The sequence below is a fragment of the Protopterus annectens genome, chromosome 12.part0 (assembly GCF_019279795.1).
Source record: "Protopterus annectens isolate FY-2018-M chromosome 12.part0, PAN1.0, whole genome shotgun sequence".
NCBI lineage: Eukaryota > Metazoa > Chordata > Ceratodontiformes > Protopteridae > Protopterus > Protopterus annectens.
The window spans coordinates 1,109,828,585-1,109,972,763 of NC_056746.1; the positions used below are offsets into that span (position 1 = coordinate 1,109,828,585).

Genomic DNA, 144,179 nt, shown 5'->3' on the forward strand with positions numbered 1-144,179 from the left:
CTTTTTGGCTGGGCTTGTACAAGCCCCTGGTCTGATAGCCTAGTACCTACCTATGAACCTATCGATGATGTTTTCTTTTTGTGGAAGGGCACAGTTGAGCAATTATTTTCATTTGTGGGTTATCTTGAAGACACCACAGAGTTTTTTAGATTCACTGTTAATTCTTCGACGTCTGACATTGATTATTTGGACGTACATTTAGAGAAAGATACATTAGGCAAGATAGATACTATGTTATACAGGAAGCAATGTTGGAAGAATAGTTTGCTTTCTTTTGACTGTATGCATCCTAGACATACCTTCATGAATATAGTGAAAGGACAGGTTCATAGGATTTCCGAGCTTTGTACTAAAGAGGAACACTTTGACATTGAGACAGATGTCCTTATGGGCAATCTTGTAGAAAGAGGGTATAGTTGATAGATAGGTCCCTCAAAGAAACAAGAATCAAGTGTGATTGGAATGCTAAACCATGGTATCATAGGGGTATAAATGGGGGTATGAACAATAGACACAATAGATTTGGTTCTCCATGGGGACAGTTACTGCTTATTTTTAAGTTTATGGTGCTACAGATCATACATAAAAATATAAGGGGTGGGGATTTAATTGATGAAACCGAGTGCAGTGAATCAAGGTGGATTATAAGACTAGGGGCTGACAAGAGCCCTGGTTTAAATGTAGCTGTGCTTTTAAAACCTGTTTTGAGAAAAAGGAGGGTAAACTACTGAATGTGATTGGATAACAATATGTTTAAATGTAGGCTTTTAACTGTTTTTCATTGTCTGATGAAGGGCATGTTTGCCTGTCAGAAGTCTAGAATGGCAACTCCTTAATTCATTTTACCCTACCCATGTGGATCCAGGCAGTCCACATATCCTCTTCTGTCTGTCCTGATACATGCATTGAGGTCAACCATTATCACCATCAATTCATGTTGTCCTGTTTTATCTGGTAGGTCCTGTAACTCAGTTGTCTATACCGTTCGTGTCTGGATTTCTGTATCTGAGATATCTTATGTCCATTAGTAAGATGGACACATTTCTCTGATCTTTTGTAAGCGCTGTTACATGCAATTATATTTATGCCAGTATGACTCTGTCTCTCCTTCTGTTTCACTTAAGATGCAGCTGTACTCATTTCATAAATTTCTGGATAACTGCTTTTTTAAGGTCTTATGTAAAAGTTGACAGCATACATATTAGTTCACTTGGAAAACGCATGAAGCCTCAGAGAGAAAGGCATTTCTTTTTACAACTGTCACATGTTATGTTGTAGTCTGTATAAAGAAATCAATGGCAGAGATTAGTGGCTTTGTGAATGGGAGCAAACTGAGTGTGTGTGCGTGTGTGTGTGTGTGTGTGTGTGTGTATATGCGTGTGTGTGTGTGTGTGTGTGTGTGTGTGTGTGTGTGTGTGTGTGTGTGTGTGTGTGTGTGTGTGTGTGTGTGAGTGTGTGTGCATATGTGTGTAAGTGTGTGCTTGTGTATGTGTAGCTGATGAAGCTTCTGTTGTAGTAAATTAATAGTACATTTCTTGCTGTCTGTAGTCTATCGTGGAGTGCAGCAAACTGAACGAAATACAATCAAACAATGCTACAATTCAAAGAATATTCACAGTATGTATGAAAGTCTTATTTGTGGCAGGACATGATACAAATTATCACAGGAAACTAAAACTCAACACCAGATCTTGCTATACATGTAAAGAACAGAGTAGTACATATTAGACTGTGAAAAGCATATATAAGATAGCAAATCAAGGTGCAAAGTGTATGCAGAGGATAAGCCGTTAATGCAAGCTATACTGCATGACTTCATTTAGGCACTGCTGCAAAAGCAGACCGACTACTAAAGAGCTCCAGCCCACTATGCTTCCTCCAAATGTTTCAAAACGACAACAGTGATTTATATAACTTTGTAACAGTAAAGAAGCTGCATGAATTTCCAACTACAGTGCAACGAGTTTTCTAAGCTGAACAGGCAGAATGAATAGAACAGAACAGAATGCAATAGCTTCCTACCACTTCTTTTTTTTTTTTTTGAAGGGAAAACAATCACTTTTCTGTTATGCAGTTTCCTTTTTTTTTTGGCTCAGTTGGAACATTTTTTATCTAATTCCTTTAAGTATCTGACAAGTCTAAGATAGAAGATAGTGAACAGAATAACTGACACCACATATGAAAGTGTTCAGTTTGAACATACCTCCATTATTCTGGCATGCTGTCAATTCTGACATGCCCTCAAAATGTTCCTGTTTCATGAATAGCTGTGTCTGGAAAAGTTGAAATTTTCATGTGTGTGCGCGTGTGTGTGTATGGGTGTGTGCGTGTGTGTGTATATGCGTGTGTCTGTGTGTGTGTGTGTGTGTGTGTGTGTGTGTGTGTGTGTGTGTGTGTGTGTGTGTGTGTGTGTGTGTGTGTGTGTGTGTGTGTATGCGTGCGCGTGTGCGTGTGAGTGTGTGCGCTTTGCATTGATAGTTATAGATATAGATATTGATATTGATCTAGATTAGTCAGCTGGTGCTAATGTCACCGGATTTCCTGCTTTCCTACCTACTTAAATTGGTGGACAGGAAAGCTGATCAACATTGGTGTGTGATTGCTGTAATATCAAGATTACGAAATATGTCCTTTCCCTAGTATTGTGTCATCTCAAAGTGGGTACATTTAAGTAAGACCAGGTATAGGTGGTACAGCTCCCCACATGAGGGTTTGGGGGACTTGCCCCCCTACAAAAGCATTGTCTCTGGTTTGTATGGCAACAGCATGTTCAGTCTTAGGCTCATTTAATCATGTCATTTTTTAATCGATTGGTTTGTCAGATAATGAAATAAATGAATGTTGCATTATCAAATATAAGGTGAGTTTATCACTAAAGTTTTTGGCATTTAAGTCAAGTGTATATGTGCTGGTGTTTGCAAGCTGGGTTAGAATAAGGGAAGGGAATAGATATGTGTTGTGTTTGGGTTTAGTGTGTGTGTGTGTGTGTGTGTGTGTGTGTGTGTGTGTGTGTGTGTGTGTGTGTGTGTGCACGCATCTGTATTCTCATGTGCGCACATGTATTTGTATGTCCTTTTGTCTTGCTTAGTGTACTGTTAGAGGAAAAAGTATTTAGTACCCTAATGTGTAAGGTTGGGGTGAAGGAAAGGGGTAGAGTTAGCACACATGAGTAACATGGAGTAAGGGAGGTAAAGCACACACACACACACACACACACACACACACACACACACACACACACACACACACACACACAATGCGCACGAGCACAGACACACACACTGTATTAATATCAGGAAGGATTCAGCACACAGTATTACTTAGGCAGGAGCGGCCTTATGTCAACTGGTGCCCTAGGCAAAAGGGCTCCATGGCGCCTCCCACCACACCACCTGGTGCCCCCATCCTGGTCTACCTACACCACATAAATACTGGAAAAGCACCCCTTCCAGAGTGGCGCCCTAGGTGGCCGCCTAGTTGGCCTATGCCTAAGGCCGGCTATGTACTTAGGGTGTTATGCATTAACTTCCCTGGGTACCATAATTTGCTTTTTAATGAACAAATGAATCCAAGTAAGCCAGCAAAATTACTCCTGAAAAACAAATCCAAGTGCAAGAAAACAGGGGATAATACCACAGCAAAAGGATGCAAATCTGAAGAAGGTGAAAAGCCTAAAGCGCTCATCTCTTGTTTTTAGTGCCTTCACAAGTGCGTTGGAGTTTTAATAAATACGTTTTGCCATGGTATTATCTCCTGCTTTCTTATACTATAATTTTTTTTTGCCTTCTCATTTCATGCAGTTTCATCACATGCTCTCGGAAAGCTGTTGCTCTAAAAACTAACTGACTGCCTATAGTAGTTCTAAATTTATTTTAACTGTCACATTCAATGAAAGAAAAAAAAAGTCCCTGAATTTCCCCACAGCAACACATCTGTGAGGTAAATGATGCTTCCTTTCTGGACATACATGAAGGGTGAGTGATGAATGTCTGGTTTTGTAAATGCAAAGCTCTGCTTCATAAGGGTAAATGCAGTTTCCATCCATGTTCATTTTTGAGAAAGAGCTGTATGATACAGGTACCATGTACAATCCCCCAGCAGCCAAGCTGACAACCAAAGTGACGATAAGAATCGGCTTAAGATTTAATGTTTGGAAGCTGTAGTTTAGGAATGAGTCAGAATGAAAGCTTCAGACTGTGATCAGAGCTTGTGTGGGTAGAAAAGCTGATAGTATCAGTTAATTCTGTTGATATACTTTACAATAGTGACACATTGCAGCTGATGTGCTGACGTCTGTGTTTGGATCCCATGCTCTGGACCACAGAACCCTCTCAGAAGAGATGTGAGAAAACTGAAAAAGAGATTTTGCAACACTCTCTTTGTGCTTTCATAGATGACATTACTGGAACTACTTTTGGTCAGTCTATCAAAGCTGAACGCCTACAAAAATACAGATATTCGGTAAAGAGTCCACTGTGCTGTGCCCAACTTGCGGCATGAGACATCACACCAGCTGCATATTACTGTAAGTTATTCACTTTATCTTCACTAATGTAACATTAGTTTTTGTGTAATGGTTAAATGGTCAGATATTTTTTCCATATATCATCTATCTAATGATCTGTATAGATAGATAAATAGACTGACAGACAAACAGACATATGCTCAGGCTTTAGAATGGTAAATTTTAAAGGACCCAGAACCCCTGTTTTAAAATTTGTCAGTGATGTCCATATTGCAGATAACTCTGCATCCTCAGGAAACCAGAAACATTTTTCGGAAAGATTTTTTTTAACTTACTATACATTTTGATATGTTCACTTGGTCAACGGTGTGTTTTTTCATCCAAGTGCAGAGTGTTGTCCTTGTATATGTAAAAGAAAAAGACTGACAAATTAGAGTCAACATTCCAGCATGTCAAATAAAACAGAAAACATCCAGTGAACTGTTGGTAAAATATTCTGGAAATGATTATCATTAATGCTCTAAGTCCCACTTTGAAGCAAAGATGGCTTTAGCAAAGAAGGTGACATATAACAAAATCAAGCCCTTTGTACACATACCTGATAAAACAGATTCACTGAAGCAATACACTGAGTTACTATTCTGTCCTGAAACTAAAATGTTTGTTGTTTTCTTCTGCTATGATTCTATTATAGTTTCATTCTAAATTGAAAAAAACAAAACTGAAATTACTAATGTTATTCTGAGCAAAGGTTTCAAGAATTTAACCCTCACAGTGTGAGTCAAACAGAACGCTTCATTTCCTGATATTGTTCTGTACTTTAAACCTCAGGGTATGACCAGAGAGAATCATTTACATTTAGTTACAACAGAAGGGCAGGAAAATTAAGCAATTCAACTGTCTTGTGTACAAAAAAAGATTAAAGTCACATTTTAGTTGAAATTCACTGCACATAAAGTTCTGATCCTAGTGGAATATGACAAAGAATGTGCTGCTGTGCTTTTCAAGCTTTCACTTTTAAAGTGTATAAATTAAATGTACAAATTCAAAATATAACTGAAGCCCAAGCTAGGTTCAAGGTAAACTGAAAACGAATCTTACATTTTGGAAGTTCAGCTTAAGAAATACCTGAACGTGTATTTTATATTTATATATTTTCTTAATTATTTTGTTAACCATAACGAGGTATTCCATTTGGACCCTGCAGAGTTAAGATTTGTGGTAAAACTATTTCACCAATGCAAAAAAAATAAATAAAAAAATTAAAAAAAAAATACTACATAAGAATAAAGAGTAATAAAATATATTAGTAAAGGTGTAGTCAGCAGAGAAAATGTAAATGCTATAGTAAACATGGATGCATGTCACAGACATAGCTACACATGACCAGTAGGCCATTATCTTTGACTGTGACTGAAGGTTGGATTTTTTTTTTAATATTCTGTTGCTCTATTCCATCATCTGCTGTTACAGCTGATGAAAACCAAGGCACATATGAATGTGTAGAGCTTCTGGGATTGCAACTAAAGTAGAAAGCCCTCCATCTATTGCATATTAAACACTCCTATTCACAGCCATTATTTAAAGTTGGGAATAAATCCGGTGTGATGCAAAAGTGATGTCAGTAAACAATCCACACTAAAAAAAGAAACCATTTAATTTTACATTGAATAAAGTAAATGTTTCGTATAGGGAAAACAGGATTTGTACCTTTCCACAAACACCCACTTTCATCTTCTTGTACTGCACATTAAATCTTCTTTCGGCTTTTCCTGATTAGGGGTCGCCACAGCGGAACTCCGGTCTGTTAATGATTGGCAGTGGATTTTTACAGTGCCGAGTTGCCAGCCCGACGCCCAACCTTCAAATAAGCCTCACCTATTCACACACTTAAAATTGTTATTTAGGAGTTATATTTATTTTAAATGCTTCTGGTGATATTGTTGCAGCTAGATTTTGTGCTGGCCTTTAGTTATCTGCCAAGTGTGCGAAGTAAACAAGAAGGTTATTACATAAGTCAGTGACTTTGTGTATGTAAAGTCTAAAAAACTGCATCTGCAAAATTAGTAATATCCTTATATTTGTTTAAGAAATTCCACATTATGCTACACAGTCTGTCAACAGATGTAGAACTGCCCCACAAGAGGAGGATCCCCCAGGTATTAATATACCAAGCATTCATTTTAAATGTGTGGCACCATTTTTTACTTCACATATCTTCTCTGACTTTAGGTTTTTCTATGTCTAGTAAGTTAGGAGTTGACAAATAGTTTTAATAGCAAATATGCTATGACCAACGTGGTCACAATGATAAAGGATTATTTGGCTTAAAGTGAATTTGTGGAAGATATCTTTCATGGACTTCACATTACTGGCATACAAAATTTGCATTTATGCACTTAGCATGGGTCATGTGGTATTTAAATTTTATCCCATTGTTGGAAAACAATAGCAAGAAGGGTTTTCAGTTTAACATTTAAATAATACATCATCAATACAATATCCGTCTCACATTTCTGTCATTCATGAATATTCATTAGACAATCTAACACATACATATTCTTTTCCTAAAATAAAACATACTTCACCAAAGCCAGCAGTAAATTAAATTAAAGTGAGCAGGATTCACCTTATAGGCCTCAGAACTTTTGTTTTCCGCGTGAGAGGAAGGGAATATAAAACCAGGCACTGTTCAACTGTACCCTAGCAAATGTTATAAAGCAATATGCAGCATGCTGTATGTTAAACATTTCATTGAATGCAGTATGCATGAGATCATGCTTGCCTACATACACACATGTGAACATGCGCACACACACACACACACACACACACACACACACACACACACACACACACACACACGTGCGCACACATACACACACACAACACACACATATACATACACACACATATACACATACATGCACACACACACACACACACACACACACACACACACACACACACACACACACACACACACACACACACACACACACACACACACACACACACACAGAAATGCACGCACACAGACACACACACACACACACACATACACACACACACACACACACACACACACACACACACACACACACACACACACACACACACACACACACACAGCAACAAAGCCACATATTGTAAAGATGATGAATCAGTTCCAAGTTGGTGGTAGGACTACATGGAGAAAAAATTCTATCTATTAGTGATGGACAATAAAAACCATTACAATGAAGAGAAAAAGCATCTCTGTAGCTTTTAAAAAGCCCCTTTGCAGGGGAGACATGACTTCCTACATCACCAATAGGATGGTTTCTTCTCCATTCTTGTGCTACATGTATATTAATATGAGACTGAGCTCCCTTGGAATATGGGAATACTCTAAAGTTCTACAATCACAATCTTTCTGTATACATCAAATAACTCACATATTTATGACTGCATTTTACAGTGTGGCTCATAAATGTCTTTTACCTGACACTTGTTTTGGACTGGTGATTACAAATCCTCAAAAGGAATGTACCTGCCTGCAGTCATTGTTCCAGTGAACAGACCATGTGTGCAATGTAAAGGGCTATTGAGTGAAAGCTACTGCCTCTTGTACTCTGACTGGGGTGCCATATAGATGATGATCCTTTCAAGTTGCAGGGAAGTAATATATATGCAGTGGGAGCCAGGAGGTATATGGACAGTTATTTAAGAATCAAATTTTAAATACCTGCTTAATTGAGCCAAATAGACCAAATGGTAACCATTAACAAAATGTATAACTTATTCCAAGGATTATGTCTCAGGGAATGTGAAGACATAACCTTCTCCAATGTCGAGTGGGGGCTGTATCCTTTTAAAATTTTTGACAGTGTTGACTTCTTCCTCTATTTAACCTGATCAAATGGATTTTGATCAAAGGGTGGTCAAATTATTGTTATGTACCTTATCTAGGCTTCATGTAAGTTAGAATCAGTGCCCCCCTCATAGGTGAAAGAAAGACCTTATAGTAAATTTAAAAATGTAATTGATTGAATTGTTGATAGTAGTTATACTAGTTATGAAGCAGTTACTTTTCAGTGGGGCTCTACTGTCAAATTTTCCTTTACAGGATGCTTCTAATACTGAGCAATAAGACATTATTTAGTTATATGGACCACTCAAGTCACTCAAGTTTTATGCCCTAGCTCCAGTGTCAAGACTGCAAGCTAATAGTAGGGTCAAAAAAGTACATTTTAGGTATTACTTTTTGGCAGGGGAATGCATTTTGCTCACATAAAAGTGCAGATCATCTGTGTAGCATCTGTTTGTCAGGTGTGTTATGAAGCTCCTTCAGACTGTACGGACAGAAACATGCAGACAAACATCATGATTCTCAAGGAGCTACATCAAATGAGAGATCAGTGAAGCTGCAATATATAATAAATTCAGTGATAACAGAGGAAGGAGGGAATGAGTCTACTGTTTATTGACACCAAATATTGACACAATTTAAATCTTCTCAGTACCTCATGTGTGAGTTTTAGGGATACATACTTCTTCCCAGCCGTCAAAGGAAAAGGATATTTGCAAAATTTGTTATGAAATAACTAGCAGATAAAAAACATGGCTGAAAGAAAATGTAAGGTTTCTTTGACAACTTGACAATATTGTTATCCACAGTGTGACAAGCAGGTGGGTAAAATACAGGTGGATGAAGCTTGAGCTGTCAACCATCATTTGCCCAAAGTTCATCTTGCTGAAGATATACAGGAAATCACTACTGTTGAGTTATACTATCAGTGCTACACTGACTTTGTCCACTCACAATGGAAGCCAAACAGGCATGTTGGATCCAGAACTCCACAGAGCTCTCCACCGTGACCATGTGCTCTGACGTGTCTGTTGGCAGGAATCTCAGACAAATTTGTGAATGATTCCCATTTGAATTTATTTACAGCTTGAAAGAAATTAGCTGCTCAGACACCATCAACTCATGTCATTCAAATTACTGCATAATAAGCAATTTGGCTTAATACTATTGCACTCCATCTATCCTGCTTTGTAAACAATGCCATAACTAATAGTTCTGTCTTCAAAATGCATGCCTTTCATCTATAACTACATTCACTAGCACACATGAACACACTTTTGAGTTTGCACCCACACCCCATTTGTAGACACACACACACACATGCACGTGCATGCTCACTGAAGGCACCTGGTCACTATTGCCATTTCTGAACACTTTGGAATGTTTAGAGGTACAGTATTTGACACAATGAAAACACTTTCATTAAACTACAAATGCAGATGTATGTAAAAATAAAACACTTTTCATTCTCTCTGCTTTCTGGCTTGAACCATTATAAAAGGAAAATGTTAAAATGACAGTGGAGAAACTGTTCAAAAACACATCAGCTCGCCCACATCATTACATGTATGATTGCCCACTCTGTTATGCTGATTCTCAAAAGGACAGTTACTATCACATTGTATATACTCTACTCCTGTCATCTGCTGCCAGTCCAAATATATTCATAACATTAAGGGATTCTTATCCCTTACTGTCAGCGCTTCCTTTTTTGGACATTGATCCCTCCCTAGATGAAACTAAATAAGTTATTCTTTTCTTTTCTGACCCTGAAAGTAACAATACCATCTCTCATTCTTATTTTCTGTACCCACACAAGAACCCCCCTACAGTAGATACCCCAACATTATAAATATTTTCCACAAAGAGCTGTAGGCCACCCACCTTCACAGAGCCACAATGTAATTTCTCTCTTTCAGACCCAGCTGTAGGCTGATACAAATGATACACCACAATCTTTTTTTTTTTTTTTCATACAATGTTCTTATGAATTGCATTTTTTTTACTTTTTCTCTCAATATTTTCATCATGGCCTCATTAAAGACCCACATCACACAAAAATCTCAGTTTTACACAGTTGTGTCACAAAGTGTGATTTTTATTGTCTTTGTATTAAATCACATTTAAGCCAGGATTTCAACATCTGATTAACTTTAGTCTACACATTACTGGGAGCATAAACTTTGAATTCAGAAAATCTGGACTGATAAACAGATAGCTGAAAGACTATATATTTAGTTGCACAGGCATTAGGTAGAGGGATAAATTAGATACACAATATAGAACAGAAAGAAACAAGCGTAGGTTAAACCATAGCAAAACAATATTGTTATGCAATGCCTGGAAACAGAAAAGGAAGATAAGGAATTGTGAGTAATGATGCAAAATGCCAAATTTCTCCCATTACAAAAAACATGGACCACTGATAAAAGGATGCTGAGGCATGGCAATGCAGGGTTTAGCTCTTTATGAATGAAAAGGAGGTGAGAACTAGAGGGGACATAGAGATCTACATATTGGAGAGTATCAGATTTGTGATTCGAGAAAAGGAAGAACACTGAAGGTGTGAGGGTGTAGGAATGCTATGGGTCAGAAATTAGAGTAAATCATTCTGTTGCACTGTTATATTGCACTGGACCGAGAAACATCAAAACAGAAGGATGGCAAACCATGCAAGAGAATATTGGGGGGGGGGGGGCGTTGAGGCTCAGAATCTGCCAGGAGCAGAGTTGGAGATCCATGAGGGAGTTGGGGGAGACTGAGGCCTTACCCTATGTGGAGCTGAGTGAGCTGATACAGGGCAAAACCAGAAAAGACATACTTTTGAGGATGTTTCTAATCAAGCAGGGTGCTCAGGCATCTCAAAGTGGAGGCAGGACTGTAGTGGCTTAGAATGGGAGGAAGGGTAGGAAGTCAAAGGCAGAGTTATTTGTGTGTAATATGTATGGATATTTATGTGTGTCCATTTATGTTTATGTGCATGCATGTACATATATATAAAGGGGTACAGACCAACTGGTCAAAAATTCCAACTGTCAAATAGAAAAAAGATGGCATATACTGACTTTTTTGTGCGACATCACAGTACAGTGAGGACTAGGAAATTTGCCCTTTCTCCACTGTAGTGCAATCTCACAGATGGTGTTTATAATTAGCAGGGGGTGTTGGGGTGAAGTGGGGGAGCTCCCCCCCCCCCGCAAAGAAATATTTTACTTTTTTTTTGCCTTATATTTTTATAGCTTCTGTCTAGCCCACTTTACTGCAAAGTAAGTAAAGCAATAAGTAGCACTGAGATTACTAAATACTGGCTGCAGTAAACTAAATGCTGTATGCCAAACCAGCCACTAGTGAAATGTGTAAGCAATAAGTAGCACTGAGATTACTAAATACTGGCTGCAGTAAACTAAATGCTGTATGCAAAACCAGCCACTAGTGAAATGTGTGCAGTTCATGCATCCAGCAAGACAGTGACCACCAGGTAATCATTTTAAAGTCAACAAATAACATTGGAGCTTACAATCAAATGCAATATGTTTTAAATTGTGGATAACTCTCTACAGGCCACTACCTATAGTGCACCTGAGACAGATGAAAATAGAAACTTTCCTGTGTTTCCTCTGTTAAAACAATTGGGTCATTGACAAGTACCTAATACAAATGGTTCAGTTGTGTGGCAGCAGTCTGCAAAGATATGTGGATACCTATGTTAAAGAGACAAGTGGAGTTCTTAGTATTGTAGGGGAACATAAATAATCGGCTTGGCTAGAGTCTGCTTAAAAGAAATGTCTACCTGATCAGTTGTTGCATCTTTTTGGACACATGAATAAAAACATTGAGACATTGCATTTGCTCTGAAATCAAGGCAAACAGTACACAGCTCGGATAATGTGCCCCTGATAAGCAAAAGAACAAATCCAATGAAAAAAAACCCAGAGACACACCACGACAAATGGAGCCAACCTGATGAAAACCTTTTTATTCACACAATGGCCAGTAAGCGCTTTCACGTTTCTCTGAATGCTTCTTCAGACTTAAAAAAGTGCTCCTTCTATAGTACATCAATATAAAGGCAGGTTTAACCAGCTTGCACCAATCAAAATTATCCCATTACATCGTTAATTAATGCAGTAATCAAAAATCAATTAAATCATCTCTGCCTAGTAGTGCTTACAATACTGAAGACTGTAGTGTGTCATCACATAACAATGCATATAGAAAGTATATGCAAATGTGTGCATGCAATAAAAACAAATATATATATATATATATATATATATATATATATATATATATATATATATATATATATATATACACACACACACACACACACACACTAACTAACAAAATGTGCATAGAAAATATATATAACCACTGACATATAAAATATGGGCATTCATATAAATGTCCTACATCTAATCTAAATGTTAAAATGACAGTGGAGAAACTGTTCAAAAACACATCAGCTCGCCCACATCATTACATGTATGATTGCCCACTCTGTTATGCTGATTCTCAAAAGGACAGTTACTATCACATTGTATATACTCTACTCCTGTCATCTGCTGCCAGTCCAAATATATTCATAACATTAAGGGATTCTTATCCCTTACTGTCAGCGCTTCCTTTTTTGGACATTGATCCCTCCCTAGATGAAACTAAATAAGTTATTCTTTTCTTTTCTGACCCTGAAAGTAACAATACCATCTCTCATTCTTATTTTCTGTACCCACACAAGAACCCCCCTACAGTAGATACCCCAACATTATAAATATTTTCCACAAAGAGCTGTAGGCCACCCACCTTCACAGAGCCACAATGTAATTTCTCTCTTTCAGACCCAGCTGTAGGCTGATACAAATGATACACCACAATCTTTTTTTTTTTTTTTTCATACAATGTTCTTATGAATTGCATTTTTTTTACTTTTTCTCTCAATATTTTCATCATGGCCTCATTAAAGACCCACATCACACAAAAATCTCAGTTTTACACAGTTGTGTCACAAAGTGTGATTTTTATTGTCTTTGTATTAAATCACATTTAAGCCAGGATTTCAACATCTGATTAACTTTAGTCTACACATTACTGGGAGCATAAACTTTGAATTCAGAAAATCTGGACTGATAAACAGATAGCTGAAAGACTATATATTTAGTTGCACAGGCATTAGGTAGAGGGATAAATTAGATACACAATATAGAACAGAAAGAAACAAGCGTAGGTTAAACCATAGCAAAACAATATTGTTATGCAATGCCTGGAAACAGAAAAGGAAGATAAGGAATTGTGAGTAATGATGCAAAATGCCAAATTTCTCCCATTACAAAAAACATGGACCACTGATAAAAGGATGCTGAGGCATGGCAATGCAGGGTTTAGCTCTTTATGAATGAAAAGGAGGTGAGAACTAGAGGGGACATAGAGATCTACATATTGGAGAGTATCAGATTTGTGATTCGAGAAAAGGAAGAACACTGAAGGTGTGAGGGTGTAGGAATGCTATGGGTCAGAAATTAGAGTAAATCATTCTGTTGCACTGTTATATTGCACTGGACCGAGAAACATCAAAACAGAAGGATGGCAAACCATGCAAGAGAATATTGGGGCGTTGAGGCTCAGAATCTGCCAGGAGCAGAGTTGGAGATCCATGAGGGAGTTGGGGGAGACTGAGGCCTTACCCTATGTGGAGCTGAGTGAGCTGATACAGGGCAAAACCAGAAAAGACATACTTTTGAGGATGTTTCTAATCAAGCAGGGTGCTCAGGCATCTCAAAGTGGAGGCAGGACTGTAGTGGCTTAGAATGGGAGGAAGGGTAGGAAGTCAAAGGCAGAGTTATTTGTGTGTAATATGTATGGATATTTATGTGTGTCCATTTATGTTTATGTGCATGCATGTACATATATATAAAGGGTACAGACCAACTGGTCAAAATTCCAACTGTCAAATAGAAAAAAGATGGCATATACTGACTTTTTTGTGCGACATCACAGTACAGTGAGGACTAGGAAATTTGCCCTTTCTCCACTGTAGTGCAATCTCACAGATGGTGTTTATAATTAGCAGGGGGTGTTGGGGTGAAGTGGGGGAGCTCCCCATAAAGAAATATTTTACTTTTTTTTTGCCTTATATTTTTATAGCTTCTGTCTAGCCCACTTTACTGCAAAGTAAGTAAAGCAATAAGTAGCACTGAGATTACTAAATACTGGCTGCAGTAAACTAAATGCTGTATGCCAAACCAGCCACTAGTGAAATGTGTAAGCAATAAGTAGCACTGAGATTACTAAATACTGGCTGCAGTAAACTAAATGCTGTATGCAAAACCAGCCACTAGTGAAATGTGTGCAGTTCATGCATCCAGCAAGACAGTGACCACCAGGTAATCATTTTAAAGTCAACAAATAACATTGGAGCTTACAATCAAATGCAATATGTTTTAAATTGTGGATAACTCTCTCTACAGGCCACTACCTATAGTGCACCTGAGACAGATGAAAATAGAAACTTTCCTGTGTTTCCTCTGTTAAAACAATTGGGTCATTGACAAGTACCTAATACAAATGGTTCAGTTGTGTGGCAGCAGTCTGCAAAGATATGTGGATACCTATGTTAAAGAGACAAGTGGAGTTCTTAGTATTGTAGGGGAACATAAATAATCGGCTTGGCTAGAGTCTGCTTAAAAGAAATGTCTACCTGATCAGTTGTTGCATCTTTTTGGACACATGAATAAAAACATTGAGACATTGCATTTGCTCTGAAATCAAGGCAAACAGTACACAGCTCGGATAATGTGCCCCTGATAAGCAAAAGAACAAATCCAATGAAAAACCCAGAGACACACCACGACAAATGGAGCCAACCTGATGAAAACCTTTTTATTCACACAATGGCCAGTAAGCTTTCACGTTTCTCTGAATGCTTCTTCAGACTTGAAAGACTGCTCCTACTATAGTCCATGAATATAAAGGCAGGGTTAACCAGCTTGCAGCAATCAAAATTATCCCATTACATCGTTAATTAATGCAGTAATCAAAAATCAATTAAATCATCTCTGCCTAGTAGTGCTTACAATACTGAAGACTGTAGTGTGTCATCACATAACAATGCATATAGAAAGTATATGCAAATGTGTGCATGCAATAAAAACAAATATATATATATATATATATATATATATATATATATATATATATATATATATATATATACACACACACACACACACACACACTAACTAACAAAATGTGCATAGAAAATATATATAACCACTGACATATAAAATATGGGCATTCATATAAATGTCCTACATCTAAAAACATGCTTATTTTAGCTATTTAACATTCATAATGTCAGTAACATTTTATTACCATAAAAATCAGCTGTTCAATATAAAAACTACCCTTCCATAAAAACTTCATACTCATGTATATATAAAAACATGTATTCATACTTGTGCACAAAGGTAATAAATAGGGGTCTGCCCATTAAAAGTGACTAGTGAGTAAGGGGGCTATCTTTAAGGAAGGGTTTCAGTGAAACCCTATCATTTAGGCCGTGTAACCTATCTGCTTGTAACCTCAGGATCCATCTAGCTTCCTGCTTCTCAGTATGGTTCCTGACATCACCTAACCTCGCTGTTTTGTATATTAATTCCATCACCGTAAACCGAAATGGGTGTGTTGTATCTGTACACATTACATGTCTTGCAAGAGCATTACTCTCATCTTCTCTACTGATGGCATAAATGTGTCCCACACGCTCTCTCAGCATTCTATTGGTTTTATCAACATAGAAGCAACTAGCATTACACATCTAATGATCAAATCTCTTAGCATACTTTTCTCTATCAGGAACAACCTCATATATTCAACACCTGTTTCACTTGGTATACTAGTAAAAAATGATGTGACATCTAAAGTAACTAACAAATCTGAGGATATATCACCTCCTGTTGTCACATACTCTGTCAGAGTTTCCAAGAAATGCTGAGTATCTCTAATCACTGTTGTCGCATCGACTACCTGCAATTAAGACAGGTAGTCGATGCGACAACAACAGTGATTAGAGATACAGAGTATGTGACAACAGGAGGTGATATATCCTCAGATTTGTTAGTTACTTTAGATGTCACCTCATTGTTTACTAGTATAGAGATTTGATCATTAGATGTGCAATGCTCATGCATGTTATCTTGAAAAACAATGTCTTTATATATGATGACAACTATTTTCTACAATTGAAAGGTGTAGCGATGGGGACTCTGTGCACCAATTCTTATGCCAATTTGGTAATGGCATATTGGGAGGATACCTATGTGATGCAGAATACACAGTACACAGCTCAGATCAAATACTATAAATGCTTTGCAGATGATGTTTTTTTGGTTTGGAGTGGTGATGAGGATACTTTAAAAAGTTTCATAGAGTATATAAATGGCACTACCACTTCTCTCTCTTTTACAGGGAACTGGTCCAAGAAAGAGATAGTATATAAATGAGTTGAAGGGATAAATACAGAGATGTTTAGGAAGACTTGTAGGAAGAATGCATTGTTACATAGCACACGCATGCACCCTCCACACATCTACCAAAATATAGTTAAAGGTCAGGCCCTAAGGGCCTCCAGGCTCACCAGTGAAGATTCTGTGTTTCAGCTCAGGTTAGACAGTTTAGAGAATGAATTTAAGGAGAGAGGGTACCATAGCTATGAAAGTGATGATATTCATGATGAGCCTGTGACCAGAAGGGACACCACAGGTAAACCATACATTAAGAGGAATAGAGAGAGATTATGTACAGAGATTAATGGAACCAGAGGTACTGGTAATATCAATAGGATAGTGATACCCTACACAAACAATAGTAGAAACATTAAGGAGATTATTCACAATAATTGGCACATACTCACTTTGGACAGTAAAGTCAGAGAAGCAGCAGGGAATACACCAAATCTTACATATAGGAATACTCAGTCATTGAAAAGGATATTGTGCTATGAGAAGACTGGAAGGGATAGGACCAGATCTGTCAGAGTAGGGAAGTTTCCATGTAGGTCAGGCAACCATTGCAGTTTCATGTCTGGGAGCAAGGAATTTACTCACCCTGACACAGGTCATGTATTTTCGTTTAAGATATATGCAGACTGTAAGACAAGGGATCTCATGTATCTAGCTGAATGTCAGAAATGCAGTTGCTTCTATGTTGGCAAAACCAATAGAACACTGAGAGAGCGTGTGAGGGAACACATTTATGCCAGCAGTAGAGAAGATGAGAGTAATGCTCTTGCAAGACATGTAATGCATACAGATACAACACACTTGTTTCAGTTTACGGTGATGGAATTAATATACAAAACAGCGAGGTTAGGTGATGTCAGGAACCATACTGAGAAGCAGGAAGCTAGATGGATCCTGAGGTTACAAGCAGATAGGGTACACGGCCTAAATGATAGGGTTTCACTGAAACCCTTCCTTAAAGATAGACCCCTTACTCACTAGTCACTCTTAATGGGCAGACCCCTATTTATTACCTTGGTACACAAGTATGAATACATGTTTTTATATATACACGAGTATGAAGTTTTTATGGAATAGTAGTTTTTATATGGAACAGAGATTTTATGGTAATGAAATTTTACTGACATTATGAATATTAAATGGCTAGAATAAACGTGTTTTTAGATGTAGGACATTTATATGAATGCCCATATTTTATATGTCAATGGTTGTATCTTGTTATATATATTTTCTATGCACATTTTGTTAGTTAGTGTGTGTGTGTGTGTATATATATATATATATATATATATATATATATATATATATATATATATTTGTTTTTATTGCATGAACACATTTGCATATGCTTTCTATATGCATTGTTATGTGATGACACGCTACAGTCTTCAGTATTGTAAGCACTATTAGGCAGAGATGATTTAATTGATTTTTGATTACTGTATTAATTAACAATGTAATGGGATTATTTTGACTGGTGCAAGCTGGTTAAACCTGCCTTTATATTGATGTAATATAAGAGGAGTACTTTTTAAGTCTGAAGAAGTGTTCAGAGAAACGTGAAAGTGCTTACTGGCTATTGTTCTGTGCTCTCTGTGGGAATAAAAAGGTTTTCATCAGGTCAGCTCCGTTTGTCGTGGTGTGCCTCTGGAGTTTTTTTATTGGATTTTTTTCATTGGATTTGCTCTGAAATTAAGCAAAAACTGAGCTTTTAATTGTTTCCCAAAAATAAAAAAGCAACATTTTTTTCTTTCTCAAAAACATACTGATCTGAAACTATGAGGTATGGCTGTGGGGGTGGTTCTAGCCCCCATATATGCAAATGAATACTTATCAGAGTGAAAAGAAGTTACTGCATTTTATGATGATAATCATTTTTGAGGTATATGCTGATTTGCATAAATGGTTTGTAGTTGACCTTATTAGACACTGCAAGCTATGCAGGTTCATGAAGCATGCAAATGACTCCAGAAGCCAAGTCACTAGACATAGCTATCTTCTTAGAGATGCCCAGAGCTGTCACATATATAACGTCTTCATCATTTATCATATTGGTCAATCTATTTATATGTATAACATGAAGCACAAATAGAGCCAGAGTTAAGCAGATATTCACAATGCCTGTAAACCTAATAGATTGTCAATAACATGACAGAAAAGATTTGCCATTAAAGTTTATTAAGTATGTATAACTATACTACAAGATTATCATAAACAATTGTTGGAGAAAGACCCTTTTAGACAAATTAACATCAAGGCAGGAAATTATTCTAGTATAAGATTAAACTTTCATTTACTCATATTTTCAGTAGAGGTATACATAAAGTATGGTTGACAAACTAAGACACGATAACTGCAAGCAGCTAAATTTCCATTACATAGAGGGAAAATCCTGCTTCCTTAACCATGATCTCCAGGCTACTTTATTGTAGCACCTTCCTATCACTTGACAGCTGAGAATAGGGAAGGTGAAAGGGTCAAAATTGAATGGCTGCCATGCGTGCACTGTAGTTCCTTCAGCTGCGAACCAGAATATCTCAAAAAATAAAAAACAGCTTTACTCTGGACTCTGCTTCTTTTCACCTAAAGGCAGATTAGCATTCATTCTTACTGATAAATGACCATGCTACAATTTGCAATACAGTTGTTTATCAATACGTAAAGATGCATCTCTGACTTTGGGAAAGTACATTTATCTCCTTTATATCAAGGATCACATAGCTTCCTCGTTCAGCCCCCCCCCCCCCAACCAAAACAAAAATGGATAACACCATTTAATTTATTTAAAATAAATGACTTAAGAAAATAGCAGCATGATCAGTAAGTCAGGAAAGCTGACCAACCAAGGCCTGACCATGTGAAATAAAAGAGTCATCTTATACCAATTAACACTATGCAGTGGCAGCAGAACATAAGAAAGTTGCTGTTAAGCAGCCAAGTTGTTATTCTTTTGGGTCATCCAAGTGACAGAATGGATATATTTTCACTTGCAGTGCTACTGAACCAAATATGGAGAAAACACTTGAGTGCCAAAAACCTGGACATAGGAGAAAGAAATACTGCTATGTTTCCTTGTAGAAGGAATATAAGCAAAGCTTATACAAGGGTAGCCCATACTAACCCATAATATATACTAGAGAAAGCACTATTGGTCCAATTACATGCTTGCATGACCATTTAAAGGTGGTTAGATATGGTACTACCTCCACAAATGTGACAAATCCAGTCAGAGTTATATGGATTACACTCCCCTGAGAGGGCCCAGTCCTCACATATTACTTTACCCATATGACTTAGCACCTGCTTCCTGTTGAGTACCTGACAAATAACAGAAGCATGGGATGTAACCTGGAGTACTTAATGAGAGCAAGCATTGTAGAAAGTATTCCACACTTTATCCACTAACATGAAAGTTTGTAATATGAAGAAAGCCATCGAAAGGGAGGGATGTTTAAAATGTCAGTTAACTGATGACTAAGCGTGGATATATAGCAACAGACAGGAAAATAGACCGATAACACAGCATGCACAGCAGTAACAATGTGCTAAAGGAGGACAAGTGCCACTTTATTACATGGTTAATGAAAAAATTAAAGAAATAGTTTTGCCACTGCTAGAAGGTGACATTATGGAATAATTTATTTATTGGACCTTGAATATGAGTTTTTCTTGACTAATGCCCCCTACATCTCATTACCATTAACCATTTCCACCATAAGAAAAGTAAGACTGAACCTTTTTTGTGCAACTTTGTAAGCAAACAGGTTGGTGATTTTTATTTATTTTTTATTCATAGACTGTAAAAATTCACATGCTGTGTCACTTGGGTGTTTACCCACTAGTGCAATACTGTCTTGATCTATACAGACAGCAACCATGGCAACACAGTCAGAAGATGGGTCGGGACCATTGTAGTTACATGTCTCCATGTGTGCATTTGTACATATGCATGTCTGAGCATGTGTAAATACATGCACATATAAATATTCTGTCCTGGCTGCAGTCTAATAAAGGGATATCACAATGTCCCCAGATTAAATTAAAATGGACATTCTAGCACTCAGTAGCTACATATTGAGTTTGCTTAATCATAATCTGGTGCCTTAACAAATGTGTTAACTGCAGATGCTCAGTGCTCACCATGACACTAAGTATTCCCCCATGACAAATGTAACTGCACATGCTCAGTACTCATTATGACACTAGGTATTCCCCCAGAGAGCTGATTGAAAACATAACAAAACAACATACTCAGCACTGCATTTTCCCAGTAGGGGAATACATATCAATGAGTAATTACTGTTATTCAAATATAGATGAGGAAATTCCCTATAAAACCAAGTTCTGAAACAAAGACTATGGCATGTATTGAAAAGAAATATATCTGAGAGCTTGTTTAGCTCTAGTATATGCATTCTCTTGTTTGATCAAAGCCTTTTCATGCTATGAGTCAATAACTTTTAGATTTCCAAGCATGTTTAATTACCATGCAGTTGATAAAAATTTACTAAATACAAATTTTCTGAAAACAGCAACAAATGCTTAGGAGCTAACCCAGCACTAAAAAGGACATTTGCTACAAATTTAATTATTATAATGCTAGCAGAAACTAACAACACATTTATTCTGATTGAGATACTGCCCCATCATGCATGAAACCAACTTACTGGAAGTAAACTGCTGAATGTATCAGATGGCTGTGTAGGCTGTGTCCACAGCAAGATAATCAATGTATTATACTATACACATAATGACAGAATACGATGGCAAACTAAGAGGCAGTATTATTTGTGAAAGATATTATAATATATATTATCATCAGTAAGACAAGATTTCATAATGATAAGAGCATATCTAAATTCAAAGGACATACTGCTTTCCAGTGCATAAAATAAAAGGGAGCAATATTTAACACACGGCAGAAATTTATGTCAGACGTGGAAGGATGTCTTAGATGTCAAACAGTCTATTCTGTTTTACTCATCAGTGGTCAAGGGTGGCCATCTGAATAAAACTAATGCTAATGACTCAAGTCCATTGAGCGCTAAAGAGTACCTTTTCTTAGAGAAAGTAAACACAAATCATTATGGGGAAGCATGGGTTAACTAAGGATTCCCCAGCAACATTTTAATGAGGGGCTTAATAATATCCAAGTATATACTGAGAGTTACATCACAACAATGGTATGCCTGCACAGACATTTCTTGAATTTGTTGCTAGCAACAATCTCAAGTAACTAGTCCAAATTTGTAAAAGGGGAATTAAAAAATAAATAGACTTAATTATTATAAATATGACAGACTGTTATCACATCTACCATTGATTTAGCCCTAACATTATTATGTATAAAATTAGGGCAACCATAATGCATGGGTCATGATTCAAAATTTTAGATATTCCCAAAGAGTAATTACATGACAATCACTAGTTTGCTTATTCAGAAAGTAAAAATAATCAGTTAAGAATAACAACAATATGGAATGTTTTCATTTATTTTAGAAGTACTAAAGCCATTACTAAATGTACTTTGGTATAATAAAAATATGCAAAGGATAATCGGAAAATAAAATTACTGCTATAGAGCTATAAAATAAAGTCTTATAACAGGAAAACAAGCAATGTCTACATAGAAAAAATACTGAACAGTTAATGATCTTTAAAAATGAAAGTATATCCAGGCTAAATTAAAAAAAAAAGTGTATATATAATCAAAGATTAAAAAAATGAAGAAATTAATGTAACTAAGGTCAAGGGCATAAAGCCTTTTCACAACTACACTGAATTAGGATGATAAAAATAGATTACAGAAATGTAGCATCTTAACTGCAAATAGATCAAAATAACTGTGGTGGTGGTGCTGTGGTAGCGTTGTTGCCTCACAGTTAGACGTTGCCCGTTCGATTCTCAGAGCGTCTTCTATGTGGTGACATGCGTGTATGGGCGTTCCTTCGTTGAAGGTTGTGCGTTAGGCCCGGCAAGCCAGCACATAAAAATCTACTGCCAATCATTAGTGGACCGGAGTTTCACTGTAGCGACCCCTAACCGGGAAAAGCCGAAAGACACAACAACCATGCACTCCTACTATTTTTGCATACCATTTCTTCTCAGAATACACAGCTGTTAAAGAAAAAGTTATTTATAACTAATATAGGCATAACAAACTCCAATAGCTGCAAAAGTCGATATCAATGTTAAGGCAAAAAGATGAGAACATGGAAAAAAGTTTGTATAGACTTGGCCATAGTATTGTAAAACCATTAACAAGTGAATCAGTTCAAACTTGTGGCATTCCTGAAATTTGGGAACAGTGTCTGTTCAGAAACCTGGACGTGAATATGCTCAAGTAACTGCAGACTTTTAGATTTAACATGTATCTTATGAAAAATAATAGCAAGCTCATTCATACCCTAAATCGCTCTCCTCAAATAAATAAATAAAAAAATCAGTAGGGTTAGTAGTCTTTCTGGCTCAAAAACAGTGCATGTATGTCAAAGGCTGGTCCTGTTTTTTAAACCTGTTGAAGTTTTTCGAACAGGTCACAACAGAGATTTATCAGGAGTTAAGAATTCACATACTCTATAAGGACATACAATTAAATTTTAACTTTATATTGCATTCTGGCATTACCAAAAGTCTGCAAATAAAAAAAAAAAGTTAAATAAATTCAAAATTATCTTTGCATAAAAAAATAGGGATGAACTGTCCAAGAAAGCTTCCAAGTAATAAAAAATCTAAAGTGGAACTTCCCAAGGATCAGTTCTAGGCTAGCATTATTCTATATTTATACTGCTATAACCCACTTAGCAAATGATGCTTGAACAATAACATATGCTGATGAATGTAAAATAGAATGAAGAGTAATTAATGACACTGTTACAGCATTTCGAAACAAACTGAAAAATGAGTGCTGCTTCTGAAATAATTTATATTTTGATGTTAATGAACATGTGATAGCACCAAGATAGTACAAGCAACATTAAAAATCACAAGTTGAAAGAATCAGTTATGACTAAATATTTGGGTACTGCAACAGAAGTTTAACTATAACTGGAACAACCTGATCAGGGTTAAAAATGATCTCAGGTAATAATTTTTAATCATAAAATATATCTTAAAGAGGTCTTTGCACATAATGATTCCCCTGTATAAATAATTACTGAGATCAGTCTTGGAACATAATTAAGACTTCTCTTTTATAAAACTGGGCATATAACATAATTCCAAAGAGTAGTAATATTCTTTTCACTAAAAAAGAATAGAAGTAAAAGAACTTGGAAAATAAAAACATTGAAATCTGAGTCACCATTTACAGTCTCATCCCACTCAACAACCCCAATGTCAGTAAACCTAATCTGGGACTTAGAAAAGGGTTCCCCTCTCCTGGTAATTGTGTAGTAGAGGTAGGTCAATTACAGCAGTGAGAAAATGTGATTCAAAGACAACAATTCCTGCAATGAAGATGACCTCATTATTAGCGTATTACCATGTCTCTGAATCATACACCAGTATATACTAGCACTACCAGACCTAACATTGATAGTATTCTCCCTAGAGGCCAGGATACTGCTTTGACAACTGCACAACCCTGCACACACACACACACACACACACACACACACACACACACACACACACACACACACACACACACACACACACACACACACCCTTCAACAAACTAGTCCCCCTACAGTCAGTCACAGTCAAGAATACACGTACCCATTCAACCACATGCATATTCCAACACACACACATGCATCCAGATTTTTGATTGTTGACATAAACTCCTTTGTGCAACCACCCATACAGACACACACATAAATACAGATACATGTTCATGCAGCTTCACTTGTGCTCTTACAGGCATGTACACTTATATCCACAAACATTAACACCAGCCTCCCATCCCCATGTCCTCATTGAACTTACCTGCACCATGAGTCCTTTCACAGGAGTGAATGGGTGACCACTGTCTTTTGACATTGTTTAATTTTCTTCTAACAGTGAAATTTTATTGTGCCACAAGAGTCTCTAAATTGCTCAGCAGAATAAATTGGAAACTACTGGGAGAGCACATGACTAATTAGCATTAGCAGTAACCATGCCCAATTGCCACATTATCATGCAGCTCGAACAGCAAGACTCTGCTCCTCTGCTGAGGCCCCAGCAAGTGGAAAAGCTCAGCTTTTGGTTGGTCTAAAAATCAGATAGGTTCACCATGAGGGGTTAAATGGTCATATTATGGAGTCCCCCTAGCAATAAGCATTTCTGAATTCCAGCCCTAGTCTCACTTGTTGTTGTGTCTTTTGGCTTTTCCCAGTTAGGGGTTGCCACAGTGGAACTCCGGTCCGCTAATGATTGGCAGTAGATTTTTACGTGCTGAGTTGCGGGCCCCTGACGCACAACCTTCAACGAAGGTACGCCCATTCATGCATGTCTCCACACAGAAGATGCTCTAGCTGAGAATCGAACAGGACAATGTCTTACTGTGAGGCGACAATTTGCCGTGAAAAAATAGAGTCATTTGTTGCACAAAATTATTTTGACCGTGTAACAAACTCCTCCAACATTGCACTACACATAAGATAAAGTAATCCCTTAAATGTGCAAACAAACTTCTATAAGTACAGAGTATAGGAAGGACAGAAGTACAGACAGGGAGAAATGGTATTTATGATGACTTGATGAGCATTCATCCTAAACTTAAACTTAGGTACAAAAACAAATTGTGTTTGTTAATGCTAACTATTGACAAACATTGCAAATTAAATGCAGCATTAGTGAATAATGAGGTGCTGTCTTTCATAAAAGAATAATGTATTAAGGAAAAGTGGAAGCAAGAATAGCAGTAATTGTCATAATTCTAAATATTTATTATATGGGGGTTTATTATAGCAATAACCCACGCCTGGGTGTGGGTAATGCTAAATTTACCCACGGTTGGCATGGTTTGGTCCCGAGAGCGAAGCCCGAGGGACCAAACAAAGCCAACCGTGGGTAAATTTAGTATTACCCACACCCAGAAGTGGGTTATTGCTATTATACCATGACATTATTTAAGAAAAGAAACTGTTACTTTTCTTAAATAATGGCATAGTATAATGCCTGTTTACTGCCCTTCCGCAGATGTCTGGCATCCGCGGCAGTTCTGATGTACTGCGCGCCTGCGCAGTACATCAGAGCTGTGGGCAAAAGCAACGGAGAAAGCAAGATCTCCGTTGCTTTTAGTGTCTCGCTATGTTAAATGAGTTTAACATAGCGAGACAGTTTTAAAATAAGCAACGGACATCTTATTTTATCTGCGCAGTACATCAGAGCTGTGGGCAAAAGCAACGGAGAAAGCAAGATCTCCGTTGCTTTTTTTTAGTGTCTCGCTATGTTAAATGAGTTTAACATAGCGAGACAGTTTTAAAATAAGCAACGGACATCTCCGTTGCTTATTTTAAAACTGTCTCGCTATGTTAAACTCATTTAACATAGCGAGACACTAAAAAAAGCAACGGAGATCTTGCTTTCTCTGTTAAAACTGTCTCACTATGTTAAATGGGTTTAACATAGCGAGACAGCTTTAAAATAAGCAACGGAGATCTCCGTTGCTTATTTTAAAGCTGTCTCGCTATGTTAAATCCATTTAACATAGCGAGACAGTGTTTTAAAAAAACAAGTTATACTAATGAAAAAAAGTCCGGGCGACTGGACCTTTTTCCATTAGTATAACTCGATTTACAACGGGCACGCTGGCCAATCAGCGTGCACGTTTTGGGGGGGTCATGGTATAATTCAGGTGTTAGAATGAAGGAAAAAGACAGTTGCTAGAATTTGCATATCAAAGCATGCTATGTGTTTATCAGATGCTGTGGCAGCTCATCACATGTGATTTGGTATAACAAATATGACTACATTTTAAGGCTGCATTTATATATTTTTAAAACAATTGACTGCATAGTCATAAAATTGTCACATTGCATTAGCAGTGATTCATATGATCTGCATGTTATTTTTATATTCATTCCTCAAAAGGAACTGCAATTAAAATGTTTGCATCTGCTATTTTTTTAGACCAAATGCAAAACTGCCTTATAGGTTGCTGAAATATATTGTCTCTTTACACTAACCCAAGCAGGTCCTCCTGAAAATGATATATGTAGTTGTACAGCATTAAGGAATTATATCATGCTGCTATATTGGATTAATACATTCCACTGCTGTATGCCTTGTTTTGAAAATAAAAAAAAACATATAATTAACTTGAACATCTCTGTATTTATATTTTCATACTCTTAGCATAGATTTATTTTGGAGGAAAAAGTATTTTTATTGCACGAAGGCAACTCCATCGATTGTTAATTTCTTAATGCCCAAGTAGCAAGGCTGAAAGAAAGGGCAATTATTATTACAGCCTTTAGTAAAAGTCATGATAAATCATATTATATGTGAAAGAGCAGCACTGTATCCAGAGTGAAATAAAGCTGTAAAACTTTTCAGACAACTGTATGTGAAAAAAGTAAAAATATTCTTCACAAAGAAAGCAACAAATGTTTCTTGCAATACACAGTTGATGAGCATGTGCAAAGTTTTTTTTTCTTTTACTGTTTATTTTTGCAGTAATTCCTCATTATGTAAAGTGGACTTTGTGATTCCATAATATGTAGCTTTTACTTTAGTGGACCTATAACCTTTAAGCTTTTTTAATTGCATACATTTGTTGGGTCCACTTTATACCCTCAAAACATGAAAAACCCGAATCCGAATCGCGCGACATATAAAGAGCGAACTGGGGATATGTTGAATGTACTAAAGCATGAAAATGTAAACCTCGAACCGTCATAGTCGGCCAACCCACCACCCGCAACACACTACCTACCCAAACACAATAAAAAAACACATACATACACTAACCAAATTCCTACTTCTAACCCTAAATTAAAGCACCAAAATCCTACTGCTAACCCTATACTAACCCCACATGCACAACTGTCTATGAACTATCCTTAACCCCTCCCTAATCCTAAGGTCCGTAACTACCACACACTTCCCCTATGGAACTATACCCAAACAAACTATATATTCCACACACATACACTTAACAAAACCCTACACTAAACCTTACATACATTACCTACACAAAACCTTACATACACTACCTACCTATGCACTTACCTTAACCCCTCCCTAACCCTAAGGTCCGTAACTATCGCACACTTACCTTACGGAGCTATACTGCAGATGGGCCAACTATACAATTTCGATATTTCCCCTTTTGCGGTTTCATTCGCTCGATGTATTCGTGGTTCGCTCTTTTCGTGTCACGCGATTTGGATTTGGGTTTTATTGCTTTTGAGAGCTTAAAGTAGACCCACATTTGTTAACCAAGTAGGCCCACTAGACACAAGTGTTCCTTTTTAAGGAAAACACAGGAACACTCTCTGGTCAAGTGACTTGCTTAGCGTCATACATTAGGCAAATGGAGACAAAAGGAAACAAACTCTTACTACAGGAAACAGCTTGTCAATAGCTCAGAGGCCTAATCCTCTACATTAACTACTAGATAGCAAATGTTTTACTGAACATCTATTTCTATTTGCTCTATACTGAGCAGCCGTCATCTTGATCTTTATCTAGAGATGGTCTGTGCACATTTTGCCTACATCTTGACCTCGCCACAGGTATGCAATACATGGCCGCTGGAGGCAGATTGGAGAGCAGCTGCAATGTTTCTCATGGCGACACTTATATAAAGACATTTGTCACCAATGACCTCAGCATCATTGCCTGCCTCCTGTCCATGTACTCTCTGTCAAGGCACACTTGTTGTATATCATCATAGAATCCTTAAAGTATACTCACCTTCTCCTTAATGCTGGGTGTAGCAGCTGATTGTGCCTGGATCATTGACCTGCATTTCTGCCAGGTAATACCAAATGTTTCAGCCACATCAGAGATGGTCCTGGAGTAATGGAGATGCCTAAATCCTTCCATCTATCCCCTGTAGTGGGTCCTCATACATCAATGGTGGTATGCATTTCTAATGCTGTGTGAACTGGGGACTCAGGCGATGCTCACAAGGGATTGTCAGTAGAAGCTGTCCATCATGCCTTGGTGAGGATGTGACCTTAGCCTGTATGTATACAGCATCCTCTCTTATGCTGGATGTTGCTACCCCTTCCCTGCAGTGCTGCAGACAGTACCATGGTGTCATTAGACATGCAATTTGCATGTTGCTGGCATTGTTAAGCACAGGTGCCTTGCTGACATCAGGTATAGGTTGTCCACTTGTGCAGGACCCCAGTGGAATATATGAATGCAGGGACACACACAAGACAGCATTCTTTGTCCAAACATGTGCCCCTGTGGCAGATGCTATCTCTCTAGCACTCCATCTATCACTAGAACACCTTGAGAATAAGAACACCTATTTGAGGGTACTATTCATTGACTTCAGCTCTGCTTTTAACATGGTCATCCCTCATTATCTGGTAATGAAGCTACTCCAACTAGGTGTCAACACTTCACTTTGAAACTGGATTCTTGACTTTCTCACAGACAGACCTCAGAACGTATCCACAGGAAATAACTCCTTGAATAGCATCACACAAAACTGGAGTTCCACAAGGATGTGTACTAAGTCCCTTACTGTTCACCCTGTTAACACATGATTGTACAGCCAGGTACAATACAAACTACGTCATCAAGTTTTTGCACTTGCGTGATTTCCGAATGACAATAAAGTTTATTTTGACTTTGACTATAACCTACTTACATGCAGAGAATTGCATATTAAAAGGCAGACAAAGCATATTTTACATATGTAACTTGTCAAACAGGTTATGGCAGTTGCATAACAGAGGTGCCTACAAAGACAGACCTACAGGTGGCCTTGTTTAACCCTTCCCTTAAAGTGGAGTGTTCTATAGTGCAATTTAATGGACATTACTAACCCCACCAATCACATGGGTGGTTGGTGTTGGCCTACCTCCCACATCCAAGCAAACTGTGAATACGAGGGGCCACTACCCTGTCCAATGAGTGTCAGCAAAAAAAAATCAGAGCCTCAGTAAAATGCTTTACTACTGGTGGTCCACCTCCTTGGTGGACCAGTCTGTCACAATAACCTGTGCCTTTTTCTTTGCATGTAGTATTATATCATTAATACTTTGTCATACTTATTATGGCTGCTCAGAGAATTTACATTCAGCACCAGTCGCTGACAAATCTTGTCAAATTTGTCATTTGTCTGTGGCAGCTTACCCCACGGATTGCATGCCTATTGTAGAATGTCATTCACCTGAGCTGTGAGCTTTTCCAGCTAATGCCATCCTTGAGTGGCCATACCAGTACATGGATTCCTATCAGCAAAGCATATCAATCAGTGTGTGCATGTGTGTGTGTATGTGTGTGTGTGTGTGTGTGTGTGTGTGTGTGTGTGTGTGTGTGTGTGGGTGCATGTGCACATGTGCGCACGCGTGCACGTTTGTGTGTGTGTGTGTATGTGCGTGTGCGTGTGTGTGTGCACATGTGCGCATGTGCGCACACGCATGTGAGAGAGTGTGTGTGTGTGTGTGTGTGTGTGTGTGTGTGTGTGTGTGTGTGTGTGTGTGTGTGTGTGTGTGTGGGTGCATGTGCACATGTGCGCATGTGCACACACGTGCTCACATGTGTGTGTGTGTGTGTGTGTGTGTGTGTGTGTGTGTGTGTGTGTGTGTGTGTGAATTGTTGTGATTTAGCTGTATTTATGCCATCTTCCCCCTCCTTTACACCTTTGTTTATGTACTAATAAATGCTATGCACAGCCTTTCATGTGATCCCCATTTCTCTACTGTATTCATGGCCACTGGCTTCCTTACTCCTTTATGCCTTCATTCATCAGACACAGTTAGTAGTATGCAGAGGCTTTCCCCAAAAGATACCCTAGCCATGCCTCAACCCGTGGCCCTGGAATCCCAAACCCCCAATGAATTATTCTTTACAACATCTCCATTGTACTTGTTTGGCCCCAAAACCACAGGCAGATGGTTCTGCACTATGTCAGTGCCCAGAGTTTCCAGATGCATGTGAATCACAATGTCTGCCTCAACATGACTGACACCCACCACAGAGTTTGTTGGTCTTGCTGATGTACTTTACCAGACAGGACTCTCTCCAAATCTCTATAACTCCTTACTTAACTCTGTAAAACTGAAAAATCTATGAACTGTCTACCAAAATTCCTCCTGTATACCACAGATGTATTGTATTAGTGTTGATGAGCTAGAGTAGAACCACAGCCCAATGACACTTCACATAACTTGTGGTCCACAAAATGGGCAGCTGTGTGCAAGGGACTACCATTTTTTTTCTTCAAGTTCACCTGTGTGAGTGGCTATGTCTATTTCAGATCCTATAGAATGCACAGCTCATGTCAGCCTACATTATGTGATACAGAGAACAAGATTTTCTTGCTCTTCCCACACAGGGTCTTCAAGGAATGCATTATAATGGGGCTTTGCAAAAGGTAGATAGCTTGAACAAGCTTGCCACATTGGTGCATGAAGAAGTGCCGGTATAATTATATTGACCTGAGGTGACCACATCCTAACTTGTTTAAACAGTGGGAAGCAACAATTAAGTAGAGCTCACCAGTTCTTCCCATTACTACTGTGTTCTATTACCTTATCGGTTTTACATATACGTAGGACGCAATATTTTGTTTTGCAGCAGCATAGAACATGAAATAAACATGCCTAGATGTCTCATAAGGTGGCAGCGACTCTGCCAGAAGTTACATATGTGTGTGTGTGTGTGTGTGTGTGTGTGTGTGTGTGTGTGTGTGTGTGTGTGTGTGTGTGTGTGTGTGTGTGTGTGTGTGTGCGTGTGTGTGTGGCATTTGTCCTAGTCCACTGTACAACTTAGTTTGTGTTGCTATCATTTGTGTATAATCACTTTTCCTCTTGTGTTTTCCATCTGTAGGTCTCAGTTGTGGAGAGTAAGATGAAGCAATGCTCATCTTGATGTGTGCAAACCGATTTCTGGCACTGGGTCACTAGTGGTCTCCAGGGCTGCCTGTCACTATAAGAATGATGATGCTCTTTCTAGAAGTGACCTGAAGGGGTCACTGCAGCCCTCCATGGCCACTACTCAGGACAGTGGGCAAAGGGTCCTCTTCTGAGAGGATCTGCCATGGTGTTTATATATCAGTTCTAGAGGCTGTTGCTTTCTGAAGTGCAAAGGCAACTGGCTGCTTACCTCTGCAATATGGAGCACTTTCTGATACATTTAGTCATCATTAGGTCACCAAATATGATCCAGGCCCATACAATTAGGCAACCAGTTGAATTATGCATAGGCCAGCCCAAAATCTAACCATAGAAGACTCTACTCTTCTCTGTCCCCATCCTGTTGAGCTTTCCCACCCTTATGTGTCACTTCCCGTTCCTTGTACATTTACTATCCTTCTGCATACCACTTGTCCACCAACTGTATGCCTGCTTCCATCCACTGTCCTCCCAACCTTTTATATGTCTGCCACCACTCTCTGTTTGTTTTTAATGTTTGTCTGTTTGCCCGTTACCCTGTTACATGTCCTCAAAATCTACCCATTAAGAACTTACCTTACTACCCCACCTGCACTTCATTTATACACACACACACACATATATATATATATATATATATATATATATATATGTGTGTGTGTGTGTGTGTACTGGTCTCTTTCCCTCAAAAAAAGTACCCTTTCTCCCCTTAAACCTTCATCTTTCAGACCTCTGCTTGCTGTTCTCCCCTATCCTAAATTTCTCTCCACCACATTTCCTCACCATTTCTGTAAGAAATAGGGTTGACACACTGATGTGCAGACCCGCAGAGGTCTGTCTAATGGCAGTAATGCTGCCCTTCTTGTGCCTGATGAACATGAGATGCAGCTTTATGATGCCCCATTGTAAATATGAGGGTGCATTAACTCAGTCATGCTAGCCTGCCTTCCTTGTGACATATATTATGTCAGTTATGCCCCTACTTTAGTGCCACTCCAACACTTCAGCAGTCTAGTGCTACTTCTCTGCTCAGCACTACACTTTTGCAGTACTTTAGTCTGACTGATGGCACTATTCTATGCCGAACATGTCTCATTAGTAATGCAGTTGCACTGCAATGCCATTGAAAAATAGCCCTGCACACAGTTTCATAAATCCTATCCATTAACTCTGCACATTTCCATATTGTGCACTAAACTTTTGTAGTGAGAGTATCATCATGTTGGTCATGTTGTGGCCAGTGTTTATCCCCATTTCTGCTTAGCACACAGGATTAAGGCTTGAGCTATTAATAAACTGTTTCTAGTGATCCAGGGTTTGATTCCATTAATCTCCATTAAGCTATCTTATGACGCTGAGAGTGTGACTAAAACTGATTGTGCTGCCTGAAAACAAATATGAGGATCAGTGCACTATCCCATCCATCCATGAATCCACAACCCTTTTTCTAATTTTTGTACTTGGAGTTGGAGTGTCACATAAACAATGAGTCATCTAAACATAATCTCTCTTATTACCCTCAGGAAAAAGATAATGTTTTAAGTAGCTTATCATTTGCAAAAATTAATCAAGACCAGCAGAACCTTCTTACTACACCGATAACCCAACAAGAAATTTTACAAACAATCAGTAACCTTAATGTTGGTAAATCACCTGGTCCAAATGGTAATATTGCTGAATTTTATAAAACCTTTACCCCAATAATTTTAAAAATGTTATTGCATTTTTAACTACATTAAAGATAATGGTATTAAAAATTTATATTTAAATAACTCTAAAATAATATTTATTCCTAAGGGCAAATGTGATACTAAAGATCCTTTAAACTATAGATTTATTTCTGTTATAAATGTGAATATACAATCTACATTTTTTATTAATATCTCCTTATTAGCAAATAAATTGAAAAGTGTATTACCACAAAATAATTTCACCTAATCAATCTGGCTTTACTTAAAATAGATAAACCTACAGTTATACACTCACAATTGAAACTTTAAAAGCAACATAACAATTCAAGTTTTGTATTAGCACTGGATACTGCTAAAGCCTTTGATAAGCTTAATCTAGACTTTCTTTTCTCTGCTATGTCAAAGTTTAATATACCATAGTCCTTTACTAAATGGGTCAAAATTCTTTATACTAATGCATATACAACATTATACATAAGTAAAGCTTCCTCCTCATCAATAAAAAGTATCAATGGAACAAGACAAGGATGTCCATTATCTCCATATCTATTGAACATATACATAGAACCCCTGTTTCTTTTAATAACACAAAAAACATTTCACCACATTCCCGAAATTTGCAATACTCAAACACCACTAATGGCTTTTACTGATGATTTAAATCTCTATTTTTCTTTGCCTAATACTGGCTCACCTAAAATCCTACAATCTATTGAGACCTTTTCTAAATTATCCAGTTATAAGTAAATATGGTTAAATCTTTTATTTTTTTCATTAACCCAAAATATAATTTGATTAGCTACTTTCCCGATACAAGAATTAAATTAAGTTATTTATTTAAATAACCAGGCATAAATGTTTGTCATAATACTACTCTTTTTTTTTTTACCAGGAGAACTTAATGAAGTTATGGAACACTATACAACATGATATCTTTAAATGGAACAAACTTAATGTATCTCTTTTTTTCAAAGTCACTATTATTAAAATAAATATCCTTCCCAGATTATAATTCCAATTTCACACAAATATTAAAATTAAAATTAAATTCTTTAAAAATATCACTGCTAATCTATCAGAATTTATTTTGTTTCCAAAACTGACCAGGCTCAGTTATCAAAAACTGACACATCCTAAAAGTATTGGTGGCTTAGCCCTGCCAGACTTTAAAATCTATTATGATGTAATAAACTCAAGTAAACTTACAGGAATAGCAGAATTTAATCCACCTCAAGATTAATGAAACCCATTATGGGTGATATTGTGGTCTAGTTTTGTACATAAATCCCACTATAATCCCAGAGCTCTACCTTTTTTAAATAAAGAGAGTCTCAGAACTTTCAAAATACAGAAATTCCTAAAGCATATAATTAAAATTTTTTAAACATTGATGGTTACAATCAACTTAAAAGAACCAATGATGATATTTCATCCAATTCATCTCAATCCTAACATAAAATTAAATAACCTGATGATAAATCTCACAAACTGCCCCTTACTTAAGGATGAAACTGTTTTTGACTTCCTCAATTATAAAAGAAAATCTTACAATTGAAGGCATGAGAGTCACTTAGCTATTTCATTATTCTGTGACAAATTAAAGAACTTGTTTCAAAACTTTTGGATGATCCAAAAATCAGTTAACATAATATAAATGTATGCAAATTGTTATGGTCAGCATTTACCTCCAAAACGAAAATATCAAAAGTAAATGAATTGCATCTATTAAATATCAACATTCTATTGTCTATTTTAAATACTGGAATACATTAAACCCTCCAATTGCACTCAATAAATTATCCACTCAATTCAATCATCACTAAATTATTACCTTTCAGAAAACTTGTGTATACTCAATTAATGATAATAAATAATGTCTATCTGACTTCTGATAGACTCAATACATTTCCCTGCATCATCTCCTAACTGCTCAGCATGTAACCATGAAAAAGTAGATTTACTGCACATTTTTGGAGTTGCAAATACTCCTATAAATGTTGGTACTCCCTTAAAGTCACACTAGGAAAAATTGGATACAAAAAGTCTACCTTATCCTTGGAATTTGCACTATTGTATATACCCCCTCCTGATTTAACACAATCAAATTTATATGTACAAATAGTATTTTTCTCATTGGTTAAACTCAATATTACTCAAATCTGGTTGACAAAATAAAAATGTCATGGGAAGTATTTAAGCAAACTGCAATAAATATATATCGGCACATAAGTTAATATTATCTAACTCTAATAAACAATCCTATTATAAATACTATTGGGAAAATCTTTATAACCACATTTTATAATCAAAATATATATATATATATATATATATATATATATATATATATATATATATATATATATATATATATATATATATATATATATATATACCTTTTCTCTTTTTTATCTCTTTCCCTTTGTCTTACAATATACAAAAAAAAAAAAAAAAAAAACTAAGGGAACTAGCAGTAAATACATTTTTACCAAATTACCCCATATTTATATTGAGTGATCTATTGTTACCAATAGTTTGTCTGGAAATATATAACAGGCATTCAGCCTTTTGTATATTGCTGATGTTATTGCTATTGTTATACTTGTGTGTTTTAACTGGGGGGTTTTTTGTACAATTGGTGAGTATTGCTAAAATGTTTATCTGTTAAATGGAAACAAACAAAAATTTTAAATAAAGATATTGGAAAAAAACAGTGAGTCATCTAGAGCCAATGTAACAAATAATTTAAATAGTAATATTTGATGCATGGAAAAATAACAATATTAACTATTTAATTTTGTTCTTTTAAGCAGGTTCTGAAAATAGAGGATACATTTATAGTAGTTTTGATAATATTATGATTATTATTATTTATGCATTTTTGTTGACTTGGTAAGTGCACTAGACTAGTGATATCTTTTCAGGGAAGACCCGAGATGGCATTTATACTACTAGGGAAAATTTGGACTGGGTATCAGGGAACTTCCCATATAGGTGCCATGGGATCTCTTATATCTACCTGAGCTTACACCAACTCAAGGGGACCTCAGTTTAATGCCTCATTCAAAAGAATAACACCCTCAGGTATGCAGCATCCTCCTAATGCTGTACTGCAATGTCAGCAATCTGATCACCTGCATTTAGAACAAAATCCAGAGCCTTCTGGGCCTCCAGCACCAAAGGTGAGTGTGCTATATGATGCCACACTGACACTTACAAAGCCAATTCATTTAAATATTGTGCACCTCATTTTGTAGGGAAGTTTGTTCTGGTTTTCATTTTGAATGTATTTTGAATAGTAACACAAGTCCTAACAATGTGTGGGCAGGATGCAACTTTATGTGTAATGGAATTGCTTTATTCCATTGGTGCATTTCTTTAATTGTAGTTCACAATGTCATACAATTGAGAATGGAAGTTTTCAAGTGACAGCAGAAGGACAATTTGTGTTAGGAGATGTACTCTATAATTTATAAAATTGCAACTGAATTGCAGGCATAACATAGTTTGTAATTAAGTACAGGGAGCAATATTCAGTTATTGGTATCACATAATCAGTTCAAAAATAACCTCAAAGAACATCTTAAGTTACAATGGCTATGCCCATGTATGGAACCTGACTAACTTATCTATCTCATAACAATCTAGTCCCATACCACCTTAATCCTATTCCCTTACTCAGATTACTAAAATCTCTTGACCTCACAAAGTAACCTGATAATTCTTGATCCAGTTTATTATTTTCACTTAGTATATGCCATATAACTAGTATGTATAACCTGCTGTTTTTTCTATTGTGTTTATATAAAATCTATGTTATTCCTATTTGTAAAATCTATGTTATTCTTATTTTATATCTTGTAATTGTAACATGTATTCTCATTATGTAACATGTATTCTCAACATGTATTGCCATTATGTTGGAGCTTTTCTCCCCGGGCCTCTACTGAAAAAGGATATGTATCCAGCTAGACTAGCCCGGTCAACAAATGTAAAATAAAATAAAATAAAATAAATAAATATTTCTTTTTATACTTAATTACAGAAACATTAGTTTTATGTGTTCATTTAGAATTACAACTTGGCACAGCAAAGAATTTATTTATTATTTATCTGTCTTTGTTGATCTGAAAAGTCCGACTGCACAGAGCCCATTTTCAGCTGAGGCCCTGGTGATAAAAGAATTCAGCAACTTTTTCTTTGCATAATGAAGAACTATGCTTTGTGAAATATGAGTATGTAAAAAATAGGAATAGGCCAGCAGTGAGTTATGTATTAATACACAGACACACACATACTCACATACTCATTCACTCACAAACATATTAGAATCAACAGTCCACATTCCACGTCTTTACAATGTTGGTAGACATTTGAATATCTAAATGAAACCCGTATTAGGATAAGAAGGACATGTATGTTCCTCAAAGAAAGAACCTGAGACAAGAACCAAAATAGAGAACCTGTCAGTATAAAGTCACAATGTTACTAGCTGTGCCATTGTGTCAGCTATAGAGTGTGACTGCTGTGCCTGAGAAACATACTGTTTGTTGTTGTGCTGTGCCTGCTATTTTAGACTAACCGAGTTTAAACTATGTGTGAAGGATGAGAGCAATCTGGAAGGTGCCCCTGAAATCTGTAACAGAATAGGGATGATTTCATTCAGTGGAAAAATTATTGAGATTTCCCCTGTGTATGTGGTTAAAAAGGACTAAAAATAGGCCACTTTTAAATAACTTTGGAAAAATCTTTATGCATTGCTGTAAATAGCCTTAATTTTGTGCATTTACATTGCTCCACACAATTTTTGCAAGAAAACATTTTTTTCTTCATCCTTGTAAATTAATCTCAACTTAACACTGAAGTTCCAGAGACTCTTATTACTGAAAGCACAACAAACTACTAAATTCGTGGCTGCAATGGGCATTGGTAGAGTTTTAGTACAAACTGAGTTTTCAAACTACCTAAAAGAAAGTGTTTTATTTGAGTTGCTCTTCCCACCCCAAAAAGGAATGTAAGCTTTCCTAATTAAAATAGTATCTCTGCACGTTTTAATTAATGATGGTTAAACTGATCTAAAATATTGGTGTCAACAAACTTGTGTGAAAAACTAACAACAGTATGAAAGAATAATTAAATTTAAGTAATCTGGAACCCTGAGATGATAAAATAAAAAGACTTTTAAAAACATGTGTGGTCATATGGAGTTTTTCTCTGGCAAAGGGAATCCAAGTGACAGTGAGAAATTGTTGGTGAAAATTTTCTCTAAAGCTTAAAAACTTGTGTATACTCCAACTGTAGCTGCTGTGTTCTATTTAAAATAAAGAAAAACATTTGGAGGTGTTAATGAATTTTACTGCATCCCTTCTAGAAAGAAGTGCAACAGCTGAACAACACCTAATCAACCTCCATGCAAAAGATATCCACTATAATAAACCAATGATTACTAAGAATAAGAAAATGACATATTTGAAAATAACTCAGAGCAGAAAATGATGTGGAATCTTATTTGGTAGAATATGAGACATATGAAACTAGAGAAAACTGGCTTCAAGCTTAGTGGGTCAAGGTGCTCATCTCAGTTTTGACCAGAGGCTTAGTCAAAGTTTTTTGAACTTTAAGGATGATGATACACTTAAACTATCAGAAACTGAAAAGGAAATTCTGGCTAGGCCTGGGGATTTGCCTAAGGCACAGTCACATACAATTTCACAAATCTGGATAGAAAAGTGAAATCAGAGATGAATGATTTAATGCATATTTGAAATTGTGCCTAGAACCTCATGTGAATAATGCAATTAAAATTCTAGAAATCATGGTGCACATAAACTTAAAAGGATATTCCCTAGCAACTTAAGAATAGGTTTTCCAGAATGACCTCATGTCTTCTGAATTGTTAGCCATTTTAGCAGAATGTCTGTTGCTAATTGAAATTGCAAACTCCACGTCAATCTTGCATGCACCAAGGGCTAATAACAAATCTTCACTTCAGTAAGCTTCTTTGCCTACAAACAAGAAAAAAAAACAGCAAAATTCAGTTGTAATGTTGTAGGAATACCTTACAGTTAATATTATGTGTGAATGCTGTTAATATTAACCACCAGGATGTACTTGAAAGCATGCCAATGCAATGTGATAATGCTGACATTTTAACTGTAGAGTCTGCTTTATTAACTGTGATGTTAATAAACTTGGTAAATATGCTATAGTGTGAAAGGAAAGTAAATGTAATGGATGTTCAGCTCCAGTAGTATGAGTACGTTAGTAAGTCAGCAATATGTTTGTAAGCATATAACAACCAGAAAACATAAAACTGAAGTAATATGTTTGCACACAGACAAAATGGAGTACCCCATAAAAGGTAACAATACAAATCCTTTTAGCAAAGTGTCATATCCATTCTGTCTACTGCCTAACTTAACAATGATGGGATAATTGGCCAAGACATCCCTCAGTTCAAAGAGCTATAGAAGACATGATAGGTGTGTGTGTGTGTGTGTGTGTGTGTGTGTGTGTGTGTGTGTGTGTGTGTGTGTGTGTGTGTGTGTGTGTGTGTGTGTGTGTGCGTGCATGTGGGGGTAAATAAAAAGTTGTAAGGCTAGAAAACACAAAATGAACTAAAAGTTGCCTCTGGGCGGAAGAGTTAGATAAGCTTGATATTTTACCAAAAAAAATGAAAAACTCCAGAAGTTAATGTAATAAATGAGGTCAGTCTGGAGGTGGGCAAAGAAGGCCTATATTTCAGAATATGCTAAGGGATATAGGTATGTGTTTAAGAAGGAGATAGTCTTATACTGAAGGAAAATGGAAAGGGGAACTTGAACAGACTCCTAAACTTTTCATTGCTCCATTTAAGCAGAAAGCCAGTAAGAAACAGAAGCAGGTCTCTAAATAAAGAAAGTAAGATAAACAATGAAGTAGAGAAATTGAAACTAGCACTATCCCTGAAAGAAGAAAATTATTTTTGAGAGCTACCACGTGAAAGAGAAAGTGCGTATCTGCATTTTTAGGCGAGACCATGGTTTCCATTTAATGTCAGAATACTGATGAAGATAATGCTAACTTTGCTAACCTACAGATATCAATTTTAAGAATGCTCAGTGGGACAATACATTGAGTAGAGTGAGAGAGAATATAGTAGGACTAGATGGGAAAACAGAAGAATATAACATCCACATTTCATAATCATACTTTAAACTAGCTAAAGATGAAGAACACATGCTAAGCCATTTGTTATTTCCAAGGCAACATATTATTTCCAAGGCCTTTTAGAACTCCCATAATGAAGTTAGGAAACAGACACATTTAGGGTAATCATTTAGGAATGATAAGTCAACCCAGGGTTTAAGAACCCTTTCATACACTTACCTGTCACTGAAATCCCATTTGAAACCAGAACAATGGGTATTGTAAGTTCACTACTAAAACTGGTTTAAGAGCCATCAACAAATCCTGGCAATATGATTATGCGATAAAATGTCCTGAGGTAGTAACTCCTATGAAGACAATGCAAAGTCCAAAGAGAAAAAGTGAGCGCCGCTTATTTCTGAAGCAAGATTTTCCTAAGAATTTTATTGGCGATGACACCCAATTCATGTCCATAGCAATGCATGAAATTTGTCAATTTTTTAAAGTGAAACAGATAAGGGCGTGTATGTGTGCATGTGTGTGTACCACCCTCAGACAGATGAGCTAGTTGAAAGCTTTAATAAAAATGTTAAAGTCCATAGAACTTAATGGGAGAACCAGCTGCTTCTATATCTTGTCTTATCTGTAAGGGGAATGCCCAAGGCATCAACTGAATTCATACCATTTAAAATGTTATATGTTAGATATCCCAAATCTTACTTTGTATGGCAAAAAAAAAGAACGGGAGGAGGAAAATGCCCATTTAAGAGTGTGGCAGAGCACTCCACAATCCTGGAGAAAAGGTTAAGAACTACAATGTTTAGAGTAAGAAAAACATATGGAGAGAGCAGATACAACACAGATGAGATCCTATAACTAAAATCCTCATCTCAGAGAATTCAAACCAGAAGATAAAGTGTTTGTGTTAGTATGTGGTGCTGAAAACTGTTAACTGCAAAATGGCAATGACTTTTCAAAATTGTAGATGGGTGACCATTGCTCTACACCTGAAATCAATTCCTCTCTGGTCAGATCTGACCACAAACTTATCACCATGGACATCCACATCCCACCCACACCTTCATTAAAAAAAACCACCATAAGAAACTTCTCCAAAGCCAACTTTGTGCTTCTAAAAACTGAGGTGGTAAATTTCACAATGCCCATGCAAATGGAAAATAGGTGTACGGCTGCTGAATCATACACCAATGCACTGTATGAGCACATACACAAGTGCATGGAAGGAGCCATACCTAATAGAACCAAGATGCTCTCCTCCAAAAAAAGAAAGCCAATCTGGTGGTCCTTTACCATAAACAAACTCTACAACAGAAGAAAAAAAACTGTTGCAGAAAAGAGTGAAATCCCAAGACTGGAAAAACTCCCTTGTTAGCCTCAGTAAAAAACTGAGATCCCTTATCAAATCATCTAAGGCCTGTTATGAAAACAAGGTTTCTGCAGATTCTAAAGACACCCACAAGGCATTCTATAGCTATGTCAAGAAATACCTAAGAGGATCTTAGGCCTTAGACATGTGCCCTACACTGACAGACTCAAAAATCTCCAGCTATACTGGGTCTCATAGTGCCATATATCTCATTTCCTCTCTGCTTTCATTGGCTTGTGTGAGTATGCACAAAATTATCATTTTGTGAAATCACTCCCCTTCAACTATTTAAATGTATTGGCCATCCTACTGTGTTCCATAGAACCAGAATACAAAAGTGATCACCCCCTTTCAATCTGTCTTGCTGTTTTAAAAATAGTGATTCTCCACTAAAACCTAACTTTTTAGACAGGTAAAACTTAAGTTACCTACTTTCACATCTAACTCCTCTAGTCCACACTGCAGTGTTTAGGATGAACCATTTTTTTTTCATCTTACCTTTAAGCATCCCTGTGACTAGCACTTGCTCTAATACCTGCTGGAAAGCACTAGGAAGCCATAAACTGATACAAGCACTCAACTCTCCTTATTAATAAGGAGAAATTAATCATAGGCACTAAACAGCCTATAATTGCAAAGTACCTTGCTAAGGGAAGGGAAAACAGCTCCTGTACTTTAAAAAAAAAGTACCAAACCAGGCATGTCCAAGGGTCAGCTTTTGGTGATTTCACCTGTCCACCTGGTGAATCTGGGTATACTGGGGAAATGCAGCAATTGCCTCAAGTACACAGACAACCCTCTCCTCCTACCACCCAACACTACAACCTGTGAGAGATGCACTTACATAGCCAAACTGGAAGCAAAGCTCTCTCCACCCAAGGTTGTGCTAGACAGTCAAAAGGAGAAGGTTAACACCCGCACTACACCTCAAGCAACACATAGCCCATCTAAACTCACACCACCAACATCCACTGATAGCAACACTAAATCCACATATGCGGAGGCCCTTAACTGTAACCTGCCCAAGCAACAAGGACCTCCGAAGCTGAAATGCAAACACCAACCACAACCAAAGTGTCACATAGCTCACAAAACCAGTGTGCCACCCAGCAACAGCCCCTATGGCAAGACAACGTACCTAACACTTTAGTCATAGGTGACTCTATAGTCGGGCACACTGATGTCCCACCCACCAGGCTGAACAAGGAGAAAATTACAGTCAGCTGCCTGGCAGGTGCCAGGATCCGCCACATAATGCATGTACTCAAGTCACTCCACAAGTACAAATATGACTCTGTCATTGTCCATGTTGGAGTGAATGAGTTGAGACGTACCTCCCTGGACTACATGAAAAGAGACATAGAACAGCTCTCAGATCATGTGGCCCAGGCAGGCATGACCCTAGCCCTGAGTAGCATCCTGCCTTTGCCCAGAATGTTACCACAATATAAAGACAAAATTATTGACTTCAACAATTGGATAAGCTTTTGGTGTCATTCAAAGGGGGTCCAGTATCTTGTCTGCTTGAGATGACATGATCGACAGACCACAATGCTTTGCCACAGATAGTCTGCACCTGTCGCCCCTGGGATTCGGGTTACTGGCTAAGGCTCTTGCCACCCCTATAGTGCCTTTTTTAGGCAAAGTTCAAAGGACAAAACCACCTCTGTAACAGGTACAAGCATGCAAAATCTGAAAGTAATGCTACTCAATGATAGAAGTCTAAACCTCAAAATGCACACTCTTGAGGCACTCCTAAAAATGGAGAACATCGATATCTGTGCAGTAACTGAGATCTGGTTCAAGGCTCCAGAGAGTACCCCTGCAATACCAGGCTACAACTCTTACCACACTTTTTGGCCATCAAACCAGGATCAAAACACTAAAGGTGTGTCCATATTCACCAAGGATATTCATACCACCAGGCTAGTTGCCCAACACAATCCATCTGAAATTCTCCAGGTGCAACTAACACTAGGTAAGACTGCAATCCAAATTGTAGCTTGCTACAGATCCCCCACCATGCCCCATGATTTTCACTACACCTTTTTAAACATACTGGAAAATATTAAGATACAACCAAACACCCTAATACTGGGTGATTTCAACTATCCTGCCATTAACTAGGAAAACTACTCATGTACCAACACCTTTGCCCAACGATTCTTGGAATTCATAAATTCCAACGCCCTGGATCAACTAATCCATAGTCCCACCAGGGGCTCCAATATCCTAGACCTGGTCATTACCAACATGAGAAATCGATGCTCCACACCTATGGTCACCCACTCGTTGGTCAGGTCAGACCATAAGCTAATCACCCTTAAAATCGACATCCCACTCCCACTCCCCAGTAAGGAAACCTCCATAAAAAACTTCTCCAAAGCCAACTTCATGCTACTCAAGTCAGAAGTGACAAACTTCATGACACCCATGCAGACGGGAACTGAAAGTTCGACTGCTGAGTCCTACACTAAGGCACTGTACGAGCACATCCACTCATGCATGAATCGTGCCATCTCAAATAGAACCAAGATGCACTCCTCCAAAAAAAGGAAGCCAATCTGGTGGTCTGCTGCCATAAACAAACTTTACAACAAAGGGAAGAAACTGCTGCAGAAAAGAGGAAAATCCCACAATGCAAAAAATTTCCTTACCAGCCTCAGTAAGAAGCTGAGATCCCTCGTAAAATCCTCCAAAGCTAGTTAAGAAAATAAAATTGCCATGTCAGTCGCCCTGCTAGACAGGGGTCCGGGGAAGTAAATAGTGTGGGAAGAAATAGCCAGGGAATTGTTATGGCTAGGCTTGTATAGGCCCTAGGGCCAATAGCCTAGTACCAACCTATGAACCTATATGAATCTCTCAGTATGTCAGTGGAATCATATTTCTTGACATTCAAGCTAAAAATGACACTAAATATTAAAACTGTTTTAAATTTCCTGACACCTCATGGCTTATGACAATAAGAAGAATGAATGAAAGCCCAACTACAAATATTTTGCCAAGTAAGATTTTCTTAGTTTAAAAAACTTCAAATGTGATGGTCAGTGCATTGTAAAAGGAGGGGAAAAGTCTTAATTATTGATAAACATCTTATAAACCTAGCAGTGCAGTGAAGAAGCTAACATGGGAAGCCATCTAAGGGGAAAAACAGCCAAGGCATAGCTCTCTCTCTTTATATATATATATAAAGGTAGTTGTTGGGAGCAGAATGAGGTTGCACCAGCATCACTGATCTCCTCACCAGGTGTATATATACACATACATATACATACATATACATATGTATATATATATACATATGTATATATATATATATATATATATATATATATATATATATATATATACATATATATATATTTATTTTTTTTTTGTGACACAACATGGTCCATTTTTGCAGTGAAGAAAATAAACTTAGGGAAGAGAAAAATGCATTGTTTAGGTTGTAGTTGCCCTTAAAATGCTCTTTTTCAGCTGGGATTGCAAAGGTTTTTTTTTTTTCTTCAGTGCTATTAAATGAAAATGCCACCTTGCAGTATAGTTAACCTTTTTCTCAAGAGCTGCTTTTTCTTCCTGTAATATCACTTTGATATTATTTAGTGCCAAATAATCCTTCATCATTTCCTACTCAAATCTTGCTTTGTTTCATAAAGGAATTTGTCCCTGCTGACTAGAAATTCTATACTTTTCACTACTAGTCACCATCTACAATTCTGAATTTTGATACTGTGTCTTGCTGAGATCAATAGAATACTATATACAACTAAACTGAAACTTTTAGAAGAGGTAGTTGTTGGGAGCAGAATGAGGTTGCACCAGCATCACTGATCTCCTCACCAGCCCAGGTCAAGTGTTGAGTTGATCCTGGAGGAGGCTAAGGCAGGTTAGGCAGACCTGGTAAAGAAGGAGAAGACCTGGAGATGCTTCTGTCTAACTGTGGATGGGACAAAATGAAGCTGCTGTGTGTCCCATATTTAGGTGCTAAGACAGAGAATGCATGGTTACTGCAAGTTTAGTTTTTGGAGTTAGTAGCCTGGGTCTTGAGTGAGAGATACCCTGAGATTATATGTTGGAGTTTTGGTGAAAGGTTTATGAGTAAGAGGGGATGCTGTCTCAGGAGAAAGTGCTTTGTGAATTAGTGATCGTAGTAGGAGGTTGGCTCTCAAATGTACTGGGAGCTGTTTAGCTTTGGTGATAGTTAGGCAGTGGTTCTCATTATTGGGGGAGTTAGCAATAAACTGACAGATTTTATTGGAGATGGTTTGTAAGATGGGGCATTTTTCTTTGAGGCTGCAGTTGTAATGGAAAGTCCATATTTGAGTTGAGACAAGAATGTTTCTTTGCCTGTGACAGCTTTAGCTGGCTTGGACAGAAGAAGTGATAGCTTCTTTACTCAGAAAAGTAGTGTGTTGATCTTTTTGTGTATGTTTTGAATGTGTAGTTAAAAGTTAAGACATTGTCTTGTCAAATGCCAACATAGTTGAAGAATGTGGTTGCTGCTAAGGTGGTACTGTTAACATATTTAATATGAAGGAAGCTGGGGACTTTGGCTATTTTTAGTTGGTTCTAAATAACATTGCTTTTGTTTTTGAGGGACTGAATATAGGTTTCTGGCCTATTAGCCACTGGTTGATGGTTTGGAGGTCATGCTGGAAATGTGTTTGTATACTAGAGAGGGATTTGTTTGACCTGTAGATGACCATGTCATCCGCATAAAGAATAAGAGGCATCTGAGAATGATCAGCTGGGAGTTTGTTGATATAGAAAATAGCAGAGGGAATAAAGTGAAACCCTGGGGGGATTCCTTTCATAAGTGGAGCTGTTTGAGAGGTAGTGGTACCTACTTTCATCTTGAAGGATCTATTGGTGATGAAATCTCCAAACCAAGGTTTTAGATTGTCACTAATGAAACAGTACTTCACTTTCACATATAATCTCAAACACAATGTCTATCACTGCAACTTAATGGAGGGAAAACATTATTTGTGGCTTTTATGTTATGTCATATTAAATGGACCAAAACTCCTTTATGGGAGGAGAAGGAGGAAGAAGAGACTAAAAGCAAAATAATGTAAATATGGTAGTTTCTATGACTACCATTCAAGGGTGTAAGAAATTAAAATATAATTAGAAGTACTTATTCTGATGTATTAGCAGTACACAAAGTAGCAAGATACAATGACAATAAATATTGTTTTAGCTCATGGTGGAGTTCTTCTTTAACTTATAATCAGTGAGAGTCAAACACACTTCAACAGGGCTATATCATGATTAATTGTAAAGCTTTTTCATGAATATGTGCTAGTAATATGTTTAAATAGACTCAAAGTATTTTGAGAGAAAGTGACTAGATTAGTTATAAGAAAGATTAGACAGACAAAAGAGTTAGAATTATTTTATACTTTTTCTTGATTTTTTCAGGCTTAAAGAGGACAAGAATAATATTACAACAGTATCCTCACTATAATATGTAATAGTTTATCACAATATTGATCCATTCTGCTCCTTCTTGTATAACATAAGCATATCAACTTTTAATAACCATCTCACTCCACTAACAACTGGACCACACTACTACAACAAATTATTTATAGAGGTTTGGTAAGCAATCAAAATTGCATATTAACTGCTTTAAAATATTTTCATAAAACCATTGATGTTTTGTTCTTTAGGTATTGAAGAGGCACTAATTAATAATCTAGTCAAAGGGTGCAAGAATCCAAACAAGTATCCTGCTTCCTCCAACAGAAGGCCTATGTCACTTAACAGAAACATTTGCTGATGAGGCCAAAGTCTCATCATAAAGTTTCGGATGATACCAAGTTTTGATCGTGGCCAAGAACACTTACCTCCAAAGAAACGAGAGTTTGCCATCCACAGTGTATCCCATGACAAGGAATCATGTAAGAAACCTGCTTGTAACAGAGCCTCTGATGGGGACTTCCTTAGGCCTGAACTACCAGTTAGCAACAGGAATAAAAAAAAATCTAGACTTCAAAGTGATGAGGAAATAACATGGGAGCACCTATCACTGCTTAGCAATTCATCAGCATTTAAGAAAAAAACACAACATTATTCCCAGACTGAAGACACATATTATTTAACCGAATCAGAACCTCATTTTCAACAGCACTATAGTAGGCCTCTGTCAGCTTTTCATTCCACAGGGATACAAGAAAACTACAGGCACACTGGATCTATGCTATCCTTCAAAACACAACCAGTTTATGACAATGGGCAGCCATGCTCTTCTCCTTCAAGGATCCATTATAGTGGTATAGCTCATAAACAACTCAGAGAACTTTTGGAACTCTCCAAAATTCAAAGGCCTTATTCTTACAGTGACAAAGAAATAAAATGTCCAGGATCAGTCTCAAAAACACCACCAGCTACTAAAAGCCACCTATCTGGTGGTGTTACATTGATGCCATGTCGATATCCAGGAAGAAATAAAATCTACAATGAAGATATGCAGTGGGATCCTGGCATGGTCAACTCAAAGCAGCACAACAGAAGCTCAACCCTCTTACAACCAAGAACATCAACTCCACTGTTTTCTGACAGGAATTCATCCTCTCCAACCAGATTTTTGTTTTACGGGAGACACTATTTTCCCAAAGATAATGAGGAAGTGTCTCCATATTGTACTTATGAGCATCAAAGGTTACACAGTAAGGCAAAATTGGAAGCCAGAAATGGTTTGTCCAGTGAAGCCAGTAGTCTTGATGATTGCAGATTTAACAGAAGTAAACCAAATATTACCAATGATCATGTGAGTGCATTGTGTATTACCCCCAGTGCTGCCCAAAACTCCATAAGTGATTGCAAAATAACAGTTGACAACTTGTCACATACTAAAAGAGATGACGCTCAGCATTTTGAGAGACATAACTCATTCCTGGCAGAAAAACTTACAGAACACTCCAAAACACATACAAAAAAATCTGAGCATGCACAACAAATCATGAATAGAGTAGCACATGTCTACTATGGAATAGACGTAAACTTATTAGGCACAGCCATCAAGCCATCCCCAATGGACTGTTCTCTTTGTAACCTATACCAAAATGATTCTTCTGTACCAGAGAAGCAAGTTCAGGGAATTCCAGCAGTTCATTCATGTTCTCCTGTGAAAAAAGACTTTAGTAAAGAAATTCAGACATCTGCACTTTCAGCACTTTCACATTCCACCTTTAGCTCTTGTTCTTCCATGCCAGTTTCAGAGATGGCTGCGAACAGCAGTGCTTGTAGAACAACTGTTTGCCATCCTTCACCCAGTGTTGTTCACTCTATGATGTCCCCTACTGCACCAACTTTACCTCACTTTATGAAAGGTTCTATGATTCAACTAGTAAATGGGAAGCTGAAGAAAGTTGAAGACCTCAATTCTGAGGACTTTAAGGGTTGCTCTGATGAAAGCCCAAATCTAAGATTAAGCAATTGTAAAATACAGTCAATCTGCCAAAGCAAGAATCCTGGATTCAACTCCCTAACTACCTTCCTTACTGATCAGAAAACTCAGGTTTGTAATGTCTATAAATGTTGTTGCCCTACTTCTATGAAGTGTTTAGTGATACTGAGTTAGGTTGCTAGAAGAGAGGTGAATGAAGTAGGTGGGTGAGAGCTTTTTGTGTTGGGGCATATTTATTTATTTTTTTTGCTGATGTTTGTTAAACCGGGTGTCCAGCTTAAATCTCTCAAAAATCTCATTCCTTCAAACAGAAAATTAGACAATTAATAACCCACAACCACAAAAAATATTTTTTTGTGCTGCAGTTCTTTAATGTGTGAGACACGAAAGCTGGATAACCATGCAGAATAGATGGATCCAAGCAGTCATTTGCCTGCTGTCTCATTTCAGAGGGAGAGGGCTGCCACCCCAGTGCTGCCCTGTGGTGATGGCTGGAGAATGTGCTCCTGCAGACCAAGCAATGACTTTGTAGCAAGTGCTCCATAAAGATGTATACATGAGTGCATGCATACTTGGCTCTTCTCACTGATTGTGTACATTGATACTTATATGAGAGTGGCAGGTTTAAATAACCTCCCCACCAGCAATGACCATCCACTGCCCCAGCTTCCTGCCATATTCTAAGATAAAGACAACGGACTGAAAATAGCAATATTCCTATAACCTACATCCTGAATGATGTGGGCTCCATTAACAAAGAACTATGTAGTTCATTGTCCTGAGGACAATCAGAGGACATACTGAAACACTCATGGCCCAAGTGTGACCAATGGCCCAAGTCAGGGATGCAAACTCCTCCATGTCTGCCTGAGTGATGGCCCCCTTGGATTGGTTGTCATTTGGTGCAGGTAGGATCCCCTAAACTGAGGACAAATTGTATTGGCATATGTGCCAGCAGGCGCAGAAGGGAAAGTATATAGAAAAAATGTGCCATCATAGCTCTCCTATAAAAATGCATATAGGCTCAGTGGGGTCCAACTTATCAGCACAATAAAATGCTCCAAATATGGGCATAGCAATGCTTCTCACACTGAGGTGATGACTACAGCATCTTTGCAGTGCATTAGCTACCCACCACAGCATCACGGTTGTCTTCAGCACTGCCCTTTCACATTCAATGAATAACAAGATGGATATAATGTAAAAAAGTCAATACTGCAGCATATGTGCGTAGTTTTACCTTTTATTTATTACAGAATCATATAGCAGTACCTTAGCAGTATATCTGGCTTTTATATGATCAAAGCTGCCCAGCAAAACCACTAGTTGTAAAATCTAAACCATCTCATTTCAAATATACTAATCAATATTTTAAAATCATTTTGATGTCAATGCCTTCAGGTAACAAAGTCTAATACTTTACTTTAAGTTCTCCCTCTCTCTCCCTCTCTCTCTCTGGTTACCGTTACTCTAAATATCTTTTTATTGCATTTTGTGGTCCATCTAGAAAATGAAAACATCCTAAAATTCACCTTTGCAAACAAACAAATAATAGATCAGTTATACAAGTATATTTGTGGTATTATTTGAGCAAGAAAATATGTTTTTTAATTTTTTTTTAGGTGAATGTATTATAAACATGATATTTGTATAATTCATTATTTTCCAGTTGCTTTGCCCCCAAACTACAAATTCATCCTTCTCTATTACACTTCACGTTAAATACTATGTCATTAGCTGACACTGACACCATTGTACCACCTCATCTCCTGAATGAAAAAGCTTTTTGCCACCATCTAGATCTCATTCCGCTCCACATCACTAAATGTTTTTGTTTAGTAGCACATCAGTTCCATCAGCTTATTCACAAGCTAAAATAACTTATTTCTCATCTACTAATGCTTAAGAAAATTTTCTGCTTTCATTATCCCCTTCCAGATCTTTTAATTCTTTAATGTCATTCCATCCTTTAGAGCATTCCTGTGTGTGCCCTTGCTAAGTTAGATAAACTAGAGTTTAAACAAGGGTTTATTTGCTATTGTAGGACTAAATCTGAAGTAAGCCTGATATAGCTTGTACTGTCCAAGCCATATACTGAACATTTAATGGCTTAGAAAAAAATATACTAATATGAGCCATAGGTGACTTTCTTTCCACTGCTGCAGTCATTTCCTCATAAATTATTCACATGTTGCCATAATCTGATAGGCTCTATGAATGGTGGGAGTTTTTTATGAATGAATATTTGCTACAATGTAGATCATGTGGCTTAGAAATTGTTCTGATTTGTTGCCTTATGGTTTAAATGATTGTTTATTATAAACCTGTTTATAATCATCTGAAGAAGTTGTAGCTGCAAAAATGCTTGTCTTCTATTTTTGTTTTTGATTAAAGTACTAGTTTGCTGCCGTGGTGATCATATTTGTTTTGTGCTTCTGATAGGCTCTATTGCCAGCAGATATTTTATTGTACCTCAACTGCATTTTGCCAAAACAAAATTAGTTTATTGAGCAATACAAAGACTAGATACTTCCCCATCTCAACAGTCATTTGATTATGCAGCATATTACATTTGGAAAAAAATGGCCTGGATCCATGACACAAAGTGATGCAGCCCTTATAACAGTCCAGGCAACTGAGATTTAATTAGTGGCCCTAGCTCTGGAGGAGACACGCAAGGAGGTGGAGGAATGAAGGGCTGTAACCTGCTTTCCTCTCCTGGGAGTTGTTGAGGGTTACACACATGCAGGAGCACATAGAGTCAGTTCAGTTTTGCTGTTGGCAACACGAGAAAATAACTCTAGTACTTTCCATGGATAGGCAGAGCTGTCTGGAAGGAATACCTTATGCGGAAGGCATGGGACTATCCCCACTGTCAGCACACTATCTGCTCACTGAAAGTGAATCAAGAGATTACAAGGAGTCTTTACTTAGATCATTTGGATGTCAGCAGCAGAAAGGATGAGATTAAGAAGCTGGGAAAGCAGCAGCCTGACTTTTTAATCTAACAGGAGCTATCTTGATGCGTGAAGCAAGAAAATGATATGGATAGTTCTGTTTTGGTGGCAAGGAGTACTGTCACCCCTCATAATTGACACAGATGAAGCAAATCATGCAGAAATAAAAGAATATTGATTGCAAACTGGATATGTATGTCAAAACTTCAGAACAGTGTTTAAATAGGTGGACAGTATGTTCTCTGCTCACTCTGATGTGATCACAGAATGACAGAACAAGATGAGGACATTCAACACACATGTGGTGGGCCAGCAAGTAAAACATGACTTGTTAAAGTCAATAATAGCTGAAGACTCATACCTCTCAACCGTCACTGATTTTCAGGGACGTCCCTTATTTTGAATCAAATTTTAGCTCTGTCCCTCTTAATCCTTCCTAAAAATTGGTGACCTTTGGAAAAAACATGGTCGATTATACTTAAATAATGACAGTAATTAGAGTTATAGCCTTCTTTTACTTCAGAAAATGTATATTAATTCACATTTTCTTGTTCTGACATTGTCTCAAGTTAATAGTTTTAATATTTTAAACGTGTCCCTGATTGTCCCTGATTCTTTTGAGATCTGTCCCTGATCGGTTGAGAGCTATGGTGAAGTAGAGGACCATGCACATAGGAAAAGACTTAGATTTATATGAGGGTTCCCAAGCAAACTGAGACACAGGATCCCATAGGTTTTCTTAGAGCCCTTATCAGTACATGGGCAGGCCTGCCTGAGAGTTGTTTACATACTGGGACGGCTCACAGAATATATGTGTCTGACTGAAGAAAGTGTAGCAATTGCTTGTCTATTTTGCTTTTTATGCACTGAAAGAAAAGATGTTTGCAGTGTTCTTGTGATAAGAGAAGGAAATGGTGCATACATACACCTGAATTTACTGTGATCAGGACAACTCAGGAGAAACTTGGAGTAAGGGGAGATTCCTATCAGAGTTGCAGCTTTGCCAACAAAATAGCCTGTAGTTTCATTTAGTCTACCTGACTTTTCTAAATCTGTTTTTCTTCAGGTAGTAAAGCATTTTAGGAAGCTGTAGATGCAGTTTGAGCATTGAGTAAAGGATAAATGAGTGCAAAATAGCAATACCATAAATCTCGTCAGCATGATCAAGCTAGCCTTCTTCAAAAGTAAACAATGCATTTTTTTTCTTTTATTTTAGAAAATAATTCAAAAGATGGAAAAGGTCATATTGAAACACTTATCAACTTATTGACCTCCTTTTTGAACTTTGTGAACTAAATAGAATATTTTCTGGAGCATCTAGGTGTTGAGATGCTCTTGCCTTCCCCAATTTTCCTTCCCCCTTCTACTTTTTCCCCTTCTATTTTATATTATTTTTTTTCTGCTTTGAACAAGACAATTATAAGTATTACAATTTTTAGCCACAACATGAGTGTGGCCAATGTGGTATCAGTGAGGTATCTAAAGGAGTAATATGGCAATTAACACAAACAGTAAGCAGTTGATATGTTCATGTTAAAGAAGAGGTTAGGGTATTTGAGAATCAGAAATATCAAACTCTGCCAGTATTGTGCATAGATTGCTGCATGGGAGTGGCCTCTGCAGCTTTGGAAGCAACCTAAGATTTGTGCAATGTGTTACAAAGGACCAGCATTTTTTTTTTTACTTTTTGTCAATTCAATTTTTTTGTATGTAGATTTTCCAATGTTTTTATTTATATTGTTTTTACCAGCTTGGAATTGTTTAGTAGTGGGACTGACAGCTTTTGAGTAATATGATTATTAAACACTCAGGGCGTTCTTGGGATGCTTGGCCCCTTTGAGAAAATGTATAGATCTGCTAGGCTTGAATATTTGCCCTTTCCACCTGGCCCTTGGGTAAAGAGTAGTCAAATGCCCTTATGGAATAAGGGATCAAATGCTCTTAGAGAACCCAGGTTAGACAAAATCTGGATTAGATCCTGAATATTTTCATGGACTATTATATTTCTATTCTGGGTTAGATAGGATCATGCCATTTCTGAAAGAAAGAGGGCTTCTTATCTGTCTTTGCCTTATTCACCTCAACTCTCAAGTAAACAACTGGGTTTAGTATCAGCAGTTAGAGCCCTTTTGATGACTAAAATGGCAGTCCACAATATCATACCACTGGAACATTAACAGCTTAGGGAACACAGATGCTATCAATATTGTTGAACTTGCAAAATGCATAATTGCAAAGCAAGAGAATTCCAAGGTCATGGAACTGTGCCATTTTAGCAGTGATATTGAAAGACAGGAAAAGTCCAGCACTTCCAGATTTTTACTAAACAATCTCATTGTTAAATGGGGACTTTTTGGTAGGATTTAATGGTCAAGAAACTGTCTTCTAGCATGATAAGATTAATTCATGTCAACCATAGTAGTTCTATTCCCAAGTCAGGAGACTGGGGTATTCACTCATTGTAATTAGTTTAGAAATGGAGAAAACATTTCGTAAGAGTTTATTGGCTTTTTCCTGTTTAAAATCCTAGAGCTTGTATTATTCCCTGAAGACTCTTTACACCTATTTATTTTTAAAGATTTGTAAGTAATCTGCTACCAGAGTTAAAGTGGACTCAAAATGCTCTGCAGAGTTTTTACTTTAAAGGGATACATTGCAAGGTTGTCAACCCCCCCCCCCCCACCCGCTGTTTGCCCTTTATCCACAGCCTTTGACAGAGCAATAAATCAGATCCTTAATAAGAGGATTCAGAGTATGGATATGGGATGGAACTAGTTGTTTATACAGACAATGTCTTGGTCTACTTGGGAGGATCGCCTTCAATTGTTTATATTACTGGAGATATTTTGGCCTCCTTTCAGAGTTAACATTAGTAAAATTACAGCCTTCAGACTGAGGTTCCAACCTTGTAAATCCTTTGATTTGGTATTTTCATAACACAGAGAATGAATATGGCATAATTAAGTTCTTTATTAACCCTGCTATAGCAGAATATGGTGCAAGTATTGTATTACCATGCCTATCAGAAATTCAGGAGTTTACTTTATAAATGAAACTTTTTACAGCTAGATTTAAATTAGAGAGTCTCTACTCTCCAAATGTTTGTTCATCTTCAGTTGCTTTACATTTTCCATGCTCATCTGGTTACTTCAGGTATGAATGTCTTCTCCAAACCAGAGGTGGTGGTCCTTTTATTCTTTAGGAATGGAGGGAAAGCAAGGGTGGCATGATACCAGGTTATCCTTCTAGGTATAGGGGAGGCTTAGAGGTTTCAATTTTCAAATTACTAGAGATCAGGTCAGCTGTGGGCTTTTCCCCATTGAAATGCATCTGAATCCCAAGTGTCTTGGAAATGGCTGCTGGAAGAAATAACTCCGGCAGAAGAATCAATTCATATGGTGTTCTGGGATTGGAGAATAATCACACAACTTGCACTACTGACTCTGGTTACCAAGGTTTTGTACTGGTCATTCACCAAGGCTTGAGCGCATTCTGCACTGAATTTGTTGACCATGATGAAATGCTATCTTTAGTAAGACCATACTTACTGTAAGCTGCAACAGTGGTTCTGGACTAAACCAAAGTTAAAATTTTGGCAGCAACTTATGGAGGGTGCACGGCAATAGACATCAGGCTACTACAAAGAGCATTTAGAATTTTGATTGAGGGGATATGTGACATATAGTAGTATTTTCACCATGAGCAGACAGATTGTGAGATTGCTTTTTATGGACAACCTGGAAGCAGAATAGCATAATCTTGTCATAGACAATAGGAATGAAGTTGGGATAAACAACACCATATCAGCAGGACTATTAAGGCTTGACAGATGGATAAAAGGTGACTGTATGACACATTCAGGTGAGATAAAGAAATGGTTTCACATTTTCTGAGGTTTCTGGAAATTAGTCAGGTACAAGAGAAATCTGGAGCATTGGCCAGGTGGGGTTTCTTTATGCCTTCTAGAATTTCTACCAGGAATGGTCTTGAAATGAGGAAACATTATGTTTGCTAATCTTGTTAATATCTAAGAAAGCAATAACCTGGAGTTAGAAGTCAAAAAACTCACACAAAACTGAAGAAGGTCATAGCTTATATCATGAGATGATGAGTGAATTCTTGAATATCTCTGATGTGTATGTTCAAGTTAAACAAGAGGTTAGGGTATTTGAGAATCAGAAATATCAAGCTCTGCCAGTATTGCACATAGATTGTTGCATGAGAGTGGCCTCTGCAGATTTGGAAGCAACCTAAGATTTGTGCAATGTGTTACAAAGGACCAGCATTTTTTTTTTTTACTTTTTGTCAATTCACTTTTTTTTGTATATAGAATTTCCAGTGTTTTTATTTATATTGTTTTTACCGGCTTGGAACTGTTTAGTAGTGCGACTGACAGCTTTTGAATAATATGATTATTAAACACTCAGGACGTTCTTAGGATGCTTGGCCCCTTTAAGAAAATGTATGTATCTGCTGGGCTTGAATATTTGCCCTTTCCACCTGGCCCTTGGGTAAAGAGTAGTCAAATGCCCTTATGGAATAAGGAATCAAATGCTCTTAGAGAACCCAGGTTAGACAAAATCTGGATTAGATCCCGAATATTTTCATGGACTATTATATTTCTATTCTGGGTTAGATGGGATCAGGCCATCTCTGAAAGAAAAAGGGCTTCTTATCTGTCTTTGCCTTATCCACCTCGACTCTCAAGTAAACAACTGGGTTTAGTATCAGCAGTTAGAGCCCTTCTGATGACTAAAATGGCAGTCCACAATATCATACCACTGGAACATTAACAGCTTAGGGAATACAGATGCTATAAATGTTGTTGAACTTGTAAAATGTATAATTGCAAAGCAAGAGAATTCCAAGGTCATGGAACTGTGCCATTTTAGCAGTAATATTCAAAGACGGGGAAAATTCCAGTACTTCCAGATTTTTGCTAAACCCAATCTAATTGCTAAATGGGGACTTTTTTGGTAGGATTTAATGGTCAAGAAACTGTCTTCTAGCATGATAAGATTAATTCATGTCAACCATAGTAGTTCTATTCCCAAGTCAGGAGATTGGGGTGTTCACTCATTGTAATTAGTTTAGAAATGGAGAAAAAGAGTTTATTGGCTTTTTCCTGTTTAAAGTCCTAGAGCTGGTATTATTCCCTGAAGACTCTGTACAACTATTTTTTTTCAAAGATGTATAAGGAATCTGCTGCCTGCGAAATGAGTTTTCGGTCATATGGGCTTTCAGTGAAATTAACTTTCGGTATTATGGTCTCAGTCAAATGGGCTTCAGTCATATGAACTTTCGGTCATATGTAGTGGACCCATATATATATATATATATATATATATATATATATATATATATATATATATATATACATATATATATATATATATATATATATATATATATATATATATATGGTTTACTATTGAATTGTCGAACATCACTCGGTCGACTGTTGTATTGTCGAATGCATTAGGTCGGAAACGCAATTGTCGAAGACATTATAATCAATCGAGGAACGGTTTTACCATGGGTCGGGGTAGGGAAGATGGTTGTAGTAGGGAATAATACTGTACACCTACCTCGACCCATGGTAAAACTGTTCCTCGATTGATTATAATGTCTTCGACAATTGCATTTCCGACCTAATGCATTCGACAATACAACAGTATATATATATATATATATATATATATATATATATATATATATATAGGGTCTGTATTAGTTCACCCCAGTCACTCTTCAGCGAACACACATTCATCGACTCATATTCAACAAAAATCACTTCCACAATTTGCTGAATACTCCCATGGCAAGGAAATACTTGCCTTCCAGCACAACTTTACCATTTTCTTTACTGTAGCACGATCTTGGTGTCGGCATGTATAGTTGGGGGGGTGAGGGGCACAGCCCCCACATTGGGTGGTGTGGGGAACAAAGCCCCCCACTTGGGTGGGTTAGATTTAGATAGATGTGGGTCCATTGTGCTGTGGGGCAAGTATTTCTTTGCCCTGGGAATAATCAGTGAATCGCAGAAGTGATTTTTGCTGAATATGGGATGATAAATGTGTGTTCGTTGAAGAGTGACTTCGGCGAACTAATATAGTATATATATATATATATATATATATATATATATATATATATATATATAAAACATATATTATTTCAAAACTTCATCAGAAACTGACAAACACAGACTATCTCAATGTTTCTGCAGGGTAAAGGGAAGCACTCTTGTATCCCCCATACCCATGTACTTTATTATTCTAATTCTGAGTTCATACAACTTCAGAAGAAATAAAGGATACAAGTTTTAGTGAATATCTTTCCTTCTTACACTGGTATTATTTAATCGTAGGCTTCAAACAAACTCTGAAGTTAAATTTGCCGATATGCCACACTGAAATGTATAATTTCAAAAAAATTGCATTCGGTAAGCTTAAATTCATAGAAAAAATTCAAAGAACTGAATGACTACTATTTTAATTGAAGGTACTCTAATTCCACCTTTTCTAGACATAGAAAAGTCCATATAGGGAAGGATAATAAATACACACACAGTAAAGTACAATTTCCTTTAAGAGCACACAAAGATCACAGTCAGTCTGTGGCTGGTTTCTCCCTTTTTCTCCAGGTCCCCAATCAGACTCCCCACTGGCAGAGCTATAGGGTCCAGATGTCAGCCTAGTGGGTAAGCTAAAACCTCCAGCACCCTCTCTGTCCAACTAGTGCTTTGTGTCCCTGCCCAAGTAGCTGACACACAAACACACACACACACACACACACACACACACACACACACACACACACACACACACACACACTTTGAGATAAGAGTTATATACAACCACACATACACTCCTGGGGAAGGCTGGCACAGGTTATTCAGCTGTGCCCCTTTTCTGCCCAGTCTAAAAGGTAGTACCAGCTGCCACCACCCACTAATATCAGTTACTCAAAGGCCCTTCTGAAAGGGTGTCCAGTTATTACTGTTCAATATTATTATCCAAATGGTAAGTGTGACTGAACAGTCAAGGCTTATTAGAGTGACTTGATATACATGCAATGTATACTAGAGCTTAAATTAACTCTACACAGAAGAGCCACAGTTGAAAGGTTTAAAATATTTAATAATGAATAATAAAAACACAAGACAATACTTCTTACTACACAGTGCTAGTCAAGAGTTCAGAGATCACAGAGAAATAACTAAAATAATACCGTAGAAAAGTTCTGACACCATAGAAAAACAAACTAGTCTAATCTTCCTAATTCCAATCTATTTCTAAGAAAATATACAGTTCTAAAATCCTACTTACATGTAGAGCAAGACAGTACTGGTGATGTTGGATGTTCTCAAGGCAAATGCTCTAATGCTCTCATTTTTCTCTCCTTAAATTGATAACACAGTACCACTGATTCATTTCAGATTACATCATTTCTTTCTGGTTCCTATGCTAACAGACTCTCAGAGGTTAATAGCCCCTTTGATCTTGCAGCTGGTCTGGAACCAGAGCAATAAAAGAAATTATACATGCAAATTGTAGTCTCAAAACAGTAGGCAGAATTCCTTCATCCAGACATATCAGCTCCAAATTTTGACATCAAAGAATTGACTTATTAGCTTTGTTACAGCAGAGTGCACTGTTGTCACATTTTTGCAGTTCCACATTTAACACCATTTTTTCCATTTAAGAGAACAAGCCTGTGGCTTATATCAGTATTTACAAATGACAGAATTATCTAGAAAATTCTATCTGGCTAGGCTGGCAGCCTTCACCTATATTCACAACTGTTGTGATGGCAAGTCCTAAATCAGACATTAAATCAGTGTTATCCATCATCATTAACTCTTGCTCTAGTTTATAAGGATGTCCTTTTAAATTCAAAATATTATGCAATGAACTATTACAGATTGGAATTATATAAACATTTTTTATCAAATGTAGTCCAAGAAACTGAAAAGTGGAGAGCCAAACCCACAACCAAGAACAACAGCATAAAATCTTCCTTTATTGTGAGCATTTTCACAGCTACTTGGGATGCTTCATCAGACATAATCACTTAACATTCCTTCTATATTTAAACACTGAACAGAACAGAGCAGCCAATAAAATAACAAAATTCATTAAGCATTTAAATGCCCAATTTTCAATCAAAGCACCTTAAAACAATATATTAAATGCCCGTATAAGATATATATATATATATATATATATATATATATATATATATATATTAAATAGAATATAAAACACACATACAAATAAAAATCATAAAAGAAGAAATGCAGTAAAATAGGAAAAAATACACAATACACCATATATGCATCACTTATCTAAACATTTGTCTAGCCTGTAATACAGGTTTAATGGAGATGGCATGGCTATGGGCACATCCAGTGCTAATAGCTACACCAGTATTATTATGGCCTCATGGGAGAATTAATTTGTGCTGAACACTACATTTGTGGAACAACTTATATTCTATTAAAGGTTTGTTGATGACCTCTTTGCTTTATGGTGGGGTGATGGGGATTCACTATTGGCATTCACTATGTGTAAGTCCTACCATAAAATGGATTTCCTTGATGTGAAGATCTTAAAGGGATCTGATGGCCACATTGACACTAGAGTGTTTAGGAAGAAATATTATAGGAACACATACCTCCAGTGACAGAGTATGCATCCTACACATATATTTAAGAATGTGATAAAGGGACAGGGCTTACGAGAAGCTAGGTTGAATGCTAGTGAAGAAGGTTTTCATCAGGAGTTAGATTTATTAAAGGTTAGATTCAAAGAAAGAGGTTATAAGAACCAAGAAATTGATGAAGCATTAACTACATTATCTTCCCTGAGGTCCAATAGAGGGAAACCGTATTTTTCTGATAATTACTGTGAAATTGCCAGTAGGGACAAGGGACCTAATATGCTAAGAATGCCTACTACTTACTCTAGTAATATTAGGCAAATACAAAATGAAGAGAAAATGGCATTTATTATGTGTAGATCCAGATATTAGGTCTGTAGTAGGCCAGACACCTAGATTTACATTCAAAAACAAGAAATTGCTTAAAAGGCTGTTTTGCTATTCTAGATCTGCTGACTCTTTGCCTGGTACCCCTTCAGCTATTGGCACATATCCATGCTCCAAGTGTATCTATTGTGTTTATTTAGATACCACCAGTATCCAGATACCCATAGATGCTTAAAGTTCAAGGTGCATGCTGATTGTAACTCATCCCATGTGGTATATATTGCCTATTGTCAAGTATGTTCATCTTTCTATACTGGCAAGATGGATAGGAGATTAAGAGATCAGAAAAGGGAACACATTTACAATATCAATAATGCTATGAGCACAAATGCACTTGTAGGGATGCTATACAGAGTGGTTCTGCACACAATTTTAAGTTCATGGCAGTTGAAGCCATTCATTTGTATGAATGAGGGGATGATGTCAGGAATAGAACAGAAATATCTGAATTAAACTGGATTATTAGAATGCGAGCCACCAGATGGAGAGGGTTGAATGACAAGATCTCCAATAAACCTGTATTATAGGTCTGATGAAACAGCCCATGTAGCTGCAAAAGTGCTCACAATAAAGGAAGACTTTATGCTGTTGTTCCTGGTCATGGTTTGGCTCTCCACATTTCTGTTTCTTGGACTAAATTTGATTTTTTATTGCGGAGAACCATTTATCATAACCACTGTGGCTAGTTACTTGATTTGAGACATTTTTATCAGCCATATCTTTTTATGGTAGCAGCCCCCAATTTGTTGTTACCATTAATATTTCACTTACATATCTTAATAACTGTACTTTTTTTGTCCTTGCTTTTGTCTTGCACATAATCTTAATTTTCTAAGCTCCATTTGTAGTCTTTTTTACCCTACTTTTTCCACTCTATTCTTATTATTTTTTTTATCTTTTCTCCATGACATTCTGAGTTGTCATGAATTTAACAGAAACTATTTGCTGAGGGTTGATTGTTTAAAATTATGCCAATCCAAATGGATAACTCATTTGACTATTTAAGCTGGCAAGATTACATCTTATTAGTTCTGTATTGTCTTGCTAGTATATCATTAATTGCAATAAATGTATAATTTTAACTGTGACAAATGAAGATACTGCCTGAACAGCTATCTGGAATTTTGTAAATAATTATATATCATTTGTGGATATCAATATGATTCATATAAGGTACTTGTATTACAAATGTATTAGAACTGTATGTCATGTGTATATCAAACTGCTGGTACAGACGTGTGTTGAAAAGTATTTTGCAAAGTGCTTAAAATGTAACCACAGCATGTCCTACTGGAATAGAACAGAAGTGTACATGCACTATTGCAACTGTTTAAATGTATATATTTTAACAGTGGAAACTTGGATACAGAAGGTTAACTTCAGAAAAATAGCTGAAATTAAATTATTTTTATGGTCATGCAATAAAAATATGTTATCTTTCAAATTCAGTGCAGCAACAGACACAATGTATGTGCTGAGACATTTTCTGATTTGTCTTGCAAGTGTTTTATTGTTTTATGACTTCCAGGACCTGCAAAGATCTGAGAGAAAGCCCTTGTGTAAGTATTTTCACAGAGGGATGCTAGATACTGCTAGCTTCAGCAGTGGGAGGTTTTACCTGGCATAGAGTCAGATGACAAAAAAATGATGACATTCTGCAAGCTATCATAGTAGTAATATTTGAGATATTAATTTAAGAACTCTCTGAGAGAGATTGAGCATTCTGCATTCTGTCTTTGACCTGATAACAACTAGAGAAGATCCATTCACCACATCTGCCTTGCTGCTCTAATTACGTGCACTAGATTATAGTAATTCTCAGTCAGGAATATAGCAAAGTGTAGGTTAGATATGTTTCTTTATTTATTTGAAACTGTCCTGCAATGTTGTTTTAAATATTTCCTGTGATTTTGACTCTGCTGTCACTGTAAATATATACTGAGTATTTTCTTGTTCTTTTAATATTTATTATTAAATATTAAACTTTTCATTGTGGCTGGTCTGTCTAGGCATATTTAAGCTCTGAGAATACTTGCATATTTATTTGGTAACACTGTGTATGCCACTCCTAATAGCCTTGCTCTTGGTCAAACTACCATTTGTATTGATAGTAACATTACATAGTAAGATTGGACACCCATTGTTAAGGACCTTAAAGTAGCTGATAAAGAATTGTCTGGTGGCAGTAATAACTACCTTACAGTCTGGGCAGAAGGGGCATAGCTAGTAAACCTGTGCCAGCCTTTCCCAGGAGTATGTGTGTATGTGTAGAACAAATCTCCAAGAGTGTGTGTGTGTCAGCTACTTGGGCAGGGACACAAAGCACTTGTTGGACAGAGAGGGTGCTGGAGGTCTTGGTTTGGCCATTCAGCTGAGATCTCAACTCTATAACTATGCCAGTGGGGATACTTTTTGGGGATCTGGAGAAAGAGGGAGAAACCATCCCCAGACTGACTGTTGTTTCTGTGTGCTCTTAAGGGAAATTGCACTTGGTGCCAAGATGCCTCTGGAAGTAGTGTCTGTACCTGTCATCTTCCTAATGTATGTCCCCCACTGTTGCCAGTGGCAAGGATTGTGGCTCCTTGATTACTGGTCCAGTAATGGGGCATCACATTAACTTCATATTTTTGTTGTAAAAATGTATTTATGATGTTGGATAATAGACTATATAAAATCATAATTGCGTCAAGAATCTAGGCCTATTTAATGAAGGTTGATCCTCTACTAGTGGATTGCTAGACTGTTATTCATTTGCAACAGATACACCATCATATGCAAAGATATTTTGGGTGAATAAAAGGCAAAAGACTGAATGAAACTGTAAAAAATCACTAAAGACTTATTATAAATAATTGTCACTGCTTATACATGTAAGTAAAACAGCTCATAAAATGAGTATATTAGAGTATATTAGAAGTGATGACAAAATACAGTTTTGAAACATATTACATAGTGTTAAAATATCTGTAGTAGCACATAATTTATGTTTAAACTGTAACATTCTACGAGTATCTCAAGAAAACAATAATTTTACAAATGCCAGTAAATTATTTAAATTTGCTTATTCAGAATTAATGAGACAGGCCATATATGACAGTGAAAATATGGTGGCCTAGTCACTAGTTACTGAATAATGTTACAGATGTAATGACAGCTAAAAAGAGATAAATCTTCAGTTCTCAGACAACTTTCTAAATATTCAACATTCATATAATCAAATAAGATGAAAACTATAAAACAGAGTATCTAAATGCAGAAATAACAAAACAAATGCTGGTATTCCAAGGATCCTGTCTTGAAAATTTTAAGATATTGCGTAAATAAATAGGGTCTGCATACGCTTAAAAATAGATAAGAATCCAAACAACATTGATCAATAGTTCTGCAACAGTACTCCAAAAAATTCATATAGGGCACCTAGTATACAGTGTAATAAGCAAATATTTGTTTTGTCTTCAAACAATTCAGTTACAAAAACAATCTTAAATATCATGGTCTTATTAATATGGCATTTCCATCCTGTTTGCAAAGCATGGTTCTGCAGTAAATAATCTGAAGTAAAGTAAAAGGCATCAACAATTTAAAAAGTCTGTACTGATACAGATGTCATAAATTCTCAAATGTCAAGTAGTTTAAAAATGTATCAGCAATCTAAAAAGTCTGTACTGATACAGATTTCATAAGTAAGTCAAAATACCACAAATGCAAACATTTCAATAGCCAGGAGCATGAATTTCAAACAAATGCTGAATATAATTGCTGTTCAAGTGATGTACCTGTTGTGTTCTGATGGTAAGTCAATGTCCACCAAAAGAAAAGATCGCTGAAAGAATGATACCAGCCTTCTAGTTTTCATTCAGTATTTTACACAAACATTCACTGATTACTTGAACGTAGTTCAGCATTTACTAACAAATCCGTAGTTCTTATGAACTCAAGGTGTGACGAGGACAATAAGAAGCATTGTCATTCAACCACTGTCAGCTTGAATTTAATAAATAACCAGGTGAATAATAGCATTAGGATAGACACAGCCATTGTTCTGTGCTTGTGACTTTGTGGCTTATCGTCTGAATATGCAGGGCTGTGCAGACCACACAAAGCTCAGGACACCAGAATTAAAAAACAAAAATAAGCCATAATAATAATAGAAACATTTCAGAACAAAAAATAAATGGAAAACAAGAATCTATCTGGTCTGCCTCAATTTCACACTATTGAATTAAAAACATTATTAAAAACTATTAAAAAAATGTACCACAGTTAATTGCTCCGATTCCTAAAAAGATGCTGCATCTTCTGCTCATTGAGCTACAGATCTATAAGCACCATATTTTCTAAGCCATCTGAATATTTTTCTGCCATCCATTTGGCAAAACATTGGATAGAAGAGGGGGTTAGAGAGAGAGTTGTGCTTTCTTATCAGACAGCTCAGTTTCCACATAGAGTTCTTCACCAGTATGACCCGTGTATTAAGCATCTGCTATATAACTTTCTTCTGTTCTTCATACTATGAAAACTACTGCATGCTTCTACAAATAATTCAGCCAGGTTGTATATGGCTCTTATAGTAGGCCTCAAATCAAAATCGAATGCAGTGCATACACAGGCAACAGTTTCCATTTCATCTTCAAAGTTTTTTTTTTTCCCCAAGTCCTTCCCCTCCTCAGATGGCAGGCCTTAAACTCACTTTGAACCACGGTTAGTGCTGCTTCACATGTTTTACTACTGCATGATCAGGTCACCTAATATGGTTGGCTTTTATCTTGCAAGCTTCAAAATTTGTTGCTTGTTTCAAATTTTACACTGGAGTAGCTAAAACCATGTAACATGTTTCGTTCCCCAGAAGAAATGTGCTGTACTAAAATATAAATGCAGCTGTTAACAAGAAATGTGGAAAGTTTTTGTATCCACCCCATGTGCTGATTTACATCAGGAAAGGGAGGTTAACCTAATAACCCAGAGTCTGCTTGTCAGTGCATACTCACACACAAACACATACATTGCCACTACATGTACAAAGCCATGGGATTTCAGACTCTCCCATTACAGCCTTCCCTCAAGCTAGTGAAAATCCTTAAACTGTCCACTAGACAAAACAAGTACCTGAGTATTTTTTGCATTCCTAATACAATAAAATGTGCTACACTGAACATAAGCAGAACAACCACCCCAAAACCCATATACATGCACAAATACACATATATACTTACATGAACTGATAATATTTCACTTAGCGTATTATTATTTTAGTATGATCTGCAATCATATATTCATATTTATGGTTGTTATACATCTATATGTTGCCCAGTCTCATATAAAGCAATATCAGATAATTAATTTTATGTATAACTAATTGTCATACTTGATTGCACCTCCACAAAACATCTCTGGGCATCCCCTGGAAGGGTGAATGTTTTTGAAGCATTGCAAAAAGGTTCTTCTTGTTGAGGTGGTCTAACTCAAGTACTGTTGCAGTTACTTATTTGTTGATTTAGTAACTTAATAAGTCAATTCATTTGTAAAGACCATTTTCTGTCTGGAGCTGACTTATACTCACATGAAAGCTAGATGTATATTTCTTCTCCTAGACTTAACTGTAGCTAGAATGTCTTAAAGGTTAGTCTTTTACATTCTTATTGGGTATTAGAATACAGATTATGACATGACACATCTAACTGGTGACCAGTGGTCACAACCAAGCCCTGTACCTTGTGTTTGTAAGATAATGACCTTAACCACTGTTCCAACCCCACCCCATTTGTTTACATGTACATGAAGCTGTAAGACTGTTTAAAACTCTTGTATTGTACAATATATTATGTTTGTACACTTAGCAGTTTTCTGTAATAAGTTCTATTTTAATGTTTTCATCTTTTATTAATTTCTATGCTGCTTTAAGTGGTACATTTTACTTCTCAAAATACCTTTACCAAGACCATTGCTAATTTGATCTTAACGTAATTAAAAAAAATTAAAAAAATTAAGCAATTAATTAAAGAAAGTATAAAGTCTACCAAAATATACATTGCCGGTATACTGCTGCAGACATAGTTTTGTAGTTTTACCACCTTAATTCATGCAAGTTCTTCATTCAGTTGAATGGGTAACTGGTAAAAGATTAGTGGCTAATTAACAGGGATAAGTACAACCTACTAAGTCTCTCGATCTCCTCATTTCTTTCTGCTAAATATGACTAGTTGCTTTAATAACTGTAAAATACTGGATTTGTCTCATATTCTTAAATAAAATACTTGTATCAGAAAATGGCAAATATATAGAACTATATTAGAAATGCTTACACTAAAATATGTGGGTGACACAGAAGTCAGTTAGACCATGATTTTGTGGTGACAGACAAAATAACATACAAGTAAAATTTTTAAAGTGGGCCGCCTCCACAGATGCCATACTTTGCATATTGCAGTGTATTTTATTACAAGCAGTTGTCATGTAGGCCATCATTGTTAGCAGCGATATTTTCATGACACTTGAAGTTTGTGACCGGTGAGCCATTTTGTAAAGATTTGTGAAACTTAGTAGAAAATATCCACTCCAGTAGCTGCATTAATAATATTTTTAAGGTGGATTCCCTTATGTTGCAGGAGGGATTGAGTGCAAAAACAGCCGAAAAAGCTATAGGACAATACAGCACAGACTAATGTTATCAGTACAATAGATTATCCCATGTGATCCTATTCTGTTCTGTCCTATTTTAGCACATATTTTGTACTACCCTGTCCATTTCTGCCCTATCCTATCCTAGATATTGGCACTCATTGTCCTAACCATCTCTACTCTTACATAAATAATTATGCCGATCAAATTGCTGTGTGAGTATACCATTTTTTTTTTGTTTGTTTTTATAGTTACATTTTCTTTTTGCTTACAATTGTTTTTATTTATAATTATTAACACATGCAAGTTTCCTAAAAATGTTTGAAGGAAAACTGATAGAGTTACTGTCAAATCTGAATGTCATATGTAAATAATAATTACTTTTATATTATGTTTTAGAAATTAAATATAGAAAAATTGTGCGACTATTCAGATCATTCAGGAAATAAAAAATTCTTATTTGTTTTGCAAATAAAAAATAAATAATTAATATTCCAAACATAAACAAATCATTATTGTTTCCATCAGTTTTATAGAGAATTGTTTTTCCACTGGCCAAAAATAAATTAGCAAACACAGAAACGAAACCATTCTAATTTCCACTCTTGAAATCTTTTGAGACAGTCAAATAAGACTTTTTTTTTCACAGCAGATCTAAGCCTTTGTGAAATTTATTCTGGAAGAAATATATTCTCTCAAGTAGTCAATATATTTGTTTGAGGATCAGAATATACGGAGGACACTTCATTATCTCTACAAAAAAAATTAAATTACCTATAGCTGTACTTTTAGCAAATCCAAGGCTGTAAGAAGCTCCCACTGAAATGAAAGGCAGTAAAAATGCTCTTTATTTTCCACAATTTCACACAGAAGACATTAACATTCACTATGGCACATACGTTTTCGTCTGTAAAAAGACTTCATCAGAAAAGCTTCCTGTGTTCTCTCCCATAATTTATACAAGCAGCAATTAAAAAGCCACCAATAAAATGCTTGTAGTGAAAAACAAAGATTGCTAATTGTTGCCTAGTACTGCTGTTTAAAACCTTGTTCACACACTGAACCAGTGAACAAAACCACTTTTTAAAAACTTACTTATACATTAAAATATTGACAAACATTGTGAGGGAAAGATTGAAGGAGGCAACACAGGAAGCTTATCTGATGAAGTCTTTTTACAGATGAAAATGTTTGTGCCATAGTGAAAGTTAATGTCTTCTGTGTGAAATTGTGGCAGATAAAGAGTATTTTTATTGCCTTTCGTTTCAGTGGGTGCTTCCTACAGCCTTGGATTTTATTTTTGTTTATTTATTATTGCTTTGAAGGCTGGTTATTCCTCAGTTTTGAATATGTACTTTTAGCAAACATGTAAAGATTAAGAAATCCTATGCATCTTTAATATGAGTCAAGACTGAGAAGAGATGCCTTTAACTTATCAAACACAAACATACTCAATCATTTAGTTTTACAACCTGGAAAAGACACAATGGGAGAGAAAGAGGAACAGCTAAGATGTGGTCTAACTCACAAATTCCAAATAAAACACCAGTCATGAAATTTTCAACTCATGAAGTTCATAAAAATCCAAAGAAACAGCCCCCTTCAAAAGAAGATTATACAAAATACTATTACTATCTGCTTTGGCTATATTTATCTTCTTCTATGCTACTTCTTCTTGACTTGATCAGTTCTGAGACCTAGTTTTTGGAACTGTGATGTAATCAGCTTATTCCACAATGACAAGCCAGTCACTCTTATCTGCCTTCATAAATCTGAGACAGCTGTCATTTCCCAGTTTGTTTAAAACAGACCTTTCCTGTTAAGACAGATTGTAATGGCGTAATGGTGATGTCACGCCAACAAATACATATGTTAGGTGAACATGCATTCTCAAAAACTGTTAAAGTTGAATGCATAGATGGTATATATATTTGCATTTTTGTGTAATGAACACCAGTCACATTATTTTCCAGATTAATATAGCAAAGTCAGGGGAGTTGGATAATTGTTCACACTTGACTCAAAGTCAATGAAACTCAGTAGGTGATTGGTTAGTGCAGTGAGGTTTAATATCTATAATAATAAAACAAATCGGTGTGCAAAAGAGTGGCAAACAAACACAAATAACTTCCAATAACCACTCCTTGAGCCAATGTCCTACGACCACCAAAAATGAACACTTTTATTCACACCACATAAAGTAATCCACTGTACATAAAAATGAATGAATAGTCCAGTAATCCACAATACAGGTCAAGCGCTTTCGTCAATAGACTTCATAAGAATGGTCGTAGGACATTGGCTCAAGGATTGGTTATTGGAGGTTTAATATCTGTTCTAATAAATTATGGGTAGTTATTTTGCAGTGGCTTCTTTACAGGTGGCTAACTTTCTTGCCATTCTCTTTCCACAGTCCTGTTTCTATAAATTTTTGTTTTCCCTGACTGAGTTTATTATTATTACAATGGAACTGTGGGAATGCAGTTCATGCAGGTGATGTGTTTATACCATTGGTTTGTTTTTTTCTTTTCAGTGACAGTGTGACCTTGGAGTTATTATACTCAGGTAAGGAGGATGTGGGGCTCATTGAACTGTGTTGTGCAGGATCATCTGGAACTGCTTGAAATTACAGGCTGGACCTCAATATCAGGGAAAATCTGGTGCTGTTATTAACACATGGCTTCCTTACAAATAACACAAGTTATTGAATCTCATATAGACTTCATTTCAACCATGTCACATAGACTTGATTTCAACCAGCCTTAGACCAGGGTGTTATATACATTATCACAGATCTGGAATTGGGTAATGAATTGGTAACAAACAGTCACCCTACAGTGTGGTATACAATAACCTCAATCACAGGTTAAGGCTAAACAATACTTAGACTTAGAAAACGTCTAAACATCTGACAAAATGAAAGAGAGATTCAGAAAGGTTATAGTAGTCAAACATGAAAGTGATATGGCAAATCCATAGGAGTGTATCAGAATTTGTTACAGAAACGTTTTAAATAAATACATCAGTCCAAGAGAAAGAAAGAAAAGCACTTTGGTTAGGAAATTAGGGTATGTTGAAGGATAGAGAGAAATACCCTTGATGAAGAATAAGGAATCACAGAAGAAGGGAACGTGAAAACACTCCAACTTAAAACTACAGCAAACAGAAAGGAAAGATGGGAAGATAAATGTATAAACAGAGGCATGGACAATCAAGTCAATCCAAAGGGCAGTTAAATTATTTTAATTGGTACTCAGGGAAACAAAGAAGACATAAGGAAGAATGGTGAAGTTCAACAAAAGGAAGAGTGAACAAAGTAATACAATGAAAACTGCGATGCTACTGAATGAACTGAAAGACTAAAAGTGACCATATCAATTCAGTAGCTTGTCCAGTGTAACAGATTACAATAGTTTTCTTAAAATAAACTCTTAAAGTAGCAGATGGACAAGGCAACAGGGCTAGAAGGGATTCTATATACATTTCTAGGAGGCATGAAGGGAAAAGCAGTAATATCAGTAATTCTTTTTCACAACGAATCACAGAAATACAGAAATATCTGGAAAGAATGCTTGAGTGGAGATGTAATTTATGTTACAGAAAGATAGAAGTAAAACAGAGGTTAGAAATTGACAACTTGTCATCCTGACCTTAATGTTAGGAGAATCACGCAGTCATTACTAGAAGGAAGAGCCACTGGGCACATAAAGGCCAGTGAGGTACAAGACTTGAGGCAGCATTGTTTCAGGACAGGAAAGTCATGCCAGATGAAATTACTCAATAGGACCAAGGACTGACTGTAGACAAAATCTAACTTTGATATTATACTTCAAAAAAGGGTAACGAGCAAATTAGGCAATCTTGATTTGTCCTAGTGAGATAGCATGGAAAAAAAAACACTGGTTTGACAACAGAGGACGCATGGCGCTAGTCATGGAATCCAACCTGAGGAAAGGATGGTTACAAGGTGGTTACAACACCGTAATCAGGTCATTTTTAATTTTTATATAAGTGGCACTGCAGATGACCTGGAAAGCAAAATGTGCTTTTCAGCTAAGGATACAAAGATAACTAAATATATCTCTCAATCTCTTAGCACAAGAAATCTGGACAAAGCCTGACACAATGGGGGGCAAAGGCCAAGAACAGGGTCACATTTTAAATATCGCTCTTATAAATTTAGAAAGATGTAGAAAAACAGGATTTGTGTTAGCATGCATTTTCTGGAGTATATGAAGTCTGAAACTCAAATGCATGTCATTATTTAGTGACTTTAATCCTTAGATCATCCCAGTGATCTGTCAAAAAAATAATTTTTTATGAGAAACAAACCAAAAATATAAGGCAAAAATCTGAACATTCTGCGAAAATCTGTACAATTGAGAGGTATGAGTTACTAAAAGGAGTTACAAATATCGGGTATGCATGTCTTGCAATGTCATCAGTCCGTATTCTCCACTTTGCTACTGGTATTTATCAGATTTTCACTAACCTGTATCTCATATAATTGCTTGACAATCAGCTGTGCATTGGAGCATCTTGCTAAACATCCACTAATTTTTATCTCCAATATTTAGACAGTCACTAGTAGTTTTAAAGGGTTTTAAATGTTTTCACTTTTTCTGTGAACTCTTAGCAGTCATAGGAGCAGGGCTTTTTATAAATATAGAAATCTACAGTAAGCTCCATTGTTTATAATAAAAATTGAGTAACTGATATACCAGCTGCATTAATAAATACCCTTTTTACAAAAAATGAAATCCATAATTCTGTGATTTTATAAAATTAAAAATTAACAAACAAAGAATCAAAAAGGCAGAAATAATGAAAAAAAACTCTTTTGTTAGAACCAGCAACAAAGGTGAGTGCTTTCATCTTCATAAATTACTTATTTAGACTGTTTTCAACATTTTTATTTTAAAATCCAGTCAGCAAAACTCTCACCTTCAGGCTACCAGACATCACACAATTGGTTTTACAATTGGAAAGTCTACAATTTGAAAAATACTCTGTCAGTCTTAAACCAGCATTGCACCTGCTTGTCAGTCTCATTTCTATTAATTCAGCTCTGTACTGTTCCCTATCTTTAGGCTTTCAATCATCCCACATTTGGTTTTACAATTAAAAGGTTTAAAATGTGAAACTCTCTTCAGAATTATGTTATACTATGAACCCTACCCTGGGCAAGACATGAGTTCTACTAGCCAGTAGAGTAGCTAGGGTTCATAGGTTCATAGGTTCATAGGTAGGTACTAGGCTATCAACTCAAGGGCCTAAGTAAGCCTAGCCAACAAGGTTCCCTGGCTTACACCACCCAAAAAAGTTATTTTCCTGTGCCCCTGTTGAGCAGAGCCACAGAAGTGAGCCCCGGGGTGTATTTTCTATTTCCCATCCACACATCAAGACTTTTCTTGAAGAGTGCTAATGAGGAACTTTGCTTGACATAGATGGGCAGCTTGTTCCAGAGTATAGGAAGTTTCTGGGACAGCAATCTATCCCTCCAGCATGTCCTGTTTATTGTGGTGACAAGGTTTAGGTCCCTAGAGCATGTAGCTCAGAGAGATTGGGATTTCTTTAGGTGTAGCATGTCCAACAGCTCTGGGTTTGACATAGCTTTATATGTTAGGCAGAGATCATCTCAGAGTAGGTGATATGCTACGGAGTAAAGCTGGAGTTTTTTGAGACGATGAGTGTAAGGCATCTGCTTGAAGCCAGTAATCCTCTTTGTGAGATACTTCTGTGGCTTTTCCTGCTGCTGCAGATATCTTGTGAGGTACATTCCAAAAGGGGCATTGTACTCTATAATGGGTCTAATGAGTGCGAGTAGAGGGGAACAATTACCTCTTTTTTCCTGCATGAGAACCCTTTTGTGATGAGGTGTGCCACGCAGAAGGATTTCCTGACTACTGTGGCGATGTGATTATCAAAGGAGAGACTACTGTCCACCTGAGTCCAAAGGTCTCTTATCACACATTTGGCGTTAAGTAGACTGGCACCTATGTGGTAGTTCATGGGTACAGAGTTTTTATCAAAGGGGATGACAATGCACTTTTTGGCATTGAGCTTCAGGCCATGGCTCTGACACCAGGGATCTGTCTTAGTGAGGACCTTCTGTAGGATGTCCACATCATTTGGGGACTCAACTATGCCTCCTAGTTTGCAGTAATCTGTGAACTTCATTATCCAAAGACATTCTGTGTTAGCCTGTACTTCAGAAAAGTAGATACCAAACAGGAGAGGTCCCAGGACTGAACCCTGTGGTACTCCCCTTGTCACTGGTTTGAAGTCAGATTTGGAGTCTGCAGCTTTTACAGTGTAGGTTCTGTCAGTAAGCCAGTTGGCAACCCATCTTGTGATGTAGGGATTTATACCTAGTTTAGTGAGTTTAGCTATAATTCCTGAATGGGGAATGGTGTTGAAAGCCTTGGCGACGTCAAGATAGGCTGTGTGAACCACCTTACCCATGTCTATGGCTTTGGTGACTGCCTCAAAGAAGTTGGTCAGGTTCAGGAGGCATGATCTGCCTTTCACAAACCCAAACTGGGTGGGGTCCAGAATTTGGAGGTTACCAATGTCTTTGTTTATGAGTTCCATGATGATACGTTCCATGGCCTTACAGACCAGGCTCATCAGGCTATTAGCGTGATAGTTCCCGGGATCAGTGGTAGCTCCCCCTTTGTGGAGTGGGTTAACTGTTGCTGTGCGCCATTCAGTAGGCACAAAGCCTGATGTGAGGCTATGATTGAACATGGTGCTTAGATGGGGAGCCACTTCATTTTGAAGTTCATGTAAAACGTAGCCTGGGATGTTGTCCGGTCCCATGGATGCTGTGTTTTTGGCTTTAGAGAGTGCAGCTTTTGTCTGCATAGTTGTGATTACAGGGACTCTGCAGTCTTCCTGTATAGATATGGGCCCTTTAGGGGGTGAGGGGGGGGGTCAAGTTAGCACTGAACCTATCTGCCAGGATGTTGGCAATATCAGTTGGTTCTGTAATTTTTGTGACATTGTGCTGTAACTCAGAGCAGATCTGGGTGTTGCCATTGAGATTCTTGACATAGCTATAGAATACTTTGTGGTTGTGCCTAGAATCAGTGGCGATTTTGTTTCGTAGCTAGCTTTGGAGGATCTTATAACGGATCTCAGCTTCTTACTGACACTGACCAGGAAGCTCTTCCACTCATGGGATTTTACTCTCTTTTGCAACAGTTTTTTCCTTCTGCTGTAGAGTTTGTTTATGGCCAAGGACCACCATATTGGCTTCCTGTTTTTGGAAAATAGCATCTTGGTTCTGTTTGGGATAGCACGATCCATGCACTCGTGTAAGTGTTTATAGAGTGCATTTGTGTAGGATTCAGCAGTCGTAACTGTATTATCCATCTGCATGGGTGTCATGAAGTTCGCCATTTCTGTCTTAAGAAGCATGAAGTTAGCTTTGAAGAAATTTTTTACTGTGGTTTCCTTAATGAGGGGTGCGGGTGGGATGTGGATATCTAGGGTGATTAACTTCAGGTGTGGAACACCGGTCACTCATGTTGGTAATGACTAGATCTAGGATATTGTTGCCCCTAGTGGGGGGTGTGGATAAGTTGATCCAGGGCATTGGAATTTATGAATTCCAGGAAGTGTTGAGCGAAGGAATTGGTACATGAGTATTTTTCCCAGTTAATGGTGGGTAGTTGAAATCGCCCATTATTAAGGTGTTTGTTTAAACCCTAATATTTTCCAGTATATCAAGAAAAGAGGAGTGAAAATCCTGGGGCATGGTGGGGGATCTGTAGCAAGCTACAATTTGGACTGAAGTTTTGCCCAGAGTTAATTGCACTTGGATAACCTCAGATGCATTATGCTGAGCAACTAGCCTGGAGGTGTGGATATCCTTAATGAATATAGATACACCTCCGCCTTTGGTGTTCCGGTCCAGGTTAGATGGCCGAAAAGGGTGGTATGAGTTATAGCCTGGTAATGCAGGGGTGCTGTATGGAGCCTTGAACCAGGTCTCAGTCACTGCACAGATATCGATGTTCTCCATTTTAAGGAGTGCCTCGAGGGAGTGCATTTTGAGATTTAGACTTCTAGCATTGAGTAGCATTAGCCTCAGCTTTTGCTTGCCTGTTCCTGTTACAGTGGTAAATTTGTCATTTAAATCTTGCCTAAAAAAGGCACTATAGGGGCAGCAAGAGCCTTAACCAGTATCTGGAATCCCAGGGGTGACAGGTGCAGGCCATCTCTGGCAAAGCATCATGGTCTGTCAACCATGTCATCCAAGGAAGCTTAGGGTATAGTGAGAAGGGCAACTGTGCTGGGTACAAAGTGTTGGGGGGTGTGATCAGCCAATCCTGACATCTCTTTAATTCAATACTGGCTTTAAAATCTGATAATGAATTTGCAGTCAAGCCTGAGCAGTATAGCAAGCAATTTGCTACAGTTTAACAAGAAGAAATGTTTACTTTTTTTCTTTTAATAAATCTTGAGCACAGTAGCACTCTGTGCAGGCAGGGGTATATACTGTACCAACTGTTTGCTACATTTATAGCAAGAAGTTTGTTACAGTTTAAAAACATTATGACCCACAGCTTATAACAAACATAAGCAGGTTCTATCATATATCATGCATACCATCAAGAAGTAAATCAGTCAGCATTCTGCCTCACACCCAGTGTTACCTCAGTTTCTGTTTCAAATCAAAAAGTATTAACGTTTAAGAAAGAAGATGAATTTCTCAACAGGATTCAGGAAAAAAGGTAATGCAAGGGGAAGCAAAAAATACCACAGTGGAAGTCATGCAATGCAGCCTGACAGTGATTATTTGTGCAACAACACTGACTTTTCATGAGTCTGCTGGGTCTAGGTTCCGCGACAATTTGCTCGTTAAGGTAGCATGCATTGCACAAAGAAGTGAACAGCACTACAGCAGGTCATGTGAGCTATGCCCAGCAGTGTGCAGGTAGCATGTCCATGACAAAGCACAAGTGCACACACACACACACACACACACACACACACACACACACACACACACACACACACACACACACACACACACACACACACACACACACACTAAGCTATTCACAGCTAACAATCCATGCATGGGCTACACAGCAAAGTCTATGCCATGTTTCCATTATAAATTGCAAGGAGAGGGGGTGATAAGACACTGCAAAACAGCAAAGAGCAAGCAAAGAAACATACAGAAGGACAAGTGGAAGGAAAGACAGGCCTGGATTAGGATAGAAAGGAGTATTTGTTTGTCAGATAGATGCCCATTTTTATAAGAAGGGTAGGTAGAAAGGAGGGCATAAGGATGGCAGCAGGTGCAAACAGACATAAAAACAAGGCAAAGATAAAAAGGCAAAAAGGTTAGCCACCTCCATCCCATATTTCATTCATCCATCTCAGCTCCATCTCTCATACTTCTTTCAGTACATTTTCTCTCATTCTCTCTACACTCTACTATTCCCTCCTCTCTCCTCAAAAATTCCATTCCTTTTTTCTCCTGCCTCTCCTTTTCTTAGCTTTCACTTTTGTCTTAGCATGTTATCGTGTGTTTTCTTTACTCACTCCTAACTTCTTGTGTTTGCATAACTAAATCATTGCATGGGATTAGTACTGCTATTGCATACTGTAATACAGAATAAATAACTGTAACATTTTAGCACTTACATTTTGCATTATACTGTATTGTTACTGACCTTGTACTGTCTACCATGCTTCATAATCTACCTAGTTTGATTAGATCTTTTATCACAGAGCCTCTGATGAAAAGGGGGCAGCTTCATATTGCATTGTGATGTACTAGACTTTCTGCCTTGCTTTGTGATGTTTCTTAGTTTCTCACTGTGCCTCTGCTGAAAAGTGTGATCTCTGTTTGCCCAGTCAATTTATCTCAGTTAATAACTGAAAATAAATAAATAAATTCTACAAATGAGTGCCCTAAAGTAGCGATACAGATAGATGTAGGGAGGATAATTGGTGATACAGAAAATTTGACAACAAACTAGGGAATGTAGGAACACACAAGGAAAGGGAACACCATGATCGAGGACAGGAATGGTGAAGTCTGCTTTCTATGCTACACAGAGGAGCACCCAGCCAGAAGTCTGTCACCTCCATGGCTGACCTCTTGGCTCAGCCCAACCACTTTGGCCTGGTAGCTGATGCCATGCAGATATACAGCTCCAAAAGTTGTATAAGGATGCACTCCATGATGCCAAGCCGGGTGTCAGGCTGCTGGCCCAATACAGTCCAGACCAGTCTTTTCACCTCCCACCAGATGACCCAGGAGGAGGAGCCCATGGTGGTGCCAAACAATGGGAGCCCTGCCCTCACCAAAGAAGTTGAATAAGAAGCCACTAGTGAACTCCCCAGGTAAATGCCATTGGATGATCTTCATCACACTGCTGAAAGGCTGGCCTGGCGACTGTTGGGAACCCAGCAAGTAATAGCAAGGTAGGTGCAGGGTAAGGTGGCAACTGCCTTATCACACCCAGATCCATGGCCAGCACTGCAAAAATGCAGAAGGGTAGCTGGTTCAACCAGTGCCCCACCTACTCATCTCTTCAAGTGGAGAAAAAAAAAGAAAAAAAAGCATTTCACTGTAATAAAATGATCACTATATTGTAAGTGATAGGCTTATTATAGGTAGATCTACACCCCCCAGCTCAAGAACAAAACAAACAAAAAAAAAACAAAAAAAAGACATTCTTTCTACCGGCACACCAACCAGATGGCGAGATGCACAATATGCCCCCATCTTCCCTCTTGGCCCAGGTGTTCAGGTACCATTTCTGTGCCCTACCCCCAACCTTCCTTCAACAACATCATCATCCTCAACCTCCTTTCTCCCATTTTCTACATGGGGTCAGGGTGTCATGTTAACTGTTACCATCTCTCTCGATTCAATGCCACACTCCTGTCTTCTTTGACACTCATGCCAGACTGTCGCATACCTTCTGTCACACAACCCATTCACCTCTGTAATGGACATCCTCGTTTCCTCTTCCCTTCTTATCTGTCCCAAATCTTCTTCAACAGATTGTCTTCTGTTTTTCTGAACATGTCTGAACAACCATAATTTGTTCTCTTTGATCTTTTCTGCAATTGGAGCTACATTTCAATGTCTGTCCCACAGTGTGTATCCTACCACCCTTCTCAGGCACTTCATTTTTATTACCTCTAACTTCAATGTCTGCTCTGCCTTTACTGTCCAGGTTTCTGTATCATACAGTAGTACTGGTTGCATCACTGTCTTGTACACCTTACATTTTAGCTTCTTTGGCATTCTTCTATCATTCACTACACCGGAGACTCTATGCCATTTGGTTGCAGCCCCTCTGATTCTAGCTTTGACCTCTTCATTGAGACTTCCCTTCTCCTCAACCACCCCTCCAAAATACTTGAAGTTAATATGAAGTCCCTTCTGTCTCAGTTCTCAGCTTCTTCTGATTTCCCCAGTTTGCTGCCATTACCACTGTCTTATCTGTACTCTGTTTCATCCCATGTGCTTTCAGTTTTGCATTCTATCCCCAATCCTTTGCTGAAGTTCTTGCTCAGGGTCTGCCTGTAATGCCACATCATCTGCATACAGCAACTTTGTTGATCTGTCACCTTCAACCTGTTTCCTAATGTAGTCTGTCGCCAGTATGAACAGCAGTGAGCTCAGAGTTGACCCCTGGAGGTCACCCACTACCACTGGGAACCCCTCTGTGAGGCCATACATTGCTCATACGTGAGTATTTGCGTCCTTGTACATGGTCTGCACTAATTCTATCAATGTTTCTGAGACTTCATACGACTGCAGTACTGCCCAAATCTGCTTTCTTGGGAATTTGTCATATGCTTTCTCCAAGTCTAGAAGACACAGTTGGACTCTTTCCTCATCTCTAGCTTCTTCTCAACTATCTGCCTCATTGCAAACATAGGATCAGTTGTGTTGCAGCCTAATCTGAATCCAAACTGCTCATTTCCCATCTTACTTTCTACTACACTCTGTATCCATTTATCAGTTACCCTCTCCAGAACTTTTCATGCAATGTGACAGGAGTTTGATGCCTCTGTACTGCCCACAGTTGTGGATGTCTACTTTGTTATTGTGCAATGGCACAAGTATGCTTATTCTCCAGTCATCTGGGATATGCCCTTCTCTCCACACTGCTATGAGTACCCATAGGAGCCCTTTCTCCTCTGTCGCACCCAGCATCTTTATTATATCTGCAGTGACCTCATCTCAGCCTGATGCTTTCCCCTGAATTCATTTTCCTTACTGCTATTCTTACTTCATCTAGAGTGGACATCACTTCTTCTTTCATTGTCATCTGTGTCTGGGCAGTATAGGTTTTGTGGGGTTTTCCTCATTCAGAAGCTGCAGGAAGTACTCCTTCCATCTGCCTTTGATGTCCCATGGACTAGTGAGTAGGTTTCTGCCAGCATCCATTATGAAGGGTGTTTAATTATCTTCTTTATCTTTCTGTCTTTGCTTTGCAACCTGATATCGTTTCTTTGTGTCATCTATTAAGTCACTTTCCAGAAAGTGGTAGAGTACCTCCGATGCCCTGTATTCCTTCCTAGCCTGGTTGGTCTTTTTTATCTCCCACTTTTTCCTGCACTCCTTCTTTCTTTTGATGACTTCATGGACTTCTGCATTCCACCACCAGCTTTACTTATGTACTTTAGTTTCATACCTGGCACAGCCACATATCTGTTCTGTAGTCCTCACATATGTTGTTTTGAGATGCTGCCATTCTTCTTCAGCTACACATAATTCCTCCTCTTCTTGGGATGCTTGAACCATTAGTAATTCCTTGAAATGTTGTGTCCAGCCAAATTATAGGTCTTCTGCCTGGTCTCTGTTGACCTTCGAGCCTTCTCTGACCACTGCTTGCATCTGATTGTGGCAACCAGTGGTTTATGCTGTGAGCCGACTGTTTCATTGGTTATGACTTTGCAATCATTGATTGTTCCCCATTGCCCTTCCCTTACTAGGACGCATTGCCCTTACTAGGACCCATTGCCCTTTCCTTACTAGGACCCATTGCCCTTTCCTTACTAGGACCCATTGCCCTTACTAGGAACCATTGCCCTTACTAGGACCCATTGCCCTTTCCTTACTAGGACCCATTGCTCTTTCCTTACTAGGACCCATTGCCCTTCCCTTACTAGGACGCATTGCCCTTACTAGGACCCATTGCCCTTTACTTACTAGGACCCATTGCTCTTTCCTTACTAGGACCCATTGCCTTTACTAGGACCCATTGCCCTTACTAGGACCCATTGCCCTTTACTTACTAGGACCCATTGCTCTTTCCTTACTAGGACCCATTGCCTTTACTAGGACCCATTGCCCTTACTAGGACCCATTGCCCTTTCCTTACTAGGACCCATTGCCCTTTCCTTACTAGGACCCATTGCCCTTACTAGGACCCATTGCCCTTTCCTTACTAGGACAAAGTCTACCTGAGTTGCATTAGTGCCAACCATACCTCTCAACCTTTTGGTGCAAGAAATCTGGACAAAGCTGACAATAATGAAAGGGGGCAAAATCCCAAAATTTGTGACATATTTTAAATATTGCTCTTATAAATTAGGAAGATAAACATATTTATTTTGCATTAGTAGGTATTGTCTGAAGTATATGAAGCTTGAAATTCAAATGCATACCATAATTTAGTGACTTCAGTCCTCAATGATTTGCCAGAAAACCACAAATGTTAGGAAGAATAAACCAAATTCTGGACAGTTGAGAGGATTACTACTAACCAGTATGAGTGTAATGGTCATCAAAGCTAAACAGATACTGTCCAACTGTACAGCCTTCAGAAGGGTATGAAAAGGTAGCATGCACACTGTGCCAAATGCTGAATGTGTAGCACAGAGATAGATAGCATGCACAGTGTGGCAAATGTTGGTATGTGTAGCATAGGGGTAGATAGGATGCACAGTGTGGCAAATGCTGGTATGTGCAGCATAGGGATAGATAGCATGCACAGTTTGGCAAATGCTGGTATATGTAGCATAGGGGTAGATAGGATGCACAGTGTGGCAAATGATGGTATGTGTAGCATAGGGACAGAAAGCATGCACAGTGCGGCAAATGCTGGTATGTGCACCATAGGGATAAATAGCATGCACAGTGTAGCAAATGCTGGTATGTGTAGCATAGGGTGGCAGCAGCCCAAGTATTATACAGCTCATTAAAACAACAACAAATGATGTGGATTACATAATCCATATAGTAATACTCCATTTTTAGAATCATAAAGCCAAGTGCCTCATTAAACAACAGTCCAGCAGTGGCAGGACCATTGCATGTGAGGCATAAGTGTCCCAGTCATAGACAGTAAAATCCTGCAACATGTCACATAAGTATAATGCACTGAACAATAACTACTAGAAATGTGCCACAGCAGACCTCCAGCGTTAATTACTGCATTCTACCCAGGGTCAGCCCGCTCTGCAATACTAAGGGGCTGTCAGGAACACCTGGCAGTAGGAAGGATAGTACCTCCGTTACACAAGCATTCAACTTGCATGTATTTATTTATTTATTTGATTTATTTTGACTAGGAATGTTCAACTTGGTAAAGTCGCTATTTGCTAGAAACCAGGGAGAAAAGCTCCATATTACATACCTATATCTGCATGAGTTAAGGGTAAACTATACAACACTCAGGATTATATAATTTAACATGCAACCACTATGTTACATACAGTTTGTAGTACTTACAGCATGTTAAGCTCAGACACATATGTAGAGCATAGTATATAAAGCACGTTGAACTCATGAGAACATGTCCTTTTGAAAATTTAGTGATATTTGTCTGATTTGCCTGTATGATGTGGGGATTAATACAAGGGTAGTACTACTATGATGATATATATGATTTCAATGGAATTGTAAGCTATGCTTTGGATACAGTTTAGACTAGGACTGGGGTGTAATAGAGCTGTTACAAGTGCATAACCATTTGTTTGAGAGGAATGTCTTTAAAGACATTTTAAATTTATTTATTTATTTATTTATTGCATTTGTTTACTGGGAATGTCCACTGGGCCTAGGTGAGCCAATTTTCAGTGGAAGCCCAGGGAGAAAAGCTCCACATAAAAGTCAACATTACAGAAATACAAATATCAAAAATACAAATATAAAAAATGTAGCACTATTTACAGTTGATGATATTAACATGTACTTTTGGTCATATAGATGCCATAGACATTACTGGTTGGGAGGCAGAAAAAACAGTAACATTGTATACAATTATTTACATGCATTTAAATCTGTGTAGGCAGAATAGTAGCAGTCATAGGTATGGCTGCAGACCTGCTAAGAGTGCATACCTGTAGCCCCAGAGAGTGGGAGTAGTAAGAAGAGAAGAGTTATTTTTGGCATGGGCATAACCAGCAGGTGGAGAGGTGTTGTCTGAGGGATTTTTTAAAGAGAGCAGGGTGTGAGATGGAGGTTATTGAGGTTGGGAGGTTATTCCAAAGTTTGGAGGTAGTGAAGGCGTAAAGCATTTGGCCAGCTGGAAGTTGAGGTTTATTAACTTTTAAGTAGAATTTTGTTTTCAGATCTAAGGTGTCTGTTTGGATGGTACAGAGTCAATATAGAGGAGAGAGCTGGACAAGCTGTCGGTTTATATATTATTTTATGTGCAGTAATGGGATGAGACAATGAGATATTTCTGACATCTGTTTTGAGCAAGTTTCATACTTTCACTATATATATATATATATATATATATATATATATATATATATATAAATAAAACACTGTCGCCAGTATGATTTTTAGGATTATGAGCTAGTATTAGATGTTGAGTTAGTGAGAGCAATTCTCTAGGGGTGAGTGAGTTTAATAATTCACTGGTTGCAGGGAATCTGTCTATGGTATAGAGGTTGTTATGGGCTCTCAATATGGGAAAAGGCTAGTAACTTAAATAGCTCCAGCCAGTTAAGGGAGTGCAGTGCCATATAGTGATGTGTTTGGTCAATGTGTTTACTTGCAAACATTCCAACTTTTTTATAAAGTGCTGCAATTTTGCTAGCTGGAGAGCCTATAGATTAAAAAAAAAGTGGTAAGGCATACAGGAGACTGGGGAGCAAATAGAGCTAAGCTATAGTCTTAACAAGCATATTCTGTTAGGAATGGTTATGGAGAACTCCTAGCTTATGGTTAGTTTTAGAACTGTAAGTTGGATGTGTTGATCAAATATATATGACACATAAAGCAAAGCAAAATTATTATCAGTGGTGAAATTTATTAGAGGTATTGCAAACAATAGCAGCAGATGAGGCAGAAATGTACAGGTAGCTACTTTGTAGTTTGATGCACAGCAGACATTTATGGAGGGGTGGTGGTAGATGCATGCCTGCCACATATAATGACAGTGATTTGCAAGTCATGGTACCAATGCTCCATCATACCCTTGATGGCTGCTGAATGACTGGGAAAAGCTTGTGTGCATGTAGTCATGGAGATGCCCAAGCATGCACAAATGTTGATGCAACTTATCATGTGTGTGCATGGACAGACACGATCCCTGTAGTACACTGTAGGTAATGCACTGTATTACATAGGTGATATACCAAAATGACTTCATTAACATAATTACTGTGCTGTGAAACCAATAATCCCATGATACAAACCACTAGCACCACTGCAGAGCTTATCACTCTATCCATTTTTTACAGTCTAGCAATCAGATTATCAACAGAAAGCATTTAGGTGTTCTCTGTAGTAAAAATGTGTTCTGCTGTGACAGTGATAAGGATGTACAGGCCAGGCACAGGTGGAGATGCAGGAAGGATGTATTTACCCTGTTTAAGGGGTTGTTTAACTGCAAATTGTAAACAGTGGTACTAACAACACTGACAAAAGTAGAATGGGAATGTGAGCAAATGAGACAGCGATCAGGAGATTTTCAGAGTAACAATGTCAGATGGTAACAGACAAAGAGGAATGTGTTGTACTGCACATGCTTTGATTCATGAGTTAAGCTGTCATATTCAGAGAAGGAGTGGGAGCATTCCTGCTAAATGATTCAGGCTTGGATGTATTTGCTGGGGTACATGGTGATGTTGCCTGGGCGGGGAGGATCTAATAGACAAATCACAGTATGCATGTTACATTACAGTCTACCCCAAGTTATCCCAGCTGGACTGTTGTGGGAACATGGTCTGTGAAAGCAGGGTATAACAGGTATGCCACATGTTGCAGCAATTTCTTCTGTATAGGTCGTGGAGTCGTACAGCTGGTGGTAGACATGCTTGTGCCTAGGAACTGATCCTAGATGTTCCCTTGTACAGGAATACAATTGGTATTAAAACATTATTAGCAGGTTGGAAAGTACTCCCTAACAGAAACAGTAGTGTTATTGAAAAGTGCACAGGGACAGAAAGCACATTCTAAGCAAAAAGAAGACTGACAGGAACTTTCAGGAGCAGGTATTACTGGACCTCATCACAAGTGTTAATGTTGTTGGTGGCCACAGTAGACTGGTGCAACTAGTCCACCACAGGATGACTTCAATGATACTGCATGCCAGCATGAAAGCCCAAGTCACTGCATAGAACAGAATGGCCCATGAAGCTTGTCTACTAGTACAGACCACCCTCATTCCATAGAGGAGTTCCTGGTGTCCCTGTTTGGGGAAAGAAAGAGGATGATGATACCTGGTGCCTGACAGTAGAGGCATTACTGGTTCATAGGTTCATAGGTTGGTACTAGGCTATTGGCCCTAGGGCCTATACAAGCCAAGCCATAACAATTCCCTGGATATTTCTTCCTACAATATTTACTTCCCTGGACCCCTGTCTAGCAGGGCGACTGACATGATCCTCAGGGTGAATTTCCTATCTCCCATCCAGTCATCAAGGTTCCTTTTGAACAGTGCCAAGGAGGAACTCTGCTTGACATGTATGGGCAGTCTATTCCAGAGTATGGGGAGTCTCTGGGTCAGGAACCTATGGTAGCATCATTTCATGTCTCTTTCAGGGATGCACCAGGATGGTATTTTCTAGAGGCATTAGGAAGTTATTGTGACACACCAGAGACATGTTTTCTAGTGTTAAACACTGCCAGATTTCTCCTTCAGACATATCTAGGATGCAGGAACAGCAGGATATAACAGACAGTGCATTTGCCATAAATCTGTGTATAATCTGATTCCTGCAATGATGTTGCAGCACTGGGGTGCAGGATTCTCATTTATCATCAGTTGTATATACAGGGATTTATTTATCTGCCTTCACAGGGGTAATGGTTATGGGTTCAGCCTCAATGAATAGGTTATATCAGATGTCAGTGCAGTGTCAGAGCCTAATGATGATGCCAGATGAATCTTGGCACAGTCTCATAGTTCAGTGCCACTGTCAGTAATGGTAATGGTGGCATGCAGCCTATCTTCCACATCTGCTGAGATGGCTGTGCTGCCTGTGTTACCTGTCCATGCTTCTCTAATGTCTATGATGAACTGGACATTCCTGGCAGTCCAACGCAAAATACACTGTCATCACCAGCTCATGTACCAGCAGTGGGCAGTGGCACAACCACAGAGTGAGAAAAAACAACCATAGAGAATAATATAAGTGAACATCAGTTCTATGGCATCCCCATAGTGCCAAAACTAGCTGTCACACTAGGAATAAATCAATGGATGTACAGGTCTGTTGTTCAGCCACAGAAAGATGCCACTAATGTCACTGCGGAAATCTTTAGCATACTTCCCACCTGTGGACCTGCAACCCCTGTCACACCAATGCATGTGCGGCACTTTGCCATCTAGTGCAGTTTTCTCACCTTGTATCAGTACTGTGCAATTGCTCACAACATCTGGCCACCTGCCCTCTCAAAAAGCTCCATCCCCTTACTGCACAGTATTCATGGCTTCACCAAATCACCCACCTGTGTAGTTTAATAATTCTTTCACATTCCAAGTCTATCTGCCCTTCCACCTATGTAGCTGTTGCTGGTCTCTGTCACTGTGTCCCAATCCACCTATGCAAATGATGACAACTGTGGCCTGCCAGCACTGCCATATTATGTGGGTTAAGTAATGTCTGATGTACACTGTGACAAATCAATGCACTGTGCTACATAATCTTGGTATAGTCTTGCATGTATCAGTTTTAATCTTTGTTGTCTCTATTCTGACCCATAGTTCTGGAACAGACGCCTCCTGTTTGCCAGTGCCACAACATATTTCACCCACCTCAGCCTTGTGTGAGCATTGCCCTACAGATGGTTCCTCCAATGACTCCTCAGCTAGTACTTCTTGTACTACTGGCTCAGGTCTGTCTGGGCCTCTGACAGCAGCCCTTGCTCTAGCTGTCTGCATACCAGAAGACTGTGCAGTGTTGTGTATATAGTAAGTATCTTGCTGCAGGTCTATGGAGCATACTGCAGTCTACCCCCTGAGGAGTCTAGGCAGTGGAAGTAAGCCTTCAACAATCAAAAGATATGCTCAATGATGTTGAAGGTCTGTGACAGTGTGAAGCTGTATATCATCTTGGCTTTTCTCATGGGTTCTGTACCAGTGTCATGAGCCATGGCTGCAAGACATCATCAATGAGATATCCCTGTGGAAAATTACCTTTCTCAAGCCACTGGTGTAGGCAGGATGTGTGTCAGATATGGGAATCATGGAACCTGCCTAGATGGTGCACAGATGCATTGTCAATTATACTCTGGGGATTGCACATCACCTGGTATTTGATGGAGTGGAAACACTTCTGGTTGCTATACAGCTGTCTGTGTAGACTGGGGAAGACAGTGATGACAAAGTGGGTGGAGTCACTGACCCCTATAACTTCAGAGAAATGAGCTATTTCATAGAACACAGAATTGTGTTTCTCACACATGATTTCTGGAACCACACATGTTACTCCATATTCTTGCACATGACATCAAGGAAATGGTATAGTACTCATGAGGCAGATATCTGTGAAATACCAATCACATCCCTGATGGCTGCTGGAAGGTCCCCATAGCAAGGGGGTAGTCAATGCTACACATACTCTAGTGTCCAGAAGGGCTAGTATTCTACACATCCCATGGGATTCCAAGTGAAGATGGCACATGTCTACAAGGTCCCGTGTGGTGTCTTTTTCTATAAGAATAACAATCAGCTATGCCCTTATCCCTGAGGTGACACTAAATTAGATGCACTCTGATTCCTCTGTGGGACAGATGGTAGTGGTGCTTACTGTCATGGACACTGTCTGAGATAACAGCCCCTAACAAATGTTATCCAGCTAACAACTAATGTAAATGCTACTCCTAAGTAAAAACAGTAAAAAGGAGTTATGACTGGCACTAAATGTGCAACACACAACTTTCTCTCTCTCTGTCTCTCTTTCTCTTTCATAAAGAAATAGTGGTGTACAAGGTCTCTGTCTGAAGCACCTTGTTGTGCTATTTTTATGTCTCTGAATCATTCTGCCATACTGCTTATCCTTATATAATTAGGCCATATTTCAGGAGCATTTCTCTTAGCCTTCCTTTTGATGATCCTTGGCCATACCATAATGCCTTTGCATCCACATGCACAGCTACAGATCCATGGTTCATGAAGTGGAGCCCCCAGAGATGGCACATTGTAGATAAGATTCAACATTTTAAGTAATAGTGAAAAAAGATGCTGTGATTTATTGAAATGTTGGCTAAAAGCCAATAATTGAGACTTCTTATAGAAAAGCTTAGTGTTTACCTCTGTTTATGATCTGCTCTGGACACTGTCTCAGATCAGGGAAAATGAGAATGATACAGTTTCATAAGGCATGTTTGGGTCGAAAGGAAGTCCATAAGGTATGTTTGAGTAGGGCTGTCTTCATATTGGAAGAGTCAGGAAGGGTTCAGGAAGATAACGCTAGACATTTTAACCACAGATAACATGTAAACAGTCGAGAAAGAAAAAAATATTGAGAATGATTTTTTTCCTTGCTGATAATAACATTAATAAAATGAGCACCCAGCAGTTATTCATAAGGATTAGATGTCACCAGGTACCCAATACTGTATAAATGTATTAAAGAATATCGCAAACAGTTTATTTTGTTTCTGGGAGAGGACATCAGAGGATTAGGACTATATCAGTATTGAAGATTTGCAAAGTAAATGAGATGCACTCAGTGTGTAATCCATGGATGGCATATGAATGGATGTGTTCTAATATTAAACCAAATCTGCAGTTTACATTAATGAACTAACCTTTATATATCAGGAAGAGACTGCACAACTAACACCTCTGCTGTTAGAGTAAGTGGCCTTGGGGTTGCACATATACCCTTTAGGCTAGGAAGCTCAAACGCCTCAGTCTGTATACTCAGTCCCCGCACACCATGTTCTAATAATGTGCAGAATTAATGTTGGGGGAAGGCAACATTCCTTAGGTACCATCCTTCAGGTGAGATATTAAGCAAAAGTCCCATCTGCCTAGATCAAAGGTAGCTTAAGTGGATGTTAAAGATCACATGACATTTTTGTCAGCATAGAGGGATGCACCTGTTACTATGCTCCAGATGGCCCAGATCTGAGTGTCTGGCATGACCACCTGTGGGGAATCTGGTCTACTGCAATGCTAGCAGCCACTGGAGAAAGAGGTACATTGTATGCAGTGTATAGGCCAGGGATATGTGCTTGACTCAACAAAGTCATGTCTCTGGGAATGAGCATGCTCACAAGGGAAGATGTTGCATGTGTGTGCAAACATATCACCTGTTGGGACAGGGTTAGACTAGAAAATGGACAAAACTCTAATGGCTGCCCAGATGGTGGCCATGTCTCACCCTATTGATGGGAAACAAACAGGTGGTTATTGCAAAGGTTATATGGTCAGACGGCAAGGGTGACAGAAAAAGAATTAAAAAAAAATATCACGAGGCAGTTACTCAAAAAGAGAAAATAAATTTCCAAGAGACCTAGCCAGATTTCCTCCCAATCTGTATAAATCTGTATAAATATTACTCAGGTCTCCTCTGAAAGAAGATGAACGGCCTAGTGGATAAATGGTGATCAGTAAAAAGGATCTGCTGGAATCTCTGTATGAACTTGGATGTGTTAAAATGTACAGGGTATGCATATGGGTTGGGAAAAATACGCACCTTGCGATTGTTAAGAAGGGGAATGTTTCTGTGTGCAACATTTTTATTTCATTTCTGGGGCTTTACCATTAGCTTTCATATTCTTCTTGCCGGCCCACATATTCCATTCTGTGTTACGTGGGTATTGCAGACTTTGCATGTTGTGTGGGCATCTTGATGGTGCTACCAGCTGCTTGATAGCAGATGCATAACAGTATGAAAGGCTCATACCCCACAAAAAGTCCCTTTTTATTCACAGCATAACAGTACCAAAGGGCTGTTAGAAGAACCCTACTACTGCAAGCATTACTGCTCACATAAAAATCTACATATAAAGTCTCATACTAATGCAAAACCTGTTATTTTATATTGCATACTTTACTTTTCTCCACCATAAAATTATGAACAGTTTTAAATGGAACCACAAACAAATATACGCAGAAATAAATGCACTCCCTTTAAGACCTTCTTGTTACAGTTTTAAAAAACTGTATGATGGTGTGTGTATAAGTACTGACGCTTCGTAGGAATGCCTCATTTTTAACATCTAATGGAGACTAAAGGACATACATTCAGAATTCCTATCCCTTGTTCCCTTTAAGATAAAAAAATCATCTAACCACTAACTGTTGATCCATGCCACCAATAGGCTGGATTCATGACAAGACTAACCCCCTCATCCCAGGGTGATGTGGGTTGTTAAGTTAATTACCTTAGGAACAAAAAGAGTTATACTGGCAAGGAAATAGCTTAAATAGTCAGTGAGGAAATGTCTCAAAAACTGAGTCTTGCAAAGCATTAAATATTATATTTTGCAGTGATTAAAATGTCATTTGCAGAACTTATAAAAGACAGGCACATTGACATGTTTTACAGTAGATGAGCATACATCTGAACTGTACAGATTTTTGCAGAATGTGCAAAATTTTGCTTCATATTTTTGGTCCTTTTTTCATAAAATTGTGGCTTTCTGGCAAATCATTAAAGATTGAAATCAGAAAATAATGACACATATTTGAGTTTCAGATTTCAGACTCTTCAGAAAATTCATACTAATGCAAAACCTGTTATTTTATTAAGTTTTTAATTTCTTAAGAGCAATACTAAAAATTGTCTCTATTTTGGGTGTTTGTCCTCCCACTATTTATAGTTTTGCCCAGATTTCTTGCTCTATAGGTTGAGAGATATGTAGGTGAGGGATTGCTTGCAATTACAAGTAATGGATTTATATCAGCCTGCTGCACATAAATAAATTTTAATTCCATTATTCTCAGAAACTGTCTTTTGAATACTGATAAAAATTGATTCCTACATTACCAAAACCTGACCTTTGTAGTCTGACAAATCTTAATTCCATCACAGATTTCAGTAGGTGCATCTTTGGTCACTGGTGTTTTTCCTTGCCACTTCTCTGTGAAACCAGGTGATATATGGAGACTAACTAAGGCCTTGCTATAGCTTACAAAGAAAAGCATGACCCTGTATTAAAGGATTGTTCTGAGGCTGCTTTATAAATCTGAAAGAACATTTGTGAGCAAGTATGTTACTTGTTGGGGACAGGGTTTGGATCAGAAAATGTACAAAATCCTTATGGTTGTCTACATAACGGCCGTGACTCACTGCTGATGGAAAACACAAATACACTGTAGAACTGATAGTGGCCTTGTTTTCTTGTGGAAAACTAGGTCTTAAGCAGTAGAGAGAAAATGTGCTGCAGCAACTGATGCTGAAATTCAGTGGTTCCAGTGATAAAGCCAACGGACATTAATTATCTGATTTCTACCTGCTGTCAAAACTAGCAAGCTGATATACATGCAGGAAAAGAATATCTGAACATTCCATAGTGATAGTGAAGTAAACCGGTAGTTTATAAACACACAGATGTGTGTGTGTGTGTGTGTGTGTGTGTGTGTGTGTGTGTGTGTGTGTGTGTGTGTGTGTGTGTGTGTGTGTGTGTGTGTGTGTGTGTGTGTGTGTGTGTGTGTGTGTGTGTGTGTGTGTGTGTGTGTGTGTGTGTATGTGTGTGTCTACATAAAGGGGCCCCTTATATGAATTGTGTGCTCATTCAGAAAGTTCAACAAATAAACTATGCTTCAAATTGAAAAAATAAACAGTAAACTTGCAGAACCACCAAACCAACTGTTAAATTTTGCAAGCATTTTGTGGAAGATTTCACTCCCTGTATCTACTCATGTAGCAGGGGCTAGACTCTCCACACCACTGCTAAAGGGGAATATTCTAAGGTAATGCAGTCTTAGATTTATATATATAATATATATATATATATATATATATATATATATATATATATATATATATATATATATATTCTTATTTGCAGCTTTAGTTTTGCAGTTTGAAAAATCACAGTTATGGTCCTTGCAATTACATTAGAAACTTTATTTATAGATATATATATATATATATATATATATATAGCTAAATATTTCTCTCTCTCTATATATATATATATATATATATATATATATATATATATATATATATATCTATATATCTATATATATATATATATATATATATATATATATACATACATATGGATATATATATGCCCCCTTCCTGATTTCTTATATTTTTGCATGTTTGCCACACTTAAATGCTTCAGATTATCAAACAAATGTAAATATTAGACAAAGATAACCCAAGTAAACACAAAATGCAGTTTTTAAGTGATGAGTTTATTTATTAAGGAAAAAAAAATATCCAAACCTACATGGCCCTATGTGAAAAAGTAATTGCCCCCTAAACCTAATAACTGGTTGTGCCATCCTTAGCAACAACAACTGTAATCAAGCGTTTGCAATAACTGACAATGAGTCTTTCACATCACTGTTGAGGAATTTTGGCCCACTCTTCTTTGCAGAATTTTTTTAATTCAGCCATATTGGAGGGTTTCTGAACATGAACCGCCTTTTTAAGGTCATGCTACAACATCTCAATTGGATTCAAGTCCAGACTTTGACTAGGCCACTCCAAAACCTTCATTTTATTTTTTTAAGCCATTCTGAGGTGGACTTGCTGGTGTGTTTTGTATCATTGTCCTGGTGCAGAACCCAAGTGCGCTTCAGTTTGAGATCATGAACTGATGGCCGGACATTCTCCTTCAGGAGTTTTTGGTAGAGAGCAGAATGCATGGTTCCATCAATTACAGCAAGTCGTCCAGTTCCAGAAGCAGCAAAGCAGCCCCAGACCATCACACTACCACTACCATGTTTGACTGTTAACATGATGTTCTTTTTCTGAAATGCTGTGTTACTTTTACGCCAGATGTAACGGGACGCACACCTCCCAAAAAGTTCAGCTTTTGTTTCATCAGACCACAGAATATTTTCCCAAAAGTCTTGGGGATCATCAAGATGTTTTTGGCAAAAGTGAGATGAGCCTTTATGTTCTTTTTGGTTAGCAGTGGTTTTTGCCTTGGAATTCTGCCATGCATGCCATTTTTGCCCAGTCTCTTTCTTATGGTTGAGTCATGAACACTGACCTTAACTGAGGCAAATGAGGCCTGCAATTCTTTAGATGTTGTTCTGTGTTCTTTTGTGACCTCTTGGATGAGTCATTGCTGTGCTCTTGGGGTAGTTTTTGTAGGCCATCCACTCCTGGGAAGGTTTACCACTGTTCCATGTTTTCTCCGTTTGTGGATAATGGCTCTCACAATATTTCGCTGGAGTCCCAAATCTTTAGAAATGGCTTTGTAACCTTTTCCAGACTGATAGATGTCAATTACTTTGTTTCAAATCTGCTCCAAAATGTCTTCAGATCATGGCATGATGTCTTCCTTTTTGGGATATTTTGGCTTACTTCACTTTGTCTGACAGGTTCTATTTAAGTGATCTCTTGATTCAACAGGTCTGGCAGTAATCAGGCCTGGGTGTGGCTAGTGAAACTGAACTCAGCTTTCCCAAAAAATGTGATTGACCACAATTACTTCATGATTTGACAAGGGGGGCAATTACTTTTTCACATAGGGCCATGTAGGTTTGGATAGTTTTTTTTCCTTAATAAATAAAATCATCACTTAAAAACTGCATTTTATGTTTCCTTGGGTTATCTTTGTCTAATATTTGTCGAATATTTAAATTTGTTTGATGATCTGAAACATTTGTGTGTGACGAACATGCAAGTAAATAAGAAATCAGGAAGGGGGCAAATACTTTTTCATTGGACTGTGTATATATATATATATATATATATATATATATATATATATATATATATATATATATACCTACATATCTGAGTGTACCACCTACAGCTGAAAACTCAAAATCTAACCTAAAATGATTGTGCTAAAAAGATTTAAAGTCAAAATATAGAAAAACAAAACAAAACAAAAATAAAAAGCTTTTTTTTGGTAGGGATGTAAACACCCTCCACACCTCACCCCCCACAGCCTCACATGCTCCTGCTACTTATATATACCGACTTTGAGATCACAGAACAGCAGGGAAAGAACAAATTCCTAAATTCTCAGTTTGCACTGTACCACAACTTCCTAGTAGGTAGTGATTATTCCATCATTTGTGCCGGCATTACTTTGTGATATTCTGAGCATTCAACCAAAGAGAGGATTCATATGTGTGTGTATATAAATATATATATATATATGACAGAAACGCAAGGAAACCACACCACCAAAGTGAGCTGTTGCACAGATATAAAACCAAACACAGCGATAATCCAATTATGGATATAAAGTCAAAAAAGGGCAACAAAAATTGATGAAAATAACGTAAGAACTTTTATTTTAAGACAAGCACTTTCGGAAGGCTTCGTATCCTTCCTTCCTCAGACAAAACCAAAACACTAAGTGGCAATGCACATCCATATTAAATAGCAGAATAATTATTCAATTAACTACCTCTAAATTAGGGTTGGCCTCATACAAATTATCTAAACACTCTATAACAATTGTTAAAAAACGGCTTGCTTAAATCCACGGTAACAGTTATACTTTATAAGAGACACAAATGCCTGTACAATACATAAATAAACCCAAAATATCTACATAATATACTTGTACCCTAGCATAAACCTGTCAACCAGCAATAGATTAATAAAAAACTGATAAATTAAACTATAATTATTAAACATTATAATAATGTTTATCATCATAAGTAATAAATATACATATAAATAGTAATGACAATAATAAATCTAAATCAATTCAAAAAATACGTAAATAAAATCAAATTAAACAGTATATACATGTATATTAAAATACATTAAAATACATGGGAGCATGTGTGCACAATAGTCACTCTTGTATCCCAAATGTTATAACTCCCAGCATTGCTCGTGTGAAAAACACCTATATGGAATAATAAATATACACTCAAACCCAACCTTCAAAAACCAAATAATTATCTCCTTGTAGCTAGAAGTTTTAAAATACAGGTTAACGAAATAGATTCGTTTAAACCTGGAAATATATGCGCGGCCGTCCTTATTTGCCATAAAAGTTCTTCTTTTTCTAGCAGGATCTGCCATGGGCCTAAGTTAGAATCTGCCTTAATTTGCTTTAAGACAGCAAAATTAAAACAGTGGTCTTTGTGCTCAATGATGTGGCAGGCTAATGCGTTATTAACATCCTTCCTGGATACTGCATACAAATGCTCATATATTCTCTTATGCAGTACCCGCTCAGTCTTTCCAATAATTACAAAACCCGCACCTCACCCACATTACTTTTAGAAAGGGGTTCAACTTAAAAGCCCTATTGGAAAAGAACAACAACATTGGTTTCCAAAGGCAAAAAGGCATGACTAGGTGCGGGTTTTGTAATTATTGTAAATTTATACAAGAAGGGAGCTTTGTTCTAATAAATGGCGTGAAATATAAACTGATGGGGAGTTTTAGTTGCACTTCCAAAGCAGTGGTCTATCTTGCGAGCTGTAAGAAATGCCCAGCTTTCTATATTGGAAAGACTGAGCGGGTACTGCATAAGAGAATATATGAGCATTTGTATGCAGTATCCAGGAAGGATGTTAATAACGCATTAGCCTGCCACATCATTGAGCACAAAGACCACTGTTTTAATTTTGCTGTCTTAAAGCAAATTAAGGCAGATTCTAACTTAGGCCCATGGCAGATCCTGCTAGAAAAAGAAGAACTTTTATGGCAAATAAGGACGGCCGCGCATATATTTCCAGGTTTAAACGAATCTATTTCATTAACCTGTATTTTAAAACTTCTAGCTACAAGGAGATAATTATTTGGTTTTTGAAGGTTGGGTTTGAGTGTATATTTATTATTCCATATAGGTGTTTTTCACACGAGCAATGCTGGGAGTTATAACATTTGGGATACAAGAGTGACGCTTGTGCACACATGCTCCCATGTATTTTAATGTATTTTAATATACATGTATATACTGTTTAATTTGATTTTATTTACGTATTTTTTGAATTGATTTAGATTTATTATTGTCATTACTATTTATATGTATATTTATTACTTATGATGATAAACATTATTATAATGTTTAATAATTATAGTTTAATTTATCAGTTTTTTATTAATCTATTGCTGGTTGACAGGTTTATGCTAGGGTACAAGTATATTATGTAGATATTTTGGGTTTATTTATGTATTGTACAGGCATTTGTGTCTCTTATAAAGTATAACTGTTACTGTGGATTTAAGCAAGCCGTTTTTTAACAATTGTTATAGAGTGTTTAGATAATTTGTATGAGGCCAACCCTAATTTAGAGGTAGTTAATTGAATAATTATTCTGCTATTTAATATGGATGTGCATTGCCACTTAGTGTTTTGGTTTTGTCTGAGGAAGGAAGGATACGAAGCCTTCCGAAAGTGCTTGTCTTAAAATAAAAGTTCTTACATTATTTTCATCAATTTTTGTTGCCCTTTTTTGACTTTATATCCATAATTGGATTATCGCTGTGGTTGGTTTTATATCTGTGCAACAGCTCACTTTGGTGGTGTGGTTTCCTTGCGTTTCTGTTTTTCATCAGTTCGTGAGGTTTTTTCGTGTATATATATATATATATATATATATATATATATATATAAGCTTACGAATAAATGGCCAGACTGTTGAAATATCAACTGCAAATTTCTAAAAGATTGGAAAAAGAAAAAAAAAATTCCTTTTACAGTCTTTAATCCAAACACTACCGAAACATTCAGACCAAATGTTTGCCTGAATAATGGCAGTGTTACATAAAGGTTTTTTAAGGTAATGTGTAAGGTTAGGATTTGGGGTAGGGGTAGGGACAGGCTTAAAGTTAGGATTAGTGCACATTACTGAGGTGTACTAAACTTATCCTGACTCCAGCCCTACACATTATCTTAAAAAACTTTCCACAACACTACTACAGCACCAGATAGCACAGCCACACACACCAGAACACATGCAAAACACTAAAATTATCCCATTACTTAACTCAAATACACAAGTACTCACAGACAGAAAGACACACATAAACACACACACACACACACACACACACACACACACACACATACACACACACACTTACACGCGTACACACACACACACACACACACACACACACACACACACACACACACACACACACACACACACACACATACGCACACATGTAGATTCCTAATACAAACCCACTTACCTTCTTCTTCTTCTTTCGACTTTTCCCGGTTAGGGGTCGCCACAGTGGATTACCTGTCCGCTCATGTTTTGGCAAAATGGATTTCTCATAAAGTGAAAATTTGATAAAATGGACATTCGCATAGATAGATAAACAAAAGACAAGCAGAGAATACTACTTATATAGTTATTCATCATTTTAAGAATATATTTATCTAGACTAATAAAATATAAAGCATAACCAACTACTATGTGCTACGGTGAAGAAGATTGCAAAAGCCTAATCACCAGTATGCAGAATCGACTGATATAAGTCAAGTGGGGACCCTGCTGTTGGCTTTTTTGTGTACTCTAAGTGTTCCTTTCCTTAAGTGGCATGTAGAACTGTGCAAAATACTCAAGCTTTGGACTGACCAGGGCTCAGAAGAGCAGAAATATTGTTCCTTTACTCCTGGAGTCTTTCTTCCTGAGGATACACACAAGTATTTATTTTGTTGCTGCCTCTATTTTGTCACTCTATCACAATGAAATCAATGAGCAAATGATTAGGACTTTCAGTGGCTCCTAGAGTGAAAGCATTATAAAACATTGGAAAGAAACAGACAGCCACAGTGAATGGGGGTCTACGCGGATAAAGGGATGGTGTTAAGTTAAGAATTTAAAGGTCAGTACCTAGTGGGAGTTATCATTTACATTATACTTACTGGTGAAACTGTAGAAAGTGCTGGAGGCAAAGACTGCTTTTTGATGATGAGACAGTTCTGTGCCACAGAGATGATGCATAAAAAAGTGTAAAAACGATAAGAAGAGACTTGACAAGATAGAAGGTATATCTTAAGATATTGTAGCCTGAATTCACTGCATAAAATATGAAAAAAACAACAAAGTTTATTTGACTGGCAAGGAAATAATGGCAGACACTAATAAAGAAAGGGGCATGGAGCAGTCATAATAGATGACCTAAAGGTAAGTGATGGGTGTGAAAGCAGCAGGAAATCATGTGGAAAACTGGGAACCATAAGATCAGGCACAACCTGCCAAGGTCAGGAAGATGTTATTGCTATATATATATATATATATATATATATATATATATATATATATATATATATATATATGCCCATCTGGAGTATAACGTAGACTGTTATGATGTTCATTAGTACTAGAGCACAGGCAGGTTAAATGCAGTTCAAACAGAGTAATGAAAATGGTTCTGAATCTGCATCAGAAGTAATCCAAAGTAAAAGGAGAAGAGCTCGGTAGGTACAGCCATGGAGAAAAAAAGGGCAGAGGGAGGGGATCAACATCAAAAACATGCACTCTAGAAATCCCAGAGCGAGTATAAATCTGAAAAAATGTACGAATGTGAGAAGATACAGTTTAATGTTAGATAGTAGATCTCCCAGGGAAGATTGACAAGTGTGATTAAAGGGTAGTGGATAACTAAAACAGCTTTCCTGAAAGGCTATAAGGTCAAAAACATTATCAAATTTTGGAAGTAGGACATTTTATATGGAGAAAAAAGGAAGAAGTACCACCGCGGCATACGATCATTGTGAAAAAAGATTGTTAAAAAATTCCACTTTTTCACATTTTGATATTCTAATCTGATAAAAGACAGCAACAATAAAATATCTCACTATTCTAGTTTGTTACAAAGCTCTCACACACATTTTGGTTTGTTACTATTATTATGGGTTGATTCATAGCAATCAGTGCAAGCTGTGTCAGACAGCACCCTCACAATCACAGGTGCACCAGACATCCTGTTACTGCTCACTAATCAGTAGTGCAGCAGACAAAATCCCACAGTTTGCACCACAGTTCCTAGTTGTGCACAGTAATTACTGGCACATAACTTAATTAAGGTACCATGGGTCATTATGGGTCATGGGATCTGAAACTTACTCATCACATACAGGCTGGTAAAAATGATCCTTAAAGCACTAGAGGATGGCTGGTACACAAAGTGTTTGACAAATCTTCCATTATTTATCTGTTATGCTTTTGTGGTGTAGATTTTGCTTCTGGTAAACAAGTAACTAGGTGAACTATATACATATATATATATATATATATATATATATATATATATAGTTAGATAGATATAGATATAGATATATAGATATGTAATATATACCTATATATCAATTGAAAAGGTGCTGGGCCTTATATTGCATTTATGTGTCAGCTAACATGTTATTTTTATCTCAAGTACTATGCAGAAAATTGCCATGGAAAAATGCAACATAGCAGAATTCAGACTATTCTATTTATTGTACGCTAACTTTTTTGATGATATTTAAAGTCTAACAAGTATTGTGTGTGCATTGGCACTGGTTACACTGCTTGAGTTCTGTATATTATTTATTTATTTATCCTTTTGATTTGTTATTAATTAATTTATTTATCCATCAGTTTGCTTATTTTTTTATTTTTATTTTTTTGTGTGTGTGTGTGTGTGTGTGTATGCGCACACAAGTGGGCGTGTGCACATGCATGTGCATGTGTGTGCATGTGTGTGTGTGTGTGCATGTGGACGTGTATCTGTGTTTGTGTCTGTATGTGCATATTTCTGTTTTACACTAATAACTTCTATCAAAATGCCTTTCCTATGCAGGTAACATTTGACGTCCTAGAGGAATATCCATTTTTTGTCCACAACAAAGGATGGTCATCCTGCTGCCCAGAAAAGACAGAACAAATCTATAAACTTCCATGCCAAAAGATAACTGTAGGTGACACATGCATAACATTAGCCTTGAAGGATCCACCAAGTTCATTCACCTTACCCACAACATGTCTCTACACACCAACAACTTCAGAAAGGCCCACTACTGCTAGTTCTATCCAACATCCACCTTGTTCTTCCAAAGCAAATCAGATGCCTCTCCAGGAAAACACAGATGAGTATGGAAGCCATAAGGCGTTTTTAAACACAAATGTTTCACAACTTGCTGTGCCTCTCAGTAGGCGAAGACGTCAGTCTGCTCCACAGCTTTACTGTACATAGGAGCATTCCTCAGCTGCATCTTCAAAAATGGTAAAGGTCACAGTCAAGAAATATGGTGCTGTGGATTCTCCTTCTTCATTTCATAAATGTCAAAATTCAAACCAGTGAATACTGTTAATTTCAATGTCAGCAATGAAACCTTTTAAAGAGCTACTTTAAAGGTACAAACTCGATAGTACAGGTTATGCAGATGAACAAGGGCATGCAAGTTCATAGCTCACAATGAAACTTAAAAACCACAACATATTAAAACAAGAATACACCCACTTTTCTTGCCTTTACTCTATATTACATTTCAAAACCTGAGTGATTCATCTTCAGACTGAGATATGTGATTCATTTCCAAATTAAATGATAAGTTTCTATTCATATGCCATGTCCCTGTACAATACAAATTTGCATACTGTACACTGTGCTGTTTGCTAATAGAAATAAACATTAATCTTCTTTACGGTTGTAAAGTGTCCAAACTGCAGCTCCTACAAGATAAAAAAAATATTGTAAAGGTATTTTAACCTTATGAAAGTTCTTGTATTACTAAGTGGTTTAAGTAGTGAACTTTGTGCTGTGTTTAATTTTTAAGATTGAAACGGTATTGCATATTCATTACTTTATTCTGTTGAGCTTTAGTGTGACCTGATTTATTTCACATTTGGGTCAGTCTGTTACTCCAATCATGTATACAAACAGCAAGTTATTGTGGGAATGGTGTTTATACACTGTCTATAGTGATATGGTGTTATGTATAGTAATGTCTGTTTTAAAAATTAATCAACTGATGAGCCTTACTCACAGGATGCATTTATGAAACAGATTATGTTGAATCCTACAATTTAGTCTAGACAGTACTTGGACACATTGGCATCCTTCTATGTGGTAATATACAGGAAGACAGTTAACACATGCTGTAGTGTCTCGGTTAAAACGGCTCAAGTTAAATCCTCAAAGAATGGTCTGCTTGCTCTCTTATGCATGCTAGAAGTTATTCTGATAATTATCATCCTCCTGTCTCCTTTACAAAGTTTAGAACCTATTGTTTTTAAGTCATTCGGCAATGCACCCTTTCATAGTTGTCAATGTAGATGTCATCCAAATCAAAGTTACACCAACGGTTGGCAATTCTTCCTGGTCTTTAGGGAAACCAGAAGGTTTCACCAAATACAAAATAAAATAAAATATGTCTTTTAGTTTACAGTCAATGAACTACAATGCAGTCTCTGGTGCTTTCTCTAATATTTTCCCCTCCACCATTATGAACAATCAGCAACAGTTCAATCTGCGCATATTCTTGCTTCCTATAGAGCATATTCTATAAATTATGATTGATATGTGCAGATACATGTGCACCACACATACACACACAGATGGATAAATAACATACATTTTTTACATATACTTTTCCTATTAGAAGTAAAACACATATTCCTGTGCTATCCACTTTTCTCTGTCTTCAGTGTTTATTTTTCATCAAGTATACCTTATCTCCAACCCATAATCAGCATCCTCTGTGTTATTAAACATCACACAGATAAGGAAACACTTTGCACTTCCTTGTCCCCGCCTACTTTTGCCTTTTCTTTTTATTTCTTTTCTCAGAATCCTTAAATTACAACCTCTAGCATAATGCATCAAGGCTGAGCCTGTAAATGGTCATTGTTTGATCAGTGTTCTACCCAGTAAACTAACTTAAACAAATAGATACATTTCAATAAATAACTGCATTTGCCCCCTACCTCACCATGCAGCATGGGATTTAGCTGCCACATAACTGTTGACTACACCAAATGTTGGTACCGATGATGCACTGTGAAAGAAGTTGAACATAATCTACAGAAGTCTTTATTCATCTAGCACACTTACCTATTGTCACTTTGTTACAGTCCTTAGAGCCTTACCTGTGTCACACTTGGATATGACCTGTGTCTTTCTCTCTGTGCCATTTCCTGTTTTTAACTTTTTAAACAAATAAATAAATGAACCTAGACGTACTTCTCAGATTTCACTGTGTTATACTGTCTTGGTTTGTTTCATTTTGTTCTCCAAAATTATTACTATTTCTAATTCAGTCATTCTATCTAGAATTTTTAAATATTGCCAGGGAGATAACTGTACAGAAAATAAATATTGTAAATATCACTGAATATATTTCTGCAGCTCTGAATGTTCACAATAAATAGGGGAACAGACTAAAGGAAGGACGTATTCGTTGTCAAATATTTTTAACTGCACTAAACAGCTGTTTCCACACAAATATGTTGTTTTCTTACTAAGCACTGAACAGCATATCATCAGGGAAGATTGTACCACCACCACCACCCCATGTCGTACATGCTGTTTGTTGACATTGTAACTATGGCAATCTCATAACCAACTTATTTCATTATGCAGAGATTTCAACTTTGTATGCCCCACTAATCATTTAGCAACCCAATTCTAATAACATCTTTGCTCAGACTAATTGTATTGTATTAAAATTAGATACCTTTTTCTTTCCATAATATAAATCTTTAGGCATGTTTCAGAGAATGGACCTTCATCTTTGTTTTTTTTTCCTTCTTTATAAGTTCTTAAATGTTTTTAAACTCTAATCTCCTGATAATACATTGTAAAGCCAATGTAATAGCAGAAATCATTTTACAGTGCAGTAAGGAGAATTTAGATCATGTGTTGCTGACAAGATTCATCCTGTAGTCTTTGGTTTGAGTCCTCTAATTTCCACTTTCATGCTGTATGATCTATAGCAAGAAAGTTGAACAGTTTAACAATTACTCTTTGTTCCCCTGCATCTTACAACCGGTCAATGCCTAGGTGGAGAACATGCTGAAAAGAGTGACTGTCTGTTATGAACGGTATAGTTCAACCATCTCACTTATGCTGACCTCTGCATTCCATGTCATCTGTATAGTGCTCACTACTCAGTGTCCACTCATTCCCCCTATTACATGATACAAACCATCTTATTATGAGGTAAGAACTGAGTGACTGAGCTGTGGGAGTTTGCTTTCAAATATACACTGTTACCACCACCCACCCACCTCAGCATATGAGCAGAGTGTAGTATCTTCAAGGCTGCCAACATGAACATGCACCCACATGCACAATCTGCATGCATAACTAGCACTGTGAATTTCTGATAACAACCTGACCTCTAGCAGCAATCATGTGCCACTGGACGTCTTAAAGGATAACTACATTCTGTATGCAGACTTTCCTCAGGCCATAGTAGGCTTTCCTCACTATAAAATGACTCATAATTTTCTACATATATAGGAAGCAAGAATATGTGCAGTCCTGGGACCACTCTTGTTTGGTATCTACTTCTCTGAAGTGCAGGCCAACACTAAGAGACTCTGGCTAACAAAGTTCGCAGATGACTGCAAACTGGGAGCCATTATTGAATCCCCATATGATGTGGATACTCTACAAAAGGACCTTACAGAAACAGATGCTTGGTGCCAGAGCCATGGGCTCAATCTCAATGCCAAGAAATGTATAGTTATCCCCTTTGGGAAAAAACATGTACCCGTGAATTACCATATAGGTGGCAGTACACTAAACACTGAAAGTGTGATAAGAGACTTAGGGACACAGGTGGACAGTGGTCTCACCTTTGATAACCACATCACCACAACAGTCAGGAAATCCTTCTATGTGGCACACCTCATCACTAAGGGCTTTTCATCCAGAAAAAAGGAGGTCATTGTCCCACTGTACTCATCCCTCATTAGACCCATTATAGAATACAATGCCCCATTTGGTATGTACCTCTCAAGACATCTGCAACAACTGGAAAGGCCGCAGATATACCTCACTAAAAGAATCACAGGCCTAAAGCAGATGCCCTACACTGACCGCCTTAAAAAACTCCAGCTATACTCTGTTGCATATCATCTATTCAGAGGCGATCTCTGCTTAACATACAAGGCCATGTCAAACCCAGAGCTGTTGGACATGCTACACTTAAAGAAATCCCAATCCTTCAGAGCCACACGCTCCAGGGATCTAAACCTTGTCATCACAATAAACAAAACATGCTGGAGGGATAGGTTCCTGACCCAGAGACTCCCCAGACTCTGGAATAGATTGCCCATACATGTCCCTCTTCAAAAGGAACCTTGACAATTGGATGGGAGAAAGTAAATTCACCCCGGGGATCACATCAGTCGCCCTGCTAGACAGGGGTCCAGGAAAGTAAATAGTGTGGGAAGAAATAGCCAGGGAATTGTTATGGCTAGGCTTGTATTGGCCCTAGAGTTGATAGCCTAGTACCAACCTATGAACCTATAAATAAAGCACAACTTACAAATATCCCCCTTAAGATGCATATATATTGGGAATGTCGAAAGTCATTAGGCTGCTTCCCGTATTACCAACCTTCACTAATGCAAGTGTTCAGTACAGTGAATGCCACTGTGCATTCGCACATATGTAGTCGACATTTCAACTTCCCTGGGCTTTTGGATATTGGCAAAGGCTCTTGCTACCCCCATAGTGCCTTTTTTAGGCAAGGCTCAAAAGACAAACCCACCTCCATAGGTATCACAAGGGATAAGAAACTAAGAGTAATGCTACTCAATGCCAGAAGTCTAAACCTCAAGATGCATGCACTCGAAACTCTCCTTAGCATGGAGAACATCAATATCTGTGCAGTAACAGAAACCTGGTTCAGGGCTCCCGAGAGCACCCCAGCACTACCAGGTTATACCTCATACCATGCTTTTCGGCCCCAAAACTTGGACCGAACCACAAAAGGAGGGGGAGTATCGATATTCATCAAAGATACCCACACCTCCAGGTTGGTGGCAAAGCACGAAGCATCAGAGACTATCCATGTGCAACTAACAGTGGGTAAAACTACCTTCCAGTTTATAGCCTGTTACAGACCACCCTCCCAAACCCAGGAACCCCACTCGGCCTTCCTGAGAACACTGGAAAATATGAAGGTCTCTCCAAACACCATTATATTGGGCGACTTCAACTACCCAAACATAGACTGGGAGCATTACTCTAGCTCCAAAACCCTAGCCCAAAGGTTCCTAGAATTTATAAACTCAAATGCTATGGAACAACTTGTTACCACTCCCACAAGAGGGGAAAACATACTGGACCTGATCATCACCAACATGGGGACTCTATGCTCCAGACCAGAAGTGTAAACCTCACTGGTAAGATCAGACCATAAACTAATCTCACTGGATATTCACATCCCGAACCAACCCCCTGCCCAGAAAACCACAGTGAAAAACTTCTCTAAAGCAAATTTCACACTCCTCAAAACCGAGGTGGAATCCTTCAAAGCCCCCGGGCCTGTGGAAAATACGGCCCAGACCACAGAATCCTTTATAAATGCATTCTATGAACACCTTCAGGAATGCATGGATCATGCGATCCCAAATAAAACCAAGACCCAATCCTCCAAAGGCAGACGTCCTGTCTGGTGGACCCCAGCCATAAACAAACTATACAATAGAAGGAGGAAGCTACTAAATGATAGAGCAAAATCCCAAAAGGGAAGGCATCACTGATCAGTATTAGCAAAAAACTACGGGCACTCATAAAATTGTCTAAGGCCAGCTTCGAGTGAAAAATTGCACAGGACACTAAGGATAATCACAAGGCTTTCTTTAGTTATGTTAGGAACCTGGGTGGTAATTCCCAGATATGCTCAGAATTAGTCCAAAATGACAAAAAATACACTGAACCCACAGACATTGCCAACATCCTAGCTGACAGGTTCAGTGCAAACTTCTCCCCTCCCACCAAAAGGGCAAATATCTATCCCAGCAGAGTGATGCCCCTGACATCTCAGATGCTCAGGTAAGAGCCGCCCTCTCCAAAGCAAAAAACACAGCATCAATGGGACCAGACGGTGTCCTGGGCTGCGTCCTACATGAACTCCAAGAAGAGCTAAACCCAAAGATAAAACTACTATTCAATCTCAGCCTTACTACAGGATATGTGCCCAAAGAGTGGCGTACAGCAACAGTGGTCCTTCTCCATAAAGGTGGTGCCTCAACGGATCCTGGAAACTATCGCCCCATAAGCCTGACTAGCTTGGTCTGCAAAGCTATGGAAAGGATCATCATGGACCTCATAAATAAAGATATTGGGGACCTACAGACACTGGATCCTACCCAGTTCGGCTTTGTTAAGGGCAGATCCTGCCTGTTAAACCTGGTTGGTTTCTTTGAAACAGTCACCAAGGCCATTGAAGAGGGGAAGGTGGTCCACACAGCCTACCTGGACCTCGCAAAAGCCTTCAATACAATACCCCACTCGGGCATTATAGATAAGCTCACCAGCTTAAATATAAACCCCTATGTCACTAGATGGATTGCAAACTGGCTCAAGGACAGAACCCACATGGTTAGAATTGCTGGAGCCATGTCAGACTCCAAACCAGTTACAAGTGGTGTCCCACAAGGCTCAGTCCTGGGACCTCTCTTGTTCGGTATATATTTCTCAGAGGTACAGGCCAACACGGAAGGACTGTGGCTGACCAAGTTCACAGATGACTGCAAACTGGGCACCATAATCGACTCTCCAGCCGACACAAGCATCCTCCAAAAGGGCCTCATAGAAACAGACAACTGGTGCCAGAGCCATGGCCTCAAGCTAAATGCCAAAAGTGTATAGTCATCCCTTTGGCAAAAACAAAGTGCCCACAAATTACCACATAGGTGGTAATCCATTAAGTACAGAAGAAGTAATTAGGGACCTGGGGACCCAAGTTGATAGCAATCTCTTATTTGACAACCACGTGGCCAAAGTGGTTAGAAAAACATTTCATATAGCCCACCTAATCATGAAGGGATTCACATCTAGATCAGGGGAGGTCATCGTGCCTCTTTACTCATCCCTCATCAGGCCCATAATTGAGTACAATGCCCCTTTTGGGATGTACCTTACCAGACACCTGCAGCAACTGGAAAGACCCCAAAAGTACCTCACCAAGAGGATCAAAGGGCTCAAACAGATGCCATAAGCTGCCCGGTTAAAGAAACTCCAGCTCTACTCAGTGGCATACCGCCTGTTCAGAGGCGATCTGTGCCTGACGTATAAAGCCATGTCCAACCCGGAATTAATGGACATGCTGCACCTCCAAAATCGAAATCCCATCGAGCTATGCGCTCGAGAGACTTGAACCTCAGCACTGAAATAAATAAGACATGCTGGAGGGACAGATTCATAACCCAGAGGCTCCCTTCACTCTGGAATAAAATCCCAGTCCAGGTTAGGCAGAGTCCCTCATTGACTCTATTCAAGAGGAATCTTGATGAGTGGATGGGAGATCATAGGTTTACCCCGGGTATCACTTCTGTGTCACTGTTAGACAGAGGCACAGTATACTAACCTTGAAAAAGGGCATGGCAAAATAAATTTAAAATGGGTGGCGAAAGCCAAACACATTCTGGCTAGGCTTATAAATGCCCTAGGGCAGATAGCCTAGTATGAACCTATGAACCTATGAACCTATGAACATCATGGTACAGTGCGGATCGGGAAATTACCCTTTTCACCACTGTAGTGCAATCTCAGAGTTGGAATATATAATTTGTAGGCGGTGTGCGGGGTGCATGGGGGGGCTTGCACCCCTGCAAAAACATTAGGTTACGTGATTTACAATACTGAACTGCAAAACTAAATGTCGAAAGTGTAAATGCGATTCTGTCACTAAATGCACTTCGACATTCTGCCCTACTTAGTATGCAGGAAGTGGTTTTGCGAAGGCGGTATTTTGAACGGATTACATTGTGCCGTTCGAACAGTTGATGGTAAACCAGATATATATATATATATATATATATATATATACATATATATATATATATACATATATACATATATATATATATATATATATATATATATATATATATATATATATAGATATATAGATAGATACATAGATATAGATTTATAGCTATAGATATAGATATATAGATAGACAGATATACTATACAGCCTCCTCAGTACACAAAATGTTAGCACTGCATGGACTCTCGCATTATGGTTTTGGGAATTTTTCCCACAGACTCCTACATCTTCTTGTTCATTACCTTTCATGCATTTAATCCAGGAAAAGTCCATTCAATAAGGGGTTTATTGCCTGCCTTCTTTCCATCCCACTAAGGCCCCAAAGAAAAAAATATCTGCTGACTCAAATAACATTGAAAGTTCAGTCAACTCTGTTAACAGCAGTTGTTAGTCTTGGTTAAGTGGACAGCTCAGACATGAAACACAGGAAACATTGATGCAGCTAGCTGGCAGTAGGAGTGAATTGGGAAAGAGTTTATGCAGCTAAGAAATAATTTTTTATAAGTACATCTTGTATAGTTGTTGTTTATAGATGATACAAGAAACAACCAAAAAATTATTGTTTTTCAGTGGCAAATCACCCAAATCAATGAGAATCATGGAAAAATATGTGCATACAAAAATATGAAAATTGAAAAAATGTCTTTAGCACCGTATTTGTAAGTGAACAACCTGAAGGAAAATAATCGGTAATAAGATGTTATACTATAGGAAAGGTGAATGTGTTGTACTTCCTTGGCAACACACTGAACTGGTAACATACCATCACTGATTGCTCAGTGCAGTCTACTGATCTGGCATTTCATTAAGTTATAAGGAAGGATTCTGTTAAGGTCTGGATGGTCATAAGTTTCAGACATGCTCCCCAACCTTTTGGATAGGATAAGGACTGAATTCAGAACATGGAACTATATTGCATTACATTTGTCAAAAGACTTTTTTTTCTTTTATTGATTTTATTTTTTAATGGGACAAATCTCACTGAGTCAATGTTTTCTTTAAAGAGGTTGATCATGGAGGAAGTCCCCATATTCCAAATACAAGAGCAGTTTAGTGTAGTCATTCAGCTTATGTGTAACATGTTTCTGACAGATTAAAGGAAAACAGAAAGTCCATCTGATCATAGAGAATGCATCTAAACTCTACCCCAAAAGCATTAATAGCCCCAGATTAAAATATTTCCAGACAGAATCATTACCCTTTTTTAATGGATTTTTTGCATTTCACTTTCAGTTTAGGCAGGGAACTTGCTAAAGATGCCTGTTATGTCCTTGTCATTATATATGTTCTTTTCTTGACCCTAAGCCACTGTTTTTTATTCTACTTCTGATGTTCAGCTTGTCTCCAGAGATAGGCAAGCAGTAAGGGGTCCATTGACATTATCAGTAACCTTGGTTCAAATTAGGTGTGAGATTTAGGGTTTTACCTTAGCTGAGATAAATGCAGTAACAATATGTCTGTGAAAGGATGGTGATGCCGTCAGCAGCAGTGGATATAATCTGGCAGTGAGCCTGGTCTGAAGCAGCACATGAAGACATCAGTGTAATATGTGTAGTGGCACAGTTGCACATGGCACCTTTGTTTCACCCCAAGGTAGAATGAGGGAGAAGAACAGTGTAAAGTGATCCACCCACTAAGGCATGACGGATGGCCAGTCATCGGTTATCTCTCGCTCCTACTAGCCACTCTTATTGAACCTCATGGAGATGGCCAGCACCTGCAGCAAGACATCACATGACATATGAGCAGAGATACCAAAAGATAAAAGAATGATATGATGGCAATCAGTGGCAAATTGAGCAATGACTTCATGGAGAAGCATGGGTTAGTGTGATAAAGTAATACTAATGAACCAAAGCATATATGTCATTTTAGACACTGGGTAAAAAACCTTAAAATGACAAAAAAATCATGCTCGATGACATGTGCATGATCTGACTGCTACTTAAGAAAAGGAAGTGTGGCATGCCTATATATTATCCATTTTCTTAATCACAAAGCAAAGCTCTTGCTCTAAGGGACATGGTGTCACTTTTCATAACTCCATCAAGAAGTAACCTGACATTGTGGCATGATTTAGCTGTAATGTGCACTTTTAACAGTTTCACATTTTTCTTTAAGCAGTGTAGTGAAGGGCTTGAGTTAGCTGACACAAGACCTGATCTAAGCTAACAACATCATTTACAGTGACAGGTTGTAAAGAGTTGTTAATCCAGTGAGTGAAGAAGAATATTCATGCTGGGTACCAGTAGGTATGCTATGGAGTGATACAGTATTTTTCTGGGGATAAGGGCATAATTTATATTACGGAAATGCCATGGGAATGAAAGGGAAATGTGAGTAGAAATGATGATGAGACCATTTACAAGCAAAGCCCTGGAAATGACCCCAGCTTTAGGTAGTGTACTTGTCCCTGTTGCTTCATTCAATAGAAGACAGGTTATTTAAAGAGCAACCTTACTGGATGCACATTTCCTGTCTCTAAAAGCCCCCTAAACATTAATGCGACTCTAGCCTTTATCTCTGCCCAATTCTGCTACAGAGAAGGAACTCAATCACTGAGGTGTTTATTGTCAATATGCTAACCATTTGTACTTACCCATAAGTGTTGATAGTCCTAGATTTTTATGTAATTTTCCCTCTTTTCACTCTTTAGAAAACCATCATAGAAGCTTGCTCACAGTAAACATTGACTGCAGAGACAGGAGTAATTTCAGTCTGCTCTGAAACTTAAGCCCCCCTACATCTCATATAACTTAACAATTTACCATGAAGGAAAGCTTTTATGTAAACATTTTAACGAATTAAAACAGCTCTGCTAGTGAACATTTTACACTGCCTAATGATTCCTTGATCCAAGAGCTCTTATTCTATGCAAATTTATCTTATACTGCTTTATTTTATTTTTTTTTGTAGTGGTGCCATGGTTAGTACTGCTTTGTCACAGTGCTTGGGTCTCCAGGTCACTTCTTAGCTTTGTCACAGTGCTTGGGTCTCCAGGTCACTTCTTAGCTTTGTCACAGTGCTTGGGTCTCCAGGTCACTTCTTAGCTTTGTCACAGTGCTTGGGTCTCCAGGTCACTTCTTAGCTTTGGCACCACCTCTGTTAATTCTGTATGTCTTCCTTTGTCCAAGAGTATTCTGTTGGTTGCTTCTGTTTCCTTACACATCCCAAAGATATGTTGTAGATGCACAGGAGTTCTTCCAAATTGTCCATATGTGTACATGCTGCGTGCAACAGTATATCTGTTTGCCATACAATGGATCAGCACCCTGTTCCCAATCTGTTTCACTGCCTTGTACCCAATAAGTACCAGGATAGGAACTGACTCCCCTGTCCCCCTGAATTGAATTAAGCAGTTGAAATGAGTGAAAGTTATCATGAAAATCAAAATTGTTTCATATCAAATCAACATTTATGTAAGTAAAACATTTTGGGTTTAGTAATGCAAAATAATTAACTTAAATGTCAAGACTTTATCAAGAATGATCTTCACTATAGTACTGTAGCTATGTTTTCATTTAATTAATAGTTTCATTGTTTTCATTTAATTGTTAATAGTTTCATTGTCATTGGGTAGGATTAGTATAAAAAATGAATTCATCGATTGTCAAACTACATCACCATAACACATTATTACCTGAAAGTATAGAACTGGACTGTCAACATCATTCTGTAAGTAGAATTTAAATCAAAATGAATTAATATTCAGTAATATGAGGCAGGCTAAGTCACATTATGAATTAGCAGATTTTTGAAAACTACAGCATTGAGGGGCATAAGATTATCATGGCATCATGGAAAATAATGTTATAAGGTACATGATCAAAACTGCTTCTGCCAGAAACAAACAGAAAGAAAAAAAGAGCAGTTCTAAGAGTCAGAAAGATATTTTTTTCTCATAGATGTGGCAATCTCTGAGCTGATTACATTAGTTCATAGAGAAGTAAGGTTTGCTCTTCAGAATATATTGTGTGTGTGTGTGTGTGTGTGTGTGTGTGTGTGTGTGTGTGTGTGTGTGTGTGAAAACAGTACAGATTAATCACATTTTACATTTAAAAAAAATATGTGGATGTCATAATGCATTTACTAACTTTCCTCAAAAACAAAGCAATTTTATATGAAGAAAAATGCATTCTAAAATATATTTTCTAGTAATGAAACTGACTAATGCATGCATCTAGGTGGAAAATTTAATAAGCATTGAAACCATAAAAGGAGGTTGGAAACTGCATTTACAATTTTTGCAAGCTACTTGATAATTTATACCAAATTGCCTTGAGATATTTATGATTCTACATTATACGCTTCAGTTCTGCTTGATCACAATTCGATATTTGTCAAGTAAATGATACAAGGATAACAAATATACCAACCTAGTAGCAGCAATATGAGCATTATTTATCATACATTTCTTCAAATTAGTTTAAAGAATGGGATAAATTTATAAAAATGTTCCCAAATTTGAAACCGTCTATAATCTAACCTTTTTCTAAAATATCTGACCAACTCTTATATATGTACATGATAAGGAAAAAGGGGAATTCATTAATTTTATATAGAAAATATAAGGTATACTTCACATGACAATCACTGAATTAAATTTCCTTTACCTTCTTATGCATTAAAAGGAAATACCTTAGCTTGACTAGCATGACAGTCAAATACATAACTTTAAGCAAACTAAGCACTTAAACAACTGCATTAAATAGAAAGCATGTCAGTTTCTTATTGACTGTTTAGTTAAAAGTCTTTTTGTGCGGCTGATTAAATCAAATAACAGTTTATATGAATGTTGTATTTTAAAGTGTATGTGTGAAACTTTTATTCCTTTATCTGACCGCTGAATTTTAGTGTTTAGTGTGTGTGAATTATTTTTAGATTTGCTTAAGTGTCACTGCACTTCTGTTTTTGCTAATTTGTCACTACAACATGTGGAGTTAATATACAGCAAGATAATCTTGTCTTCTTGAAACTTTTTTTTATAATTTTTGTTAACATTTTCAATCAAACTGCATTTTCCATTGAATAATGCAGTTTAAATCATTTTATTTTGGTACTAGAAATTTATTGATCTGGAGTTTGATATAACCCATGAAACCCTTATAATACAGTTACTTTCAATGAACTATACACTATTTAGATGCAAAACATATATTAAATAAGGCTAACTCTAGTTGCTACCATATCCGCAATTACTGTGCTCCATATTAAAGGTATAAAATGCATAAGAATAGCATATGTGTTAATTGTACTTTCTAATCTGATTCCCTTTATTTTCCCAAAACAAAAAATAATTTATAAAATAACACTAACAGTCACTTAAAAAGAGATTGGCTGTTAGGAGGTTTGATGAATCCCCTTTGTTTACCATATTTCAGATTATAAAATTTAAAAAAATGTGTGTTGTTTATGAAGTAATCTATGATTAAATAATCAAATAATGTAAAATACATATACTTAAGTTTTAATAATAAATTTAATAACTGCTTTGATTATAGTATAAACTGTATCTGATAAGTGAATGCTTACATTTCCAACAAATTCCTCACAACATCAAAACCTATTAAACCTTTACAAACTTCTCTGATTTTCTCAACAACTAATCATGTTAAGCCCTTTGACTAACTTATTAAAGAAATAACTGAAACATATTACTCTCTTAAAAATACTTTAAAGGAAAACAGATATATTTAAACAGTGTAAATTGCATTACTCCTAACTTCACCTAGTTGCATTAAATAGAAGGCTGACCTGTCTTTTATCGATGACTCATGTAAATGCCTGTGCAGTATATAATATAAAGAATGAATATACATCTATTGACATTAAATTATGTTACCTTAATTATCATTACATGCTAAAAAATAAAATTAAGTGAAAAAACTTCCCAGTTGTGAAATGATAGCATTGTATTTAATGGCTATAGATTAAATCAGGAGGCACATTACTTTTTATTTATTTCTTACTGTTATACATCTACAGTGTATGTATGTTGTTACTAAAATTAGAGTACATAGCAATTATTATACATACGATGACCAGGTATACAAAGGGAGGTGCAATATTCCACTAATTCAATAGATAATAATTATTTTAAAATAACAGTCAAAGCCTTAAGTTAACTAAATATAAAATGTAATCAAATATACCACATCAACACTGAACTTATTTAAAGTAAAAATCACAAAGATTATTTTGTATTTGAACTCAATGGGTTTTTACAATTTATTTCCACTGTAGTTTGTCAAACACTAAAAGGGCATTTTTAAAGAAGGGAAATGCAGTAACCTAGAGATTGCAATGAAAATATTTTAGTATAAGATAAGAGACCAAAGAAAACTAAGAAAAAATTATTCATAGACCAAGCCATATAAATATGATAATAAAGGAAAACTTTTTCATCCTAAATGGATCATAAAGATTGCACCTTGAAGAAAGAAAGGAATCAATTACATCATTTCAATTAATGGCTGGTTGAAGTTTCAACCACCTGAAAATGTCTGAAGTTTCAAAACATTAAAGAAAAGAAGAATAAACATTTTTTTCATTGGGCAACCCCCCTGCACCCTCAATATAGGGGTCTTTGTACAACCCTACTTACTAAAATTATATAATTTGCATTGTCACGCAACCACATTGGAAAGTGAAAAGGCCACACAGAAACTTATCACTGCTACTGCAAAAACAGAAATCACACCAGCAGTGCTTCTCTTGGAAAACAAGTTTCACCCAGTTGAAAACTAGCAAGTCAAAACTGATGAGTAGAAGTCTCATCTACTTGGTTTTGCCAACCAGTACATTTATGCACAAAAAGAAAAGCTACAGTTTACCCCAGTCCAATAAATAAATATATTCTAGTAATAATGTAACACATACATACATACGTACATACAGTATATAATATAATAAATAAAATGCAAACTATTTGCATATATTAACACTGAAAACTGAATAAGAAAGTAATATGTAAGAACAGAGTTCTTCAATTCAGTTGCAGACTGATGCTATTAGTACTCTCACCGTAAATAATTCTATCCTGCCTGAATGCAGCATATGGATTTCATAGAGAATGTATTAATTAGTCAGGAAGAAAGGAAAATTTATTACATCTTCCTAATATATCTAAACTAGTAGGAAGTTGATATATATATAGCACTGAAAATGAACTAAATCATATTTATTACATCTTACAATTTTAAATCTAAGTTTGACTTTATCAAGGGAAAGCCATACCTACTAAACCTGGTGGACTTCTTTGAGAGAGTCACCAAGGTAATAGATGAGGGGAAAATGGTGCATACTGCCTACATGGACCTGACTAAGGTGTTCAGTACAATATCCACCTCAGATGTAGTTGACAGACACACTGAACTGGGCATAAACCCCTACATAACTCACTGAATTGCTAGCTGGCTCACAGACAGGACTCAGGAAGTAAGGACTGGTGAGACCACCCCACTAAGAGACTGATCACCAGTGAGGAACCTCCGGGCTCCATGCTGGGACTGCTCCTATTTGGCATCTACTTCTTGGAAGTAAAGGTTAATGTCAAGGCCCTTTAGCTGACCAAGTTCACACATGATTGCAAATTGGGAGCTATCAAAGATTCGCTCCTTAACACAAACATCTTATAAATGGGTCTAACACAGATAAATGACTGGTGCCAAGTCACAGATTAAAAGTCAATGTCAAGAAATGCGTTATAGTGATTTTTGGAAAAACTGCTAACCAGACTAATAACTCCATTGATAAGACACCTCTAAGAGCTGACTCGGTAGTCAGGGAACTGGGAACATATGTAGATAGTAATCTGGCCTTTAACCAATATGTGGCCAAGGTAGTAAGAAAATATAAGTAAGGGCATAGCATCCAGCTCCAAAGAAGTCATACTGCCACTTAATTTGACCCTTATCAGACCCCGCATTGAGTACAAATCCCCCTTCAGCATGTACCTGAGCAGACATATTACAAATGTTGGAATGTCCACAAAAGTTCTTTACCAGGAGAATCCAGGGTGTAAACACATTGTCCTTTACAGATCACCTTAAAGGCCTGTCTCTATACTCAGTCTCCTACAGGCTACTGAGAGGTGATCTATGCCTGACATAAAAGGTGTCATCAGATCCATCTCTGATGGATATTTTGCACAGCTACAAAATGAACAGCATCAGAACCACTAGATTCAAGGATTTAACTTTTGCTTGTGACATAAATAAGACACGTTGGTGAGACAGATATGTGTCTCACAGGATTCCAGTGCTCTGGAACAGGGTCTCCATCCATAAGAAGCAGAGTTCATCCCTAACCCTATTAATGTGTAACCTTGACTAATGGATGGGAAATTGGAAATTCACACTGGATTTAGCCCCCATGCCTCTGTTAGACAGAGGTAGGCAGTAATGCCCAAGCTAACGTAACCCACACCTTCTAATAAAGACCCATGATACATAGGGACACAATTGGGTTGGGTTGCATGGCTAGGCTTATAGAGACACTGGTGGTAATTAGCCTAGTATATACCTTCAAACCTATGAAAAGTACTCTGAATGTTTAAACTGACAATGCACTTTTTCCCTGGTAATCAGAATAAAGTTATACTGCCATGGTTCTCATTTTTGAAGTGCTTGATAGTACCAGCCTGGAATAACATGAGCTAATCTTCAGCAACCAAGTATCATCACTCATAGGGTTGTCTCTTCTTTATATTTACTGAGAATTTTAAAAGTAAGTAACTCTTAAATGTTGTAAGAAACTTCTCTGTGTGGAAGATTTTCAGTCCATATATCTAGTTAATCACTGTATATCAATCAGATCAGACAAAAGTAGTGGAAGTAGCGAACTTAAACTCAAGTAAAAAAAAAAAAATAAAAAATATATAATTGTACAGAATTACTAAGTATTCGAAAGTATTCCAAGCAAGGCAGGCAGTCTGTTTCCAGTCAAAAATCCTTTATTAAGTACACAGACTACGCCTGGAAACAGCTTGGATTACTTTTGAATACTTAGTAATTCTGTACAATTATATATGTTTTATTTTATTTTATTATTTTTTTTTGGGCTTAAGATGAGTTTAAGTTCACTACCTCTACTACTTTTGTCTGATCTGATTAATATATAGTGATTAACTAGAGATATATGGACTGAAAATCTTCCACACACAGAAGTTTCTTACACTGTTTTGTTTTTGGACCCACTACACTTGTTTAGTGGGTTGTTTTGAGACTTCGGGGATACCGGGGAGATTACTCTTTTTTTTTTAACTCTTAAATGTTAATACAACTCATAAATTATAAATGTTAGTCATGACAGTCATGTAAATTACACTAAGCTATTAATGCTAAATGTTTTACTTAATTATTATGTTAATTTCCTATATCTGGAATGGACAGTAGTATCAGTTATAGAAACAAATCAAGTCAATTTTGTTGACAGACAGTTCTTTGAATATAACTTCTTTGAATTTACGCTGTCAGCCACATTGACCAGCTCACAATCAGTGAGTTAAGACACCCACATCTCAATGTGTAAGCTAAAAATGACAGCCTCCAAAGAAGGAAAAATAAGAGTTTTTGATTGATCCACACCCTGGAGTGCATATAAATACTAACCTCTGTCATTACATTGTTATAGGGAAAGAATGACTCTCCAAGCATAACAGTGACTGACCAAATAAGACCTGATGTATTTGCATAGTCAAAGAGTGGGAGGCTGACATAATGGTTAAGGTGTTTACCTTACCGACACAAGGTGCAGGGTTTGATTCTAACAGGGGGTAACTGGCTAGGCTTAAAATGGCCCAGAAGGGCAGTTAGTCTAGTACTAATCTATGAACTTCTATGAACTTGGTGAAAACAAAAAACTCTATAACATGTGTTGTACTTTGATAAAAGAACTACACACAAATAAACTACTCTTTTTTTTCTAATTTAACACCACCATATGTATGACATATTCTTGATGGCTTTCACAGCTGGATATAAAACAGAGAATACTTCTTCAACATTAAATGGGTACAGGGTTTTCTCATTTATCTCAGCTCTTAATCCTCCAGTAACTTTGATTTTGTTTGTTTTCCTTTTATTCTGACTGTACATACTGCCACGTATTTAACTCCAAAAGAGAAAGGGCTATAAACATTGTCAATTTATAGCTTAATTATGAGAGTGAGCAGTTATCCCAAATGTCATACTACATATCTGATTAAAGCATCATTTGCATAATTATTAAAAAAAAATACCTGTGTTAAACAAGTAGATTTAGTATCTGTTCTGTACAATTTACTTTTTAAAATTAAAACTCTGTTTTGATAACTGCATTCAACAGTGCTGAGCTGACTGCAAAACAGACAAAAATGTCATAAGTTTGCAGTCAGTGTTTATTAAGTATTTGTTTCAGCAACTCAGATGTTTCTGTTTGATGCATTTAATAGGAAATTTTTCCAAATAAAATACAAGATGTTCCTATACACCATTCTGACCTTAAAATGTATTTGAGCAAGATATTTTATGAACTGAATTTTTTTTAAGTAAGTCAGCACTCACAATGATAATAGAGTGGCTTGAGCTACAAGATTTATTCATTTAAAGCCTTCAGAAATTAATGGTGTGACCTTAAAGTATATACAGTCTGTGTGGATGTGCCTCCTGATGATGGGGTGCGGCACAAGTTGCTATACACCCTCTCAGTTGTGTAACCCATTGCACATGAAGATTTGCCTTCTGTTTGACTCAATATACTGTTCAAATAAGGGTACTCTGTCTAATTTCATCAGTCAGTCCCCTCAATATTATATCATTTCATCCAGCCTATATTTAAAAACCTCTGATACTTCTCTTTTCATTTATTTAACTTTAACTTATTTTCAGTTCTTATTTCTTCCTCTTCTAATTTGTTTTTATGCCCAAGGTTTTGGTTTCTACTTAAATCATCCTAATTGCTAGATTATTCAGGTAATTCTTAATACAAGCTCTTAAAATAAGCTAAATGTTTGTGTAAAGAAGAGATTATTGGATTCATCTCCTTCCTGAGGTAATCCAGCATTGTATTACTGCTTAATGACTTAAGACTTTAAAATTGTCACCCACACTGTTGTGTGTTTTTGCAACATTATTGCATTCACATTGCTATTTGATGTTAAAGTCTCAACACATTTCTAGTTTATTTTTCTTTAAGATTAAAATGTCTTTAGCCTTTTTAGTACTTTTTTCATATCTAGTGAAAATGGGGGCAGTAATTTATGCTGTTTGGGTGGGTTGTGCCATATATTAATCCTTCACTGACATGCTAGTTCTAGCTTTAGCATTTTCTAGCATCAGTAATCAATGAAAATGAATACAATTTAGCTTAACATCAGTGATTACTAAATGTTTAGTTTACTCTGATAAATATTTTATTTTTATTTATTCATTTTACATTTGTTTACCGGGATGGCCGACTGGGACAGTGCCCATTTTCAGCAGAGGCCCGGGGAGAAAAGCTCCAGCCTAAGCTTACATACAAAATCATTATAACACCAAGCAATAGAAATTATAGACAAAAAATGAATGTTAACACATTTACGGGATAAAAATGTAAAAACAAAAATATATACATAGTATCAAATAGAACAAGAATTTAAACACTTGAATATAGACACATATATGGTTGAACTTATGTATGTGGAGTTACATGACATTAGTTAAGAAATGAAGCAGGGAGAATCACTTAGGCAAAGAAGTGCATAGTTAGTAACGCTTCCGTGGTGATAATTGCAGCCAGGAATGTTACTACTTATAGAGAAGTAGTGCTGTCAGAAGGGGCATGTTAACATAGTTTGTACGTAGAGCCAAATTGCATAAGTAATGCTAAGTTAATAATTAACTTGGTGTGTTACATGTGCAAAGCCAGGATTCAAATAAGTGTGTTTACTCTCAGCATTTTTGCATACATATTAAAGTGATTAAGTGAACTCAGCAGTCATGCAATTACGTTAAAGAAAACAAGATAAGATACCCATCTCTTAATGATATTCTACCTTAAAACTAACAGACTGATATTTTTCAAATGCAACACTAACCAAAGAAGAGATGTTCTAAGAAGTTATCACGCATGGCATCTATCTCTCTCTGTCTCTCTCTCTCTCTTTCGCTCCATTAAACAGAATTGTATTTATATTGTAATGCTTAGACCTGCTATAATGCAAAAATGTTTCTTGAATTATGTAATGTCTTAAAAACAGAAATTATGCATGAATGACTTTTAAATTCTTGCTGCCACATTAGCAGATAAAGTTTATAGGTTCATAGGTTGGTACTAGGCTATCGGACCTAGGGCCTATACAAGCCTAGACATAACAATTCCCTGGCTATTTCTTCCCACAGTATTTACTTCCCTGGACCCCTGTCTAGCAAGGCGACTGATGTAATCCCTGGGGTGAATTTCCTATCTCCCATCCAATCATCAAAGTTCCTTTTGAAGAGGGCCAAAGAGGTGCTGTGCTTGACATGTATGGGCAGTCTATTCCAGAGTCTTGGGAGTCTCTGGGTCAGGAACCTATCCCTCCAGCGTATTTTGTTCATTGTGATGACAAGGTTTAGATCCCTGGAGCATGTGTCTCTGAGGGATTGGGATTTCTTTAAGTGTAGCTTGTCCAACAGCTCTGGGTTTGACATGCCTTGTATGTTAAGCAGAGATTGCCTCTGAGTAGAAGATCTGTGACAGAGTATAGGTGGAGTTTTTTTAGCATCTGCATTAGGCCTGTGATTCTTTAGTGAGGTATTTCTGTGGCCTTTCCAGTTGTTGCAGATGTCTTGAGAGGTACATACGAAATGGGGTGTTGTATTCTATAATGGGTCTAATGAGGGATGAGTACAGTGGGACAATGACCTACTTTTTTCTGGATGAAAAGCCCTTAGTGATGAGGTGTGCCACATAGAAGGATTTCCTGACTGTTGTGGTGATGTGGTTATCGAAGGTGAGACCACTGTCCACCTGTGTTCCTAAGTCTCTTATCACACTTTCGGTGTTTAGTGTACTGCCACCTATGTGGTTCATAGGTTCATAGGTTGGTACTGGGCTATCTGCCTGAAGGCATATATTAGCCCAGCCACGTTGTGCGGTATTCACCTCCACTTTAGTAGTTCCCTAGACCCTTGTACTAGTAGCTAGTACCCTTGGCCCCTATCTAGTAGTGCTGTTGGTGTGATCCCCGGTGTGAACTTTCTGTTACCCATCCACTCATCAAGGTTCCACTTGAAGAGTGATAGTGAGGGGCTCTGTCTTATGTAGATCGGGACCCTGTTCCATAGTAAGGGAAGTCCCTGCAAAGGGAATCTATCCCTCCAGCATGTTCTATTCATTGTTGTGTTGAGGTTTATATCCCTAGAGAGTGTAGCTCGAGTAGATTTGGTTTTGCTAAGATGGAGCATGTTCACCAATTCTGGGTTGGACATGGCTCTGTGCGTTAGACAGAGATCGCCTCTGAGAAGGAGGTATGCAACAGAGAACAGATTTAGCTTTTTCAGTCGTGCTGCATTGGGCAACTGTTTGAGGCCAGTAATCCTCTTGGTTAGGTACCTCTGTGGTCTCTCCAGCTGCTGAAGATGTCTAGCCAGGTACATTCACAGATACTTGCTTTTTCCCAAAGGGGATAACTATACATTTTTTGGCATTGAGCTTGAGACCATGGCTTGGGTACCAAGCATCTGTTTCTTTAAGGCTCTTTTGTAGAATATCTACATTATTTGGGGATTCAATAATGGCTCCCAGTTTGCAGTCATCTGCGAACTTTGTTAGCCAGAGTCCCTTAGTGTTGGCCTGTACTTCAGAGAAGTAGATGCCAAACAAGAACGGTCCCAAGACTGAACCCTGAGTTACTCCATTTGTCACTTGTCTGGAGCTGGATTTGGAGTCAGCTACTTTTACAGTGTGGGTTCTGTCAGTAAGCCAGTTGGCAACCCATCGTGTGATGTAGGGATTAATGCTCAGCTTAGTAAGTTTATCTATGATTCCAGAGTGGGGGATGGTATTGAAGGCCTTGGCAAGGTCCAGATAGGCTGTGTGGACCACCTTACCCTTGTCCATGACTCTGGAGACTGATTTAAAGAAGTCAATCAGGTTCAGGAGACAAGATCAGCCCTTCACAAACCCAAACTGCATGGGGACCAGTGTTTGAAGATTGCCAGTGTCTTTGTTTATAAGTTCCATGATAATACGTTCCATGGCCTTGCAAATCAGGCTCGTCAGACTGATGGGGCGGTAGTTCCCAGGATCCAAGGTGGATCCCCCCTTGTGGAGTGGGATAACAGTAGCTGTGTGCCACTCAGTGGGCATGAAGCCTGAGGTGAGGCTATGATTAAACATGACACTTAGGTGAGGTGCCAGTTCATTTTGTAGTTCATGTAGTACACAGCCTGGGATGTCGTCTGGTCCCATGGATGCTGTATTCTTAGCTTTGGAGAGTGAGTTTTTTACCTGTGTGGCCATTATTACTGGAATTTGGCACTCTTTCGGTATTGCGATGGGCCCTTTAGGGGGTGAGAGGGGGTGAAGTTTGCATTGAATCAATGTGCCAGGATATCGGCAATATCCTTGGGATCAGTATCTTTAATGCTATTCTGTTGTAGCTCAGAGCAGATTTGAACATTGCCATTTAGATTCCTGACATAGCTATAGAATGCCTTGTGGTTGTCTTTCGAATCTTTGACAATTTTATATTCGTAACTAGCTTTGGAGGATTTTATGAGGGATCTCAGCTTCTTACTGAGGCTGGTAAGGGAGTTTTTTGCATCCTGGGATTTTCCTCTTTTCTGCAACAGTTTCTTCCTTTTGTTGTAAAGTTTGTTTATGGCAAGGGCCCACCAGATTGATTTCCTTTTTTTGGAGAAGAGCGTCTTGGTTCTGTTGGGGATGGCATGATTTATGCATGAGTGGACGTGCTCGTACAGTGCCTTAGTGTAGGATTCAGCAGTCGAACTTTCAGTTCCCATCTGCATGGGTGTCATGAAGTTTGTCACTTCTGACTTGAGTAGCTTGAAGTTTATTTATTTATTGACATTTCTTGACCGGGTTAGTCCAACTGGGATTTTGTCCCATTTTCAGTGGAGACCCGAGGAGAAAAGCTCCAGATAGTACAATAAAAAAACACTACAGTAGTATACAAGCACAGCAAACAATAGAAATAAAACTAGTCATTACAGTAGTAAAACAATAAACAAAACAACATTAACAATAGTTAAATGACAGCACAACGTTTTTTGACTTTGGAAAAGTGTTTTATGGAGGTTCCTTACTGGGGGGTGGGATGTAGATGTCAAGGGTGATTAACTTATGGTCACTCCTGACCAACGAGGGGGTGACCAATGGTGTGGAGCATCGATTTCCCATGTTGGTAATGGCCAGGTCTAGGATATTGGAGCCCCTGGTGGGACTAAGGATTAGTTGATCCAGGGCATTGGAATTTATGAATTCCAAGAACCATTGGGCAAAGATGTAGGTACATGAGTAGTTTTTCCAGTTAATGGCAGGGTAGTTGAAATCACCCAGTATTAGGGTGTTTGGTTGTATCTTAATATTTTCCAGTATGTTTAGAAAGGTGTAGTGAGAATCTTGTGGCATGGTGGGGGAATCAGTAGTAAGCTACAATTTGGATTGCAGTCCTACCCAGTGTTAGTTGCACCTGGAGAATTTCAGACACATTGTTTTAGGAAACTAGCCTGGTTTTGTGAATATCCTTGGTGAATATGGACACTCCTTCACCTTTAGAGTTTCAGTCCTGGTTTGATGGCCGAAAAGTGTGGTAAGAGTTGTAGCCTGGTATTGCAGGGGTGCTCTCTGGAGCCTTGAACCAAGTCTCAGTTACTGTACAGATATCGATGTTCTCCATTTTTAAGAGTGCCTCGAAAGAGTGCATTTTGAGGTTTAGACTTCTAGCATTGAGTAGCATTACCTTCAGATTTTGCATGCTTCTGCCTGTTATGGTGGTGGTTTTGTCCTTTGAATTTTGCCTAAAAAAGGCACTATAGGGATGGCAACAGCCTTAGCCAGTAACCCGAATCCCAGAGGCAACAGGTGAAGACCATCTCTGGCAAAGCATTGTGGTCTGTTGATCATGCCATCCCAGGCACACAGATACTGGATCCCCTTTGAATGACACTAGAAGTTTAGCCAATTGTTAAAGTCAATCATATTGTCCTTATATTGTGGTATCATTCTGGGTGAAGGCAGGATGCTACTCCGGGCTAGGGTCATACCTGCCTGGCCCACATGATCTGAGAGCTCTTCCATGTCTCTTTTCATGTAGTCCAGGGAGGTACGTCTCAAGTCATTCTCTCCAACATGGACAATGACAGAGACATATTTGTACTTGTTGTAGAGTGACTTGAGTGCATGCATTATGTGGCGGATCCTGGCACCCGACAGGCAGCTGACTGTAATTTTCTCCTTGTTCAGCCTAGTGAGTGGGACATCAATGTGCCTGACTATAGAGTCACCTATGACTAAAGTGTTGGGTACGTTGTCTTGCCTTAGGGGCTGTTGTTGGGTGGCACACTGGTGTTGTGAGCTATGTTACACTTTGGTTGTGATTGGTGTCTATTTGCGTTTCAGCTTCAGAGGTCCTTGTTGCTTGGGCAGGTTACTGTTAAGGGCCTCCACATATGTGGGTTTAGTGTTGCTATGTGTGGATGTTGGTGGTGTGGGTTTAGAAGGGCTATGTGTTGCTTGAGGTGTAGTGTGGGTGTTAACCTTCTCCTCTTGACTGTCTAACACAATCTTGCTAGGAGAGAGCTTTGCTTCCATTTTGGCTATGTAAGTGCATCTCTCTCAGGTTGTAGTGTTGGGTGGTAGGAGGAGAGGGTTGTTTGTGTACATGAGGCAATTGCTGCATTGCCCCAGTATGCCCAGATTCACCAGGTGGACAGGAGAAATCACTGGAAGCTAACCCTTGGACATGCCTGGTTTGGTGCTTTTTTTTTTTTTTTTATAAAGTACAAGAGCTGTTTTCCCTTACCTTAGCAAGGTACTTTGCAATTATAAGCTGTTTAGTGTGTACAATTAATTTATCATTATTAACAAGGAGAGTTGAGTGCTTGTATCAGTTTAAGACTTCCTAGTGCTTTCCAGCAGGTTTTAAAGCAAGTGCTAGGCACTGGGATGCTTAAAGGTAAGATGAAAAAAAATGGTTTATCCTAAACACTGCAGTGTGCACTAGAGGAGTTAGATGTGAAAGTAGGTAAGTTTTAGTGGAGAGTCACTATTTTTAAAACAGCAAGATAGATTGAAAGGGGGTGGTCACTTTTGTATTTTGGTACTATGGAATACAGTAGCATGGCCAATAAATTTAAATAGTTGAAGGGGAGTGATTTCACAAAATGATAATTTTGTGCTTACTCACACAAGCCAGTAAAAACGGAGAGGAAATGAGGTACATGGTCAAATTAACATAAGGGGAAGGCAACTAGAAATACAGTGGTGTTTAAGAACACAACAGTAACCAGGTGGGAGGGTGGTGAAAATAATGTTGCCTGACTCACAAGAGACAGAGCTGTGGTCTCTTTTCAAGTTTTAATATGCAGTTAAAAGCAGAATACAAGTAAAACACAAAGTAATAGATTTTGTAAAGAAACAGTAAGGATGAAGCCTCAAATATAGATCTAGGAAATTAATATGTCTTCCTAGCAGTAAGACTCCTACCAGCCATGTGTCACTTTTAAAATAAAATGGGTTTGCCTCTGGCAGGTTTTTGTATACAAATTCCTGCCAGAAGTCTTCCCATTAAATAGTGTCAGTTTGTAGTATGCAGTGGGAAAGAAAAGGGAATAGGTGGGGTATGGCTATGGGTGGACAGAGGGGGTTTTTGGTTGAAGATACAGGATATGAGGTAGTTGGGGGTTTAGTTTAGTTAGGTATATTTAAGTTTGGCTGGGAAATTAGGTAATTCTGTTGGTACTGGCTCTTGAAGAACATTATAAGAGTGGTGTCCAAGTGATAAACATGGTGGTATTGTAGTAGGCAACTTTGAAGAGAAGCAAGTGGGGCATTGAGCTTGGAGGTAAGATGCATTTTGATTAGGTGGTAATATAGAGGGGCAATTGTGAAACATGATATTTAACTAAGTCTGTGGTTCTTAAGGGGATTTGCTTGTGTTACAGACAGGAAGGACATCATTAGTGATGGTCTCAGTGTGTGAAATTTCTCTCAGCCATGAGAATGTTACTAGGAAGAATGCTGGGTATTACTATGTGATGGTGGTTTTATTTAGTCATGTGTGTGGTACACAGAGTTATAGGCAAATTGTTTGTTTCTTTGGTTATTTTTCATTTGAGCACTTTTAATCTTTCATTCAAGGATATTAGAAGTTTGATGTCTAAATAAGGAACAAGACTCCCCTCCCTCCTCCCTTATTCTCTGCCATGATGGCGTTTTAGATGGACCTTGGTTTAAGGTATCTTCCTCGGATGGAGTGAGTCATCTTGCAGGTATATGCTTACTCATTTTTTCCTCTTTATTTGTGGGTGGCTAGAGTATAGTACAACTGTTGCAGTAGATTATAGCCATGGCTGCATCTTTGATCCAGCTGTTAGTCAGCCCCGTGGCAGCACAGGGTTAAAGGGCAGTAGTAACATGCTTTTGCAATGTAGGTATTAGTGTCACACAGCAGTACTGCAACTACATGGGGAGGCTGAGCTTGGCAGTTAGGTTTTCTGTGTATGCTCTGCAGTTGCAAGGATGTATATAAGTAAAAAAATCAAACCTGAGTTGCCATCAAGATTTTATTTAGGGAACATTGGTTTCAGGTAGTAGGGTTTTACTTGCTATTATGTCAAAAATAATAATAAATAATAAATAAAATAAAATGTATAATTAGTGTGATGACCTTGGATTTCAAACTCCCATTTTATATGCTGTAAGTCTGGCAGTTAGTGCTGTTGGCATAAAAGGCAGTTATACTTCTGTGGGCAGGATGGTATAAGGCTGATCCCTCACTTTTCAGTTACTTTTTTTAAACAAGAAACATCTTTATTAAATTATCGTGTACGACATAGGCAATCATACATTTATATAAATGAAAACAAACCATATTGACATCATTTTATTTGCAAACATTATACATCACAAGCCATAAACATCCGCGGTGGTGCAGCAGTAGCGTTGTTGCCTCACAGCAAGAGGTTCTCCCGTTCGATTCTTGGCTGAAGTGCGAGGAGTACCTTCTGTGTGGAGTCTGCATGTCCTCCCTGCAGTTGGGTGGGTGTTCGAAAGACATATGTAAATGGGCGTGCCTTCATTGAAGATTGAACGTCGAGCTGGCACCTTGGCATTCGTGAAAATCTACTGCCAATCATTAGCGGACCGGAGTTCCGCTGTGGCGACCCCTAACCGGGAAAAGCTGAAAGGCATATACAATACATCACAAGCCATACTGACATAATTTTATTTATAAACATTGTACATCACTTATAATCCATCCATTCATTGTCAGTCAAACATTACATACCTCATTCAAATCCTGCCTTCTTTTAAACCTTGTTCCTCCTCTGCATGTGTTGTTCCCACAATTTCCATTTTTTGTAAGTAATTTCTTCCTACCCTTTTCTAAAGATCCCAGTTTTACTTGTTTTATGTCTGTTACTATATTCACTTCTTCTAGTAAAGTTGGCTTAGACTTTGCTTTCCATTTTTAGTAATTGCTTTTTTGGGCATGGGTAGTTACCGTTGATAAGTGGGTTGAGAAACTGGCCTACTCCAGCCTACGCCAGGGACCCATGCTAATGGAGGAAGGGCTGTATGTGCCCCTGTTGGTCAGTGTGTGCATATCATAAAGCCCAACAGCTCTGGGTCAATAAGCTACTGGCCAGCCGGTGTCCAGTTGCCCAGCCTGGGTTACCTAGGATAGGTCTGTTGGGAGAAAGATGGACCTAAAACCAATCAACCTGCCAAACATGAACTAAGAATTGCTACACTCAATGTAGGTTCACTGACAGGATGGAGCTTGGAAGTGGATGACATGATAGTAAGGAGGAGGCTGAACATCCTATGCTTCCTGGAGACAAGATGGAAAGGCAGTGCAGCAAAGCCACTTATTTTGGAGTCCAGAGTCTGCTACTCAAATGAACAGGCTAGAAATGGTGTTGGACTTGTGGTGAGACACAGGCTTCAGAATCCAGTGAGAGATGTCATCAGAATTAGTGACAGACTCATGGCGATCAGGCTCCAGTGTAATGATAGAGCACTATTCATAATCTCAGCCTATGCACCACAACAGGGTTGTGATAGTGAGGAAGAGAGAGCATTCATACAGCAGTTGCAGGACCTACTAGATAAAGCAGGACAACAAGAATTGGTGTTAATAATGGGTGACCTGAATGCACATATTGGGACAGATAGAACAGAATATGAGTGCTGCCTGGGAACACATGGATGGGGCAACAGCAATAAAGATGGAGAGGCCATTCTAGACTGCTGTCTGGCAAATGGCTTGCTAGTAGCCAACACATGGTTCAGAAAAAGAGAAAGTCACAAGATCACATATAAGAGTGGCCAACATGCAACTCAGGTAGACTGTTTCCCACTGGAGCAGAATTAGTGATTGAAAAGTCATTCCCAGTGAAACAGTCGACCCACAGCATAAATTACTGATTGCCAAAATCAGCTGCAAGCAGTAGTCAAAGAACGTTCTATGGTCAACAGAGACTAGAATGAAGTCCTGGAAGTTGACTGGAGAGAAAGTACAACAGTTCAAGGAGATACTCAGGGCTCTAGAACACCAAAAAAGAGGAGGAAACAGTTGGAGGTGAAGAAGAATGGCAGCACCTCAAAAGAGCATGTGTGAGGACTACAGAACAGATATGTGGCCAAGCCAGGTGCGGAAATAAGGTAAGTAGGGGAAGCTGGTGGTGGAATGCAGAAGTCCAGCAAGTCTTCAAATGAAAGAACTGCAGCAAAAAAGTATGAAACAAAGAAGCTAAGAAAGTAGTTGCAATAGCAAAGAATAGGGCATTGGAAGTACCCTACTAGTTTAGGTGGCACAAAGAAACTATATCAGGTTGCAAGGCAAAGACAAAAAGTTAAAGAAGAGATTCAGCCACCCTTCATAAGGGATGCCAACAACAACCTGCTCACCAGTCTACAGGACATTAAAGGCAGATGGAAGAAGTACTTCCAGCAGTTTCTAAATTAAGAAAAACCCACAGGAGCTGTTCTGTCCCTGACACAGCCTACGATGAGAGAAGAAGAGAAGCTCACCCGAGAAGAAGTAAGAACAGCACTACGGAAAATGAAGTCAGGGAAAGAAGAAGGCTCAGATGAGGTCACAGCAGATATGATAAAGATGCTGGGTGAGATAGGGGAGAAATGGTTCCTGAGGGGAGTCTATATTAGTTTGTCACAATGCAATTGCAGCGAACACTGGATCTCTGACTCTCATTCAGCAAAAATCATTTCAGAGATTTGCTGAATTTACTGAGGGCAAGTAAATACTTGCCCTACAGCACAATGGACTGACAGCTACACAAAATGAATCCACCCAAGTGGGGGGCTTCACTCCCCACATCTTGCCCTAGCTATATATACCAAATCCGAGATCACACTACAGTGAAGAAAAGGGCAAAGTTGTGCTGTAGGTCAAGTATTTACTTGCTCTCGGTAAATTCAGCGAATCGCTGAAATGATTTTCGCTGAATGAAGGTTAATGATCTGGTGTTCACTGCAACTGTATTGCAACAAATTGATATAGACCCTCCTGAGGGCACTCATAGTAGTGTGGAAAGAAAGGCGTATCCCAGGTGACTGGAAAATAAGCATAATTGTGCTAGTGTACAAGAACAAAGGGGACAGCCATAACTTTGGGCAGTACAGAGGTATCGAACTCCTGTCACATTGCATGAAAATTCTGGGTAAGGTGCCTGATAAAGGGATTAGTAGAAAGTAAGATGGGAGATGAGCAGTTCAGATTCAGATCAGGATGCAGAACAACTGACCCAATGTTTGCAGTGAGACAGATAGTTGAGAAGAAGATAGAGATGAGGAAAGAGTCCAACTGGGTATTCTTAGACTCAGAGAATGCATATAACAAGGTCCCAAGAAAGCTGATTTGGGCAGTACTGTATTGTTTTGAAGTCCCAGAAAGACTGGTAGAATTAGTTCAGGCAATGTACAAGGACCCAATTGATAAAAAATTTAGAAAACTGAAAATAGTGGATAGCTCCCTTAGGTGAGAATATAAGCATGGCATGTTGGGTTTTTAAAGCCAGTAAATGTAAGTGACCTGTGTGTAGATTTATCTCTGTTTGTTCTTATTGTGGGGGATGACATACTGCTATTAGTTACTGGGAAAAAGAGGGATGTTAAGCCGCTGTTAGTGGGCTAATCATTTCAGAAAGTGTGGGAGGTATCTGGAGTGGGGAGTGGAAAGGGTCACAGACACTGTTAGATACCTAGAGGGCTCTAGCTCTTTTGTGGGGGAGCTAGAAGATGGGCTAACCTATCCCCCTATTAGGGGACAAGCCTCATGGCTTGCCTAAAGGATTATCTTGACCAGAGGGTAGCAGGTGAGGTGGTTCAGAGCTTTACAAGTTTTTTTTTCCATTTAGTCAATGCTAAAGGGGAATAAAACAGCATGCTGGAATCTGAAGTTAGTAAAGGATAGAAAGGAGGTGATTTCAAGTCTGTTGGCAAGAAAGATTGAGAAGAAAAGCATTCTGGGTCCCTTTACGAGCCTCCTTTTGAGGTGTTTAGATTGTCACCACTAGGGATAGTACCTAAAAACCAGGAGGGGTTTTATTTAATCCATATTTGTCTTTTCCACTGGGTGAATTAGTGAATGACCACATAGACAGGAGGTCAGTCAAGGTTCAGTATGCATCCTTGGATGATGCTGTGGAAGCCATCATATCATTTGCCAATCTGTGAATGGTTAAGTTTGACACAAAGGCTGGTGGCCATCTACTACCAATACAACAGCAGAACTGGCCCAAATTTGGCATGACCTTGGAATGAAAAAATTATTTTTATAAAGCAATGCTAATGGGTTGTGCTCTGGCTTGAGTGGCTAGAGAAGGTTCTCGTTTTTCTAGGACTAGACATGGATAAAAGGAAATGTTTTTTGAGGCTTCTAGAATATAAGTTCGATAGATTGAAGGATCAGAATCAGACTTGGTTAGGGCTTCAGAAAGTATGAGTGGGAGAAGTGAATGGAATTTGGGTTTGCTAAAGTCTGTGTGCAGAGCACTAGGGTCTATATTACAACTTCAAACTCACAGGGATTCGAATGTTGTAATATCAAACCGTAAAGTTCGAAACCCAATAACAACGAAAACACAGAACAGCGATCTTTTTCCCGGGGGGAAAAAATCTCTGTTCTGTGACAAAAAAAAAACTTGCACTTTAAACTTAAACTAAAGTGGGAGGCTTCACACCCCACACCCCCCACACACCCCCTACTTAAATATACCAACTCAGAGATCACACCCCAGTGAAGGAAATAGCAAAGCCCCAAAAATGGCCCATTTTTTTTTCCCTGGGAAAAAAATCTGTGTGCCGTGTCTGCGCTATTTTCGTATTTCGGACTTTTGGGTTCGATATTACAATGTTTGGACTTCTACAAGTTTGACGTTGTAATACAGACCTGAGCAGTAGGCCCAGGTAGGGCATGTTGTAGAGCTATAGCTAATATGTTGAGAGGTAAAGTGAAAAAAATATCACTGAGTGAAGGCTAGCAAGTTGGTTAAAGAGGCTTTGGGAATTTGGCAGGTGTTTTTGGAGAAATTTAACACTGTAATGATGTGGCATGATGATTGTACTTCATTGGATGATCTCCAACTGTATATGGATGAAGCTAGGTGTTTGGGTATGGGGGTATATTACTAAGGGGAAATAGTTTTCATCTAGCTGACTGGTGAATTGTTCAGTAGAGATTAAGAATAGCATGTTAGAGGTGATGCCGATCTTGGCAGTGGCAGTGGTTTGGAAGTGGGAGTTGGTGATTGGGAAGGTGGTTGTTCATTCAGATAATGTGGCAGTGAGGCTTTGTTTGCAAAATCATCTAGGCCTGTTTCTTTGCAGATGTTGTTTAGGAAGTAAACATTGCATTCTTTGTGTATAAATTTGACTTTGATGGATAAATATTTACCGGGTAAGTTGAATGGTTTTGATGACAGTTTATCCCATTTTCAGTCCAACAGGTTTGAGGCTGTCACAGCAGGCAGAGAGGAGCAGCCAGTGGAATCCCATGGGTGGTTTAGGTAATTGGCAGGGTATAGTTGGTTGGCTGGTGCAGCAGTCATTACCAACATGAGTGACCGGTGTTCCACACCTGAAGTCAACTCCTCGTTGGTCCGATCCGACCATAAGCTTATCACCCTTGATATCCACATCCCACCCCCACCCCCCATTAAGGAAACCACAGTAAAAAATTTCTTCAAAGCCAACTTCATGCTTCTTAAAACAGAAGTGGTGAACTTCATGACACCCATGCAGATGGACAATACAGTTACAACTGCTGAATCCTACACAAATGCACTCTATAAGCACTTACACGAGTGCATGGATCGTGCTATCCCAAACCAGAACCAAAACGCTATCCTCCAAAAAAAGTAAGCCAATCTGGTGGTCCCCTGCCATAATCAAACTGTACAACAGAAGGAAGAAACTGTTGCAAAAGAGAGTAAAATCCCATGAGTGGAGGAGCTCCCTGGTCAGCCTCAGTAAGAAGCTGAGATCCATTATAAGATCCTCTAAAGCTAGCTACGAAAATAAAATCACCACTAAATCCAAGGACAACCAAAAATCATTCTATAGCTATGTCAAGAATCTAGATGGCAACACCTAGATCTGCTCTGAGTTACAGCACAAAGGCATGGAAATTACAGAACCAACTGATATTGCCAACATCCTGGCAGATAGGTTCAGTGCTAACTTTACCCCCCTTTCACCCCCTAAAGGGCTCATATCTATACAGGAAGAATGCAGAGTCCCTGTAATCACAACTACGCAGGTAAAAGCTGCACTCTCTAAAGCCAAAAACACAACATCTTCTTATGCACAAATTTCTAGTTAGGTTGATACTATTTATGACAAAATTAGAAATACATATGCTATAAAGCCCTTCACTATAATAGAAGGGGAGTTCTAAAAGAACATGGAACTTGTGACTTAAAACAATAATTTGACACTTTAGTGAGAAACATCAACAGCTGGAAACTTTAAGAAATAAAAACATCTGATAAGGCAGGAAAATAAAGCATTAAAGTCAGCACTTGATAATTTTGAAACCAAAACTGTGGAACTGAAAATGAGAACGATACTTATATTCTAATAGTTCTTGGAATTCCACAATTTGTAGACAAAGTACAGATGTGTAAGTTGAACTTCCATAACAGTAAATGTTCAAATGATCACTGCTATAATACATTTAGTTATATAGTATATCCTGACAAGCATATAAAACCAGCCAGCTTCCAATGTTTCGGGGCACCTTCCCTGCCCCCAAACTGTTGAGATGAACTGACTAAAAGGCAAGTTTGGGTGCAATGCCCTTCAGAGTTTTCCTGCCAGCAGAGAGAGGGAGGCTGAGCCCTGAAAGGAAAATGTTAGGAACAACAAAAAATAAATGCCCACACCCTGGCATAAAAAACACACAAAAAAAGACAAGTGGGATAGAGAGAGGGAGCAGCTACCACAGCAGTGATCATTCAAACATCTACTGTTATGGTAAGCTCAATGCACAACTGTACTATGTTCTTCATATTGATTGTATTTATATTATTGTCCATTTGTTGTCTTAGATTACATCTTCTTGTCAATTGTCATTGTTTTTATATGTTGCTGGAGGGTATGCAGAATAAGAATTTCATTGTATTTTGTGATGCTGTCTCTAGTATGTATGACAATAAAGTTGAATTGAATGGAATCACTGCTGCAAGAGCCTTAGCTGTATGTGTAGATTACCATAGCTAACTATATGTGGGAGGATGAAGAAGAAGGGTCCAGAAGACCTCAGAGAATGGTCCTAGCAAAACATGATCTAGACCTAGAGAAGGAATCAAGCTTGTAGTGCTTTGTAACTATATGTGGGAGGATGAAGGAGAAGGGTCCAGAAGACCTCAGAGAATAGTCCAAGCAAAACATGATCTAGACCTAGAGAAGGAATCAAGCTTGTAGTGCTTTGTAACTATATGTGGGAGGATGAAGGAGAAGGGTCCAGAAGACCTCAGAGAATGGTCCTAGCAAAACATGATCTAGACCTAGAGAAGGAATCAAGCTTAAAGTGCTTTGTAACTATATGTGGGAGGATGAAGGAGAAGGGTCCAGAAGACCTCAGAGAATGGTCCTAGCAAACCATGATCTAGACCTAGAGAAGGAATCAAGCTTGTAGTGCTTTGTAACTATATGTGGGAGGATGAAGGAGAAGGGTCCAGAAGACCTCAGAGAATGGTCCTAGCAAACCATGATCTATACCTAGAGAAGGAATCAAGCTTATAGTGCTTTGTAACTATATGTGGGAGGATGAAGGAGAAGGGTCCAGAAGACCTCAGAGAATGGTCCTAGCAAAACATGATCTAGACCTAGAGAAGGAATCAAGCTTGTAGTGCTTTGTAACTATATGTGGGAGGATGAAGGAGAAGGGTCCAGAAGACCTCAGAGAATGGTCCTAGCAAAACATGATCTAGATCTAGAAAAGGAATCAAGCTTATAGTGCTTTGTAACTATATGTGGGAGGATGAAGGAGAAGGGTCCAGAAGACCTCAGAGAATGGTCCTAGCAAAACATGATCTAGACCTAGAGAAGGAATCAAGCTTGTAGTGCTTTGTAACTATATGTGAGAGGATGAAGTAGAAGGGTCCAGAAGACCTCAGAGAATGGTCCTAGCAAACCATGATCTAGACCTAGAGAAGGAATCAAGCTTATAGTGCTTTGTAACTATATGTGGGAGGATGAAGGAGAAGGGTCCAGAAGACCTCAGAGAATGGTCCTAGCAAAACATGATCTAGACCTAGAGAAGGAATCAAGCTTGTAGTGCTTTGTAACTATATGTGAGAGGATGAAGTAGAAGGGTCCAGAAGACCTCAGAGAATGGTCCTAGCAAACCATGATCTAGACCTAGAGAAGGAATCAAGCTTATAGTGCTTTGTAACTATATGTGGGAGGATGAAGGAGAAGGGTCCAGAAGACCTCAGAGAATGGTCCTAGCAAACCATGATCTAGACCTAGAGAAGGAATCAAGCTTGTAGTGCTTTGTAACTATATGTGGGAGGATGAAGGAGAAGGGTCCAGAAGACCTCAGAGAATGGTCCTAGCAAACCATGATCTATACCTAGAGAAGGAATCAAGCTTATAGTGCTTTGTAACTATATGTGGGAGGATGAAGGAGAAGGGTCCAGAAGACCTCAGAGAATGGTCCTAGCAAAACATGATCTAGACCTAGAGAAGGAATCAAGCTTGTAGTGCTTTGTAACTATATGTGGGAGGATGAAGTAGAAGGGTCCAGAAGACCTCAGAGAATGGTCCTAGCAAACCATGATCTAGACCTAGAGAAGGAATCAAGCTTATAGTGCTTTGTAACTATATGTGGGAGGATGAAGGAGAAGGGTCCAGAAGACCTCAGAGAATGGTCCTAGCAAAACATGATCTAGACCTAGAGAAGGAATCAAGCTTGTAGTGCTTTGTAACTATATGTGGGAGGATGAAGGAGAAGGGTCCAGAAGACCTCAGAGAATGGTCCTAGCAAAACATGATCTAGACCTAGAGAAGGAATCAAGCTTATAGTGCTTTGTAAAATTATGTACAGAGGACTAAATAGCAACTTTTAGAATACATCTAGAATCCAGCCCTTTCCAAAAAGCCACAGATGAAGCCAAAGCCCTGGTGGTGTTTTTCTTGACCTTCCTGGGATTGAATTGTCTTGGTGGGTATAATAAAAGGTAATAGCCTTTAACAACCATTTGGAAATAGTCTGTTTTGACATAGGTTATCCCTTCTTCCTACTTTCACAAGAAACGAGCAATTGATTTGAAGATCTGAAAGATTTGGTTCTGGTAGGATAGTACCTGACTTGTCTATGGAAATCTAGAGTATGGGGTATCCTTTCTCCTTCATTGTTGCTTCAGGAAAACAAAAACAGGAAGATGGATAGTTTGGCTTAAAGTAAACTCAAGCAAGGCATTAAGAAGGATTAGTTCTCAAAGAAAGTTTGTCCTTATGGAAACTGAAATAGGGTTGACTCACTATAAAACCTTGCAAGTCATATGCCCTTCTTTAAGAGGTCAGAACAATCAGTAAAACTGTTTGTCATGTTAAAAACTTCAAGTCATCCAGATTAGCTGGTTCAAATGGAGCAAATGTTAGGTCCTGTAACACTAAATTAAAATTCCAAGGAAGACCCACTGGTTTTCTAGGACACCTCTTAAGAAAACCACTTTCAAAAACATTTTGATATAAGACTGCATTGAAAAAGGAGGATCCATGGGAAAACATGTTGAAATGGTCAATAAATGAACCTTGATAGAGGAGTAAGAAATGCCATAGGATAGTAACTCACACAAATACTGTAAAGCCAGAGAACAACTAGCTCTGAATGGGTGCTGATTATGTTGTCACCAACTAATTTCCCTTTTCCCTTTGCCAATATATATGACTTTCTAGTAGTAGGCTTTCTTGTCTCCATTATTACCTGCTGCACTTCCTCAAAAAACAGGTGCCTAAAAGGAATTAACACCCTGTCATCTAGGTGGTCAGTTGAAGCTGATTGATGTCATGGTGTATCAAACACTCTTGTTCTTGTGTGAGCAGATCCACTCTGTGAGGAAGCTTGTGGTAATTGCCCCTGGCCATTTCCAAAATAAGGGAGAACCATAGTTGCCTGGGCCAGAAAGGAATCACCACAATCATCTTGTGAGAGTCTTTCTGAATCTTCAGAAGTACCCTGGGTATTAGTGGAAAGGTGGAAAGGCATACAGGAGCATTCCTGTCCAAAGAAAAGAAAAGGCATCCATCTTCCAGGCCATTTTGCATGGATTTCTGGAAGAGAATTTTGCCACTTGATTGCTGGGAGATGAGGCAAAGACATCTATTTGAGGAACTCCCCAAAGATGGATCAAATCTTGGAAGACCCCCGATCTAGATTCTATTTGTAATGGTCTACCCTGGTCCTGCTCAACTTGTCTGCCACACAATTTTGCTCTGATGCAATGTAGGATGACTGTAGTGTTGAGATTGTGCTGTATAGCTATATCCCAAGCTAACATGGCTAGTTTGCAAAGAGAGTATGACCTGGTTCTCCCTTGCTTGTTAATGTACAACATCACTGTGGTACATTGTCTGTAACCAAGTGAAGCTGTCCCAGGGATCAAAGATGGTTCAGGGTGTGTTGAGTGCCTTGATCAGGGCAAGCATCTCCTTGGTATTTATATGCTTGCATCTGTCCTTCATGTCCCATGACCCATGCACGTTTATCCCTCCTTAAATCACTCCCCAAGCAAAATATGAAGTGCCTGTGGTGACTGACTGCTTTGGAGTAGGAAAGGAAAAGGGGAGACCTGGATTTAAGGACATCTGTTCTCTCAATAAAAAAAGAAATGTTCCTCCAAACTCCAGTACTGAGATCTGAAAAGATATAGGGTATTGATACTGAGACCAAAGAGATTTCAGATGCCACTGCATCTTTTTCATGTGGAGTCTTGCCAGGGGTTTCATGACACTCTTAGATGCCATGAGACCTAAAATATTGAGATACCCTCTCACAGTGACCAAAGTCTGAGTTTAAAATCTTACAAATAGATCTAGATAAAGCTCTAATTTTCCTTTGGAGGAAAAACTGTTTGAATTGAGGTGTCTATTTGACATACCAGAAACACAATCCTGTGTGAGGAAGTTAAGAAAAACATTTGAATGTTCTCTTGGGATCTCATCTTCTGCAAAGAGATCACTCACCCACAAGAGAAACTCCTGACATTTAAAAAAATGATTCTCCAAACATAAATAACTCATCTAAATATGGAAAAATGTGGATATCCTGTAGTCTTCAATGAGCTATAATTGGAGCTAGACACTTTGTGAACACTCTTGGTGCAGTGGCTAGTCTAAAGGTTAAGGCAGAGAACTGATAATGTGACCCAGACACACAAAACCTTAAGAAATGGCTGAAGTCTGGATTAACAGTGATATGATGTTGAGCATTTTTTTTAAAAGTTTAGTGTTAACAGGAAACGTGAACAAGAAAGAAGAGGTAACCGTTTGTGAAGTAACATCATTTTGAATTTCAACGCTATCACCAACAGGTTTCGGAAAGAAAAATCCAGAACTGGTTTCCAATCATTTTCTTTCTTTCTTTCTTTGGCAATAGGAACATCCTTTCCCGCCTGGTAAGAAGGAACTGGTTCTATCTCTCCTTGGGACAGCATGTTTACAATACTTTAAAACTGGATGAACAACAACTGAAAACAAAAGGGTCTGATCTGCAAGATGAGGATTTACCCCCTGGATAGGAGGAATTTCTTCCCACCATCTATAACCCCAATGAATGATTTTCAGAACCAGTTTGTCTGAAATAATCTGTTGCCAAGAGAACAACAAAGATTCAGACTTTCACAAGGCCTCCTGAAGAGTCATAAAGCTTGTTGGTGGACTGTCCTTAGTTTTGGGAGGTCTGTGACTTCTTTTTGGAACTACCTTGCCACTTCATCATAAAAGCCTGTATACCTGAATTCTGTTTAGACTGTTTATTCTTTTTTTTTTTTTTTTTTTTTTTGCCAAAACTGAATGAGGAGAAAGAAAATCCCTTGGACAATTTGAAAAAGGAGGGCTGAAAAATCTTAGAAATTCAATGGATCAATTGGCCCCTTTCATCTCATTTCTTATCACTGCTGCAGCAGAGGGGCCAAACACTAAAGCTCTATCTAAAGGATAATTTAAATCTCATTTTTAAATCATCTGGGATGTTTTGAGAATGCAACCAAGCAAACCTCCTTAAAACAGTACCATTGGCCATAGCTTCAGAAGAAGTATCAACAGAGTCACACACACTGCAGACAGTGAGTAGAGTAATGGCCTGTACAATAGTAGAAACTTAGTTATTTAAAGCTGTTTTTTTTTCTTCACAAGAAGAAACTGTAGAAAAGGCATCCCTCATACTTTCACAATATGTCAGATGAAACATATGAGCCTGTCAATGTAAAATTCTGAAAAATCAAAGATGAAGTATACACTTTTCCCCATATCTATCAATAATGTTCCCATCCTTATTAGAAAGAGTAGGATTGGAATTAACTAAGTGCTTAACAGCAGTGGATTCAACTAAGGCTACAGCTGCTGGGTCAGGTTTGCTAACAATGTATATAAATGTAAAAGACTGAGGAAATGTATACATCCTGTATGTCTTTGTTGGGACCTCTGACTGAATTTCAGGAAAACTGCAGGCAGTAAGACACATCCCCTAAAGCAGACAGAACAGGATGAATAGGTTTAGGTTCTGGAAAATCCTTCTGTAACAATTCCTAGTATTTTTAAGGGACTGAGACATCTCAGTGTTCTCCCACTGAAAATACTGGGACATTCTAGCAGTAGTCTCAGGAAAAAGAGAAACAACCATAGGAAGAATTAGAAATTGAGATGTCCTCTGAGTCTGAAATCTGAGGATAAAACTGAATCCATCCCTGCATCTTCCAATTCAGATTCAGAATCTTGAATTTTTTTCAGGAAAAGAAACATCCCTCTTTCTTTTCCCAGAAATTACTCTACAAGAAGGATCAATAGGTTTACTCTGAGCCAGTCCCAATAAACTATTATCCAAAGAAATTTGGGAAGGAGTAGATAAGTTTGTTTTTTTTTTTTCTTTTTTACAGGAAAAAATGGTGCCAACCAGGTTACTAATGGCAGCTGCTGCTTCCCCTGGGATGGGCAGAACATTCTGACACAACAGGGAAACCTTCCCTGTTGTCGCTTCCAGGACCAACAAGAGTGGCTGTACCTTGCTCACTGAGAGCACTCCAATAGCTACAGAGGATGTGGCTAACCCCTGGTACACAGTGGATGTAGGTGCTACACCACAAGGATTCAGGGTAAAAAATGAGTGGTCTAAGGTACAACAAATGGCCACAGCAGAGTCACTCACCCATGGCTGAGGAAAATTACTAGCCTGCTGTGGTGGTAAAGACTATTTGCTGAACCTTTTGTTTCAGTGGCTGGAAGAAGGACTGACCGAGGGAATGGCAATGTGTTCCCCATAATAATTTCATTTATTAATATAAATGAGTTAAATAATCCAGTTAAATACAAGCTGCAATGCTGGTGAAACTATCTGTTCACAAAAGTCACTTTTTTGACAAAAAAAACACAGTAAAGGAAAGCACAGACTGACCATCAACCCTCGAAAGCCTCAGAGGAGCATAGTCTTTGACAGCAGGAAAGCTCTGAAGGGCTTCACTCCCAAACTTGTTTTTAGTCAGCTAATCTTCCTTCTACTTCTGACTAAACTTTCTAACCTCAGTCTATCTCCCTCCACCCTAACCTTCTTCTCTAGTTATCTGTCTGATAGACAGCAATCTGTTCGTTGGCTCTCCTCTTGCTCACCCTACCTTCCAGTAACTACTGGGGGTGCCTCAAGGCTCCATCTTGGGACCCCTCCTATTCAACATCTTTACAAATGAGCTACATACCTCCTGCAAACAATCTGTACTAGTGCAATATGCTGACAATTCAGCTCTCATCTGGACTTCCAACAATATCTCTGACCTTCACACACTCACCCAGGATACTTTTCTATCTGTTGAAAAATGGCTAGCTGATAAACTACTTATCCTAAACCCCAAGAAAACCAAACTCCTGTTATTCCTCCCATGGACTCTCTCTCACCTAAAATCTAACTTTCTCATCTCATCCTCCAATAACACCACCATACAACCTGACTCCCATACAAGATTCTAGGAGCCATCACTGATGAGGAACCTAAATTTAACCTACACATCCTTCAAAGTATAAAGAAAACTCACCAAAACCTGGGTATACTCTACCAAAACCATAGATTCCTGACCTACGATGCCAGACTGTCCCTGGCTCAGGCTCTTCTTCTCCCCTCCCTTCTCTACACCACCCCAATACTACTAACTAACTAACTAATATTCAAACCACTACCCTGGCCAAACTTCAACAAACCTACCACAAAATAGCAAGGTTCATCACAAACTCCCCACATAACTCACACCACTGCCTCGCACTCCACTCACTACAATGGCTAGAACTCCCTCAACAACAAAAGACAGAATCAGCCCATGGCAATGCAGTTTTCTCTGTTGCATGACACACGTTTGTCTTTTCATACTGCCTTAAAACTTGTAGTTTTCTGCTTCTGCAATTCCCTATGACAATAGTGAAGAATGCTACTGTCTCTTCTCTTTTCAAAATTGAAAATCCTTTGCAATGTTTCACAAACATTTATGGCTAAAGCAAGTCACAACTAAATTTAAATATCCATCTTTTAAATATTAAAGCCTTATTATTTATCCTTATATGATCTATTTATTACCAGTAGGCTAGTGGCCTGTTTTCAAGGGAGAGTGAGGTGGTATTTATACTACAAGTGGAAATTTGGACAGGTCATTGGGAAACTTATGGAAAGAGTTTGTGTGTGACACAACTGACTTCTTGTTCCTGTTCCAAAAACAGAGGTAGCCCAGAGGAATAGGGAAAAGACATGGCCGATTCAGCTTTTGCTAAAACTAAAATGAAAGCTGTTGAAAATGCAGTTGAAATGGTAGAATCACTACCAGAAATGTTCTCAAATGATTTGGGAGCAGAGAAAACATTGTTTTCAAATGGAGAAGAGGTCAAGGAGGAAACAGAGGTAAATACAGAGGTGGAAGTGGACTTGGAGCAAAATTTCCTGAAAAACCTGTTTGAATCAACAAAAATTGTGGAAAAATGCATTGCTTTAATTCTTCAGTCAGGAGGGTTGCATGATGTTTACCTGGAGGGCATGATAAACCAGAGTAAACCAGAAGGTGGAGCTGCAGTATCCTGGAGTGAGATTCTGAAGAAAATAGAATAAGAAATGAGTCAGAGAAAGTTCCAGAGAAAAAGACTTAATGTTGAAGCAGTGGGAGAAACCACCAACGAGAAGAGGGAATAAAGGAAACAAAGAAGAAATTGTTGTTCAGGTAAGCAGTAAAAAGGAAGAAGGTTTGGACAGATATGAGGTATAGGACAATGTTATAGTACCGCTGGGTGTTAAAGTTGAAGAGGCAAGAGCTTTCATTTTAATTGACAAAGAGATATTTTGAGACTTGATATTTGAAACTGGGCAGGCTATGGAAAATATTTTGGGTGGTTATGAAAAAAAGAAAACAGACTTTCCATGATCAGAATATGTTGTACAACCCTTTTTTAGACAAACAGAAAAGGGCTTTGATTCAGTTTACATTCAGTTTAGAACTGAAGTGGAAATCAAAAGAACTGAAGAAACATTTGTTGACAATATGCAAAAAAGTGATGGACATTACTAAAATATATGATGAAAGAGGACTATGGACGGGGGGGGGGGGAATGTGGACTAATTTTAAAAATGGAAAATGACAATGTGATACATATACCCAAAATTATAAATGTGCATGGTAATAGAGGATTTGTGAAGTACAGAGGACAACCTAAAATGTGTTATTTTTGTGGAAATATGAATGCAACAAAAATATGTTATTTATGTGGTCAGAGAGGCCATAATGTACAGAAATGTGAATTAAAGTGTACAAACTTTGGCAGTGCAGAACATTCATGGTTAGAGTGTGAGACAGAGACCCAAGAAAATGAAAATAAAAAAGAAACTGTAAATGAAGTTATACAAGAAAAACAGACAGAAGAGGATGTTAGAGAGGAAATTACACCACAAATGAAAAATGTAAACATTGCCTTTAAAATTAAAGGGAAAATAAAGAAAAAGAAAAAGATGAGACAAGTGAAGAAAAGCCAGAGTGGCATATGATAAAAGGCAATAACAATTCCATAGGGAAAAGAGTTAGAAAAAGAAAAAGAAAGTTTAAAAATATTATGTTAACAGAAAATAAAAAAGATATGGGATAAAAACATTGTTAATATAACTGTTGAATAAAGCTGGAAATTTTAGCTTTAAATGTGAACAGTATGAAAATATGAATAGGAAAATTAATATTATGTATTGGTGTGCAGCTATAAATGCTCAAATAATAGTGTTAGGAGACATTAGACTGTTAACGGAAGAAGAAGAAAGGGTACAAACAGAAAGGCTATCGAATGGTACTGTTCTTTGGAATATAGGTAAAGAACCCTGTTTGGGTATATGTATATTGTATAAAGAGAATATAAAGATATTAGATATAAAATAATAGAACTAGGGAAAGTAACTGTAGTTGATCTGAGATGGAATAGGTATATATATATATATATATATATATATATATATATATATAGTTATAGCCTTATATGTATATGTGACAAAAAAAAGAGTGAAATAATGCTTAAAAGTATACTTAATTATGTTTGTGTGAATATGGCTATAATAATCACAGGTGACTTTAATTGTAACATAAGGACTACAAATGACGATGTTAAAATAGTTACAGAAATGATGAAAA

General features: G+C 37.9%; 1 protein-coding gene across 1 annotated transcript; it reads left to right on the plus strand.

The window, feature by feature from the left end:
• The first annotated feature begins 49,365 nt into the window (after positions 1-49,365).
• On the plus strand, positions 49,366-102,776 carry LOC122817006 (ataxin-1-like). The gene is made up of 2 exons (XM_044090117.1): positions 49,366-49,573; positions 100,396-102,776. The coding sequence occupies exons 1-2, from the start codon at positions 49,379-49,381 to the stop codon at positions 100,786-100,788; spliced, it is 588 nt and encodes a 195-aa protein (XP_043946052.1). The 5' UTR covers positions 49,366-49,378; the 3' UTR covers positions 100,789-102,776.
• The last annotated feature ends 41,403 nt before the right edge of the window (positions 102,777-144,179 follow it).

Coding starts and splice junctions, on each gene's coding strand:
- LOC122817006 (XM_044090117.1), top strand. CDS start 49,379: ATGAAAGGTTCTATGATTCAACTAGTAAATGGGAAGCTGAAGAAAGTT. Junction 49,574..100,395: donor TTACTGATCAGAAAACTCAG/GTTTGTAATGTC, acceptor TTTCCTATGCAG/GTAACATTTGACGTCCTAGA.